Genomic DNA, 117,624 nt, shown 5'->3' on the forward strand with positions numbered 1-117,624 from the left:
ACGTCACTAGTGGAGTTCCCCAAGGCTCAGTACTTGGACCATTATTATTTATTATATACATAAACGACATAGATATCGGCATAGACAGCAACATAAGAGAAATCTACAGGAAGAGCTAAACAAATTTTTCGAATGGTCTGAAAAATGGCAGATGAAATTCAACGTGGACAAATGTTAAGTACTCAGTATAGGAGATGTAAACAGGGAAACCAGTTACCAGATGAACAACGATGCCATAGAAATCCGACTGCGAGAGAGATTTAGGAGTAATGATAAGCAGGAACCTTAAGCCAAGTAAACAATGTGTTTTTGCTAACAAGGCTAATAAAGTACTTGGGTTCATACAAAGGAGTGTTAGTTACAAGACTAGCGAGGTCATCCTAAAACTGTATCTTGCGCTTGTGAGACCACACCTGGATTACGCCGTTCAGTTCTCGTCACCGTATTTCAGAATGGATATAGAATCCTTGGAAAATTCAGGAGAATGACAAAACTAATCCCTGGCATTAGGAACAGTATAGAGACAGGTTAAAGCATCTTAATTTGCACTCCTCGAGGCGTAGAGCGAGGAGCGACCTGATAGAGGTGTATAAGTGGAAGGCAGGGCTAAACAAAGGGACATTACAAAGGTACTCAAACTATCCAACCAGGAGCGAACTCGTAACAATGGTTTTAAATTAGACAAATTTAGATTTAGGAGCAAAATAGGTAAACACTGGTTTGGTAACAGAGTAGTGGATGAGAGGAACAAGTTACCAAATATCATCATTAACTGGAACACGCTGAATAGCTTCAAACATAGGTTGGATGCTTATATGAGCAATAGGGGTTGGGTGTAAATGGGACTGCCCAGTATGGGTCAATAGGCCCGCTGCAGTTTCCTCCATTCTTATGTTCTTATGTTCTTATATTACGGACAAAAATTAATTCCAAAAAATTACAGATGCCAAAAAGCTAAATTATCTCATTGTGTGAGTTAACAGTTAACAAGACGCTAAAAAATACAGAATTGAAAGAGCAAAATTTTTGTATATTGTATAATTAAATTTAACAGCTAACACGACTCTCATAAAATAATAATAATAAAAATAATAGTAATTTGTAACGTCAAAGCTAAGTCAGTCGACCAATCCACTGTGAGATTAGGCAGAGAATTAGCCAATCATCACAGCCTCTGAAATGATTTAGGCAGGGGTTCCAATCACGCCTCCTCCCTCCCTCCCCCTCCTCCCTCCTCCCGAGTCCACAAGAGAGAAAGACGAGGCTTCAGCAAATTTTCTCTTCGTTCAGTTATTTCTCCCAGTGTGGAGTTTATTTCCGACTATTTGCCTTCTGAGTTAATTTCCCCCGAGTGGTAATTCCCGATTTTTTCCCGAGTGTGAAGTTTATTCCCAAGTGTGAAGTTTATTCCCAACTAATGTCCTTCAGGTATGAGTTTTTTCCCCCGGTGTGGAGTTTTTTCCCTGTTTATTTTTGGTTGTTATTTACGGTTTCTTTAGGTTTATTTTTCCGAGGTTTTTCATAAATTTTATTATACAAGTTTATTTCTTATAATGTATTTCTCTGGGTCGATAGTTTTTTCCCTAAAGATCATAGTTTTTTCCCTGGGTTATTAGTTTATTCCTACGAGTTAAGATTAAATTCCTTCCTAGTATAAGCGGTTTTTTCCCCTGTGTTTATTCCCTCGAGGAGTTTTTGCCTTTGGCTTTATTTCCTAGAGTTTATTCCTCCGTCAGCTGTCTCAAGTGTAGGTTTCTTTCATCATTATTTTCCTTTGAACTTTTTATTTTTTCCTCTGGAGTGACACGCACATCTCTCATCCCTGACGGAGACTGAGATCTGTTGGGATGTGATGAAATATGATGAGATCTGTTGATATGTGACACTGAAATATGTTGAGATGTGAGGTTAGGTTCTGTTGAGATGTGAGGTCAGGTTCTGTTGAGATGTGAGGTTGGGTTCTGTTGAGATGTGAGGTTGGGTTCTGTTGAGATGTGATACTGAGATGTGCTGAAAAATATCAAGACAGACGTTTGGAAAAATTCTTGTGTCAGTGTTAGGGTAAATATTATTGACTCTCTCTCTCTCTCTCTCTCTCTCTCTCTCTCTCTCTCTCTCTCTCTCTCTCCCTCCCTGCCTCCCTCTCTCACCTTGGAGTGTGAGAGGTCAAGGGGTCATGACACCTTGATTAATGTCACACAGGTAGAGCTTGACACCCACACCACCTCCTCCTTGACCTACCACAACCACCACCACCACCTCCTCCTGACCACCACCACCACAACCACCACCACTACCACCATCACCCACCTTCCTTGACCTACCACAGCCACCACCACCACCACCACCACAACCACCATCACCATCTCCTCCTTGACCTACCACCACCACCACTACCACCAACCACCACCACAAGCACCACCTCCTCCTTCACCACAACCACCATCACCACCTCCTCCTTGACCTACCACCACCACCACCACAACCACCATCACCACCTCCTCCTTGACCTACCACCACCACCACAACCACCACCACTACCACCATCACCACCTCCTCCTTGACCTACCACCACCACCACCACAACCACCATCACCACCTCCTCCTTGACCTACCACCACCACCACTACCACCATAACCACCACCACAACCACCACCTCCTCCTTGACCTACCACAACCACCACCACAGCCACCATCACCACCTCCTCCTTGACCTACCACAGCCACCACCACCACCACCACCTCCTCCTTGACCTACCTGGCCTCCACTGCCACCACCACCACAACCACCACCACAACCACCACCATCACCACCTCCTCCTTGACCTACCACCACCACCACAACCACCACCACTCACCTACCATCACCACCTCCTCCTTGACCTACCACAACCACCACCATTACCACCATAACCACCACCACAACCACCACCTCCTCCTTGACCTACCACCACCACAACCACCATCACCACCTCCTCCTTGACCTACCACCACTACCACCATAACCACGTCATCTCCGACACTGTCCTCTCACTAATTGAGCTAATTATCCGTCAAAGGCTCCACCACTTTCCCCCGTCTCCCTTTAGTGACCTGACATCAATATGACACATGACCTCACATGACACAAATCGTACCTGGTCACCCGCTGTCCCCAAAAGGCACGAAGGCAGGAGGTGTCAGCCAATCATAACCACGCTCGTCTCTTTTCTGGCGAGCGTCTAACGAGCAAGAGCGTCATAACCCACAGTAGTAACGAGGGTTGTTATTGGTGGTTCTACCTGAGAGCCGCCCCACAGACTCAAGGATCCTCTCTCTCTCTCTCTCTCTCTCTCTCTCTCTCTCTCTCTCTCTCTCTCTCTCTCTCTCAATAAATTAATCAACAAATAATATAATCAACGAGTGATCCAACTGAAGAATGATTTAAACTGGTTATTGGTTATATATTAAAACAACAACACACAAATAACATTAAGAGGGAGTGAGTAAGTTGGTCCGGTGGCGTAGAGGAGCTTTGGTGGATTCATGGTTACCCCCAGATGACCTTGTGGGCTGGGTGAGGGTGTGGGTGGAGGTGTGGGTGTGGGTGGGGGTGTGGGTATGGGTGGGGGTGTGGGTGAGGGTATGGGTGGAGGTGTGGGTGAAGGTGAAGGTGTGGGTGTGGGTGAAGGTGAACTGCGGTATAGTTCTTCACGACAAGGGGCGTTAAACCTCACGTGAATAAATCTGCCATTTGTGTAGTTTCTCTCCAATTGAATTTTTATAATGAGAGTTTTTTATGTAATGTCCTACGTTATTTTGATTTTTTTTAGATAATAACATTTTTACAGTATTTTATTTTTGTTGACGTCTGATTGATTGTCTTGTACACCTTGATTGAAAGTTATTATTAGTTACAGTACATAAATTAAGGGAGGTATTTGTGTTCCTTTAATCTTTGTCTCAATATTTTTGGCTTAGGTTAGGTTAGGTTAGGTTAGGTTAGGTTAGGTTAGGTTAGGTTAGGTTAGGTTAGGTTAGGTTAGGTTAGGTTAGGTTAGGTTAGTGAAGCAGGTCATGGTATACTACTTCTCTCACGAACCCAGAGATTCAGACTCGTGAATCCGAATCATTTATGGACAGAATAATGCATCAGCGACTATTGCTTCGGGTTCACGAGTCTGAATTTCGGGGTTCGTGAAGCAGCAGAAGAGTCGACAGGATATTTGGTGGATACTGTATATTTTATCCTCACAATGATGATTTTTAAAGACTTAGAAACATTTTAACCTTTTAGCCTTCCTCTGACAACAACACCTCCCTCATTCCACATTCTAGAACGGAAAAATATTAATTACATAAAGAAATTGACCGAAAAAAAAAGTATATTTGTATCTGCACCAAAGAAAATATTGCTAGAAACTTGTCGAACACACACACACACACACACACACACACACACACACACACGAGGTTTGATCAGTGTTATTAATACCTGAGTAGACATGGCCCAGGTGGAGTAGACAGCGAGGTTCTGCATGTTTAACTCTCTCAAGGAACTCTGTAAACACAAACATCAAGGGACTTTGTAAACACCCGTGAAGTGAGCGCTTCCTCCCTCTGTCCGCCGGACAAGGAGAGGATCACTGATGCTTAACCGTGGAGAGGAAATTTTAGCTTCGATTCTCTCTCTCTTTCTCTCTTTCATCAATACAGGGCAAAGTGTAATTAACTTGAGAGTATTGAAGGTCTAAAGTATGTGTGTGTCTCAAGGTGTGCCCGCATATCTCCAATAGCAATATAACACACAGGGTTGTACTGTATGTGTGTTAATGAGTCTCTAGGTTGAGAGGATGTCATACTTGATCAGGATATTGTGAGTGTGGCGACGTAACCAGACGAGGGTAGTGCAGCACATTGTTAAGTAAGGTTATTGGGTTAGCTGCAGCCCCGTCCTCACTCACACCGCCAGCCATGCACCAACACCACTACAGCATCAAGCCAACACAAGCTCACCCAGGAGGCTACGAGACCTATGTCGCAACCAGTGTATGAAGCATCGATTGGCTCATAGTTCATGTGGGTGTTCAGTTGTTCACCGCTTGTTCCTTGTCGTTGCTGTTCTTTTATCAGACGACTCTGGATGTTACTGTATGTAAGCTCTATTATTTATGAGTATGTTCCATTTTTATCCTATTGGCTGCTGTGTTTTTGTTTATAAACCGTTGATTATTATTATTATTATTATTATTATTATTATCATTATTGTTCCTGTTGTTGTTGTTGTTATGCCCTCCTCACTGACTTCACGAGAGGAGGTTAGGTTAAGAGGAGGTATTCATTTACAATATATAGTGTAGAAACATATCAATATTTTTCTCTGCTAATGCTGTATATGTATGTCACTCACTCACTCACTCACTCACTGACGGAGGAGTATACATTTTAACCCCAGTGTAACTCTTATTTTCCACACACAATATATTTTTTTCCTTTTTTTTCCTCTGTCCCGCCTGAGGTTAACAACTGCACTAGACACGAGGAAGGTTGACACATTAATAGTGACATCAATATTCCAGTGAGACATTCTTTCCTCTCCTCCTCCACTCACTCCATAGGGGGGGCAGGAGGTGAGGGAAAAAATAGGTGGGATGAATGTCGTATGTGAGTATGTCAATGTCTTGTAGCCTCATACACACAGATATACACAGACACACACATATACACACTATCAGTTATCCTTCACACTTTTATACAGAATAAAATTACGATAGGTTAAGTTAGTGTTAAGTTAGTGTTAGGTTAGGTTAGGTTAGATTAGGTTAGTGTTAGGTTAGATTAGGTTAGATTAGCTTAGTGTTAGGTTAGGTTAGGTTAGATTAGCTTAGTGTTAGGTTAGATTAGGTTAGATGATAATCCCATGGCCAGACCTCAGAAGATACGCCACCTCCCTCTCCCCTCCTGTGAGTTTCTGTGTCTCAGGAAGTTGATCAGGTTGGTGGGTTGGTGGGTTGGATTTGGTGGCCGTCAACTACAAGGTTATTTACGGCCGTAGTCTTGTTATTTTGATGTTCTCTTCTTTTTGTTCTTGGTCTTTTTTGTTCTTTTGGACGGTCCACTCACAAATATCTTGTTCTTCTGTTTCAAGATCTATGTACGGTTCACACGTTACTTGTAAGCCACACAGACTGGCTGTTTCAAAATTCCTTTACTGGCAACTTGGCTGAGTCCATCCCTCCCCCCCCACCCACCCTACCTGCAGAAACACACAGACCAGGTAATTAATCAGTGGTCATCCAAGGTGTAAAATTAACGTTTACCCCTGAACACCTTAGCATAAATTAATAAATGCTAGAAATTATTTTATTTATGTTTTTAAGACCCATCCATGCACTTGTTTTAGTTACGAACATTACAGAATATCTCACTAGGTTTGGTCGGTTCGCTCAAGTCTGAATCTGTTTCGTTTCGCGGTTTCGGAGTTTTGAGAATGTCAACAGAGGCCTCCAAGAAGACCAGACACACAGTACTGTCTCTGTCTTGGCGCCGGTAAGAAGGTGCACTGAGATTGACGAGGTCTGCAAATTATCGTCAAGTGTTCGTTAGCGTAAAGTGTTTATAAGTGTTGTAAAGTGTTTGTTTATAAGTAAAGTTAAGTGTTTGTGTCATGAAGACTTGTAAGTGTCAGACAGTAATTGTGGGCGCCAGAAACATCTATACGTGTCATAAGAGTGGTATAAAGTGTTGTAAAGTGACATAAGGTGTTAGGGTGCCATAAAGTGTCACCCTTTATGGCATTCCAAAACTTATATGAGGTGCCATTAAGCCTAATAAGTGTCGTATAATGATGTAAGATGTGGGGCACAAAGAAAAAAGTGCTATGAAGTGTCAGAGGCGTGTCATGAAGTGTCCTAAAGTGTCATGAAGTGTCCAAAAGTGTCATGAAGTGTCCTAAAGTGTCACGAAGTGTCCTAAAGTGTCATGAAGTGTCCTAAAGTGTCATGAAGTGTCCTAAAGTGTCATGAAGTGTCCTAAAGTGTCATGAAGTGTCACGAAGTGTCCTAAAGTGTCATGAAGTGTCCAAAAGTTTCATGAAGTGTCCTAAAGTGTCATGAAGTGTCCTAAAGTGTCATGAAGTGTCCTAAAGTGTCATGAAGTGTCCAAAAGTTTCATGAAGTGTCCTAAAGTGTCATGAAGTGTCCTAAAAGTGTCAGTGTTCTAATGCACCATAACAAGCCATGTAGTTTCATAGTGTCATAAAGTCTCGAATAGTTGTAACATGTCCAAGCAACATACAATAGTGTCATGTGAAGTCTCTTAGTGTCGTAAAGAGCTGTGAAGTCTCTTAGTGTCGTAAAGAGCTGTGAAGTCTCTTAGTGTCGTAAAGAGCTGTGAAGTCTCTTAGTGTCGTAAAGAGCTGTGAAGTCTCTTAGTGTCGTAAAGAGCTGTGAAGTCTCTTAGTGTCGTAAAGAGCTGTGAAGTCTCTTAGTGTCGTAAAGAGCTGTGAAGTCTCTTAGTGTCGTAAAGAGCTGTGAAGTCTCTTAGTGTCGTAAAGAGCTGTGAAGTCTCTTAGTGTCGTAAAGAGCTGTGAAGTCTCTTAGTGTCGTAAAGAGCTGTGAAGTCTCTTAGTGTCGTAAAGAGCTGTTAAGTCTCTTAGTGTCGTAAAGAGCTGTTAAGTCTCTTAGTGTCGTAAAGTGTCTTGAACTATCACGAGGTGTAAAGTGTGTCATGGAGTACAGCAAGGTGTCATCAAATGCCATGCAGTGTCATAAAAGTGTCAAGACGGTACCAGGAGGTGACCCTGTATGGTGCCAGGGCTTCCGCGACCACCAGCACAAGGTAACTGTGCACAATAAACTAACCGCTTAATATCATTGGTTCTGCCTTAGTTGTTCCTGTAAGTGTGAATAATCATATAAGTGTGAGTGTGTGTGTGTGATAGACGGCAGGTCATCTCATCTGTATTTTTCTGTTCCCTTTCCAGGTAAGTGTGAGTTAAAACAGCTCTTCGAGGGACATTAACACACCATGTATCAGGTACGTCCAAGTTATCATATTCATTGATTGTCGTTTTGTTCATCAGCTAAGTCTGGAGTCCTTCGCTTTCCCTCTCCATCTTTGAGGACGTCTGTGTCCCTCCCTTATCGATGAGTCAACGTGATGCCCCCACTCGTTCATGCGGACATTGGGCCCCACTCTTAATCCATACACCGTCCTTGTAGTCGCCTGTAGTCTCGTCGCTGTCTATATGAAAGTCTCCCCCTCCCCTTCCCTCACGCCGTCTATGAGGGTATCAGAGTTCCCCCTACCCCCTTCCCATCAGAGCCTCACCTCTTCCCTGTACAGTGATCACACTCACCTGTTTTAGAGACAGCCGTATGTCTCCCGGAAAGTTCTTGTTATACTGAGATAAATGACCCTCACCATGCTGTCATGGTTTCATTATCCAGCTTTACAGGCCATTAGCTAATGTGCTTCGTGTTTTGGAGGCGTCATGTCCTCTCTATCAGCTGTTGAGTCGTCAAACAGGTCCCAGCCTCACCATTGGGATTAAAGCTTAGTAATAACGGGTCTCAATCACAGTAAGTACCAATACCAGTGGATTCCAATTTTAATCGGGTCCAACCGTAATGTTCAGGACCGTAATGCTTCAGAGGCAATTTGGATTAAGGTCTCTTTTAGGCAGAGCTCGTCATCAGAGACCAATGTTTTCGGTGAGTTGGGTCTGTCCTCCCGTGTTAGATGTGTGGGAGCGTCCTCACACCCATGCCTCAGGAGCGTCCTCACACCCATGCCTCAGGAGCGTCCTCACACCCATGCCTCAGGAGCGTCCTCACACCCATGCCTCAGGAGCGTCCTCACACCCATGCCTCAGGAGCGTCCTCACACCCATGCCTCAGGAGCGTCCTTACACTCATGCCTCAGGAGCGTCTTCACACCCCGGGAGCATTAGACTATCTCCTCGCGTTTCAAGAAAATCGAAGTATTTTTCGAAGCCACGTTCTCCTAAGCTTGCATCAAACACCAATTTTTCTAATTTTTATGAAGATAAAAAGTCATTCGTTTACTGTATAGGGAGCGCCGTTCCCTGTTGACCGGCGTTAAATTTCCATCTCAATAATCCTCTCGGACCGAAATTTTGGTAAATATAGCAATGATGCTGTCCGTCCGTCCGTCCACCCGTCTGTCCGTCCGTCCATCCGTCAGTTCGTCCGTGATAGATCACGTACCCACTCGGTAACTCGCCACAGACGTGATAGATTTATCTATGTATTAGCGTGAGAGCGTAGTTAATTATGACATGGACTTACTGGGCAGTACTGGACGTGTTGATAGTTCAGGTACTTCAGAGACCAAGCCAGTGTTTCAGATAATGAAGGTGGTCTTATTTTTTGCTTTTATTTTATTTATTTATTTATTTATTATTATTATTATTATTATTATTATTATTATTGTTATTATTATTATTATTATTATTATTATTATTATTATTATTATTATTATTATTATTATTTTGAGGGAACTATTGAAAACGACTTTTTTTTTTGGGTGGAGGGCAAACTATTTCTATATCAAGATTCTCACCTGGTTACCTGTTGTGTGGATGATAGATGTAGTTTTTCCTGTTTTTATTGAAAGGTTTATGACCTAACCTGACCTTTTCGTGTGTGTGTGTGTGTGTGTGTGTGTGTGTGTGTGTGTCACGGTTTGGATTTCTACTGGACGTTAATGAATCTAATGTTCAGGTAATTTAGGCTCACCAAGTGACTTCCAGGATAATGTTATGATAATGACTCTGGTGGTGATAAGTGTTTGTATCTGAGGTAATGACAACACAGTAATAAGTGAACAAAAACAGATACTAATGAAAGAACTTAATCCATGCTAAAGTGTTCTGGGGTAAGTGCTGACTTTACACCTTGGCTGACCACTGATTACTTACCTGGTCTTTGTGTTCCTGGAGGTGGGGTGAGGAAGGGGAAGTTGCTGCTGTGTGGCTTATACTGCAAGTGGCGTGAACTGTACCGAGCTGTGAAAGTTTTATATCATGGGTGTTATAGGCACATGTTATAGGTGAAAGTATTATATCATGGGTGTTATAGGCACATGTTATAGGTGAAAGTATTATATCATGGGTGTTATAGGCACATGTTATAGGTGAAAGTATTATATCATGGGTGTTATAGGCACATGTTATAGGTGAAAGTATTATATCATGGGTGTTATAGGCACATGTTATAGGTGAAAGTATTATATCATGGGTGTTATAGGCACATGTTATAGGTGAAAGTATTATATCATGGGTGTTATAGGCACATGTTATAGGTGAAAGTATTATATTATGGGTGTTATAGGCACATGTTATAGGTGAAAGTATTATATCATGGGTGTTATAGGCACATGTTATAGGTGAAAGTATTATATCATGGGTGTTATAGGCACATGTTATAGGTGAAAGTTTTATATCATGGGTGTTATAGGCACATGTTATAGGTGAAAGCTTGTACTCATGTCTGCGTCAGGTGAATCAAGAGGTTCTGGAGGTGCAATCAAGGTGTGTAATAAAGGGGGGGACATGGAGAGAAAGAGAGAGGGAGGATTAGGTAGAGAGAGAGATGTATTGACAGAGAGAGATAGAGATGGGTGGGAAGGAAGAGATAGAGAGTGAGGAGGAAGAGAGAGTAAGAGAGACATGTATTGATAGAGTTGCCAATGAAAACTTGAGATGGATTTTTGATAAACTCAGGGAGTCTATTGAGAGGAGACGATGCCGGAAATATTTCTTCTTGAGCGTAATGCAAGACTTGGGGAATTGAGAGAGTTGCTTGATGCTGGTAAGAGGACAGAATGTGTAGGTGTGTGTATCTGTGTGTGTATCTGTGTGTGTGTGTGTGTGTGTTGTGTAATGGGAGGAGAGAGACTGTGTAGGTGTTTGATGAAAGGTAAGAGAGAGAGTGTGTGAGTGGGTGTGTGCGTGGGTGTTCGAGGCGTGGTGAGTGTGTGGGTGTGTGTGTTTAGTGCGAGCAGTTAGGTAACACTATGGTCTGGTGATTCTCAAAGGGTAGTAACTGTAGGTCTCCCCCAACTGGTGTTAAAAGAATGTAGTATATAATTAAGGTACAGTCTCAGAGGTGAGGTCAGCCAGGTACCAGGGAAGGAGTCTGGTGAAGTAGGACCTCATCCCACCACTAACACTGTACAACATTACTGAGGCGACACCTTATCCAAACACGTTCACGTACCACCGGTTAGTGAACTAAAGTACTGAAGTTTGCTGAAGATTCTATACTATACTGTACTATACTATACTATACTATACTATACTATACTATACTATACTATACTATACTATACTATACTGTACTGTACTATACTGTACTATACTATACTGTACTATACTGTACTATACTATACTATCTAATGTAATATACTATAGGACTAGCCGTCTGTCTGTCTGTTTGTCTGTCTGTCTGTCTGTTCTGGGCAGCCGAAACGGCACAATCGTTTTTCATCAAACTTGGTGAAAAAATCGCAAAAAATTCGTAGAGTGGAACAAACCTGGTCCCATGTCGATGGTTTCTTTAGGAAGGCATTAATTAACAATTTTATTGACGATGGAAAACGATGCAAGTCTACGGACTTGGCGCACCCTAATTAACCATGCAAGTCTACGGACTTGGCGCACCCTAATTAACCATGCAAGTCTACGGACTTGGCGCACCCTCATTCGCTGTATGCTGTCAGCCGGACGGCGAACCTGGCACGAAGGGCCCACTGTCATACAATACAAAACAAAACAGTACAGTACAGTACAGTACAGTACAGTACAGTACAGTACAGTACAATACCATACAATACCATACAATACACAACGAACTATAAATATTTGTAAGAATAAAACATAATTATATAGACATGTACGACCCACAACTTGATAAGATATCCGTAAGACATTAGCTATTGGAAAGGTGATTAACTGTTTTGTTATTAATCCAGTGTGAAATGTATCGGTATTGGTGGTACAATCCTAATGGTCTCTAATCCTGTTGATTAGGTGAGGTTAATCTGGGTTTATTGAGATTAAAGATTAGGTGTGGGGTTTATTCTACCTGTGTTAGTCTCAGGTACGACCCTTATTGTAACAACCACGACCATGATTATAACAACCACTACCATGATTATAACAACCAGGACCATGATTATAACAACCACGACCATGATTATAACAACTACTACCATGATTATAACAACCACGACCATGATTATAACAACCAGGACCATGATTATAACAACCACTACCATGATTATAACAACCATGACCATGATTATAACAACCACGACCATGATTATAACAACCACGACCATGATTATAACAACCTCGGTAAACTGTACCACCGGACTCGCCACCGGGCACGAAGGTACCACGATCACTTGTACTATACTATACTGTACTGTACTGTACTGTACTGTACTGTACTATACTATACTATACTATACTATACTATACTGTACTGTACTGTACTGTACTGTACTGTACTGTATTATACTATACTGTACTGTACTGTGCTATACTATACTATACTATACTGTACTGTAATGTACTGTACTATACTGTACTGTACTGTACTGTACTGTACTATACTGTACTGTACTGTACTGTACTGTACTGTACTATACTATACTGTACTGTACTGTACTATACTGTACTGTACTATACTATACTATACTGCACTGCACTGTACTGTACTGTACTGTACTGTACTATACTATACTATACTGTACTGTGCTGTACTATACTGTACTGTACTGTACTGTACTGTACTATACTGCACTGTACTGTACTGTACTGTACTATACTATACTATACTATACTATACTATACTATACTGCACTGTACTGTACTGTACTGTACTGTACTATACTATACTATACTATACTGCACTGTACTGTACTGTACTGTACTATACTGTACTGTACTATACTGCACTGTACTGTACTGTACTGTACTGTACTATACTATACTAATATACTATACTATACTATACTATACTATACTGTTGTCAGGTGTTGAGTAAAGGATTCACTGGCTGAGTGGATACAGTGTTCGCCTGTTGTCCAGAGGGTCGCTGGCTCACTTCCGGACAGCCCCAGTCCACCCAGCTGTGAATGGGTACCTAATCTTACATTTGGGGAAGTGAAAGCATTTGAATGCAGCGCCGGCCACACCGCCTCCCTGTTTACCAGAGGCTTAGTATTCAGTGTGCTATATCCACGCTGCCCCTAATGGCCCGCCAGGCCTATGGAACACACTTTCACTTTTTTCAGGTGAACGTGTGTAGCTAAGGTAGAGTCTCAGGGGAGAGTGATGATATTTTAGGAAGTTATATTTGTGCTTTGGTTTAAGTCAATCAGGTGAGTTTTTACCTTACCAGTCACAGAGAATTACTTTAACTTACTGAGTCTTTGGGAACTTGAGGAGGGAGCTGACCGACCAAGTGTCCCCCCGAGTACAGCAGCAGCAGCACCAGCCTGAAGCTCCAGGATAAAAGCAGATCCTCTCTTGTTGATGCTGTCTTGAGTTTAGGGAAATGTTCTCTCTCTCTCTCTCTCTCTCTCTCTCTCTCTCTCTCTCTCTTGTCTATGTATTTCGTGTTTTATTCTTTGTCTTGTCTTTATTTCATGTTTACTTATTTTAATGTTTACTGATGTCTTTACTGATTCCATGTTTACTGTATAACTGAACTCACCCTGTGTGTGGGTTAGGTTGTGTAGTTTGTCTGATGATGATGATGGTGATGGTGATGATGGTGATGGTGATGATGGTGAAGATGATGGTGATGATGATGGTGATGATGGTGGTGATGGTGATGATGGTGATGATGGGGATGATGATGGTGATGATGATGATGATGGTGATGATGATGATGATGGTGATGATGATGGTGATGATGATGGTGATCATGATGATGGTGAGGGGAGAGGAGGAAAGAGAGTGAGTTGAAGGAGGCTACTCAGTCATGGTTAGGTTAGGTCAGGTTAGGTTAGGTTATTCTAAAGGTGACTCGAAATGGTTGCTTAATTTCAATGTAAACAGACTTGTGTGGTTCAAGGTGTAAACAGACTTGTGTGGTTCAAGGTGTAAACAGACTTGTGTGGTTCAAGGTGTAAACAGGTGTAAACAAACACCAAATTACCAAGGTCTCACTTTAATAAATTTTTTACATTAAAAATCACTCCACATCAACGTAGTGACTTGAGTTTCTTGCTTCACATATCTAGTATACATCGGGTGAGGGTTACCAGGTCATATTAGGTCACCAGGTCATATTAGGTCACCAGGTCATATTATGGCACCAGGTCATATTGTGGCACCAGGTCATATTAGGTTATCAGATCATATTAGGTTATCAGGTCATATTAGGTCACCAGGTCGTATCAGGTCACTAGTTCATATTATGGCACCAGGTCCCATATCATGTCAATCATTAATATCAGGGCAGATCAGGTCACCAGGTCAGATTAGATAGCTACAAGTTCAAGTCAATAGAAATTATCATCAGATTGTTTCAGGGCAACTTGGTCATTTCAGGTCATTAAGTCAATTCAGTGTAATATCAGGTCACTACAAATTTGAGTCAGGTAATCTGGGTCACCACAACCCTGGGTCACCACACGCCAGTCAGATTCACCAGGTCACATAAGCTCACAGCAAACTGGGGTAGTGAACATCAGGTCAGGTCAGGAGAGGTCAGGTCAGGTCTTACAAGTACTGTACATGATGGCGACACATAGCCTTAAAATTAATTAAACCAAAGGTCATCTTGTGGTTTAATGAGCTAAAAAATTAAAAAGGCAAAAAACTAAAATTCTTTGGTCTTGTGACGTCACGGAATACCTCGCACACATACTCTTAATATTCAGAAAAATAAATAAATTAGATGGAATCACCTGAAGATTAACCACCCCCGTTTATTCCACTTGATGCTTAAACCCCGTAACGAGATCTGGGCGATTAGGTTAGGTTTGGTTAGGTTAAGTTAGCGTTGGGTTAGGTTAGGTTAGGTTAGGTTAAGTTAGGTTAGGTTAGGTTAGGTTAGGTTAGGTTAGGTTAAGTTAGGTTAGGTTAGGTTAGGTTAGGTTAGGAGCCAAACACCTGCGGCCTATAGATGGGATCAGCAAACAACACCATTAACTACCTTGTTCCCATAAGCCAGAGTAGTTAGCTAAGCAACACAAAAGCGAGGTTGGAATAGTAATTACAGTAACACATAATGACCTTGTTTCTTTGTACTACACTGAGATAACACATTAAGCTTAGTGTTCAATATGTTATCATAGAACATATCCAAAGAACACATAACAGCTTCATCCCGTATATAACATGTTTACACGACGACACACTAAGCTTGTTCGAGTAGTCATTTAGTATAGTTAACAACGTTGTTCCGTAGGGTGGTAGTTAGCGAAGCAACGTGTAATGAGCTTGTTAAGTGTGATAGGTCAAGTTGTTGTGTGGGTAGTTAGCGGAAGGGTTAGTAAGCTAAGTCAACATATAATGGCCTTGTTACAGCTGCAGTTTCCTCGATCATACACCCTTTAGCTTACCTTAGCTTACCTTAGCTTACCTTACCTTAGCTTACTTAAAACAAATATCTCCATTACAAACAAACGTGAACACACACACACACACACACACACACACACACACACACACACACACACACACACACACACACACACACACACACACACACACACACACACACTACACACACACTCACGGTATAAAATTCAACTTTAAATCTTGTGAAGAAAACTTAAGTGAACTGGTGGGAATAAGAGTGGGAGGTGGGATGAGTGAACGGAGGAAAAAGCAAAGAGATGCTGGACCCTCTCCCTCCTCCCTCCCTCCCCTCCGCCCCTCCTTCCCCTTCTCCCCCCCCTCCTCTCCCTCCCTCCCTCTCCCTCATCCGAGTGATTAAATGAACAACGAAGAAAAAACGACAGGAAGTTGCGTCCTGACTCTCAAGCACGTGTGTGTCTGTGTGTGTGTGTGTGTGTGCGTGTCTGTGTCTGTGTCTGTGTGTGTGTGTGTGCGTGTTTTAATTTATTTTAACTTTCACCATTTTTCTTCTGACGAGTCTTCATTTACTTGTCATTTATTCAAGGCTAGAAAAATCTTCTTGTTTTACCCTTATATTTATGTATTTATTTGTTTTGCTTCACATAAACCAACATGATTCATCAGTAAGTCGTCTATACCTAAACCTAAACCTAACCTGTGATCTTAGTTCATTCCACCATTCAGAACTGAGTAAATGGTTAACAAAACTCGGGTAGTGTGTTGTATTAATAATCTTCCTAGGACAGTCTGTTCAGTAAATACAACTCGTGACATGTACTGTAATGCAGAATATATAATACAGAAATGTTTATTACAGTATAGTTTGTTTTGTATTCGTTCTATAAGATTTAAACTAACTTTTATAATGTTGTCTTTACATCGACACAGTCTCGCGGTGAGGAAGACATCAGTGAAAAGCACTGTGGCCTTCTCTCCTCCTGCTTCACGAACCCTGAGATTCCAACACACGAACCTGAAGCAGTAAACTGATGCATTATTCTGTCCATAAGTGATTCGGGTTTATGAGTTTGAATCTTTGGGTTCGTGAAGCAACAGAGGAGTGAGAAGAGTCGTATAATATGACCTGCCTCACTAACCTAACCTAACCCTGAAGCCTTCTCTCCCTGTCTGCTTTTTGTCTTCAACTCTAAGGTTCAAGATACCAAAAAGTATATATTATGATATAAAACATATATGTATATATATATAGAAGGCAAACACGTGAATTAAATGACAATGAGATGTGTAATGAGACATAAGAACATATGAGAATCTTGTGTACAACTATCATGCCCCTCAAAATATTGTTGGAACCAAATGACAAGATAATTAATTGAAGGGAAACATTTAGAAGCACATATTGTATATTATTAAATACTAACTCGCACTGGCTACAATGTGTCGCACTCTGGATATTTATATAACTCCAAAAATACCCAAAATAAGTCGTACAGTCACTCCAAAAAACTATCTGTACTTGGGGTGATCGATGAATTTCACAATGAGCACTGTGACTCCTGTTGTCTCGGTAGGGTTGTCAAAAACCTTCGTCCGTCGTGTCATATTTCTTCAACACAATTTTGGTAAGATAGTTTTTTGGAGTGACTGTACATGTTTCCAGTTTGTCATTAAGAGTCAAAAAAACCCAGGGACGACATTCTCAAGAGCCTTTACTGTAAACACCCCTCGTAAAGTAAGGCGTAATGATCCACTTAGCTGGTTGACTCACGCTAAAACACAAAAATATCATCCCAAATTAGCATTGAAATTTACACTTTGACTCTACTTTAGCGAGGTCGTTCACTTAGCACCAGATAAGCGAGAGAGATAAAAAAAAAAGAACCAATTTGGACGAGAAAATCCTGTGGTGGTGTTAAGTGAACGATCTAGTCAAAGGGCGTAAAGACTTGGTTTAATTCCTGTGCTATTTCCGGGTCTATTTGTGTCTTCTTTTTGTGTGTGTTATAGTGTAAGTCATCCAGGTAAGTGCATTCTTAGGTGTTCCTTTACGAGAAGTGGTTACCTTAAGGGCCCTAGTGACTGTGGACCCCTCACTAAAGTTCCTGACCGCCAGACCCAATACATGACACTAGCTGCTTCTACAGTACAACAAACCCTCTACTGCCGTCTACTGTAAACATCTATTTATACTAAATTATTATAAAGAACACAGATATGTATGGCCTATAGTACACGAAATGTATGTATGTATGAATGAATGTATATTTACCTTATCAGCCAATCAGGAACCCCGAGAGTCTTCCCGTGAGAACTACCCTTTGTCTAGACTCTAATAATCCGGCAGTCAAAAATCGAGGTTAGTTTACGATAGGTTAGATTAGGTTACGTTAGATCAGGGTTTGATTAGGTTTCGTTTAGATCAAGTTAGTCTAGTTTAGGTTTGTTTCAGGGTTAAGTTATACCTTGGAAATGAAACATCAAAATACAAAGTGGCAACTCAAGGCGCGTGATAAATGTAAACATACCTTCCCCGTGACGTCACCCGAGGGAAAAAAAAACACTCCCCCACACCCCCTCCCCTCCCCCCCACCAGGTACATGAGCTGGAATTATTTAAGTATATCTGTAATGTAAATATTCCACCACCCAGCTCGACTACAGTTAGGTTGAGTCAAGAAGAATTGTTTTATATCTTTTTACTTACACAGGTTCGGCTCGGGCTACACCTCTCACCTGTCGACTCTTTTTGACGCTAAATTAATTAAGAAAAATATTGAGAGTAAGTTAATTAATTAGTGTTTGGTTAAGATGATCTTTTTACCTGTGGGTCTTGTCAGCACAGGTGTGGTAAATCAGCTTATTACCTAATCTTTCTAAACAACAAATATAATTAATTTTTCTAAACATATACGAATTAAAATTAATCTACCTTTCTGGTTAAAAAAAAGGTCAAAGTAATTAAATAAAAATCTTCAATAGTGTTTAAAATATATATGAGAATTTTTCCTTATTATTATTATTATTATTATTATTATTATTATCTTGAGAATAAATAAACCTTGGCATAAAGAAAAGTGTGTCGGCCCGCAGTACACTAAACCCACCACACGTGCTAAACCAAACACACACACACACACACACACACACACACACACACACACACACACACACCCAAACAATCACTGTACAATTCTACAAACCACTATAGAACATTAATTACAGGTCAAATGTCTGTCAGAGTAACTAGCTATCAACCCACCTTCCTAACTAGCCTTAGTAGCCTACCTTCACACAATAACTACAGGTCTGGGTAAGTTAGGTTTAGTTAAGTTGGGTTAGGTTAGAGATAAGTTAAGTTATAGTTAAGTTATAGGAAAGTTAGGTTAGGTTAGGTTAGGTTAGGTTAGGTTAGGTTAATGCCCCTTTACGACGAATTAACAACATTGAAAGTTAAATTGCTGTGTTCGTAGTTAATGTGTGTGTGTGTGTGTGTGTGTGTGTGTGTGTGTGTGTGTGTGTGTGTGTGTGTGTGTGTGTGAGTGATTAAAGATGGAAGGATTTACCTAACTTGTTGACTTAAGCTAAAATACAAAAGTTATATCCAAAAATAACATTAATATTACACTTGGCCTCAATTTTAACCTCTTGAGTACTATAACTTAACCCCTTGAGTACGTTGACTTAACCTCATGAGTACAATGACTTAACTCCTTGAGCATACGATAACTTAACCCCTTGAGTATACAGTGAATTAATCCCTTGAGTACAATGATAATCCCTTGAGAGAAAGACTGTCATCGTACTCAGGGGGTTAAGTCATCGTATTCAGGAACTTGGGAAGAATAGTCATCAATATTCATCGTCTCGTTAAAATAAAGGCTTCTCAAAGGTTAGGAAGTTAAATTTTCTTCCTAACTGCAGATGTGAGAACGTATCTGTCTCACTTGAACCGACACACAATAGATTTCCCCTGGAGAAGAATTAGCAATAGTTTATTTGATTTAGTAAAGCAATGGTAAAATTATTGACTATAATGGCGTCAGAATTGCACCTAGTTTGTTATATTTGATGCTGTTATCTCTCATCAAGGCAGGAGTATGCTATAAGCGTTCGTGTCTCCTGAATGAAGACTTAATGCAGCTGACGGATATAGGGTAAAAAAAATATCTTCACGGGTGGTCGATGAATTTCTGAATGAACACTGCCACTCCCGTTGTCTCGGTAGGGTTGTTAAAATCCTTCGTCCGTTGTGTAATAATGTCTCACACCAAATTGTAAAGCCACTTTGTACACTGAGTTAATGTGGTTAAAGTGGGGGCGTATAAACCCTCAACGCTTCCTGGGTTTAAACCAGAGATGTTTTAATACCTCTTTAGTAAACAAAAATAATAATTCTGGCCTCGATTAAATGAACTTGAGTTGATGGAATTTTGTTCAGTTAATTATTATTTATTTATTTATTATTTATTTATATATTTACTTATTTTTGGAGGGGGGGGGAGGCTGGCTAGTGTTATACTGCACCTCTCCCGTCGACAAGAATGCGAAATTTGTGCTCGAGGTGAAAGTAGCGTAACCGACCAATTGGAAAGCAAACACCTCAATAACATTACCTTTCACGGTCTCACATCTACATACATTTACATAAAAAGTATCCCAGTAAGAGCCGTGTGTGTTCTAGGTAGACTGGAGGGAGGCAGGGAGAGGGAGGAAGGAAGGAAGGGAGAGAGAGAGAGGTGTTCGGTGTTCACGGCAGCCACAACACAACTCACTCGTGTGTAGTAAACGTAATGCGTGTGCCTGTATGGGAGCTAACCACGCCTGGCTCTGGGCCCTTTAACGTTCATAGGTTGAATTTTCCACCTAACTGGAGATTTAAGAACGCAGTTAACACGTTGGTTTAAGTAATACACGAATATTGCATTGAGATTTTACCTTAACTAGATTCGTCCACTTAACTCAGGTTAGTGGATAAAGTTAACGTCTGCAATCTATTCAGAGATTCTGTAGGAGTATCATAATAGTTTTGTGGTATTTTCGGGGTGTTATAATTTGTGTTATGAATTAAGTGAAGCATTTATTACATTCATATTTTTTTTCATTTATTGGGCACTCCCCCACATCCTTGTGTAAGGTGAAGCGCAGAAGCGTTTACAGCGTTCAACAGGGAAGCATGCTAAGTTCATGCTTGCCTTATGTCTCATGAGTTAAGGGCGTAGAAGCCTGAAGAGTCGAGGGCGTAGAAGCCTGAAGAGTCGAGGGCGTAGAAGCCTGAAGAGTCGAGGGCGTAGAAGCCCGAAGAGTCAATGGTTTATGTCTAAGCAAGTTATTGGAAGCTCCAACAACTTGTCCCTGAATACGAATTCGCAACTTCCGATTTACACCAGGTACCTACTGTGCTGCTAGGTGAACAGGGACCAAGGGAGGCTGGGAAGTGTGTCCGAACAACTTCCACCGGCCCGGGAATCGAACCCGTGACATGTTGCTTGCGAGGCAAGAGCGGTACCGCTCTACCACCAGCTCCCCAATTACATTCATATATCAATAAGAGGAGTTATGATCGCTTGACCTCTGGTGACGACGGACCTTGGATCGTGTAAGCATCGTACCTCAGACGGTGCAGGGAGAGAGGCTGGTGATGGCGGCAACACGGAGACCAACTTAAGACTTGTGTTTACCTTCACTTGCTGCGTCTTAAAAACTTCTTTTATTACTTAAACCGATACGCATCAGCAGTTTATCTTAGGATTCTTGACGCTGCGACGGCTAGATTATGTTTAAGTAAGGTGACGTGTTAAGTGTGTAAGTGCGTTATCAAACAAGTTGACCCCAGTGTTGTGTTTATATGTTAACTTTTGTTTATGTAACGTCAACCATAACGCACCGAATGGTTGAGTAGACTTAGACAATCGTTAAGAATGAACAGCCTGTTTACTCGTACTGTACAGTCTCTACCCACCAAACGTTTGTGTACATGAAAACAACCTCTACATCCCTACATAGAAAGTTTGTTTACATCGACTTCACCGTCACGTACACGATCTTAAAATAGTCAAATGTCGCTCACTGTGCGTCTGGGTACACCTTCAAGTGCTATCAAGTGAGGTATTTTATATAAGTTAGTCGCTGGGCAGTAATACCATCATTAATATATGTTTAAATGGTTGTCAGTCAATATGATAATTTGTGTGGTTTAAATTACTATAAATAAATGGTAAGACTGTGAGCTGGGGTGCGGTGACCAGCCGGTGTGAGGACAGAGCCAAGACTGTCTGGGTGACTCCGTTGATAACAGTACTGCCAGACGCCCTACATACTGGGGAATGTGGGAGGTGGGGGTGAGTTTATGTAAATGACTGAGTACTGTTGGTGGTTCGTTGTTCGGGCACTCTTAGTTCACCCAGCTGTAAATGGGTACCTAAGTTGTATCTCCGGTGAGTTTTGGTAACGGTAAATAAAGTCAGGTGAAGTTAACGTTAGATTAGAGTCATTTAAACTTCGACTCCCTTAGATTACCTCACAGTTAGATTAGGTTCGTATACAGTTAGAGAAGATCAGGTTAAGTTACGGTGGAGTTAGAGTAGGTAGATTAAGTTGGTATAGTTAAAATGGGTTAGGCTGAGTTAAGTTAGGATGGAGTTGGGTTAGATTAGGTTATGCTGGACACAGGTTAGTTTATGATGAACTTAGGTTAAATTAGGTTAGATTCTAAAGGTATAATTAAAGTGAGGTTTAGAAATTTGATTCAGTATAGGTTAGGTTAAGTAGGTTAAGTAAGGTTAAATCCACAGGTAAAATACGTAACGTCCATCACACATAACATTCACTACATATGATCAGTTTAACGATGCTGTCTACACAAACCTTCCCTACTGACGACTACAGGAAAACATGGAATTCTGTAATACATTATAATTTATTCATAAGATTAACATTTTTTACATTTTCTCCTTCACAGATTTGGTAAATTAACTTGTGTTGTTGTTTACGGTTAATTAACAACACTATGCAAACAAGTTAACTCTTTCAGTATGGGACGATAATTTTGTTCTTTTATTTGGCTAATGATAGATGCTTATATTCATCCCAGGTGGATTATATATAGATGAGTGTACAGGTAAGGTCTCTCGTTAATGTTCGTCAGCAAGGTGTGGGAGAGACAAAATATATATATAACTGCTTATAATTTATATATTTCAACATTACTTTTATGTTTTAGTCTGTGATGAGGTGTAAACTGACTGTCCAGGTGAGTGTTAGTCCGGAATCCTGAGAAAAAAAAACCTGTAAATGTTGTTGAGTGTGTCGCCCCCCGCCTCCTACCGAATATTTCTGTCACACTTTCATCCTGGTTTGTGGTTGTTATTGTTTAAGTGTTGTGGGGAAAGAGAAAAACCATATAACATTTCCTTTGTTGTATTAGCTTATAATTCAGAGTGGTGTGTGTGTGTGTGTGTGGTACTGACCCAGAACTGTTATTTGCGACTGTAACTTAACCTCTGGTAGTCTCACCTGCTCTAGTTTACATAGACAAATGGTAATCAATAAAGTTTAGCTCCACACCAAGGTAACATTGTCAGACATATGACGAGTAAATTGGCTGGTGTGAATTATGTTATTTTCTTTTCTTTGTTGTCTTTCATCCAATCATGTTGACGACTGGATTGATTGGTGCCTTTAAGGGAACAACGGCGTCTGATTATCTGATTGGCTAACTACTGTACTGAGTGGTGATTCAGGCAAAATTACACGGTGATTGTACACTACCCCGGCAAAATAACACGGTAACTGTATACTACCCCGGCAAAATAACACAGTGACTGCACACTATCCCGGCAAAACAACACGGTGACTGTAGACTAACCCCCGAAAAAATTAATAATATTCCTCTCTCGTGCGTCGCTGAGGTGTTAGGTAATCAACTCATGGTCATCTGTTCGCCAAGGTTACTTAATATTCCGCCGGGAGAGACGCCTGTTGTCTTTCTACCCACATACAGTCTATACATAAAACAATAGAGCATTAATCCCCCTCCCTGCCTCACCTACTTAACGCCAATCACCTTAATATCAACTTTTAAACCATCATTAACTAGTACCTGCTTTAATCACTCCCAAACCCTCAGATATAAACTTGAAAATTTCTATTGTCAGTTTATCACTACCTGGGTCACAGCCGCTGGGTCACTCGGTAAATATGTGTGTGTAGGTTAAACTGTATCTAGTGTAGGTGATAAGGGTGGGTTGTGTTATGGTGCTCGCTTGTATATGTGGTCTACCTGTCTACAAACCCTTAAATAAGCATTAATAGTTAAATCTTTAATCTAGGGTCATCACTCTTGAGGTCCCAGAGGGTTATAAGTGGTTTTGGTTCAGGAATCAAGAGGGTAAAGAGGATGATGGAGGTGACAGTTAGTTGTGAAGGAGTACTCAGGAGGATCCGCCGTTCAGGACTCGGCTTAAGGTGGTCCTCAAAAAGGCCGCTTTCAAGTTTTATGATACAACCTTTCTGATGACATTGTTTGTTTGTTTGTTTGGGTTGTCTGTGTTCCCTCCCTGTTTTGTTTTAACATTATAATTAGCTGATATCAACTAAGGTACTCGATCAAGACCGCGTAGTTACAGTGTTAACAGCTGATGCCGTATACAATTCATCCTGACGTGATGTATTTGCCAACACACACACACACAGGCTTGACACTATGCATATTAACAAAAGCATGTTCCCCAGTTGGTTAATTTGTAAACATTCTCTCAAGAACTGAATCTGTGATGACGTCTTTATTGTATCGAGTTGATGGTTCGTCTTTCTTGGTGAATTTAACTCATCCTTTGGTTTCGTCTGGGCAGTGGTGGCAAGAATGGTGGGAGTGATATTGATGATGGTGATAGTGGTAGTATGTGGAGGTAGTTTTTTGTAGTGCGTAGTGATGGTGGTAGTTTTAACGGAGGTGGTAGTAGTAGTAGTAGTAGTAGTAGTAGTAGTAGTGAGAAATATTAACAATGGGGTAGTTTTAATTGATGGTAGTAGTCGTGATAGTAATGTTGGTTGTCTTTGTGGGGGTGGTGGTAGTAGTAGTAGTAGTGGTTACGAGATTAAACCCAATCTAGTGAGTCAGTGTTTAAAGAACATCATTGGCCAAAGGAAGGCTATAGGTAGAAGGATAAAGCGTGGCGAAATTTACCTCCGGGATTATTATAAGATATTGGCGAGTAGGGTTAAGACCGAGATAAGGAAAGCCAAGAGGAATAATGAGGTAAGGATAGCAAGGGAGGCGAAGACAAACCCCAAAGGATTCTACCAAATGTATCAAACTAAAACACGAGAAAAAGATTGGACCAATACGGTCAGATACCGGCGAGCTCACTGATAACGACGGAGAAATGAGCAATAATTTGAATAAATATTTTTCAACAGTTTTCACCACCGAAAATTTAAACATGATACCCGAGGCACCGACTCTATTCAGAGATAGTGAAGAAAACAAATTAAGCGAGATAGTAGTGACTAGTAACGATGTTAGTAAGCAAATAGACAAACTAAAGCCTAATAAGTCACCTGGTCCCGATGAGATATTTGCCAGAGTATTAAAGGAATGTAAGGAAGAGCTAAGTATGCCCTTAGCAAAGTTGTTTAACATGTCCTTAAAAACAGGTGTAGTACCAGAATCCTGGAGGATAGCGAATGTAATACCGATTTTCAAGAAGGGGGATAGATCACTATCCTCTAACTACCGCCCAATCAGTCTAACATCAATAGTAGGCAAATTACTGGAAGCAATCATTTCAAACTCTATTCGAAATCACCTGGAGAAGCACCGATTGATCAATGATTCCCAGCATGGCTTCACAAGCGGGCGTTCTTGTCTAACTAATCTATTAACATTCTTTTCATCAGTTTTCGAATCGGTGGACGAGGGGCACAATTATGATGTGGTATATCTCGACTTTAGCAAAGTCTTCGACAGAGTCCCCCACGAAAGACTAATTAGAAAGGTAGAAGCACATGGCATCAAAGGTAATATCCTTAAATGGATTAGGGCGTGGTTACAGGACAGGAAACAGTGAGTGAGCATTAACGGCACTAAATCCCATTGGAGCAACGTCACTAGTGGAGTTCCCCAAGGCTCAGTACTTGGACCATTATATTTATTATATACATAAACGACATAGATATCGGCATAGACAGCAACATAAGTAAATTTGCTGATGACACTAAAATAGGACGTGTTATTAAATTTGACGAGGACTCGCCAAAACTACAGGAAGATCTAAACAAATTTTTCGAATGGTCTGAAAAATGGCAGATGAAATTCAACGTGGACAAATGTAAAGTACTCAGTATAGGAGATGTAAACAGGGAAACCAGATACCAGATGAACAACGATGCCATAGAGAAATCCGACTGCGAGAGAGATTTAGGAGTAATGATAAGTAGGAACCTTAAGCCAAGTAAACAATGTATTTTTGCTCGTAACAAGGCTAATAAAGTACTTGGGTTCATACAAAGGAGTGTTAGTTACAAGACTAGCGAGGTCATCCTAAAACTGTATCTTGCGCTTGTGAGACCACACCTGGATTACGCAGTTCAGTTCTGGTCACCGTATTACAGAATGGATATAGAATTCTTGGAAAGAATTTAGAGGAGAATGACAAGACTAATCCCGGGCATTAGGAACCTTGAGTATAGAGACATGTTGAAGCATCTTAATTTGCACTCCCTCGAGAGACGTAGAGTGAGGGGCGACCTGATAGAGGTGTATAAGTGGAAGTCAGGGCTAAACAAAGGGGACATTACAAAGGTACTCAAACTATCCAACCAGGAGCGAACTCGTAACACTAGTTTTAAATTAGACAAATTTAGATTTAGGCGCGAAATAGGTAAACACTGGTTTGGAAACAGAGTAGTGGATGAATGGAACAAGTTACCAAACATCATCATTAACTCGAATACGCTGGATAGCTTCAAACATAGGTTGGATGGATATATGAGCAATAGGGGTTGGGTGTAAACGGGACTGCCCAGTATGGGCCAATAGGCCCGCTGCAGTTTCCTCCATTCTTATGTTCTTATGTCCAAGTTAAACACGACACACGCCCCTGGTGATGAAGCAGCGGTCCCCTACTAAATGTAAATACAACCCTCACCCCCCACCCTCACCCCCCACCCTCCCACCCCCCCACCCTCACCCCCCCCCACCCTCACGCCCCCACCCTCACCCCCCACCCTCACCCTCACGTTCACCCCACCCTCACCCTCACCTCACCCTCACACTTCATCAGCAGCATGAAGTCTGTACATAACAAAATAGACTTGAGTGTTTCTCTTTGTCACTCTCTTTCTCCACCATATAAAATAAGTCTTTGCGGGAATGTTATTTTACGCGTTAGGTTCATCTTGTCGGTCCGCCATACAAACTGGTCCCTTGGTTCAGTAGCTGGTGCGTCGCTCCATCCCCTTGGCAGTATGGTAGACAAATAAACACTGTGCCTTACAGACTGTGCACCAGCGAGTCTCCCTCACCAGCCCTGGCGGCACCTTATCCTCATAATATATTACTAATAACTTAACACAAGAACTATGTTTACTAATAATATCAATACTAACTACTACTATTAATACTACTGTTATTATTATAAATAATATTAATATAAAAATAGTATAATATTGTTTTAAATTATTAAAAGTTAGTCAAATATTCATTCCGATTAGTTTTTTCTCGCTTGGCGGCCACCACACCACATCTCGACCACAAACACAATACCTACACTACACTCCCAATAAACACACCGATATATTCAATTTTAAAAAATCTATCATTATCATCAGTTAATGTTTTTGCAGTATGAGTCTACAATGAATAACATCAGTACAACATAACTCACAAAGAATATAACAGTGTAGTGAGCGCTACACACTGACCGCTGCGCCAGCACAGCGTGGGTGGTACACTTTTATTTAATGTGTCGACCCCCAACACCCGGAGCTTTGAGAAGGCCCCGAGCTTGTTGAATTGGACACAAAGTTTGAAGCTGTCTCGTGTTATATGCTTTTATATCTGTAGGTCACATCTAACTCTTACTGTTACATATTGTATCTCTCAACAGTCGGATCAATTAACTGTTCCCCAAAGTCCTCACAGTCTGAGTTAAAGGATTCTCAAAGGATCGTCTGTTGACTCTCCTGGTACTGTTCCTGCAGCTGAAATGGCGGCCAAATTACGCTGAGACTAGTACCTCCATGGACTCATTCTCATATCATAATACATGTGGACCCTGAGCTGGTAGGTGAGGTGTACTGGTAGGTGAGGTGTACTGGTAGGTGAGGTGTACTGGTAGGTGAGGTGTACTGGTAGGTGAGGTGTACTGGTAGGTGAGGTGTACTGGTAGATGAGGTGTACTGGTAGGTGAGGTGTACTGGTAGGTGAGGTGTACTGGTAGGTGAGGTGTACTGGTAGGTGAGGTGTACTGGTAGGTGAGGTGTACTGGTAGGTGAGGTGTACTGGTAGGTGAGGTGTACTAGTCTAGATGACGTTGGGTATTGTACTGAAACTGGAGTAAATAAACTGTACCTTTCATCTGTTTGGTGAGGGAGCATCAGTGTTATGTCCTTGAGAACCTGTAACTACTACTACCTGTATATAACGAGATTATAAGGTATATATATACAGGTAAATATATATATATATATATATATATATATATATATATATATATATATATATATATATATATATATATATATATATATATATATATATATATATATATATCATTGCCGTCCTTAAATTGTGTCAACTAATTCGAAGGTGATTAACTTCCGGGTGTTGAAATATGATATTGTTGAAGGTTAAGTGAGACCAACACACTGGTGGTAATTACTCTGGAATCTTGTGTTGTTTGTGTAGTAATAATAATAATAATAATAATAATTGAGTAACCACTGCCCCGCCCAGCCAACACTACCAGCCCCCATTTTATGTTTGCTTACATTCTTGGCGTGACGTCAACAAGACTCCGCGCTGGAAATTGGTTCCATATTATTAAATGCTCAGTCGCCTCCGTCACTATCATACGCGATTCCTCATTCCTCACTCACTGGCCAAACAGATTTATATGAGTCAGCGAGGTATACAAGGGTGTCATAATCACTGCTGTATGACCACTTGAAATAGTTATATGATTCACTGTGTTAAAGAGGTGACAGTCGTGGCTTGTGTGTATGTGTGTGGTTATGTAGTATCACCTATCATTATGTGTCATCTCTGGGGTGTCGTCAGAGTTAATATAGGGGTTGGTGAGGCAGCCTTCATATTATGGGTAATGATTAGTGTGTGGCCGACCTGCACTGAGAGAGCTGGTGTAGGAAGCCTGTACCGCCAGCCACCAAAACACACGCTTCACTCAATGACGGAAACAAAATTACATTCTACTGTTACTTGTTTGTACTGGCCCGTCAACATGTTTACCAGCTACCCTTTATGTTGACTTATATAAAAAGAACTTGGTAACTAACACCACGAAATTCTCTCTCTCTCTTTTATAAGAATTTTATTTTCTCACCGTTCATAGTCAGTGTTTTCAAGCCCGAGTGTTTAAGTGGACAGTTCACTGCTGGTGTTTGTGTCATTATATGTAAAAAAGAGATTTCTTAGGGTTTATAACCAAAATATTCAATAAGCTCAACGCACACCTCACGCGTCTGCCACCAGTGACTTAAGCACACGGAGTTTTCTTTGGTTTGTCTATGCACAAGAGGATGCCACCACGACACCGCTACCTTAACAACTCTTAGTCCCAGGTCCATTTCCTGAGCTACCAGTGGAAGTTATGGCCGACCATCTTGTAGAACTTAAAGTTGAAGGGCCTGTAGAAGTCCCTGAGGATGTTGTAGGTGGCCTGGGAGACGGGTGGATGGGAGCGGCCCTTGGAGGAGCCGAGGCAGTGAGGTCGACCCGCCTTCTCGCGCTTCACCAGGCACGGGAACCCTTTGGTGGCGTTGAAGAAGAAGTGTTTGTCGGTGATGACTCGCCTCAGCCCCAGGAACTCCTACACGACACAATAGTTGTTGTTAGTTGAGGCACAAGACGCTACACTGTTCTTATACACACACATGTCATAGTTATAACAACAATAATTATATTACTAATAATGTTTAACACATCACAGCCACGGTGGACGGCTTCCTGTGCCCTTACTACCATAGCCTCTATCATGCCCAAGTCCTGCTGGTACCTTTACTAAGTGTGTGTGTGTGTGTGTGTGTGTGTGTGTGTGTGTGTGTGTGTGTGACCGAGGTGTACTGTATATAATTGGAAATCAGGATTAAATAAAGGTGATAAAACCAATTATGATCAAACCAGGAGCAAACCCGTAACACTGGTTTTAAATGTAGTTTTAGATGGGATAGAGGTCAACATAGGTTCACCAGTTGGGTAGTGGATGAGTGGAACAAGTTACCAAACATCATCATTAACACGCTGGATAACTTCAAATATTGGCTGGATGGATATATGAGAGATAGGGGTTGGGTGTAAACAGGGATGGCTAGTATGGGTCAATAGGCTCACTGCAGTTTCCTTCAATGTTTTGTTCTTACCATAACTGGACGCCAGGCACCGGGACCACGCCAGCTACACCACAGGATTTCTACACACCACACCACAATATAAATCTTGGATCACGTGAACATTAACCCCCCCCTCAACCCACATCCAGCTTATGTCCCCTTAACATTAACCACCATAATCCTAACCTAACCTAACACTGAGGGTGAAGCAGCCAGCCTCGCCCGTTTACATAACGCTCGCCATGAATAATCCAGTAAAGTTGTTGTCAAGGCAGTTTTATATATTTCCTCTCCTATATTATAATTCCATATTGTATACCATTATATTGTGATTTATATTGTATAGTTAAATTCATATTGTACGGGTGTTTACAATGTGTTTTCTTAATTTGTTTCCAGATATATTTAGTTTTTTTTTAAATAAGGATGACCACCATTATCTAGGTACTGTATATTTTAACCAAAGAAATGTTGATGAAATGAAGTTGGCCGTCTTAGATGCATTTAATACTAAACTACAATGTGAAGTATAACAAATACACATGATTAATTATACACAAAAGTTATTTCATATTAAACAATAATTTATTTTACAAGTCGAACAATTTACAGCTGTGATCGCTTGTTCACCTTACGCACTGGTTTAATGCTCCTAACTTACAACTACGCCACAACGAACACAAATCTGGTAATATCCTCAGCCAAATGATACACCTCCCTCGGTACTGTGGAGTCGACAATAACGCCGTACACACCAAGCAATAACACCACATCCTCGTAATGACCTTAACTTGTGGATAACGATGAGTAATTACGCTTTAACGAGGTTTAAAGCCACCATGCCAGACTACACCACCCTGGAGGTTCATTCAGGGGACTACACCACCCTGGAGGTTCATTCAGGGGACTACACTACACCACCCTGGAGGTTCATTCAGGGGACTACACCACCCTAGAGGTTCATTCAGGGGACTACACCACCCTGGAGGTTCATTCAGGGGACTACACCACCCTGGAGGTTCATTCAGGGGACTACACCACCCTGGAGGTTCATTCAGGGGACTACACTGGAGGTTCATTCAGGGGACTACACCACCCTCAGACTACACCACCCTGGAGGTTCATTCAGGGGACTACACCACCCTGGAGGTTCATTCAGGGGACTACACCACCCATTCAGGGGAGGTTCATTCAGGGGACTACACCAGCCTTGAGGTTCATTCAGGGGACTACACTACACCACCCTGGAGGTTCATTCAGGGGACTACACCAGCCTGGAGGTTCATTCAGGGGACTACACTACACCACCCTGGACCGTCACCTGTATTTTTTCTCACTGTAGTATTACTTTAACACAACTGTAGAGTTTTGGGGAGGAGCAAGTCATTTACTCGTTTCTGATGTGTACTGTCTGACGTTCAAGATTCTTCGAACACTCCTGGAGACAGCTGGTAACTCAAGGCCGTTTGTTTACTATAGTACGGAGTATAATATAATACGAAACTACAAAGCCCAACCATTAATTAAGCAACGGGGACTAAGTAACCAATCACCGATAACCTTTTACATTCATTCATATATTTTACTACGTACTATAGTAAACAAACGGCCCTGAGTTGCCAGCTGTCTCCAGGAGTGTTCGAGGAATCTTGAACGAGACTGGACATCGAAAACATAAACCTATGAAGCACTTTAATGCGTGGCAGTAACGTGGGCCCAGGTGGTCCCTTCCCGCTGTGGACTTTTTTCGGTCCTTGAAGCTAAAACATAATTATACTGTTCTTGGTCCTGTCCCTAAAAGGTTCTGTTTCTTTGTTTCTTTGTTTTTTATAGTGTAAGACGTGCTTTTTTTTACCACTTCTTAGCTTATTAACCTTTCGGGCGATTGGTCTAGTACAGGAGGAGTGTGGGAAACGTGTCATGTTTGGTAGTGAGGGTCACACTGGCTAACACCTTACTCACGTGTGTCTGGGCAAAGCAGGACTCGAACCCTTGACATATTAGTGTGAGATCCTCGCGTTGCCACACACTTTACATTTAGTTTTGTTCACATCTGCCTGAGGAACATACTGCCAGTGGTACTTATTTCCTAACCTTAGTCTAGCGGTTACAACATCTTGTTATCTAGTGATCTTGTTACTTGCTTCACTTGATACATCTCGTCATGGTAAACAATGGATCGACTAGTGCCTGTTTGCACTTGTCTGCTTGCTTCAAATTCATCAACAACCTTTTCCTTGCCACCTACTTGTCTCTGAAGCCGAACACAAACATGTGTGTGTCTTGTTGACGTGTGGTGGAGGATGGGTGTGAGGGGGTGGTGGGTGTGAGGGTGTGGTGGATATGGTGGGTGTGATGGATATGGTGGGTGTGAGGGTGTGGTGGATGTGGTGGGTGTGAGGGTGTGGTGGGTGTGGGGGTGGTGGATATGGTGGGTGTGATGGATATGGTGGGTGGAGGGTGTGGTGGATGTGGTGGGTGTGGGGTGTGGTGGATATGGTGGGTGTGAGGTGTGGTGATATGGTGGGTGTGGGTGTGGTGGATATGGTGGGTGTGATGGATGTGGTGGGTGTGATGGTGTGAGGTGTGGTGGGTGTGGGGTGTGTGGGGATGTGAGGGGTGTGGTGGGTGTGATGGGCGTGGGGTGTGGTGGATATGGTGGGTGTGGTGGGTGTGGGGTGTGGTGGGTGTGAGGGTGTTCGTGGTAAAGTGTGGTGGGTGTGGTGGGTGTGGTGGATGTGGGGTGTGTGAGGGGTGTGGTGGTGTGGTGTGGTGGGTGTGGGGGCGTGGTGGATGGGTGGGTGTGGTGGGTGTGGGGGTGTGATGGGCGTGAGGGTGTGGTGGGTGTGAGGGTGTGGTGGGTGTGAGGGTGTGATGGGCATGAGGGTGTGAGGGTGTGAGGGTGTCGTGAGGTAAAGTGTGGTGGATGTGGTAAGCGTGAGAGAAGGGCGTCTTGATCTGGCCGTGAGCCAAGCTGGTTCCCTGGGAGGCGGTGTGTAGACTTGTGACCTACAGCTGACTTAACCCCTCTGGCATGACCTCTAGCGCGATGACCGCCCCGGGGGAGGTAACATGAGAACATAAGAATGGAGGAAACTGCAGCGGGCCTATTGACCCATACTGGACAGTCCCATTTATACCCAACCCCCATTGCTCATATATCCATCCAACCTATGTTTGAAGCTATCCAACGTATTCAAGTTAATGATGATGTTTGGTAACTTGTTCCACTCATCCACTACTCTGTTTCCAAACCATTGTATCTCTCGCCTTAATCTAAATTTGTCTAATTTAAAACCATTGTTGCGAGTTTGCTCCTGGTTGGATAGTTTGAGTACCTATGTTATATCACCTTTATTTAGCCCTGACTTCCATTTATACACCTCTATCATATCGCCCCTCACTCTGCGTCTCTCGAGAGAATGCAAATTAAGATTCTTTAACCTGTCTCTGTACTCAAGGTTCCTAATGCCCGGGATTAGTCTTGTCATTCTCCTCTGAATTCTTTCTTGGGATTCAAGATATATGTCGTTTTAGGATAACCTCGCTGGTCTTGTAACTAACACTCCTTTGTATGAACCCAAGTACTTTGTTAGCCTTGTTTCGAGCAAATTCACATTATTGACTTGGTTTAAGATTCCTACTTATCATTACTCCTAAATCTTTCTCACAGTCGGATTTCTCTATAACAACGTTGTTCATCTGATATCTGATTTCTCTGTTTACATCTCCTAGACTAAGTACTTTACATTTGTCCTTATTAAATTTTTTCACCTGCCATTTTTCAGACCATGCGATTTCTTTTTTTAGACCTTCCTGTAGTTTTGCGGAGTCCTCGTCAGATTTAATTACACGCCCTATTTTAGTGTCGTCAGCAAATTTACTTATGTTGCTGTCTCTGCCGATATCTATGTCGTTATGTATATAATAAATAATAATGGTCCAAGTACTGAGCCTTGTGGTACTCCACGAGTGACGTTACTCCTATCGGATTTAGTGCCGTTAATGCTTGCTGTTTCCTGTCCTGTAACCACGCCCTAATCCATTTTAGAATGTCTCCTCCAATTCCTTGAGTACAGAGACAGGTTAAAGCATCTTAATTTGCACTCCCCCGAGAGATGTAAAGTGAGGGGCGATATGATCGAGGTGTGTAAATGTAAGTCAGGTGTCATGGGTTACGTTAGGCTTACCCACGCAACCAACTCCAAAGTTTGTGTTGCTAGGGATAAGGCACCCGGCGAGGCATAACTGCTACACATATTTTCCATTAGTGGTATGTTAGCCAGTCTATAGGGGGAGGCCAGTGAGACAGTGTTGTACTGTTCATCGCCTCATGCCCCAAAAACCACATTTTGAGTAATATCCCCTAGGCCATGGGTTAGTTAAGACGTCTTTCCCACCCTCTCCCTCCTGAAGGGAACGGGACACCACACAGAGTCCTCCACCACCACCCCTTTCCTGTGGATCGTCAGTGACACGAGACTAAGTGTGCTAACCTAGGCTGTTATCCCCCTGGAAATATCACGTGTGGAAGCCTGGTTGCGGCAAAAGCAATCCAGGCTGGCCTACCGAACCTAAGTGGTTAATCAAGTCACGTTTATCAGTTCTCCTTGCCGCGACAACCGTCTACAGTGACTGTCAGTGACGCGAGACTATGTTATCGTAACCCAAGAGTACCTTTTTGTTGTTATTCCCCGTGAAAGAAGTGAAACCTGGTTGCAACAAGAGCAATCCAGGCTGGCAGTAAATGTATCACTTGAAGAATTAAGGCTCTGTTAAGTCATACCCATAGTAGAGTAATCACATGTGTTCCCAAGTTGAAAATTCCCTCTTATAGAAGATTAATTTTATTACAGCGTGAATGTGAGTGACTCATATACCCATGCAAATTGTAAATCATTGTATGGAAGCTTGACAAATAAATGTAAGTGCAATTATCTGCCCGTATCTGTGATCCTCTCTTATTATTACTAAAGGTAATGACTGATTGGTTATGACAAAATGTAACCAATAACTTAGATGGATGTTGGAAATTAATGAAACTCATTAAATCATCATTTATCAAGTATAAATCATGGAATGTCGAGTGGTGGAGTGAACTTCTACACCATAATCTCCTGTAAGTAACCAGTGTGAAGGTATCGAACTCTACGGTAAGAAATATAAGAAACACAATAATAATCTCTACATAACATCCACACCTAGACTTTACATAAAACCATGACATCATGGCTAAACAAAGGTGATATAACAAAGGTACTCAAACCATCCAACCAGGAGCGAACTCGTAACAATGGTTTTAAATTAGACAAATTTAGATTTAGGCGCGGAATAGGTAAACATTGGTTTGGAAATATAGTAGTGGACGAGTGGAACAAGTTACCAAACATCATCATTAACTGGAACACGCTGGATAGCTTCAAACATACAGTAGGTTGGATGGACAAATGAGCGATAGGGGTTGGGTGTAAACGGGGCTGTCCAGTATGGGCCAATAGTCCACCTGCAGTTTCCTCCATTCTTATGTTCTTATGTTCTTAACCACGCCCTAATCTCTTGCAAACACACACACACGCACATACACAGCTTCGCCAGTATGCTACACAGCTTTGCCGCAGGACCGTGTACTCATTTGTACTCTACACAGCTCAGCCGCAGGACCGTGTACTCACCTGTACTCTACACAGCTCAGCCGCAGGATCCCTGATGAGGTTCTCACCGCTGACGACGTGTATGCTGGAGCGAGGGAAGTGATCGAGCCAGCGGGAGAAGTGCTTGGCGTAGAGTCCCCCGCTGATGGGACCCCAGTCGGAGTTGACCAGCCCCGACGACGACCTCACGAACGCCAGCTCCTCGAAGGCACGACGAGACCTGTGTTTACTGCAGGAGGCACAGAAGAAGGGAGGGAGTGAAAGAGGAGTTAGCGAGATTTTGCCATGGCCCATCTAAGTAGAGATTTGCTTCGTCTAGATAAACACTTGGCAAGCACTGCAGGTCATTGAAGGCACGAGACCCCCCCCCCCCTGTTCACTGTAAGAGGCGCAGAAGAAGGAACAGGTGGAAACTAGCGGTCATCTCAGTGGCGGATCCTCAGACTCAGTTGATTAGTTTGCACCAGGACTTCACTAGAGCCCCAACCCGTGTCTGGAGGCGACGCTGAAAGAGGGGAGAGAGAAAGAGAGAGAGAGAGAGAGAGAGAGAGAGAGAGAGAGAGAGAGAGATTAATAAGATGTGAACAATTAAAGAGGTGCCAATATACCAATAACAATTTAAACGATCCGACGGGGACTCGACAAACACCAGCTTCCGGAAGGCGCGACACGACCTGTATTTACTGAAGAAGTCGCCGACGGAGAGAAAGAGAGGTATAGATAGACAAACACGAGGAAAATGTTGGATAAATCTCAGGTATTGATTCTGTCTATATTACAGGAGTAACTGGGAAGCAACTGAGACCATCACAAATATACCTGACCTTGACCCTATGACCTTGACCTTTGATGACCTTTCTTAAACATTGACTCACTTTGTCCTCACCCCACATCCTGAACAATGTGACCTCGACCTATTGGTGACCTTTCTCCAAGATTCAAGTCATTCTGTCATTAGCCAGTCTCCTCCTCACACCTCACCTATAACAATCTTTACACACAATAACTACCAAAATAACACACACACACACACACACACACACACACACACACACACACACCCTGACCAGCTCACTCACTCACTCACCTCCATGTCTTCTCTTAACTGGCTCCCTTAACTACTACACAATTATGGAGACTTTTAGGTTAGGTTAGGTTAGGTTAGTTAGGTTAACTTGATATAACACTTTAGTTGTCCATATGGTGGTTAAGTGTGTGTGTGTATTATATCAATCCTAATGGAAGGGAAGAACCAACACTTGATAGCAGCTTAAGAAAATAAAGAGAGTGAGAAAGTTAGAGAGAGAGAGAGAGGAAATAAGAAAGACAGATAAATATAAGCGAACAGAGACAGAGAATGAGACAGAGAGAGACTAACAGACAGACGGGGAATGTAAGACCAAGAGAAAGGAGAGAGAGAATTTAAGAGACTGAGAAAGAAATGATGTCAGATGAAGAATAAGAGAGAATGAGAGATAGGAACAGAGTGACTTAAAGAGAGATAGAGATAAAAAGAGACAAGGGAAGAGATACGGGAAGCTGCACTGAGAGATAACATGTGAAGTAAGGCGTTCAGGGGTCTCTCTCTCTCTCTCTCTCTCTCTCTCTCTCTCTCTCTCTCTTTCCCAGTGAAGTGTATTATGGAAACGTACATGCGGATTCGACCCTACACTGAACCGACCACTGGAGAGAGAGAGAGCGATACAACATCCTGCAATATAAGCTTCACCTTTGAATTTGTTTACAACCATGCACAAATATTAGTATTATCTGCTGTACACAAACATGCCCCTCCCCTCCTCTCCCCGGGGCTTACTGGTGTGGCGTCACAGCAGGAAAAAAAGGCAAAAGAAGAGCTGAGAAAACTCTGCCGCTTTAAGCGCTTCCTGAGAAAATAAAACTCCGCTTGGTGACATCATTTATCACACAGATATTAACTTACCCAGCAGTGCCTCTTCATACTATGAGCACCACTCAAATATTAAAATTACAGGTGGTCCAAAATGAAGCTCTAAGATTCGTCATAGGTGAAAGACACCCCTTCACCAGAACCACAGCCGAGATACATAGAGACCTGAGCCCATCAACCAGCAGCTGCACACCCTGGCCAGAAGAGTCTAGAACGATCAGAGCAAGAACTCCTTCAAAGACTCCCACCAGACAACGACAACAACCATACATGGTTCACAAATCTCAAAAGGTCCATTACCACCCCCGATCTACACGGCCAGGCAATAAACAACCTCCCTAGACCAGCATCCGCCAGTAGGGTCGGCGGAATATGAAATAAGGCCCTCAAAACACCCATATATGGGACAGGGTAGGATGTCTAGAGCCTGTACCGACAGCCAATAACTAACCCATGACACAACCCTAACACACCATTAGCTCAGTCAGCCCGCCCTCTCTTACCTCCTCCTAAATTTCTTCAATTTCCGAACTATAACTTCCTTCCCCCACCTCTAATCTTCTTTCACCTCCTTTATCTACACAAAAAAAACTGCTGATGACCCTCCCTCCTCCCTCCTTGTAGGTTACCTCAGCGAGCACACAGTGTTGTCTTAACGTATGATCGATGTTGTAAACGTTGTCGAGAGTTCAGCGTCTTATTAACGTTTAGATGACGTCGTGGTGGTGTGACTGTGACTGGCTGTGACTGAGGCTAACTGGAACGAATCGTGTGTTTCTTGCTAATACACAATGAATTTGGGAAGCTCGGTCGTGTCCTGTGTGCCTCTCTCTCTCTCTCTCTCTCTCCTTCACCCACCAACCGTCCACCTCCCCACACCCACACAGTCTTGGTACCCCCCTTCCCTTCCCTTCTCTCTCCTTCCCTCTCCTCACTCTACACCATCACCACCTACCCTCTACGCCCCCTCACCTTAGTCCCTGGGTGTAGTCGGAGAGCGCCCTGGTGACTGGGTCTCTCACCACCAGCAGGAGCTTAATGCCTGGCAAGTCGTCCCTCACCCTCGCGGGGACACCGGGCGTGGTGAAGTAGGCTGGCGTCTTCTCCACTGTCAGCTGTCCCTCCAGGCTCAAGGGCAGCTGGCTCCTGTAGAAGTGGGTGAGTGTGTGAGTGGGAGGAGGACTGTGTGAGTGAAGAAATATGTGAAGTTTTGTGAGAAGAGAGGAAGAGGAGAAGAAGAAAGAGGAGGAGGAGGAGGAGCTGAAAGAGGGGAGGAGGAGGACTAGCAGCAGCAGGAAGAGGAGAAGAAGAAAGAGGAGGAGGAGGAGGAGCAGAAAGAGGAGGAGGAGGAGGAGCAGAAAGAGGAGGAGGAGGAGGAGCAGAAAGAGAGAAAGTACTGATGATGGTGACAGTGTGTGTGTGTGTGTGTTGTTTCCCTACCTCCTTCCTTCCTTCCTTCCTTCCTTCCTTCCTTCCTTCCTTCCTTCCTTCCTTCCTTCCTTTTCAGCTGAGTCAGTTTCTCCTCCCTGAACCTTCCCCTCTCTCTCACCTGCACACCATGATGGCCCCAGCTGTAAAACTTAACAGAAGTGGTCCATCTCACTTCCTCCCCTCTCTCTCTCTCTCTCTCTCTCTCTCTCTCTCTCTCTCTCTCTCTCTCTCTCTCTCTCTCTCTCTCTCTCTCTCTCTCTCTCTCTCTCTCTCTCTCTCTCTCTCTCTCCTCCTCCCACTTTCTCCCTCCTCCTCCTCCTCCACCTCTCCCCTCTCCCCTTCACCACCCCTCCCCTCTCCACCGCCCACTCACCTGTACCACGAGAGGCCCCGAGTGTAGAACCTGTCGAAGTAATGTATCTCTGGCCCTGAAGCCTTGATGGAGGGGTGTACCCTGAGGAAGGCCAGCAGCGCCCTAGTCCCTGACTTCTTGGCCCCGATGATCAGCACGTGTGGCAGTCGACGCATAGCTGACCCGTTTGTACCTGTAGGGGACGGCGGAGGTTATGAGGTGGTACAGTACAGGTGTAGGTACAGGTGTAGGTACAGTACAGGTGTACGTACAGGTGTAGGTGTGGGTACAGTACAGGTGTGAGTACAGGTGTGGGTGCAAGGTACAGGTGTGGGTACAGGTACAGGTGTGGGGTGCAGGTGTGGGTACAGGACAGGTGTGGGTACAGTGCAGGTGTGGTGCAGTGCAGGTGTGGGTGCAGTGCAGGTGTGGGTGCAGTACCAGGTGTGAGCACAGGACAGGTGTGGGTATGGGTGTGGGTGGGACGGGTGTGGGTACAGTGCAGGTGTGGGCTGGGACAGGTGTGGGTACCTGTGAGTACAGGTGTAGGCACAGGACGATTAGCCAGGTGCAAGGTGTAAGGTTACAGTACAGAATGTAAGAGTACAGTACAGGTGTGGTACAGTACAGGTGTGTCAGGTACAGGACAGGTGGCCAAAATTGTTCAATACAGGTGTAGGCACAGGACAGGTGTGGGTACAGGTGTGAGTACAGTACAGGTGTAGGCACAGGACAGGTGTAGGTACAGGTGTAGGTACAGTACAGGTGTAGGTACAGGTGTAGGTACAGTACAGGTGATGGTACAGTACAGGTGTAGGCACAGGACAGGTGTAGGTACAGGTGTAGGTACAGTACAGGTGATGGTACAGTACAGGTGTAGGCACAGGACAGGTACAGGATGACACTTATAATTAACACCTGATGTTTTGTCACGTGTTATTAATATTTCTTCTATCATTAGTTATCGTGTCTGTCTGTCTGTCTGTCTGTCTGTCTGTCTGTCTGTCTGTCCCCAAAATAGTCGAGAACGGTTATGAAGAATTACACCCAACGCGGTAGGTTAGGTTAGGTTTCTTAAAAAATATTTATGGAAGTTATCGCTATTAGGCAGTTATCCCTATTTATTATTATTATTATTATTATTATTATTATTATTATTATTATTATTATTATTATTATTATAGTTACCGTCATCATCATCATCACATAATAACCTTAGCACGGGGGTTGGCTGATTAACTCACACTTATTCAGTACATCATATAGGAATGTAACTCCTTCCTTCCTCCTGGAGTTAAACTACCACAGAGTAACACACACACACACACACACACACACACACACACACACACACACACACACACACACACGCACACACACTTTTAGAAATTCACGTCTATTTCCCGGGTGGGTGAGGGACACGAAGGCCGGAGTCAACTTTCCACTGGAGGAGAGAGAGGAAGGTATCACGGTCATATTTCTTAACCCAAATTGGATCTGTGGACGGGGAAGAGTTCGCTATTTTATTCAGACATAGATGAAGAATATATTAAGAGGTCTGAGTGTGGCAAAATGGTTAGGTGTTGTTGTTGTTGTTATTGTTGTTTTTGTTGTTATTATTATTATTATTATTATTATTGTTATTATTATTATTTTTATTATTATTATTATTATTATTATTATTATTATTATTTCTATTATTATTATTATTTTTATTATTATTATTATTATTATTATTATTATTATTATTATTATTATTATTATTATTATTATTATTATTGCGTTTACACACCGTTCATTCCTACCACTAATCTCTTATCATATTCGAATAAGACGTCTAATTATAAGACAATTTTCATCTATTACATTACCGGCGGAAATGTATAATAACGGAGATAGCATATCCAATTTTTTCTCTATTTTCTTTCATTAATCTTCCGCCGTTATAGCCTGCCTCACCTCCAGCACTGCGTGTCTCCTTAATAAATCATCAAGCGCATGCGTTCCCGTTCACGTCACGCGGCCAATCAAAAGCGTTTTTTTTTTAAACCAATTAAAATGATTTGTGGTTTAATTCTCGATATTTTTTGCCCAATCAAAATCGATTTTTATTTTGGGTCTCTCATATTTCCAAATTCAAGTTCAGTTCCGACCATGAAAGTCTGTGATGGGTGTCACTTAAATTATATGGAGCTGATTACGAGTTTTGGGGGAAAAAACGAAGTAACTATAGCATTTGTCGGTCGCATGGTGTTCTTCCAACCTCAGTAAAGTGTACTAAGAGCAAGACGGAATGTAAATATCGCAAAGACCAACATATGTGGCGTTGTGTAAGAGTCTCAGCATCCAACGACGAACAAGAACCAGGTCAATAAGGTGAGAAATAGGTGATTCTATCATATGGTGAGTCAGTTAGGCTAGGGCAGGGTATTTTTTTTTGGGGGGGTGTATTTTTTATTCGCTTAGCCATTATTTATTTTCGGAAAACGTCCAACGAAAAAAATTCTATAAAAACACCGGCTAATTTCCGCTTAAATGCAGGTCATACTCGGTCTACACACACACAAATACACTAGAAAAATATATTTTTGACTTTCTAACAGTGTGGTGTGACAATGCAAATTAACCTTATTATTATTATTATTACTATTATTATTATCAGTATTATTATCATCTTCTTTATTATTGAACAAAAGAATATGAAGAAGAAGAAGACAAAACAAAAGATAATAACCGTAAAGACAACAGTGAGAGTTAAGGCCAGAGCGGGTAGTGGTGGAGGACAGGTAGGCCCTGACATTTGGGGGCTGACCACCTGGCTAAGAATATCTCACCTGGCTCTCTTAACACAGTTACTGGCTAATACATGTGTGTGTGTGTGTGTGTGTTTGTGCACGCGCGTGCACAGGGTGGTGTAATGCGTCTTGTGTGGCAGCATTATGTAAGTGTTAACGTGCAAGCACTGCTTACTTCCTCTCGCTTTCAGCTGACCCATATGGCGATGGACGAGTGGCGACGGGGACAGGCAGAGATGACTGCCGGGAGTCTAGTCACAACTCTGCACACGAACTGCATATATAAGATGGTCGTTTATGTACTGGATTCTAGGCAGCAGTGCAATCCAGTCCTGTTTGTGTGACTGAGCACTGGAGCAGCCCTTTTGAAAAGCCACTCTGCTCTCCCGACAAGAGGGAGGGGGCTAGAAAAGGTGCCCTAAACATAGCCTGCCTGAAAAACCAACCTGACTGGGCAACTGCACCCAGTAAGGTCATCCTTACTTATGGCGTGGCCCCCTCCGTTCATCCGATGGTAACTCCGTAATTAAAGATGAAGAAGGCATCCGTCAGCACTGGAAAGAGCACTACCATTCGCTGCTCACCAGAAACACCGATGTGGATGCCTTGACTACCCACCAGGTGCCTCAGTATCCAGAGCTGACCCACCTCAGCTATCCTCCATCCCTGGATGAGGCAGCTACTGCCATCAAACAGGTGAAAAATAACAAAGCCTCAGGACCTGATGGAATCCCAGCCGAGGTGTATAAAGCCGGAGGACCTCTGCTTACCAGCCGTCTCTACTCTTTCCTGGAGAATATATGGGAAAAGGAGGAAATCCCCCAAGCTCTTAAAGATGACTCGATCGTCAATATTTATAAGAAAAAGGGAGACCGGTCAGACTGTGGCAACTACTGCGGAATCTCACCCGAGTCCTCCTAAACAGACTTCTTCCTGAGGCGGAAAACTTCCTCCCAGAATCTCGATGTGGCTTTCGACTGTCACATGGCACCCTTGACATGATCTTTTCTGCCCGCTAGATACAGGAAAAGTGCAGAGAACAGCATCGTGACCTGTACATGACCTCCATTGACCTAACTAAGGCTTTCGACTCAGTCAACAGGGAAGCCCTCTGGCGAACCCTCAGTCATTTTGGCTGCCCACCTTAATTCATCGCCATTGTGAGGCAACTCCATGATGGCATGAACGGCAGTGTCCTGCACAATGGCACCCAGTCTGAATTCTTCCCCCTCCGAACGGGGATAAAACTAGAATGTGTACTGGCACCAACTCTCTTCTCCATTTTCTTGGCTGCCTTCCGTACCCGTGCCATTGCCAATTTACCCGGCAGGGTGGACATTCAGTATCGGATGAAGGGTCTTTACAAAATAAGACGACTCCAGGCAGTAACATAGGTGTCGGCCGCTTCCATTACTGAACTTCAGTATGCAGACGACCTCACCCTCGTCACCCGCTTTCGGTATCTCGGCTCCCACCGGTCCACCGCCGCGGACATCGACGGTGCCGGAAAGACGCTGCCGCCGCCCTTCCCGCACTAGATGTAGCCCTCCACACGTGCAACGTCTGTGGACGACCCTGCCGGTTCCATATCGGCATCTCGATTCACCTCAGAGCTCACGAACGAAGGTGACATCCCTAATAACTCATATCATTGTATCATAGCTGGATGATCGTCATCCTCGAATCCGAGTGATAGCAAAGTAGTAGTAGTAGTAGTAGTAGTAGTAGTAGTAGCAGTAGTAGTGTGTGTGTGTGTGTGTGTGTGTGTGTGAACTCGCTTCTAAACGTCTCATAATTCCTTTAATCTTTCGAATCTGAATTTCCATTTGACTTCTGAACACGGCAAGACGACTCAAGCAGCGGTCATGAGGAGGAAGGAAGGGGGAGGAGGAGGGAAGGGGGAGGAGGAAGGAAGGGGGAGTAGGAGGAGGAGAAGGAGGAAGAGGAGGATCAGAGAAGAAGGTAAAAGGGGAGAGAAAAAGAGAAAATAACGGAGAGAAGGAGAGGGGAAGGGTGAGGGGGGAAAGAGGAACAGGAGAAGGAACAGGCAAGAAGCGATACAGACCATGGCGGTAAAAATGCTCTGAGATGGTTCATATGAAGACTCGACGATGCCCCAATATTGAAAGCCAAGATCAATATAACGAGAGGAGAGAGAGAGAGTGATAACAGCAGCCCTGGTGAATGGTGCAGAAACTTACGCCGATAACACCACACGAGATATACTCCCGAGGTGTTAACGCCATGGTGAGAATCCCTTAAGACGGTGAGAAACCCTTAAGACGGTGAGAATCCTTTAAAACGGTGAGAATCCCTTAAGAAGATGAGAATCCTTAAAAACGGTGAGAATCCTTTAAGATGAAGAAGAGAATAGAGGGAAAAATACCGATAAATTGAATGAAGAAAAGGGAGAAAGGTACAGAAAGAAGGAGAGAGGAAGATAGAGAGACAGATAGACAGAGGTGAATGACAGACAGACAGACAGAGGGAGAGGGGGAGGGAAGGGAGGAGGAGAGGGATTGTGAGAGGGGAAGAGATGGGGGAGGGAAGGAGGGTGTTCAAGGGGGAGAATAACATGAGGGTGTGTGTGTGTGTGTGTGTGTGTGTGTGTGTGTGTGTGTGTGTGTGTGTGTGTGTGTGTGTGTGTCCTCTAATGGGCGTGGTCAAGTCACACACACACACACACACACACACACACACACACACACACACACACACACACACACACACACACACACACCACTTGACTATATACATCAGGTAAAATGGCTTAAGTACCAAGTTTATATTTTGTCTTTATTTAATTCGGGAAAAAAATGTTCTCAGTATCATTGTATTTCTTCCCTTAGTTATTAAAACAATTGTTCATTTTTCCTCTACAACAGAAATTTACTCAGTTTTAAGGGTTCCTAGTTTTAAGGGGTCCCAGTTTTAAGGGGTCCCAGTTTTAAGGGGTCCTAGTTTTAAGGGTTTCAGTTTTAAGACTGGGTGTCATGTCAGTGGGTGGCAGGGACTGGGTGGCATGTCAGTGGGTGGCAGGGACTGGGTGGCATGTCAGTGGGGGACAGCGAATGGGTGGCGTGATAGTGGGTGGCAGGGGCTGGGTGGTGTATCAGTGGGGGACAACCCGAATGGGTGGCATGATAGTGTGTGTCATGGGCTGGGTGACGTCTCAGTGTGTGACATGGGCTGGGTGGCATGTCAGTGGGGGACAGCGAATGGGTGGCATGATAGTGTGTGACATGGGCTGGGTGGTGTATCAGTGGGTGGCAGTGTCTAGGTATTCATCATGTCAATCTGTCTCCTTTAATACAACGTTATAATTTTAGTAAAGGTTCCACTTCCTGATCCTCTCCTCTACTGATCCTCTCCTCTACTGATCCTCTCCTCTACTGATCCTCTCCTCTACTGATCCTCTCCTCTACTGATCCTCTCCTCTACTGATCCTCTCCTCTACTGATCCTCTCCTCTACTGATCCTCTCCTCTACTGATCCTCTCCTCTACTGATCCTCTCTCTACTGATCCTCTCCTCTACTGATCCTCTCCTCTACTGATCCTCTCCTCTACTGATCCTCTCCTCTACTGATCCTCTCCTCTACTGATCCTCTCCTCTACTGATCCTCTCCTCTACTGATCCTCTCCTCTACTGATCCTCTCCTCTACTGATCCTCTCCTCTACTGATCCTCACTGGTACTGCTGTCTTGTGTGTAGCTCTGCCTCAGGGGAACGAGAGCATCGGCCCCAAAGCCTACAACAGTTGCAGATATTGACTATGAGGCAACAGTCACTGAATGCCGCATAGATCTGCGGCTCAACTAACTCAACACAGATAGGATAGCTACTTATGTATTAGGATATTTAATATTTAGGTAATAAAATGGTGGCGAAGGTGTGGCTATTGGGGGAGGTTGGAGGCTACGTTAAAAAAAAAGTAGTAGTAGTAGAAGTAAAAGTAATAGTAGTAGTAGAAGTAAAAGTAGTAATAGTAGTAGTAGTAGAAATAGATAAAGGACAGTGTAGTATTACTAATATTCACAATAAGAAGAGTCTTTTACCTATAATTTATAGTTAAGAAAATCACTAGAGTGACGACACTGTAATTTAGTTCACCTGAAACTTAATTTCAGGTAGGTGAGAGAATACCTGGGTAATAATAATAATAATAATAATAATAATAATAATAATAATAATAATAATAACAATAATAACAATAGCAATAATATCCCTCGTATAAAAATATGTTAATTTGCATCTCAATATATGAAAATGAATATTGAATCTCAAAGCGTGACCGAACTCTCAGAGGCGGGGAGGGGTGGTAGAGAGGACGATACTAAAGTTATTCAAATTATCTCTCTCTCTCTCTCTCTCTCGCCAACCATTCATCCCTATTTACATTCATCTCTCTCTCTCTTTCTCTCTCGTTCTTCAGGGGAGGAGCCATTTGTTAGGTGTTTAACCCATAATAACATAAGAGGCTATGACTGAACGCCTCCTCCGCCTCCTCCTCCTTATTGGACACTAAGCACACTGAATTTACACATTTTTACGGACATTTTACACACTTTTACACATTTATACGGACATTTTACACACTTTTACACATCCTTAATATTTTTTTCCTTATATTTACACACTTACACACTTTTTTTTACAATTACTTTTCACTCACCGCTTTAAGTAAATTTACGTTGGACAAACTTTTATACTTGTAATTACTTTTAGCAGCTTTTACAACTTAAACTATTTTCTTTAATTGTTTCACACTACACACACACACACACACACACACACACACACACACACACACACACACACACCAGCTGAATACCAACAACCATGTCACCATCAGCCATACCAAGACCATGATTTATGCACATCAACCTCTCCTCGACATTGTCCCCACCTCCTTCCGTACTCTAGGTCCCATTTGCACTCCAGGTTGTAGATTCCACAACAGCTCCTCGTGACGTCTGCATAGACAACAAACTAAATTGGAAACCACACGTCAGTGAAGTTGTCCGTCTCCTCCAGTTTCCGTCTCCACCTCCTCCGCCGACTCAAGTCCTCAGGAGTTTCACTGCACCACGAGCTCCTCGGTGTTTACACAACATTCATACTTCCCAAAGCTCACCTATGCCTCCCCACCTGGTCTTCCTCCCTAAATGCCACACAACGTAAACACCTAGAAAAAGTGCAAAAGAGAGCATGCAAGATTATTCTCTCCCCTTCCTACTCCACATATCAAGAAGCGCTCAACACACTGACCCTTTCGACTCTCACTGACCATCACCACGACCTCATCTGCAAATTTGGTAAGAAGCTTCTACACCATCCCCGACACCGGCTCCTACTACCACCTGAGATCCCTTGTCCGAGAATTGCTGTTCGACACCACAACCACATCCAGCCCATACGTGCACGAACTGATCGCTATAAGAACAGCCCAGTCCCAACCATTGTAAAAATTATCAATAACTTGTAATAAATCAGTGTATTCACTCCCAGTAAACACTGCTCCTTACACTGTCACTATGTTGAAATAAAGTGTAGTTTGAGCTTTTCCACATCTAGTTATTATATGTCTTATTTGTGTCACTTATGTTACTTGTATATTATTTGTAATTCGTAACCCATTCCCCAAATATGTAACTGTATATTTTCAGCCTTCTGGCTGCCAAGCTCTTTCAATAAACCGTTAATTATTATTATTATTATTTACACACACACACACATACACATACAGTCCATTATAGATTTCACGACCTTCTCCTCCCCTCCATCACGTCTACCCTCCTTCTCCCCTCCATCACGTCTACCCCCTCTCCTCCCTCTCCATCACGTCTACCCCCTTCTCCCCTCTCCATCACGTCTACCTCCTTCTCCCCCTCTCCATCACGTCTACCCCCTTCTCCTCCTCTCCATCACGTCTACCCCCCTTCTCTCCCTCTCCATCACGTCTACCCCTTCTCCCCCTCCATCACGTCTACCCTCCTTTCTCCATCACGTCTACCCCTTTCTCCTCCCTCCTTTCTTTCTCCTCCTCTCCTCTATCTACCCATCTCTTTCTCTCCCTTTCTCCTCTTTATCTTCTCTTCTTCTTCCTCCTTCTCTCCCAAATCCCAATCCTTCAGTCCTACTGCCGTAAAATTCAACCAATCACATCATAAGACTGCGTGGTTTTTAGCCAATCATGAACGACGCCTTAGGAACCTCGCATATAAGCTTGGGGAGTATTAATCACAGCCTATCATATCCTTCGATGACTATTAGACTGATTATCATTGGCTGGAAATAGATGTACTGGAGTTCAAACACGAAAGTTCTCAGCCAATGATTATATCTCTGGAAGTAATCGAGGAGGATTGGCTGAGGTTATTCCTGGCTTACCTTTGAGGAGTACCAGGTGATTGAGTCAGCATCAGGCTGTAAGACGTATAGGCCCCAGTCCTAATAGGCCTAGTCCTAGACAGGCCCTTGCTAGCCCCAGTCCTAATAGCCCCTAGTCCATTAAGAATACGACCCATTATGACTACAAAATGTACCAAATTACACTTTATTTCGTGTTCTTGTATGTTAATTAATCGACACACCTGATATACTTACGTTACCTGTAGGGTTAGGTTAGGTTAGGTTAGGTTAGGTTAGGTTTGGTTAGGTTAGGTCAGGTTAGGTTAGGTTGATTAATCTTGAATTAAATTAAACTGAGCAGCGAATCTTCATGTGCTTCCAATTACCTTATACCGAATTACCTTATACCTAATTACCTTGTACCGAATTATCTCATATAAGGGTTGAGAGAGTTTTCCCCTTCACTATTCACTGTTTATTTATGGTTCAAGTTTGGTGGTAGTTATGAGCCGTCAATCACCACTGACTTTATCTCTCGTTCAGCGCATAATTAACCCGGTCAGTAATCAGGACAATGGGGTAGTTCTGTTGACCACAACCACGTCCAGAGAATGTGGCGTGAAATGAATAACCTAACCTAACCCAGTACCAGGTAATGAATGAGAGATATTTAAGTCAATTATATCCAGGTGTGACCCCATAATACCTGGCTGCTTTACACGATACGGCTCACTCATCTTGGTTCAGATCTTACAAACTCTTCTTGGGGATTTTTCGTCTTTCTTACAGGCAATATGTTAGGTCAATGGTCATTCCCACATCGACCAACGCTTTGAGAGAGTCAGTGTGGGCCCGGACAATGTACCTCAGATGCAAGGGACGAAAAAACAAGGTTGATTTAGGTGGAGTCGTTTCATGGCTTCAGAAAGAGGTCGTTTCATGGCTTCAGAATTTAAAGAGGGTCCGTTTCATGGCTTCAGAGTTTAAAGAGGGTCTGTTTCATGGCTTCAGAGTTTAAAGAGGAGTCGTTTCATGGCTTCAGAGTTTAAAGGGGGTCTGTTTCATGGCTTCAGAGTTTAAAGGGTTCGTTTGGCTTCAGAGTTTAAAGAGGGTCTGTTTCATGGCTTCAGAGTTTAAAGAGGCTGTTCATGGCTTCAGAGCTTTAAGGGTCTGTTTCATGGCTTCAGAGTTTAAAGAGGGTCTGTTTCATGGCTTCAGAGTTTAAAGAGGGTTCGTTTCATGTTTCAGAGTTTAAAGAGGGTTCGTTTCAAGGCCTTAGAGTTAAAGAGGGTCTGCCTATGCTCTAAGCCAGAGGTTCTATCACGGCTTCAGAGTTTAAAGAGGGTTCGTTTCATGGCTTCAGAGTTTAAAGAGGTCTGTTCATGGCTTCAGAGTTTAAAGAGGGTTCGTTTCCATGGCTTCAGAGTTTAAAGAGGGTTCGTTTTATGGCTTCAGAGTTTAAAGAGGGTCTGTTTCATGGCTTCAGAGCTTAAAGAGGGTCTGTTCAAGGCTCAAGGTTTAAAGGGGTCTGCTCTCAGGCTCAGAGCTTAAAGAGGGTTCTGCTTGGCTGCTTCAGAGCTTAAAGGGGGTCTGTTTCAAGGCTTCAGAGTTTAAAGAGGGTCTGTTTCAAGGCTCAGAGTTTAAAGAGGGTTCTGTTTCATGGCTTCAGAGTTTAAAGAGGGTCTGTTTCATGGCTTCAGAGTTTAAAGGGGGTCTGTTTCATGGCTTCAGAGTTTAAAGAGGGTCTGTTTCATGGCTTCAGAGTTTAAAGAGGGTCTGCTCTCATGGCTTCAGAGTTTAAAGGGGGTCTGTTTCAAGGCTTCAGAGTTTAAAGGGGGTTCGTTTCCAAGGCTTCCAGAGTTTAAAGGTGGAGTCGTTTCAAGGCTCAGAGTTTAAAGGGGTCGTTTCATGGCTTCAGAGTTTAAAGAGGGTCTGTTTAAGGCTTCAGAGTTTAAAGAGGGTTCGTTTCATGGCTTCAAAGTTTAAAGAGGGTTCGTTTCAAGGGCTCAGGGTTTAAAGGGGTTCTGCTCATGGCTTCAGAGTTAAAGAGGGTCTGTTTCTATGGCTCAGAGTTTAAAGAGGGTTCTGTTTCCATGGCTTCAGAGTTTAAAGAGGTCTGTTTCATGGCTTCAGAGTTTAAAGGGGTCTGCTCTGCTGCTCAGAGTTTAAAGAGGTCTTCGTTTCATGGCTTCAGAGTTTAAAGAGGGTTCGTTTCATGGCTTCAGAGTTTAAAGGTTCGTTTCATGGCTTCAGAGTTTAAAGGTGGAGCTGTTTCATGGCTTCAGAGTTTAAAGGGCGTTCGTTTCAGCTTCAGAGTTTAAAGAGGGTCTGTTTCAAGGCTTCGAGTTTAAGAGGGTTCGTTTCATGGCTTCAGATTTTAAAGAGGGTCTGTTTCATGGCTTCAGAGTTTAAAGAGGGTCTGTTTCATGGCTCTGTATTTTAAAGGGGTCTGTTTCATGGCTTTGAGTTGGGCACACTGTTTTTAGGTGTTTGTTGTGTGTGTGTGTGTGTGTGTGTGTGTGTGTGAAAAGACCTTTTATGGAATGTATGGTGGTGTAAAAAGTCAGTGTCAGGTTACCTTGGATTCCACGAATTTAACATGTGCAAATAAATAGAAGTACTGTAATATACAGTATATCAAGCACACGAATCCTAACCACACACACACTCTATTGGCCTTCTCCACACACACACACACACACACACACACACACACACACACACACCCACACACCCCAGATGGCAGCCACCACACACTCCACACACCCCTAGATGGCAGCCACCTCACACACCCACACACCCCAGATGGCAGCCACCCTCACACACCCCACACACCCCAGATGGCAGCCACCCCTCACACACTCCACACACCCCAGATGGCAGCCACCCTCACACACACACACACACACCCCAGATGGCAGCCACCCCTCACACACTCCACCACCCCAGATGGCAGCCACCCCACACACTCCACACACCCCAGATGGCAGCCACCCCACACACTCCACACACCCCAGATGGCAGCCACCCCCCACACACTCCACACACCCCAGATGGCAGCCACCCTCACACACTCCACACACCCCAGATGGCAGCCACCCCACACACTCCACACACCCAGATGGCAGCCACCCCCACACACCCACACACCCAGATGGCAGCCACCCCCACACCCACAACCCAGACAGCCACACACCCACACACCCCAGATGGCAGCCACCCCCACACACTCCACACCCCAGATGGCAGCCACCCCCACACACCACACACCCCAGATGGCAGCCACCCCACACACTCCACACACCCCAGATGGCAGCCACCCCCACACACCCACACACCAGATGGCAGCCACCCCACACACACACACCCCAGATGGCAGCCACCCCACACACTCCACACACCCCAGATGGCAGCCACCCCCACACACTCCACACACCCAGATGGCAGCCACCCCACACACTCCACACACCCCAGATGGCAGCCACCCCACACACCCACACACCCCAGATGGCAGCCACCCCACACACTCCACACACCCCAGATGGCAGCCACCCTCACACACCCACACACCCCAGATGAGCCACCTCACACACCCACACAACCTGATGCAGCCACCACACACCCACACACCCCAGATGGCAGCCACCCCCACACACCCACACACCCCCAGATGGCCACCCCCACACACACACACACCCCAGATGGCAGCCACCACACACTCCACACACCCCAGATGGCAGCCACCCCACACCCACACACCCCAGATGGCAGCCACCCCACACACCCACACACCCCAGATGGCAGCCACCACACACCCACACACCAGATGCAGCCACCACACACACCCACACACCCCAGATGGCAGCCACCCCCACACACCCACACCCCAGATGGCAGCCACCCCCACACACCCACACACCCCAGATGGAGCCACCCCACACACCCACACACCCCAGATGGCAGCCACCCCCACACACCCACACACCCCAGATGGCAGCCACCACACCCACACACCCAGATGGCAGCCACCCCACACACTCCACACACCCCAGATGGCAGCCACCCTCACACACTCCACAACCCCAGATGGCAGCCACCCCACACACCCCACACACCCCAGATGGCAGCCACCCCCACACACTCCACACACCCCAGATGGCAGCCACCCTCACACACTCCACACACCCCAGATGGCAGCCACCCCCACACACTCCACACCCCAGATGGCAGCCACCCCACACACCCACACACCCCAGATGCAGCCACCCCACACACTCCACACACCCCAGACACCCCACACACTCCCACACACCCCAGATGGCAGCCACCCTCACACACCCACACACCCCAGATGGCAGCCACCCTCACACACCCACACACCCCAGATGGCAGCCACCCCACACACTCCACACACCCCAGATGGCAGCCACCCCCACACACCCACACACCCAGATGGCAGCCACCACACACCCACACCCCCAGATGGCAGCCACCCCCTCACACACTCCACACACCCCAGATGGCAGCCACCCCACACACTCCACACACCCCAGATGCAGCCACCCCACACACTCCACACACCCCAGACAGCCACCACACACTCCACACACCCCAGATGGCACACCCCACACACTCCACACACCCCAGATGGCAGCCACCCCACACACCCACACACCCCAGATGGCGCCACCCTCACACACCCACACACCCCAGATGGCAGCCACCCCCACACCCCACACACACCCCAGATGGCAGCCACCCCCACACACACCCACACACCTAGATGGCTCTTGAATTTCCTGACCGGCCATAACCTGCCCACCTTGGAGATGGATGGTGAGGTTCAGGTGACTGTGAGTGAGTGAGTGAACAAGCACCACACATCACCACAAACGGCACACACACACACACACACACACGCACACGCGCGGGTGAGGTGCAACAGAAAATGAAAAAGTGTATATTAAGATGTTCCTCCTATGTTGTGAATAGAGAAGGTTAGGTTACGTTACGTTAGGTTTGGTTAGGTTAGTCAGGTCACGTTAGGTTAGGTTAGGTTAGGTCAGGTTACGTAGGGTTAGGTTGTAGCCACTGAACATCAAAACTGTGTCAAGCTCACGGCAGCGCTCACCGGTATAAGTATCTGAAAATGCTAAGTTGTAGAGTCCAAGGAACTATGTTAAACTCGACGTTCCATTACAATAGAATGGCAGGTCACCACAAAGCACTATACCGATAAGAACAAGGACCTTAATAAACTAGAATTCACAGACGCCGTCATTTGAGGTACTGTTGTCCAGTGGGAGGCACAGCGGTACAATTAGTGTGGAACATCCTATGACATCAACCGTGCCATGGTGTGCAAGAAGAGAGGTGTCGTTTGCATGAGCCACGACGAAATAAATGACCTCACAGCAAATATGTTGAAGGAGATATGCTGCGATGTCACTGTGGAACCGACCATCCTGCCACTGCCTGAGAACTTTTCCTTCACAAGACTACCAACAAAAAACCAAAGGCAGTGTGGTCGTCAGAGTTCGTGGATTCTGGACGAGGGACAGCAAGCATTCTTTGATATCAAAATATTTAACCCCATGGCCACATATCACTATAACCTGACTCTTGAGGTTGCAGCAACAGGAGAACAGAGAGTGAAAAGAACAAAGAACAGAGCGTAAACAGGAGGAAATTCACGAAGATTCTGCAGCGGGTAATCCATCGGGTAAACTCTCAGTAGTGGAATGCATCGCCATTTTCTTCCACGACCGAATTCCATCTTACTGTGGATGTCGAAACCTTGAGAACCAATGTCGACAGCTTGAAACCAGTGCTGACATCATAGAATTCAATGCCGACAGCTTAGAACCCAATACCGACATCTTAGAACCCAACTGACAGCTTAGAACCAGTGCCGACACCTTAGAATCAACGCCGACAGCTTAGAACCCATTACCACAGCTTAGAACCAGTGCCAACAAGCTAGAAGCAGTGCTGATAGCTTAAAACCAGTGCCGACAGTTTAGAACCAATACCGACAGCATAGAACCAGTGTCGACAGCTTAACCCAATACCGACAGGTTAGAACCCATTACCGACAGCTTAGGAACCAGTGCCAACAGCTTAGAACAGTGCTGATAGTTTAAAACCAGTGCCGACAGCTTAGAAGCAGTGCTGATAGTTTAAAACCAGTGCCGACAGCTTAGAACCAATACCGACAGCTTAGAACCAGTACCGACAAGGTAGAAACCATTTTGTCATTGCTCACGATTTTTCCTCTGTGGGTCGATAGAGGAGGTGAGTGGCTGTCTGTCTGCCTTGTCCCGGCGTTAAGAAAACATAAAGTTGCATTTAACTTCTCGTAAATGTTTCGTCTATTGTCTGACTAAAGTAAGTTTGTTCATTGTTTTATTTCCGGTTTGTTTGGGTGTTTGTAATTAAGGGAAACATATAGGTACAGGTAGGTACAGACACAAGTACAGGTACAGTTACAGAGTGATAACGGTACACAACGCAATTTACGATCAATGTATACCATTATGTACGCAACCCCCCACACCCCCCCACCTCCTACCCGTATATCAAGAAGAGCTCAACACACTGACCTCTCACTAACCATCACCACGACTCATCTGCAAATTTGTGAACCTTCTGCACCATCCTCAACACCGGCTCCTGCTTCCACCTGAGATCCTCGTCTGAGAATTGCTGTTCGACACCACAACCGCATCCAGCCCATACGAGCACGAACTGATCACTATAAGAACAGCCCAGTCCCAACCATTGTAAAATTATCAATAACCTGTAATCAACCAGTGTATTCAATTCCCAGTCAATCTTACCTTTGCACATCACTATGTTGAAATGCCCTGTAGTATGACCTTCTCCCATCTAGTTATTATAGATCATATTTGTATCACTTATGTTTGTATATAAATCAAGAGACCCATTCACCAATTATGTAACTGCATATTTTCAGCGTTCCGCCTGCCATACCTTTAAAATAAACCGATAATTATTATTATTATAATTATTATGATCATAATTAAGATCAATTATTATTATTATTATTATTACATATTATATTATTATTATTATTAGTATTATTAGTATTATTAGTATTATTATTATTATTATTATTATTATTACTATTATTATTATTATTATTACACACACAGTAAAGGTATGTATTCATTTTAGTTACATCAAAACTGTATAGCATGCCACTTATCCTCTCTCCCTTGTCCTCTGAAGTATAATATCAGTCACAGTGGTGTAGGCCATTTTTTCATATTGTCCTTGCGTTCAGCCCAGCCCAGTATCCAGTTCAGTCCAGCAGGCCTCGTTCAGTCCAGTCCTCCGTCCAGCTTTAGTAGTCTTCCGTTCAGTCCGTAGGCCTCGTTCAGTCCAGTAGTCCTCCGTTCAGTCCAGTAGTCCTTCGTTCAGTCCAGTAGTCCTCGTTCAAGTTTAGTAGTCTTCCGTTCAGTCCAGTAGTCTTCCGTTCATCCAGTAGTCCTTCTGTTCAGTCCAGTAGTCCTCTCAGTTCAGTTTAGTAGTCTTCCGTTCAGTCCAGTAGTCTTCCGTTCAGTCCAGCAGTCTCCGTTCAGTCCAGTAGTCTTCTGTTCAGTCCAGTAGTCCTCGTTCACCAGCAGGCCTTCGTTCAGTCCAGTAGTCCTCCGTTCAGTTTAGTAGTCTTCCGTTCAGTCCAGTAGGCCTTCGTCTCTGTCCAGTAGTCTCCTCGTTCAGTCCAGTAGTCCTCCTGTTCAGTCCACAGTAGTCCTCGTTCAGTTTAGTCTTCCGTTCAGTCCAGTAGTCTTCCGTTCAGTCCAGTAGTCCTTCGTTCAGTCCAGTAGTCTTCTGTTCAGTCCAGTCCTCCGTTCAGTTTAGTAGTCTTCCGTTCAGTTCCAGTAGTCTTCCGTTCAGTCCAGTAGTCCTCCGTTCAGTCCAGTAGTCTTCTGTTCAGTCCAGTAGTCCTCCGTTCAGTCCAGCAGCAGGCCTTCCGTCAGTCCATAGTCCTCCGTTCAGTTTAGTAGTCTTCTGTTCAGTCCAGTAGTCCTCTCGTTCAGTCCAGTAGTCCTCGTCTGCTTAGTAGTCTTCTGTTCAGTCCAGTAGTCTCCGTTCAGTCCAGTAGTCCTCCGTTCAGTTTAGTAGTCCTCCGTCTGGTTTAGTAGTCTCTGTTCAGTTTAGTAGTCTTGGTTCAGTCCAGTAGTCCTCCGTTCAGTTTCAGCAGTCTGTTCAGTCAGTAGTCTCCGTTCAGTCCAGTAGTCCTCCTCCGTTCAGTTTAGTAGTCCTCCGTTCAGTCTAGTCTTGTTCAGTCCAGTAGTCCTCCGTTCAGTCCAGTAGTCCTTCGTTCAGTCCAGTAGTCCTCCGTTCAGTCCAGTAGTCTTCGTTTCAGTCCAGTGTCCTCCGTTCAGTTTAGTAGTCTTCTGTTCAGTCCAGTAGTCTTCCGTTCAGTTCAGTAGTCTTCCGTCCAGTCCAGTAGCCCTGCCCAGTCCAGCAGTCCTCCGTTGGCTTAAGGTCTTCCGTTCAGTCCAGTAGTCTTCTGTTCAGTCCAGTAGTCTTCTGTTCAGTCCAGTAGTCCTCCGTTCAGCTAGTAGTCTTCTGTTCAGTCCAGTAGTCTCCGTCAGTCCAGCAGTCCTCCGTTCAGTCCAGTAGTCTCTCCGTTCAGTCCCAGTAGTCCTCCGTTCAGTTTAGTAGTCTCCGTTCAGTCCAGTAGTCCTCCGTTCAGTCCAGCAGTCTCGTTCAGTCTAGTAGTCTTCCTCGTTCAGTCCAGTAGTCCTCCGTTCAGTTCAGTAGTCTCTGTTCAGTCCAGTAGTCCTCCAGTCCCAGTAGTCCTCCGTTCAGTCCAGTAGTCTCCGTTCAGTCCAGCAGTCCTCCGTCTGTAGTCCAGCAGTCCTCCGTTCAGTCCAGTAGTCTTCCGTTCAGTCCAAGAGTCTTCCGTTCAGTCCAGTAGTCTTCCGTTCAGTCCAGTAGTCTCCGTTCAGTCCAGTAGCCTCCGTTCAGTCCAGTAGCCTCCGTTCAGTCAGTAGTCTTCCGTTCAGTCCAGTAGTCCTCCGTTCAGTCCAGTAGCCTCGTTCAGTCCAGTAGTCCTCCGTTCAGTTTAGTAGTCTCCGTTCAGTCCAGCAGTCCTCGTTCAGTCCAGTAGTCTCCGTTCAGTTCAGTAGTCTCCGTTCAGTCCAGTAGTCTTCCGTTCAGTCCAGTAGTCCCCGTTCAGTCCAGCAGTCTCTGTTCAGTCCAGCAGTCTCCCGTCTGAGTCCAGTAGGCCCTCTCTGTTCAGTCCAGTAGTCTTCTGTTCAGTCCAGTAGTCCTCCGTTCAGTCCAGTAGTCCTCCGTTCAGTCCAGTAGTCTTCTGTCTCAGTCCAGTAGTCCTCCGTTCAGTCCAGTAGTCTTCGTTCAGTCCAGCAGTCCCGTTCAGTCCAGTAGTCTTCGTTCAGTCTAGTCTTCTGTTCAGTCCAGTAGTCCCTCCGTTCAGTCCAGCAGTCTTCGTTCAGTCCAGTAGTCTTCTGTTCAGTCCAGTAGTCCTCCGTTCAGTCCAGTAGTCCTCCGTTCAGTCCAGTAGTCTTCTGTTCAGTCCAGTAGTCCTCCGTTCAGTCCAGTGCCTCCGTTCAGTCCAGTAGTCTTCCGTTCAGTCCAGTAGTCTTCGTTCAGTCCAGTAGTCTTCTGTTCAGTCCAGTAGTCCTCCGTTCAGTCCAGTAGTCCTCCGTTCAGTCCAGTAGTCTTCTGTTCAGTCCAGTAGTCCTCCGTTCAGTCCAGTAGTCCTCCGTTCAGTCCAGTAGTCTTCAGTCCAGTAGTCCTCCGTTCAGTCCAGTAGAGTCTTCTGTTCAGTCCAGTAGCCTCCGTTCAGTCCAGTAGTCTCTGTTCAGTCCAGTAGTCTTCTGTTCAGTCCAGTAGTCCTCCGTTCAGTCCAGTAGTCTTTCTTTCCAGTAGTTCTTGTTCAGTCCAGTAGTCCTCCGTTCAGTCCAGTAGTCTTGTTCAGTCCAGTAGTCCTCCGTTCAGTCCAGTAGTCTTCTGTTCAGTCCAGTAGTCCTCCGTTCAGTCCAGTAGTCTTCGTTCAGTCCAGTAGTCTTCCGTTCAGTCCAGTAGTCCTCCGTACAGTCCAGTAGTCCTCCGTTCAGTTCCAGTAAGAACTACCGTACAGTAGTTAGCTTCTTTAATTAACAGGTAAATATCCCTTCAAGAGTGGGTTTGTTGACTCCTATCAACCATGTCCTTCTTGTCAGCCATTATATCAGTCAGTGTCAGCCATACATCAGTCAAAGTCAGCCATAATCGTCAGTGTCAGTCATACATCAGTCAGTTCAGCCATATTCAGTCAGTGTCAGCCATATATCAGTCAGAGTCAGCTATATATCAGTCAGTGTCAGCTATATATCAGTCAGTGTCAGTCTATACATCAGTCAGTGTCAGCCATATATCAGTCAGTGTCAGCCATATATCAGCCAGTGTCAGCCATACATCAGTCGTGTCAGCCATATCAGTCAGTAGTCATACATCAGTCAGTGTCAGCCATATATCAGCTCAAGTCAGCCATATATCAGTCAGTGTCAGCCATATCGCAGTGTGTAGCCATATATCAGTTGGTCAGCCATATATCAGTAAGTACCATATATCAGTCAGTGTCAGCCATATATCAGTCAGTGTCAGCCATACATCAGTCAGTGTCAGTCATACATCAGTCAGTGTCAGCCATATATCAGTCAGTGTCAGCCATATATCAGTCAGTGTCAGCCATTATATCAGTCAGTGAAACAACCAGAGATCAAAATGTTTTCAGTGTCTGGGTCAACCGGTCAACCTACTGTACTGTTACCGGGAGATTTATGTCAAGAACAAGTACAATACCGGTCACAGGTCACTAACACTCACACAAGGTCACTAACACTCACACAAGGTCACTAACACTCACACAAGGTCACTAACACTCACACAAGGTCACTAACACTCACACAAGGTCACTAACACTCACACAAGGTCACTAACACTCACACAAGGTCACTTACGCTCACATAAGGTCACTAACACTCACACAAAGGAACTTAGACAAACACTATTAAAATTTGAACCACATTTCATCAAAAATTACAGAGAATATTTAGTCTGGAATCACATATGACTCTCAGTAAGTCTTGTGTCAGATATGGAAGTCAGTTATATAAAGGTTTCACTATATGGTAACTGTTCTTGTTAACTGCTCTGTCTGTCTATCTGTCTGTCTGTCTATTTACAATACATTCCTTTCCTCACCATTTAGCATAAACTGGGGTGGGTCAGTGGGTAGTGGGTGAACAGTAACTTGTGGTGGGTTACGATAGGTTTAGGTAGTGGACGATGAGGTGTTATGCCTTGAGTGGGTTGGTGAGGCAAGGAATGTGTCTTCGTATCTCAGGTAAATAAACTTACAGCTTATTTATATCTATAATAAACCTTCACAGACACACCACACCTCTCTATCTGTGTGTGTGTGTGTGTGTGTGTGTGTGTGTGTGTGTGTGTGTACCTCACCATCAAGTCGTCCACTCACTCTGTTCCTCCTCCAGCCTTGTCTGTTTGTGTATCACTCGGGGGTAAACACTGGACAGGAAGGCTAGTCTGGTTCTAAAGCTGACATTATGCACATTATACCCGCCACTGATCGCGTGATAATGAACAGTGATCGGTGTATGATGAATACCGTGTGTTAACTTAAGGTACATCAATGTGGGGGATATTTTCAGTCACTTGCGTTGGGGGAGAGATGAGTGTAACAGGCACAGTCCCCTTCACTAGTACGTTTACAGGGGCTCGTCAGGTTTCGTGCAGTATGGCAGCGCTGTGTTTGTTTACATTCGAGAGAAGGAAACTCCCAATAGTAAACATACTATGACATCAATATATAACAATATTAAAACAAATTTCAATGTAATGATCTGTGGGAATGTTTACATGACGAGCCCCTGTAAACCCACTGGTATTCATACAACTCTCAACTTTACCTCCTCACTCTCCACCTCGCCATCATAATATACATGGACCAATCTACCCACAAGCGGTATACACTTGCCTATAAGAGTATTGCACAAGGGAGACGGTCAACTTACCCACGAAGGTATAACCACGGTCGGTAAACTGACTCCACAGTGGCGCCTCCATCGACTCACTCTCCAGGGTCAAGTTATATCCTGCTTCTCCCAGCTCCTCGAACATCTCAAGTGGCGGCTCCGGATCCGTGGGCAGCTTGTTGCACTTCCAGTATTTCTTTTTGCACTGTCTTCTCTTCTTCTCTTTGGGGAATCTTCTCTCGTTTTCCCCATGGACGGCGGCGCCCCAGTTAGGAGAGTTGGCGGTGTCATTGAGCAGGACGTTTGTGAGGGAGGGAACCCGGCGTGAGGTATCATCCAGCAAATGCGGTGTCTGGTACTCCTGGCTGATGATGGCAGTGCGGGGGTAGTAGTGGTAGCCGTAGTAGTCGGCCACGCAGAAGAAGCAGAAGAAGAGCACAAAGACGCCCCCCAGAAGGCTACAGAGGCGGCGTGGCAGGTGCATGCCGCCGCCCCCCCAACAGCAGCAGCGTGATAGCCTTCCCCTGTAGGCTTCTGCAGCTCCTTTGGTCACCACCACCACCATGCACAACACTCACCTCTCACCATAACTCTCCCATGCCTCTCTTTCCTCTCTCGTCCTCCTCACATCTCCCTCTTCTTCTCCTTCCCCTACAGCTGCATGAGGCCTTAATCTCGCAAGCAACAATCTGGAAAAGTAAAATGATCACGAGTTATAAATCACGACACAAAAAAGTTGGATATAAACATTTCTCATTTCAGTTATTTTTAGTGTTGGCGGCGGCGGAGGACCCAGGCTGCGCGCCATCCCCGGGCCGCGCGCCTTCCCTGGGCCGAGCGCCACCCCAGGGCCGCGCGCCTTCCCTGGGCCGCGCGCCTTCCCTGGGCCGCGCGCCACCCATGGGCCGCGCGCCACCCCTGGGCCGCGTGCCACCCCTGGGCCGCGCGCCACCCCTGGGCCGCGCGCCACCCCTGGGCCGCGTGCCACCCCTGGGCCGCGCGCCACCCCTGGGCCGCGTGCCACCCCTGGGCCGCGTGCCACCCCTGGGCCGCGTGCCACCCCTGGGCCGCGCGCCACCCCTGGGCCGCGTGCCACCCCTGGGCCGCGCGCCACCCCTGGGCCGCGCGCCACCCCTGGGCCGCGTGCCACCCCTGGGCCGCGCGCCACCCCTGGGCCGCGTGCCACCCCTGGGCCGCGTGCCACCCCTGGACCGCGTGCCACCCCTGGGCCGCGCGCCACCCCTGGGCCGCGTGCCACCCCTGGGCCGCGCGCCACCCCTAACATTACGGAGCCTTATTAGTAATAGTGTGTCACGGTAATGCCTAAATTTTATATAAGTATTATACACGTAAATACTTAACTTACACATAAGTACAGTTAAGTACAGGAGGTCTTGGGGACAAGTTTTACAATACTCGTACACACACACACACACACGGGCGTCCGCCACACACGTGCGGTATTTAACAATTAACTGAGTTTAAAAATAGCAAATTGTTTTATATCAACATAGAAAAGTTTCAACAAGTGAAAATATAAACTATGATTTAGGGAAACATTAGAGGAGGCCCACCCCACCTCACCCCACCCCACCCCACCCCACCCCACCCCACCCCACCCCACCCCAAAGAAGCAGGAACAGATGTTATCACGAGAGGAAGAGGAGGCAAGGGGTGAGGGACGCTCTGCCCCCCCCCATACACTGTCACCCCCCTACACATTGCTTACACGGAGAATGTCTCTGTTAAAATAATAATAATACTAATAATAATAATTTCTAAAACCGTCTAAAAAAAATAAAAATAATAAAATAAATAATGCAAAAAACGCTATCCACTCCAAAGAAAAATCCAATACTATCCACACGGGGTAATCTATCAACCATCCTTATCCACATAAAAAAATCCACAATATAGTTATCCATTCTGAGGAAAACCTAAAAAAAAAAAAATATCTCAACAAACTAACGTAACCATCCTATCCACATCATGAAGGACTTGACGCTGCAACTATCCACACATTATCCACAAAACATTATCACTGTATTATCCATCAAAAGATTCCACCCTAAGCATCCTCCCCAAAAAAACACCCTGCCCACTAAGTCACCAGCCAATCAAATCGCCCGAAATCAAGACAGCTCGTCCCACTACGCCAACCAGTGTTAAGTGATTGGCACAGACAGACAGACAGACTCCAGCTGAAACAGTAATGTATTCAGCACTGCCGCCTCCACACTCTCTCTCTCTCTCTCTCTCTCTCTCTCTCTCTCTCAGTACATCTCTATACCTCATCATCATTCATCTTTTCATCCATTTCTTATTCATCCATTTCTTGTCCATCCATTCAGTCATCACTCATCTATCAGGTGGTGTGCCAGTCAGTGGTGTGGTGTCAGACAGGGTGGCTGTGCTGGCTGGCCTGGCTGGCTGTCAGTCTGGCTGTCATCCAACCATCTCGTCAGTGGTACAGCGTGATTCATAAGTCCGGAATGGCAGGAATATTAATTTGGTAATTATATTATATAAACTACGAGCCACACACACACACACGCACACACCCACCCACCCACACACACACACACACACACACACACACACACACACACACACATGATAACATAAGTTTAACACCACATTGTTGAGGGTCCGCAGAATGCAATCACGAACCAATGTGTCTAGATCGATGTGTGTGTGTGTGTGTGTGTGTGTGTGTGTGTGTGTGTGTGTGTGTGTGTGTGTGTGTGTGTGTGTGTGTGTGTGTGTGTGTGTGTGTCTGTCTGTCTGTCTCTGTGTGTCTGTATGTCTGTAAGTCAATATCTGTCTGTCTGAGTATGTGTCCGTTTGGTACCAATACCACTAGCGTCTCCTGGTATCCCTTTGAACTTTTCCGATAAAGTGATTTGCCCGGAGCCAACACAGGGCTAGTTTATTGTGTGCTGTTACTTACCTGTGCCAGCCTAATTAGTGGGTCACGTGTGTACGTCAAGTGTTAATAGCGTGTTTACATGTGTACACCTCCCCACACACATACTCCTTCCCTCCCACACACCCCCTCCCACTCCCCTCCCACACACTCCTCTACCCCACACACTCCTCCCCTCCCACACACTCCTCCCCTCCCACACACTCACCCCTCCCACACACTCCTCCCCTACCACACTTTATACCTTCCCTGTAATCAGTGGAGTTCTGTCTTCCCGTATCACCTGGTTTAGACCCCTCGTAATGATAGCCATATGTCTGAGTGATGTCTGAGAGTTTGTCTGATGTCTGAACGTACATTATCTGAACATATATCATAGTTATGTCTGTTTGTATGTTTTTGGGACGTCTTAACGTGTGGTATAGTTAATACCGAAAGTATGTCTGAATGTATGTCTGAGTGTTGTGAGTGTGTCTTGATGACGGCCACGTGTCTGAGTGAACGTTGAACATGTCTTAGTCATTCTCTAAATATACAGTATGTCTTTGTCATGTGACTTAATGTATGTACAGTGTCTAGTAATGTCTAAATGTATACTCTACATATGTGTGAATGTTTATCGCTGACGTCTGAACTTATGTCTGAGTGATGTCTGCTTCACAATAACTATTTCCAGTTCCGGAATAATCAGAGATACAACTTAAGGCACCCAGAGCTACTAAGACCACCCCCCCCATGCGCTCATCTCAGTCCCAGACCTCCATAAAATATCACTGTGTGAAGGTGTGGAACAACTTACCCCCACCCATCCCAGCAAAGACTACGCTCCCTTCCTTTAAATCATCTCTTAAAAAATATCTATTGTCTAAGTATTAATATTTCTTGTAACACCTACTATATTTACAGTACCTGCTTTTATTGTACCATCAAAACCGTTTTATCGGAAATTTTACTCATCTTTTTCAATTCCACTGTAATTTATGTATATATAAATAAATAAAAAATTAACAAAATAATAATAATAATAATAAATAAATAAAACTAATAAATATCGAAATGATAACATTATGAGATGTTCTTATTACCACCATGCTATTGTACTATTCCAGATGATACTAAATGTTACATAATACTTCCTTGAGATAAATGTATAGTATATATCAGGTGCAGCTCAGGTCCTCAACTGGCTCACCCATGTTAATATTGTTATTATTATCCACTCTGTATCTGTGTTTTTCTGGTTAAATAAACTGTTTCAATTCAATTCAATGTTTAAACGTATGTCTAGGCAAGTAAGTGTCTAGTGAGGAGATCGGCCACACCACTTGACTCATCTCAAATATTATTGATAAATTCTGGTAAGTGTGCTCGAGTAACCTCCTGCAGTGTAAAGGCTAGACTAGGCACTGCTGCCTGTATACCTATCCGAACCTACCTAAACCTAACCAAACCTAACCTAACCTCAACGAACGTAACCTAATTTAAGTTGAACCTAACTAAAAATAACGTAATGTAACTCAGATTAACAAAATTAGTCTGGTAACTGCCGCTAAGTTCAGGAATCTTGTGGATTTAGTGTGAATGTAATCCTTGGTGGTGTAGGTTAAGAGAAGCATCCCCCGGCATGACCTTCTGAGCATCTTAACCCAGCTGGACTGATAGAAGATGGCGTAGGGGATTAAGAGAGATTTTTATACCCTGATTTGTGAGTAGATTATTATTAACCAAATGTCTTGTGAGGTTACCTGCAAGATATCCTGACTGTAGGGTGTGTGTCCTGGGTCCCATCTAAGACGACCCACCCAGGACGACCCATCTAAGACGACCCACCCAAGACGACCCACCCAAGACGACCCACCCAAGACGACCCACCCAAGACGACCCACCCAAGACAACCCCCTCAAGACGACCCACCCAAGACAACTTATCACGACTTTCGACGACCCCCCCCAGGAAGCTCACTGACCTTTTACTGGCGTCGGTCACTGGTATGGATCGATCCAGAGGGCGTCTTGACTACCCTGTGAATTGTTGATCTGCTTACAAAGATCAATACTGAGCTGCTGAACCCACGCCTGATGACCCATCCACCCACCCACGCCTGTAACCCACCCACCCACCCTCGCCTGATGAACCTAAGGCGAGTGACCTATTGAACACAACCACGCCCTCTACAGACACCCACGCCCTCTACACACACCCACGCCCTCTACACTCACCCACGCCCTCTACACACACACCCCACGCCCTCTACACACCCACGCCCTCTACACACACACCCCGTTCTCTACACACACCCACGTTCTCTACACACACACACACACACACACACACGCGCCCTCTACACACACCCACGCCCTCTACACACACACCCACGTTCTCTACACACAGACACACACCCACGCCATCTATACACCCACGCCATCTACACTCACCCACGCCCTCTACACTCTCATTGTTAATAATAATTTTACATTATACTATTTTAGTGTCATTATTATTATTATTATTATTATTATTTTTTATTATTATTATTATTATTATTATTATTATTATTATTACTATTATTATTATTATTATTATTATTATTATTATTATTATTATACAAATAGCAAGTTATTTCGCCATACCTCACATTCTAGGAAATATATATATATCTCTCTCTCTCTCTCTCTCTCTCTCTCTCTCTCTCTCTCTCTCTCTCTCTCTCTCTCTCTCTCTCTCTCTCTCTCTCTCTCTCTCTCTCTCTCTCTCCACAACATAGTACAGTAGTTATTAAAATAATTATACACTCATTGTCATAACTATATTAAAACAGATGTGAAAAATGTACACGTGAATAACACAACTCACACAGCTATAAATAAGCAGACAAATACGCGGACTCTTAACACAGAAACAGTAACAACTGCAACAAAAGCTTATGTAAGAATTTAGTGTACTGTTTTGAGTGTTCCTTTGATTATAATCTCTGGTGGTATAGACGAATACATACATACATACATACATACATATATACATACATACATACATACATACATACATACATACATACATACATACATACATACATAAATCCATACATACATACATACATACATACATATATACATACATACATACATACATACATACATACATACATACATACATACATACATACATAAATCCATACATACATACATACTTTTATCGCTTCACTAGGCATCGCAATTTGTCCCTGAGCCGAGACACTTGACTGTTTAGCTATATGACACCATAGAGGGCAGCACAGTTAGGACCTTCCCCGGCATGTTAGGATTCAATACTGGATGATGATTGGAAGTACACCACGTCCTGCCAGGTATTAACTGTGTGGGAACTAACTCTCTCCATAGCCTTCACTCAATAGTTGACGTGTTTACTTCCTCCGTATATTTGTGATGAAGATTTCGGTCCCACATTAGTCCCCGTTTTGGTCCAGTTAGGCGCCGCTCCACCAGGGTTTTGTTGTTGGGAAAATTTGGGTGATGATTGAGGAAAGGTGTGGGGAGCTGATACTGCCTCCTTGAGACTAGCGTACGTCTTGCCGGTTGCCCTGTTCTTGCATCTTTCCAGTAAGCCTTGCAGCTACAGCAATGGTGCATTGATGCGTGTCTATCTCGAGCATCATTTCTAAAGCTTATTAGTTGAATATGCAGGTCCATATCTCCTCTACTAATTTCTGTAGAGCCCTCCCACCATTTGCTTTCACAATTGGACCATTCATCAGTCGCACACAACGAGTAATTGGGCCCTAACTATGGGCCTCGTAGACACAACAGATATTAGGCCCATATATACAACTGCATCACAGTTGGCTTATGGTATGGTTTCATACCCGCGGATGGTGGACAAGTCTGGAAACATCCACTGCACGTTTGTGTATGGAAGAGCAAGACTGACACCCCTGAAACAGCAGACCATCCCTCGGCTGGAACTCTGTGCAGCCGTATTAGCCGCAAATGCCGACAAATTAATAAGAAAAGAGCTGAGCAGTGTGCTTGTCCTACAATATATTTCCAATACCCATCGGCGCTTCCATACATTCGTTGCAAATAGAATCGCTGCCATACACGAGTTGTCGAATGCATATCAGTGGCGCCATTCGGGCACAGATTTAAACCCAGCTGATGATGCAACCTGAGGACTATCAGCTGAAGAAATGCACGAGAAGAGGAGGTGGATACAGGGACCTGGATTCCTTTGGCAGTCTGAAGAATATTGGCCAGTAAGACCAAAGCTGGCGCAGGAACTGGTATCATCCGGAGGTAAAACAGAGCGTGACCACAATGATCACAAACATCGACAAAAAAGAGAAGTCCATGCAAAGGCTTTGGTCTAGATATTCATCATGGCATTGGTTGCAAAGGGGGGTAGACTGCTTCAGACCCTTCCTCGTTAAACAGGCGTGGAAGCACCATAAGCACCACCTGCTTGACCACACATGCCATACACCTCGAAATGTTGACCTCGCTGATACCGACGTCTTCCTAAATGCAGTGACACGGTTCTCAGCTCGCAGGGGAATTCCTGGACGCATTCGCTCTGACAATAGAACCAACATGGTCAATGCTGACAAGGAGCTCCGAGCAGCAGAACGGAGCTGGGAGAATAGTAAATACGTTAAAAACACACACAGATCAATACACGCAATATACGTAATGGAAGTATTAAACCAAGACTATCCATTAATAACAGTCGTTGGCTTTGTTACCCTTTACTAAACACCTCCTCCCTCCCTCCCTCCCCCCAAAAAATCATCCCTCACGCACGAGAAGAAAACAACACCCATCTCTCAAATCAGAATATAAATGAACTCAGTAACGAAAATAAACGTCAGATTATTACCTCGCCGTTATAACATCAATTAAAGATAAGTTACGGGAGATAATAAAGTTTAATTTATCTGTTTGTTAAAGTTTGAATCATATCTTGTGAGTTAGGTTGAAGCTGGCTTGAGGTATCAGTCGGAGTCTCTTGTTATCGTGGGGAGGTAGAGGTGTGTGTCGGGGGGTCAACCAGAGAAGGATTGGATTCTCTTGAGGAAAGAATGTGAATCATTATGGAAAGGCTACAGATAAAGGATTGGAAGTCATTAAAGAGACTGACAAGCAGGTGATTGGACTTATACAAATAGAAGATTGGGAACTTGAAAACAAAATAATGGAATATAAAAAAAGATTCGAATCCAGTGAGAAAGGATTCAAATCCACTGAAAAAAGATTCGAACCCTTTGATTAAGGATTCGAACTGCGAAAAGATTCAGATCCAGCAAGTAAAGATTCGAATCCAGTTGGAAAATATTCGAATCCTCTAACAAAAGATTCGAATCCCCGGACAAAAATTCGAGCCCTGTAAGTAAAGATTCGAACCCTGTGTGAAAAGATTCGAATCCAGTGACACAAGATTCGAATCCGATTTGAAAAGATTCGAACCCAATGACAAAAGATTCGAACCTTGTGAGTAAAGATTCGAATCCAATGACAAAAGATTCGAACCAGAGAAGCAGGTCCGGCCAGAGGAACTACTTGGGCCAACTTGTACAAACACTGGTCGGGAAGTTATCAGTGAGACACCTGCTGACGAGCACACGAGGACAGGTGGGAGAGAACGAGGACAGGAAGAGGAGAGAAAGGGGAATAGATTACGATAGTTAGATACAGACGAAAAAAGAAATATAATGAGAAACCGTTAAAGAGAGAGATAATGAGAAAGTCAGAAAATGAGAAAAAAAAGAGAACGAGATTAGAGAAAAAGAACGAACGATTAAGGTTCTCTCTAATTAATTGAGATCTCTGAGCAATCCATTCCTCTCTCTCCTCTCTCTCTCTCTACGACACGCCCCCCAGATCAACACAATATGTTTCCTTATACTGTTCCTGGGTCCCACCCCTCCCCTGCCAGACCTCCCCTCCCCTCCCCTCCCCTGCCAGACACTCCCCTCCCCCCCTCCCTCCCCTGCCAGACCTCCCCCACTTCCCCTCCCTCCCCTCCCCTCCCCTCACCTCTCTTTGCCTCATCTCCCCCTCCCCTCCTCGCCCTGTACACCTCAAACATTCACACCTGGGACTTGTAGTGGTCAACCCGGCCCAGCGGACATAAAGGTACCTGCTATGAATATTCCCGTTCAATTAACCTAACCTAACCAAGCCCTAACCTAACTTTTACCTGTAGGTGTTTAATCATAAGCTAAGAGGAAGGACTAATCTTCAGGTGTCCTAAATTCCTCGTGAGTGAAGCTGTAAAAGCATTAAAAAAAATCACATCAAAATACCTGAGAGAATCTTAGCTAAATACGGTCACTTAAATGGTTTCTTTTTCTTTTGCTTCCTACGGTGAGCCGACGTAAGGACCTCTTAATCCGCTAACCAGTCCAATCTTGAGCTCATTCCCGAAGTCGTTCCAGTTGTTCTTGGTGTCCCTCCCCAGGTGCCTACCCCCAGGTGTGTGTCCCCGTGGTGTCTCCCCAGGTGTGCCCAGGTCTCCCCAGGTGTGTCCCCGAGTGTCTCCCCAGGTGTGTCCCCCGAGGTGTCTCCCCAGGTGTGTCCCCCAGGTGTCTCCCCAGGTGTGTCCCCAGGTGTCTTCCCCAGGTGTCCCCAGGTGTCTCCCCAGCGTGTCCCCCTCACAGGTTGAACACAAAGAACGTATCCCAAACATCTCCGCCAGTCCCTCATCAGCGTATGGTAGGTGCTTCCACAATAGCCCACACGATCTTACCTCTAACATGACCCTGCTGTGTTTGAGTGTCTCAGACTGTCTGCACACAGTTTCGTTATGGTGTCGTGGTTCTCTTCCTTAAACCACAACAGACCTCATCAGTGACAGGTACAATTCAGTGACCCATCGTTCATAATAACGGTGGCCAGGTGTTTAAAGACAGAAACTTCGTCCCTCTACCATTAGATGTTCAGTTCTCATAACCTCAGTCGTACGTACATTTGTTGTCAGACCACTCCTCCTCCTCCTCCAGCCAGCTCACCGTCGCCTCTGTGCTGTGTACAACTACTCCTACACATCGTCTGCGTCGTCCAGACTTGTGAGGTGTTGTGTTGTGTTCTACCCGTACAGTTCCTTCCTTCTCTTTTATCACCAATCGTCTTCTTCATAACAAAATCATAAGCGCAGCAAACAACATTAATATTATACTTTTTCGATATTTGATAACTATTAATTGTTCACTCAGTTCTTGTTATGTTCTCTGAGGAGGTGTATCAGCCTAGTGAACACAACACTCCCTAGTTGGAGTCACCCTGGCGACCACTGAGTGGGGTGTTGTGAGCTGACCCAGCTGCAGACAGGGACACTTACCAGTGGTAGTTTAAAGTGGGTCTCATTACTATGACTGCCCGTTAGGGACAGTGTGGAACCCACACTGTTCCTGTGGATGCAGCACACTGTATACTAAGTCTTCGGTACACAAGGAGGCAGCATGACCGGTACTGCACTCGACCGCCTTCACTTCACAACTTGTAAAATAAAGTACCCATTACAGCTGGGTAAACTGGGAGTGATCCGGAATCGAACCAGTGACCCTTAGGACAAGGAGGCAAAACTTGCATCCACTCAGTCACTGCACTCACTTAACGTTAAAGGTGGCAGAGAGCAGTACCAGCCATACTGTGTACCGAAGGCTTAGTGTACAGTGTGCTGTATCCACACTACACCTAACTGACCGTCACGCCTATGATCACGAACGCTGTATATTTAAATTGAAAAGGAACTTATTTTGTGAACTTGTGACAGGATCCCGTATAACTACTGATGACTTTGTTGGTGTCATACTTACAAGACAATATAGTAAAGTGTTACAGCTAGTGACCCTCCCCTCCTCAGAGCAGGATTACAGCAGGTCACACTCCTACCTGCTCCACCTGCTAGTGAACGCTGTCCTCTTTCCACTAACTCTACTCTGTGTTTGCTTTCAGTTTTACCATTCCACTCAGCCACCCACTGGTATATAAACTGTTTCTAGGTTAGGTTAGGTTAGGTTAGGTTAGGTTCTCTTCTTCAACATGATAATGTGTAATAGTTATCCGGACTAGTGATAGTAGATGTTTTAAAGCACTGTGACTGGTATAATACAAGATCTGTCCCGTCTTTAACGCCTCAACATACGGTCGTCTCAACAGAGTGCCTTGGGAAAACACAGCCCATTTCCACACTTGTTAAGGATGAGAAAAGTAGATTCCTTTGAGGTGAGTTAAGGATCTACCTCCCTCTGACTCTTCCTGGATACTGGCTGACACGACATCCTTCCTACCTGAGTATTGTACTATTTAAACAAAACAACTAAATTAAATCTTAACAATTCTTACCTGATTTATATCTTGTGATGGTTTGAAAATTTATAATATTTCTACATTATTTTTTGGGGGAGTTTTAGTTCAAGTTAACCCGTTCTATAAACTCTTTTACATAACCCCGGCAATATTGTTTTTAATCTAGACTCTGGACACCTTTTCCCACTGATGTGTATAGGTCAAGGGCCAAAGGTGGAGGTCACGAGGTCATGAGGTCACAGGGGAGAGGGTAGTGGTTAAATGTCATTCGGTCAGTTTTCATTTATTTACTCGTGATTTTCAGATTAGAGTTTAACCTCTCTCTCTCTCTCTCTCTCTCTCTCTCTCTCCTCTCTCTCTCTCTCTCTCTCTCTCTCTCTCTCTCTCTCTTCTCGCCTTTGTCGTATTTGCTTTAACTCTTCCTCCTTTCGTCTCTCTTACCGAACCTCAACTTTGTACCATAATCAATGTACCTGTCAGCACCTGGGCATTACTGTACCTTGACTGTAACTACCTGGTACCTGCCGTCTCCTGTCAGCAAATGGGCATTACTGTACCTGGCCTGTAACTTACCCTGGTACCTGTCAGCACCTGGGCATTGCTGTACCTTGACTGTAACTTACTGTACCTTGTCCTGGGGGTATACCGGTACATAGTGACCTGATCTCCCCACTACCACAACCTACCATTATCACACCTACCACCATTACCGCAACTACCACCATTACCACAACTACCACCATTACGCTACCACCATTACCACACACCATTACCAGCAACTACCACCATTACCGCAACTACCTTACCCAACTACCACCATTACCACCATACCATTACCACATACCACCATTACCACAACTACCACCATTACCGCAACCACCACCATTACCAACTACCACCATTACCGCAACTACCACCATTATCACACACCACCACCTTACCCACAACTACCACCATTACGCAACTACCACCATTACCGCAACTACCACCATTATCACACACAACTACCACCATTACCCACCACTACTACCTACCACAACTACCACCATTACCCACAACTACCACCATTACCGCACCACCACCATTACCCATACCACCATTACACCACAACTACCACCATTACTACCAATCACTAGCCTTACCACCACTATTACCCCAAACTACCACAATCCTGTTACCGCCACCCACACCCACACCACACACACCACCACACCACACACCACCCACACCACCACCACACCACCACACCACCACACCACACCACCACACACACACACCACACCACCACACCACCACCCACCACACCACCACACCACCACACCACACACCACACCACCCACCACACCACACCACACCACCACACACACCACCACACACCACCACCCACCACACCACCACCACACCCACACCACCACCACACCCCACCCACACCACACACCACACACCACACACACACCACACCACCACACCCCACCACACCACCACACCACACCACACCACACCACACACCACACCACACACCACACCCACACCACACCACCACACCCACCACACCACACCACACCACACCACACACACCACACACACACACACACCACACACCACCACCACCACACACACCACACCCACCACCACCCACACCCACACCACCACACACACACACACACCACCACACCCACACACCCACACACACACACACCACACCACCACACCCACCACCACACCACACCACCACCCACACCACCACCCACCACACCACCACACCACACCACCACCCACACCACCACCACACACACCACCACCACACCACCACCACACCACCCACCACACCACCCACACCACCACCCACCACCCACACCCACACCACCACACCACCACCACACCACACCACACCACACCCACACCACACCACCCACCACACACACCACACCACACCACACCACACCACCACACACACACACACACCACCACACCACACCACACACCACCACACCACCACACAAGGGGTCACTAGAGATAATAATGTTGTCTCATCGCTTTCTAATAAGGCATAGACAACGTTGAGCACCCCACGCCTGTCGGAGGACACGGGAAGAGGAGGAAGGGGAAGAGGCAGAGACGGGAAGAGGAGGAAGGAGGAAGAGGCAGGACGGAGGAGGAGGAAGAGACAGGGATGGGAAGAGGAGGAAGGAGGAAGAGACAGGGACGGAAGAGGAGGAAGGAGGAAGAGACAGGGACGGAGGAGGGAGAAGGGGGAAGAGGCAGGAATGGAGAGGGAGGAAGAGACAGACACGAAGAGGAGGAAGGGGAAGAGGCAGGTAAGGGAAGAGAGGAAGGAGGAAGAGACAGGGACGGAAGAGGAGGAAGGAGGAAGAGACAGGGACGGGAAGAGGGAGGAAGAGACAGACACGGGAAGAGGAGGAAGGGGGAAGAGGCAGAGACGGAAGAGGAGGAAGGAGGAAGAGACAGGGATGGGAGGAGGGAGGAAGAGACAGACACGGGAAGAGGAGGAAGGGAAGAGGCAGAGACGGAAGAGAGAAGGAGGAAGAGACAGGGATGGGGAGGAGGAAGAGACAGACACGGGAAGAGGAGGAAGGAGGAAGAGGCAGAGACGGGAAGAGGAGGAAGGAGGAAGAGGGTGAAAAGGAGGCAGACTAGAAGGAGAGGTAGAGACGGGAAGAGGGTGAGTTTGAGACGGAGGAAGAGACCAAGACGGGAGGAGGAGGAGGAAGAGACAGACACGGTTGGTAGTCATCGTTTGATCTTTATTAACTGTTGTTCAGAAGAAAGAGAGAGGAGAGAGAGAGAGAGAGAGAGAGAGAGAGAGGATAAATTCAGGTCGTGTTTCTTGTTACGACCGGCGGTCCTTTTTCCTTCCTTACTGGACCACTGACCACCCTGACCACTGGATCACCCTGGACCACTGGACCACCTGCCACCCTAGACCATTGGACCACCCGCCACCCTGGACCACTGGATCACCCTGGACCACTGGACCACTGGATCACCCTGGACCACTGGACCACTGCCACCCTAGACCATTGGACCACCTGCCACCCTGGGCCACACCACCTGCCAGCCTGACCACCTGCCAGCCTGGACCACTGGACCACCTCCACCCCTGACCACCCGCCACCCTGACCACCCGCCAGCCTGGACCACTGGACCACCTGCCACCCTGGACTGAACTACCTGCCAGCCTGGACCACTGACCACCCGCCAACCTGGACCACTGACCACCTGCCAACCTGCACCACTGAACCACCTGCCACCCTGGACCACTGAACCACCTGCCACCCTGATCACTGACCACCTGCCAGCCTGGACCACTGGACCACCTGCCACCCTGGGCCACTGGACCACCTGCCACCCTGGACCACTGGACCACCTGCCAGCCTGGACCATTACCAGCCCCTCACCTGGGCCCCATATACAACCGCCCTCATTACAGAGACCATTTATCTAACCCCTACACGTCTCTCTCTCTCTCTCTCTCTCCCTCGGCCATATCATTTCCCATTCTCTCTCCTCCTCATTTTCCCATCTTAATACCCACCCCTCTTCTTCCTCCTCTCCCTTCATCATCTCCTCCTCCTCCTCTTTCTCTCCCCATTAATCTTCCTATCTACCTCTCCTTTGCTTCCTTCCTTCCCTCCTTCCTTCCTTCCTCTGCTCCTTCCTTCCTCCTTCAGTGACCGGGACCCACGTATCGACCACGACACAAAGAAGTCGCCAACCTGTCGCCTCTAAACCATATTTGTTGGTCGTTAGTGGCTCGAGGGGAACGATTGACTCTGGGGGATGACCTGAGGTAACGAGCGGTGACCTGTAGTAGTAGTAGTAGTAGTAGTAGTAGTAGTAGTAGTAGTAGTAGTAGTAGTAGTAGTAGTAGTATCGTCATCATCATAACACCCTCGCCCGGGGCTACAACACATGGAAGGTGAAAAAAATAACAAAACCTAACCTAACCTAACCAAACCAAACCAAACCTAACCAAACCTAACCTAACCTAACCTAACCTAACCTAACCTAACCCCCTGTATACCTGCCCGGAGCTCTCAGACAGTGTATTTCAGTATGTCAGAGTTATGATGATGCCAATACTGAGAGCAGCTATAACATCACCCGACAACTTTAACCTGTTAATAAATCAACAAGTGGGACATATATTACACACGGGGGTGGGGGGTGAGGAGGGGGGTGTGGGGGATGAGGAGGGGGGCAAGGAAAACAGAGGTAGATGGTGTTGGGAACTTGCCTATGTCTTTAGTTATCATTGATATAACTCTCTCCCCTCCCATAACCTTAAGTAACACGCAACCTTAATCTCGTGTTATATCTCGCCATTACATCATAAATATAAATTACTTTTTTTTCTTCATTGGGTAAAATATATTCTACCGGGATTTATTTCACTATGATAATGTCTGATGGGATGATTGTATTCACTACACGACAGTAAACTTCTTAGTAATATATTATAATATTTAATAATACTTCATAACATAAAAATTCAGTAGTTTTGGCAATCGAGCATCACCTGTTGACATCACGAGCCTCTACTGGGAACGTCCTGGTGACTTCATGAGCCACTACTGGGAACATGTCCTGGTGACTTCATGAGCCACTACTGGGAACATGTCCCGGTTACTCATGATCCACTACTGGGAACATGTCCTGGTGACTTCATGAGCCACTACTGAACATGACCTGGTTATCTCATGAGCTACTACTGGGAACATGTCCTGGTGACTTCATGAGCCACCACTGGGAACATGTCTACTTCATGAGCCACTACTGGGAACATGACCTGGTTACTTCATGAGCCACTACTGGGAACATGATCCTGGTTACTTCATGAGCCACTACTGGCCTGAATGAGCCACTGGAACATGTCCTGGTGACTTCAAGGAGCCACTACTGGGAACATGTCCTGGTTACTTCATGAGCCACTACTGGGAACATGACCTACATTTCATGAGCCACTACTGGGAACATGACCTGGTTACTTCATGAGCCACTACTGAGAACATGTCCTGGTGACTTCATGAGCCACTACTGGGAACATGTCCTGTTATCCATGAGCCACTACTGAACATGACCTGGTGACTTCATGAGCCACTACTGAACATGTCCCAGACTCTCATGAGCACTACTGGAACATGACCTGGTTACCATGAGCCACTACTGGGAACATGACCTGGTTACAACTTCATGAGCCACTACTGGGAACATGACCTGGTGACTTCATGAGCCACTCCTGGGAACATGTCCTGGTGACTTCATGAGCCACTACTGGGAACATGTCCTACTTCATGAGCCACTACTGGGAACATGACCACTTCAAGCCACTCTGGAACATGTCCTGGACTTCATGAGCCACTACTGGGAACATGTCTCTGGTGACTTCATGAGCCACTACTGGGAACATGTCCTGGTGACTTCATGAGCCACTACTGGGAACATGTCCTGGTGACTTCATGAGCCACTACTGGGAACATGTCCTGGTGACTTCATGAGCCACTACTGGGAACATGACCTGGTGACTTCATGAGCCACTCACATAGTATACACGACCGCTACACTACATCCTGCACATGAATAATACACACTTGACAGCTGTATGTATGCATAATGTACTTCACCTTCATACATATACAGGTGTATTTAGCCCTCCTGGAAGGTGTATAAATCATACTGCGTAGATCTCTGGATATTGATAATGCATCCCCAGGTGTGTGTGTGTGTGTGTGTGTGTGTGTGTGTGTGTGTGTGTGTGTGTGTGTGTGTGTGTGTGTGTGTCTGTGTGTGTGTGTGTAGGCTACTGGGGTTCCGACAGGGTGGTGTGATGTGTCAAGTGTAGTGGTCATATGTTAGTGTTAAGGCACCGGGTCTGCCTTACCTCTCGCTCTAAGCTACTGCCCCTGGCTTGCCCTCGTGGTGAGCGGACGGAGCAGCCTTCCCTGCCAGTACATAGCCTTTCCATCATCAAGATTCCAGCTGTGTCTCCTCATGGTAGCTGGGTGCCTCGCGACCCAAGGCTGAGGCCAGTAGGGGATCCCAGAGGTACGGCGTACAGGCCCATCGACGTGTGGACACCCCTTGGCGCCTATCAACCCCTGCCCCCCACTTCCTTGTGGGTTAGTCCGGGAGGACAAGGCTACAGGAGTTCACCCTAACCAAAGCCGTGGTGAGGATCCGCGTCAGGCAGCCCCCTATAGTCTTGTCCTTATGGTCGTCTGGAGGCTCCTCCTACTGTAACCTGAAGGATATTGCTATGTGTGTGCTTAGGTAGGAACTGTGCACTCCTTCCCTCACTAAATCCTTTCACAGTACAGACTTTTGTTCCTCTCATTCCCATGTAGTCATCCTAGTCACTTGTTAAACTAGTCATCAAGTCCTGCGGCGACGAGGTAAAGTGAAGGAGACAGGTCTTGAATGAGACTGGCAGCTGCTAGTTTGAGCCCTGCACGAAGGTGTGATGGTCGTTACAGATATGGGAACAGGAACAGCACCTTGACCGGGAGGGGTCGAGAAAAGGTGGCCTAAGGATTGCCTGTTTCGTTCAGCAAGGGCGGGCCACCGCTGCCGCCAAGGCATCCATCATCCTTCAAGCTGTCGAAACACAAACTGTAAACCATCAAGAATATTGACACCTGCAACCTGGAATGTCTTCACTCTCTTAGACGTGCCCAGTGAAACAGAACGGCCACGTAGGCGAACTGCACTTGATGCACACGATAGGTTTTATGGCGAAGACTCACAAACTGAAATCGAATAAAGGTATATGCCCTTCTGCAGAGGTTTACCTGAGGACGAACTTCACCTGCACAGTGCGGACCTCGCTGTGAAGAACAAGCTGCTGTGAAATATCCCTGAGTCTCTGACCAGTGTCAGCAAGCGACTCATGACCTGGTGAACACTTACGAAAACCCATTGTGTCACCTTATAAGCGCCTCAACTGCCCTGGAGGCTGATGACAACACCCGCAGGAGGTATTTATGAGTCCCTCGATAATGTTCCATTGGGCACAAACAACGAGCTTTGGAATGGAGTTATTGGCCAACACTGTGTTGGCAAGGTGAATAAAAATGGCTTAAGACTCTCACTCTCTGCTCAGAACACTGGCACCTGCTGGACTACCACCAGCAGGACCAACACGAGGTGCACCACGCACAAGCCATGCGTGGTGCGTAGTACAGGACAGACCACCGTCTGATGAGGATGATGCTGCACCCGAGATTACGACAGCAACATTCAAGACAAGCAGCTAGGAAGCGCCTCAATTGAAGAGCTCCTCAGGTTCCAAGACGTTGTCAACAACTTACATCTCAAACTTGCCGAGAACTTTGCAACTTTAGACAGTGATGCCGACAACAGCTTTAGCAATATGGACTCTGAGTACACAAGGCTAAGCTCTGCAATACATCAAGCAGCCATCGAGACAATCTGTTTCTCACAATGACAACACCAAGACTGTTTTGACGACAGTTCCCAAGACATCATGCAACTCTTGGGAGGTAAACGCAGGGCCCACGACACCTACCTGGCTTTCTCCTCACCACATATAACACCAAATTATCGAGCGCTGGCCACAGCACTTTAAGACTCTTCCAAACCAAAGAAATCCTACAGATCTCACCATTTAGGATGTACTCCTTGACCTCCCTCCTGTCGGATCGCTCGACGGGTCGCCACACTTAGCCGAGGTCCTCTGCAGTAAAAAGCCGCAAGAACAACAGACTGAATCCCAACTGAGGTTCACAAAATTGGAGGCCATCTTCTAACAACAATTTAATAGTTGCTTTAGGAAACTTGAGCCTCACAGTGTATCCTTCAAGACTGGAAAACTTCTAATGTCGTCACAATCTGTAAGGAAAACAAGATAAATCAACCTACGGGAACCATGGCTGTATTTCACTCCTCTCAGTGCCCAGGAAAATCCTTGCCTGGATCGTGTTCTCCCGATTTACCCAACACATCACTGAAAACGCCCCTGTAAAATGCATCAACAGTTCAGCATCTCGACAGCGACGTCCAGGCTCAAATTAACTTTTTTCTGCTGCTATCGGTAGACTGGGCTCCCGGATCTTTGAAAATAAAGACCTAAAACTACCCACCAAAGTAGCAGTTTATCAAGTTGTTTGTGTGTCGACCTTCTCCGCGGCTGGGAGATATGGACACCCTTCCCGTAACACATCAAGAGCCTGGAAGTACATCAAAGGCGTCTTCCACGAATCCTGGGCGTCACGGGGAACCCTTGAGCACACTCAAGCCATCAGCGTCTAGACAACACAAGCTGTGAGAATATTTTGTGTTGTACTCTTATGCTTATATTGTATTGCATTGTGTAATTACATTCTGAAATGTGAGATATGTTTATTTTTATGTTATTTGTTTCCGTTAGTTGCTGGACTACCGCCTGGGTTGTTCGGACACTGTCAGCCGAGTTAGGGGTGGTACCAGTTGCCGGCCACGCAGGACAGTTATAAGCTGACCGGCACCGAGAGAGGATCACATGTAATCCTTGACAATAAAGCCAACTAAAACTCCCCGTTTGCTTGACCATGACTGAACAAAACAACAGCTACGATGGGTACAACACATCAGGCTGCCACAACACCGCCTACTGTAACAAGTCCTTTACAGGCAGCTACAAGATACCTCCAAAAGGCTAGGTTATCCTTGCAAGGAGATTTAAGGACCAAATTAAAGGGAACCAGGTAACTCCAGGCAACAGCTGCACTCAACCTGTGTGGCAGATGTACTACACCTCGTGACTGAGCGCACCACCAGGCGGCATAAGCCCAGCCACTCCCACCTGACGGAGTTGTGCCTCAAGTGTGGGACTAGACAACCACCATCAGTGTTACATTCATCAACAGCGGCAACTCATCCTCGTCTACACTCGTAACACACTACACCAACCACGACCCTTGTAACGAGAGAACACCATAAGCAAGTAAGTGTGTGTGTGTCGCGGGGTGTATGTGTGTAGGCGTTTGGGTGTGTGATTCATTACAATCGGGCATCAAAGGTCACCGCCCACAACAGGCTGTGGGCAGTAGGCTGTCTGATGCTGCTGTATTGCTGTAACTCCCTCTACTGTTGCTGTAACTCCCTCTACTGTTGCTGTAACTCCCTCTACTGTTGCTGTAACTCACTCTACTGCTGCTGTAACTCCCTCTACTGTTGCTGTAACTCCCTCTACTGTTGCTGTAACTCTCTACTGTTGCTGTAACTCCCTCTACTGTTGCTGTAACTCCCTCTACTGCTGCTGTAACTCCCTCTACTGTTGCTGTAACTCCCTCTACTGTTGCTGTAACTCTCTACTGTTGCTGTAACTCCCTCTACTGTTGCTGTAACTCCCTCTACTGTTGCTGTAACTCACTCTACTGTTGCTGCAATAACTACTTCCATTGCTTGTGTTCTCACTGTTGACTGTTACTACTGCAGCTGCATCCGCTGTTCTTGTGGTGCAGCTGGCCAGTCCACCAGTCTCAGGAAGGTTTTAACTACCCCAATCAAGCTACTTACTGTCGAGTTCGCTGTACGTTTCTTAACCCTACCATGAGTCCACAAGCCCTTGCAGAGTACCAGTAATCATCGTATTCATGGCTAGAGTTAATGTTTTGTTTTTTTTCGTTAATCATTGTATTCATGGTTCATTGTACTCATGGGTAATGTTATTGTACTCTTGGTTATAGATATCGTATGTATTGTTCATTATACAGTGTAGTATTTCATGGTGTGAAGATATGGTACTCATTGTTCATCTTACTTTCTATATAAAGTTATTGTACTCATGGGTAAAAGTTTTTCGTACTCATGAGTAAAGTTAAGATACTTATGGGTTTTGGTATTAATGGGTAAAGCCAGTGTATTCATGGGTAAAGTTATCATACTTATGGGTTATCGTAATTATGGGGTAAGTTATCATATTTGTGGTTTATGATAGAGAGGTTATCGTAGTTTAGTTTAACAAATTTATTGACAAAGCTTGGAGTACAGTTTGCCTATTGTGAGTAATTCAGTCAGGTCTTCAAAAACACAATCCCTGGTTACTGCACAAAAGAGAGTTGTACAGACAATGACCTACTTGAAAAAACATATCACATAAACGAAAAATTTGCTAAATTGAAAATGTTAAAATTCGAGGATATTAACACCTACTGCTGTGCCCTCTTTGTTTATAAATCTGTCAATCACTTGCTTGATAATAATTATTTCCAGCTCCGGAATAATCAGAGATACAACTTAAGGCACCCAGAGCTACTAAGACCACCCCCCATGTGCTCAGTCCCAGACCTCCATAAAATATCACGGTGTGAAGGTGTGGAACAACTTACCCCCACCCATCCCAGCAAAGACTACGCTCCCTTCCTTTAAATCATCTCTTAAGAAATATCTATTGTCTAAGTATTAATATTTATTGTAACACCTACTATATTTACAGTACCTGCTTTTATTGTACCATCAAAACCGTTTTATCATGTAAATAGATAAGAAATTACCATTGCAATAAACATAATTGCCAACTAGACATAATCCTGACAGCTCTGTCCTCTTGTTCAACCTTATTACTGTACAACCCATGTTGTACTGCTCCCCCATTATACTTATGTTTTTAAATTCCACTGTAATTTATGTATATACTTATAATATAATTAAAAAAAATAAACTAAAAAAATAATAATAATGAATAAATAAAATTAATAAATATTGAAGTAATAATCGTGGTAACATTATGAGATGTTCTTATTACCACCATGCTATTGTACTATTCCAGATGTTACATAATACTTCCTTGAGATAAATGTATAGTATATATCAGGCACCTAAAAGAGAGCTCAGGTTCTCAACTGGCTCAGCCATGTTAATATTGTTATTATTATCCACTCTGTGTTTTTTCTGGCTAAATAAACTGTTTCAATTCAATTCAAACTTCTCACTGCCACACAGGACAGAGGTTCATACACAAAGAAATACATAACATTCATTAACAGTATATATATAGGTCAGAGTCATGTGGGTGATGTCACTGTTCGCTGCCACACAGGACAGTGGTTCATATACATTGGACATCATATTCTATTTGAGGACTAATCAGTGTGGGCTAGCAGCAAATTTGGGATAAACAGCAAGAATGTCCTCAAGCACCCCTGATTCAATGTAGTAATTACAAAGTTCATTATACAATAAGCCAGGTGGCCTGAAGTCTTTGACAGTGTCACATTCAATAATATAGTGTTCAAGTGTATGCTTTAAAGGTTTATCACAAAGTTTACATGCTGAGTGTTCCGGTATGGGTACGGCGTCACTAACTTGCCAGATGTGTCTGTATCCTAGCCTAATTCTGGCCACGACTACATCACATTGTCTGGTTCTGTCCTTATGCTGGCCATACCGGTACCTCTCGTCACAAGAGTGTTGTCATATTTACTAATGCTACAACTGTCAGGTCTCTCTGCATTTCTCACTTCTTCTAGATCAGAGTTCATGATTCTGACTTGAATGTTTTTAATTTCAGCATTGGACAGACCAAGGTCACGGTCAACATTTTCTTTCTTACATGCCTCATTGGCCAGTCTATCAGCACGGTCATGATACCTGATTCCAACATGGGACGGAATCCACACAAATTCGATACGACAGTTGTTCTCATTGGCAGTTATCACATTTCTTTTAATGTCACTTTAGACATAGAACCAGACGGGCTGTTATTGATTTCAAAGCATTATCGTACGCGTGGAATAAGTTATCGTAATCACTCAGGTTATCGTACACGTGGAATAAGTTAACGTAATCACACAGGTTATCGTACGCGTTAACGTATTCACAGGAGTTATCATTCTATTGGGTTATCTTACTCATGAGATTAGTTATCATAACCTCAAGTAATATATCCTTCTCATTGCCAGCCCATGAGAGACCTGAAATCGTAGAAGACTTATAGAACTTAAAACTCGTCGTAAAGTGAATAGATTTATCTCACTCAAGTGGAGTTCTGTTACACAATGAACAGTGTTGCCAAGGAGAGCGTCACCCTTCAACGTCCTGGTGCCACATGTAGTTATTTTCCCCGTGTAAGTTCCGAGGTGACAGGTGTTGGTACTGATGCAATAACAGGTACACCGATTTAAGATACAAGTACAGGTAACCAGATTTTAGAGACAAGTACAGGTACACAGATTTCAAGGACAAGTACAGGTATACAGATTTCAAGGACAAGTACAGGTACACAAATATTTATAACAATATACTGGCATCACATAAGCCCCAAGCTATAATGGGTACCAAACAAGCCTTAATAGGACTCAATGGGCCCATTCCACGTGGTGAACCCTATAAGAACGATGGTTTAACCCTTTAAAAACTATTATTTAACCCTTTAAAAACTACGATTTAACCCTTTATGGACCATGATTTAAACACGTTACAGGATATAGTTTAGCCCAGGAGTTACTGACCTGTTGCTCGCGTGCACCATGGAGTTCCTCTCATGGTCTGGCAAGGCTCTTCTACAATGCTTTAAGTATCGTTCCCTCGGCACCACCTCACGCTATAGAGCATTACAATTCCTCCTGTCAGTCATCGAGCAGATCTTGGTGCATGTCAGGTTAATAAGGTTATAACCGCTGGTAGTTTAACCCTTTGATGATAGTTTAACCCTTTGGTAATGGTTTAACCCTTTGGTAATGGTTCAACCCTTTGGTAATGGTTTAACTCTTTGATGATAGTTTAACCCTTTGATAATAGTTTAACCCTTTGATGATGATAGTTTAACCCTTTGATGATAGTTTAACCCTTTGATGAAAATAGTTTAACCCTTTAATTGAGAGAGTTTATCCCTTTGATGGAAATAGGACAGGATGTGTTGGTGCTGACCTTTGACCTTTCCAGACGACCTCTGACTTTGACCTTCCCTGATAACCAGTAACCTTGACCTTCCCTGATGACCTCTGATCTTCACTTTTCCAGATGACCTCTGACCTAAACCTTTATCCGATGTTAACCGTTATCGAAGACCCACACACGCTCAAAACATCCACCTCCTCCACTAACTTGTACATCAACACTTGGGGATACTCGACACTTCCCCTCCTCCCCATTGAGTCATCTAACACACCCTCGCTGCCGTGGTCGAGTGTCACTGTAGATCTCTTCGCTATATAATCAACCAGAGAGACGATACAGCAGCGGCCCTTCCTCAACCATCTCTATTATCAGATTCATTAAAGTGAGAAAGGTGGGAGAGCGGTCATCAACCCACAGAACCTAAAGACTTCAGGGGAGCCGAACATTGCACCATTACCTTCGTAGTTGATGGTGATGTGAGGCGCCATTACAAAGAATATCTGTCCCTGATTTTTCCGCACTACAGAACATTACACACACACACAAGTAAACAATGTGTATTTACTCGAAACAAGGCTAATAAAGTACTTGGGTTCATATAAAGGAGTGTTAGTTACAAGACTAGCGAGGTCATCCTAAAACTATATCTTGCTCTTGTGAGACCTCACTAGGATTACACAGTTCAATTCTGGTCACCGTGCTACAGAATGGATATAGAATCCTCGGAAAGAATTCAGAGGAGAATGACAAGACTAATCCCGGGCATTAAGAACCTTGAACACAGAGACAGGTTAAAGCATCTTAATTTGCACTCCCTCGAGAGACGTAGAGTGAGGGGCGATATGATAGTGGTGTATAAATGGAAGTCAGGGCTAAACAAAGGGGACATTACAAAGGTACTTAAATTATCCAACCAGGAGCGAACTCGTAACAATGGTTTTAAATTAGACAAATATAGATTTAGGCGCGAAATAGGTGAACACTGGTTTGGAAATAGAGTAGTGGATGAGTGGAACAAGTTACCAAACATCGTCATTAACTCGAGTAGGCTGGATAGCTTCAAACACAGGTTGGATGGATATATGAGCGATAGGGGTTGGGTGTAAACGGGGCTGTCCAGTATGGGTCAATAGTTCCCCTACACGTTCCTCCATTCTTATGTTCTTCTGTTGTTATGTTGTTATGTTGTTATGTTGTTATGTTCTTATACATGTAAACGTTATGGATGACCTGATTCTCCGTTCCTCATCACATCCCACCATGTCCTGAGACCTCCTCCTACAGGTCCCCAGCAGTCATCATCACCCCGTCCAGGTCATTCCCCCTACAGACAGGCCTGGGGACACGTGACAGTATAGGGGACCTTCCACTCACTGACGTAACAGATGAACGTGGACAGTGTAACCTCAGGCACACTCGCCCACTCACTCGATGATAACAAGTCTGATTTGCTTGTGTTTCCTTCCCGCCAGGCGTCTGTCATACCCTACACCTCATCCTGCGTATAACACACCCGAAATTTAACAATTATTTGTATTATTTGTAACATTTTCCTCAAGTGTGAAAAGATCAGTGTAAAGGAATGGTTAAATCGCGAGACCAAATAAGCAATTGATGTTATACCTGCAGCCGTGTTATAAGTATTAAAATCAAAAGAAAAATACTCTAATTTTTATTTTGCTCAAACCACTGGATGTAAAACTACGAGCAGTGACAGACAGACAGACAGACAGACAGACAGATGGTACAAAACTCTGAGGAAAACGCCTTGGAAACTCTTTAAATCTTTCCGTTGCAACATTATTTTTTTTCCTGGGCATCTTCAGTTTAGCGAACATAAGGTGGGGAAGGTTAGTGAAACAATGTTGTGACGGTGAAACTCTGGGAGAAGTAGTTAAGATAGGCAGGTAGGTACAGGTGAGGTAACTTTTGAATCTAGTGAAAAAGTTTGATGTTAGGTAATGCAAAACACGACTGACTCAACACGCGAGGGGTCACTGTATTCTGCCATGATAAACAATGGTACTGTAGATATTACTCTTCCTCCTCCGCTGCTTCTTCTTCTTCCCCCTCCTCCTTCTCTTCCTCTTCCTCCTCCTCTTCCTTGTCATACGCATTATTCTCCCCACATAATTATTGAAGCATAAAACGGAGAGAGAGAGATAGACAGATGAATTGATAAACAGAGACAGATAAACGGAGGACATATGACACAGGACCCTCGTGGAAGAAAGGGGGTGAGATTATAGTGAAAGTTTTGCAAGTAATAAGCTGTTGTCGAGTAAATGTTGTGAATAAAATGTAAAAGAATGTACAGAGTAGCTGATGAATGTGGACTATATTGTGTAAATAGTGAATGACAAGGCGGAGGGAGTGACGGGTAGAGGAGGAGTGAATGAAGTGTTGGAGGAGGTGCCACGAAAGAGGGAGTGACTATATCCCATTAGGTCTGTCAGTGCTTAAAGACTCGCTGACAGCCATCAACCAAGGCTTTCAGTTCCTACACCCAACCTCCTGAAGTCAACTCTGTTATTACGATATGCAAAACCCTCTCAACTTGGCCTCTTAAATATTCGCCCCAAGGACAAACAAAAAACTCGGGTGATATCTGGATAAAAAAGGGAAAACTATTATGAAATGTTAAGTGTATTATTATTATCATTAATATCATCATCATTATTATCATCGTCATTATCATCATCATTATTATCATCGTCATTATCATCACTATTATTATCATCGTCATTATCATCTTCATTATCATTATCATCATTATTATCATCATCATTATTATCATCATCGCCATCATCATCATCATCATCATCGTCATCATCATCATCATCATCATTGATATTGAAACAGTTTATTTAGCCAGAAAAACACAGATACAGAGTGGATAATAATAACAATATTAACATGGGTGAGCCAGTTGAGAACCTGAGCTGCACCTGATATATACTATACATTTATCTCAAGGAAGTATTATGTAACATTTAGTATCATCTGGAATAGTACAATAGCATGGTGGTAATAAGAACATCTCATAATGTTACCATTTCGATATTTATTTAGTTTTATTTATTTATTATTATTATTATTATTTTGTTTATTTTTTATTTATTTATATATACATAAATTATAGTGGAATTGAAAAACATGAGTAAAATTTCCGATAAAACGGTTTTGATGGTGCAATAAAAGCAGGTACTGTAAATATAGTAGGAGTTACAAGAAATATTAATACTTAGACAATAGATATTTTTTAAGAGATGATTTAAAGGAAGGGAGCGTAGTCTTTGCTGGGATGGGTGGGGGTAAGTTGTTCCACACCTTCACACAGTGATATTTTATGGAGGTCTGGGACTGAGAGGAGCGCATGGGGGGTGGTCTTAGTAGCTCTGGGTGCCTTAAGTTGTATCTCTGATTATTCCGGAACTAGAAATAATTATTGTCAAGCAAGTGATTGATAGATTTGTAAACAAAGAGGGCACAGCAGTAGGTGTTAATATCCTCGAATTTTAAAACTTTCAACCTAGCAAATTGTTCGTTAGTGTGATCAGTTTTTCATGTAGGTCATGGTCCGCACAACTCTCTTCTGTACAGTAATCAGGGGTTGTGTTTTGGAAGAGCCAGAGCCCCCCCCCCCCACCCCATAGTGTGTGACAGTGTATCAGGTGTTGGTAAACAAGATCATGATAGATTTCTTTCATTGCTGTGAGAGTGATTGACTGTCGAGTGTGATGCATGATACTGCACTGTTTATTAACTTAATTGTGAATAGCTTGTATGTGGTTACTCCAGCTAAGTTTCTCAACAACAATAACTCCGAGGAATTTAGTATTTTGTTCACGTTTGAGGACTGTATCACCATTACCATCATCATCATCATCTGGTGAAGTGGTGTTTGTGACTCGCAATGGAGATCTGCACTGACCTAACCTAACCTAACCTAACCTAACCTTATCTTTTATTATCATCACTGTTATTTTCTTTCTTTCTTTAGGGTTACTTTACACATCTAGATATATAGATAGATAGATAGACATTCCGTAAATCATAATACACATTTACAATATCAGTACAGTAAGTATATAGACGATGCAGGTATACAGCCCAGTGCATTTACCTAGACAGTGTTGGTATACAAACAATGGTAAACAGTGAGGGAGTTAGACCGCCACGAATGAATAAATAACACACACACACACACACACACTCACACTCACACACACACACACACTCACACACACATTCAGAGTACTTGAAGAACGATAAGTACATGGTGTAAAATACGGAGCAAAAAAATAAGCAGAACGTCTATAAAAAAACAAAATCCAAACGTCTATAAAAAAACAGAACGTTATGAATTATAGTATAAACAACGAAACGCCCCAAGTATTCTTAACTACACCTGGGAAAAAAATATATAAACAGCCCACGTACTCAAGGGTTATAACTCACCCACAACTGTTATAGTACTCAGGGGTTATAACTCACCCACAACTGTTATAGTACTCAAGGGTTATAACTCACCCACAACTGTTATAGTACTCAAGGGTTATAACTCACAACTGTTATAGTACTCAGGGGTTATAACTCACAACTGTTATAGTACTCAAGGGTTATAACTCACAACTGTTATAGTACTCAAGGGTTATAACTCACAACTGTTATAGTACTCAAGGGTTATAACTCACAACTGTTAGAGTACTCAAGGGTTATAACCTTCATTCACAAAATTCTCGTAATCAAGAAAGAGAATTAAATTAAGGAGGAATTAAGAGGGTGTGGTTAAGACGAAGAAGGGAAGAGGAGAAGAGGAGAAGAAGACGGAGGAGATGGAGGAGAAGAAGAAGAAGGTGGAGGAGAAGAAGAAGAACGTGGAGGAGGAGAAGAAGAACGTGGAGGAGGAGAAGAAGAACGTGTTTAGTATCTGGTCCACACACTAATCAGGTTCTTGTGTATGTGTGTCCAAGAAGAAGAAGAATGAGATAAAGAGGGAAGAGAAAGATAAGAGGAGAGGTATGTGGGGCGTCTCGTACACACACACACACACACACAGTGATCAAACCCTTGTGTGGGACTTGAACAATGTGTCACGATAATGGCCATCACTTCATCATTATCGACTAACTTTGCCCACTTTACACCCACTGATATGCCTCCCACACTTCTTGTTCTCAGCAGTAGCCTCCTTATATCACTGTGCTGCCGTGGGTGAGGTGTTTTGGGAAGGGATTTTTCCGACTGTCCACAAGATGGTGACTGACTGTTAACTGTGTTGGTCTGTGATTATAGTATACAAACCAGACTGTAATTTATATATGGGTGTATATTCTATTGGTATCTATTAATCTATTATCTAGTTTTTTCTTCTTATTCTTTAATACGCAATGCTGAGTTATCTACAGTCCCGCCCCCTCTAACTAATGAACTAATCACGTGCACGGATTCTGTTTACCCACCAGGCAATCTTACAACTGATTCGAATATTCATGAAATTATATGGTAATAAATTCACCGATTAGGCAGCAATGACCCTTCCGGCAACCAATCAGGGAGTCAGAGATCTAAAGAGAAGACGGTAATTTGTGGAGCTTAATCATAATGAGGAAAGACTTTAAAGAAAACGATAACAGGTGAAGGGAAGACTAAAGAAAACGGCAACAGATGAAGGAAAGACTAAAGAAAACGATAACAGGTGAAGGGAAGACTAAAGAAAACGGCAACAGATGAAGGGAAGACTAAAGAAAACGATAACAGATGAAGGGAAGACTAAAGAAAACGGCAACAGATGAAGGGAAGACTAAAGAAAACGGCAACAGATGAAGGGAAGACTAAAGAAAACGGCAACAGATGAAGGGAAGACTAAAGAAAACGGCAACAGATGTGAAAAACACTTTCTGCAGTTTTTTTTATTCTAGTAATGGTGTTTGCATCCCCTAACACCACTATCCATCCTCTCACACCACTATCCATCCTCTCACACCGCTATCCATCCTCTCACACCACTATCCATCCTCTCACACCACTATCCATCCTCTCACACCACTATCCATCCTCTCACACCACTATCCATCCCCTAACACCACTATCCATCCCCTAACAACACTCTGATCCATCCCCCAACACTATCCATCCCCCATCCCCTAACACCACTATCCATCCTCTGACACCACTATCCATCCCCCAACACCCCTATCCATCCCCTATCCCTCCCCACACCACCATCCATCCCTGCCACACCACTCATCATCCCCTCACCACCATCCACACCCACCATCCATCCTCTCACACCACTCCACACCTATCCATCCCTCTCACCATCCACTACACTCCCCTCCATCCATCCCCCAACACCCTCACCCATCCAACAACACCATCCATCCCCCAACACCACCATCCATCCCCCAACAACACCTTATTACATCCCCTATCATCCCCCAACACCACCATCCTCCTCACACACTATCCATCCCCCAACACCACCATCCATCCCCAACAACACTATCATCCCCTAACACCACCATCCATCCTCTCACACCACTATCCATCCTCTGACACCATCATCCATCCCCCAACACCACCATCCATCCCCAACAACACTATCCATCCCCCAACACCACTATCCATCCTCTGACACCACTATCCATCCCCTAACACCACTATCCATCCCCCAACACCACCATCCATCCTCCACACCACCATCCCCCCACACCACTCATCCATCCCTGACACCACCATCCATCCTCTCACACCACCATCCATCTCCATCCCTCTAACACCACTATCCATCCCAACACCACCATCCATCCCCTAACAACACCATCCATCCCCCAACACCACTATCCATCCTCTCACCACCATCCTCTGACACCACTATCCATCCCCAACACCACATCCATCCCCTCACACCATCCATCCCCCACATCCATCCATCCCCCACCACCATCCATCCCCAACAACACTATCCATCCCCAACAACACTATCCATCCCCAACACCACCATCCATCCCCCAACACCACCATCCATCCTCCTCACACCACCATCCATCCTCTCACACCACCATCCACCTCTCCTCCCACACCACTATCCATCCCCTAACACCACCATCCATCCATCCTCTCACACCACCCATCCACACCACTATCCATCCTCACCACATCCACCCTCTCTACACCACTATCCATCCCCCAACACTCATCCATCCCCAACATCCATCCATCACACCACTATCCATCCTCTCACACCACATCCATCCCCCTACACCCCACCATCCATCCTCTGACACCACTATCCATCCCCAACACCACTATCCATCCATCCCCACCACATCCATCCCCCAACACCACTCATCCATCCCTCCAACACCATCCCATCTCATTGATCCATCCCCACACCACTATCCATCCTCTCACACCACTAACCATCCATCCTCCACACACTATCCATCCCCTATCCCACTATCCATCCCTAACACACCATCCATCCCCCAAACCACTATCCATCCCCTGACACCACTATCCATCCCCCCACCACCATCATCCCCTAACACCACTATCCTCCACACCACTATCCATCCTCTCACACCACTATCCATCCTCTCACACCACTATCCATCCTCCACCACTCATCCATCCCCCCACACCACCATCCCACACCACTATCCATCCCCTAACAACACTATCCATCCTCTCACACCACTATCCATCCTCTCACACCACTATCCATCCCCTGACACCACTATCCATCCCCTGACACCACTATCCAGCCCCTGACACCACTATCCATCCCCTGACACCACAATCTATTCTCTGACACCACCAACCCTCCATTAACACCAACCATCCCTCCATTGACACCACCAACCCTCCATTGACACCACCAACCTTCCATTAACACCAACCATCCATTAACACCCACCATCCATTAACACCAATTCCCCATCCATTAACACCTACCATCCATTAACACCACCAACCATCCATTAACACCCAACCATCCATTAACACCACCAACCTTCCATTAACACCAACCATACATTGACACCACCAACCTTCCATTGATACTCCACTCAACCTTCCATTAACACCACCAACCATCCATCATTGACACCAATTAACCCTCCATTAATACCCACTAACCTTCCATTAACACCACCAACCTTCCACATTAACACCAACCATACATTGACACCAATTAACCTTCCATTGACACCACCAGCTAACCTTCCATTAACACCACCAACCTTCCATTAACACCCACCATCCATTAACGCCACCAACCATCCATTGACACCTCACCAACCATCCATTGACACCACCACCAACCATCCATTAACACCCACCATCCATTAACGCCACCAACCTTCCATTAACACCACCAACCATCCATTAACACCCACCATCCATTAACACCACCAACCATCCACATTAACACTCCAATTCTCCATCCATTAACACTTCCATCCATTGACACCACCAACCCTCCATTACTCACACCAACCTTCCATTAACACCACCAACTCCTTCCATTAACACCAACCATACATTGACACCACCAATTAACCTTCCATTGATACCACCAACTTCCATTAACACCACCAACCTTCCATTAGCCCACCTGCACCATCCATTAACGCCACCAACCATCCATTGACACCACCAACCATCCATTGACACCAATTCTCCATCCATTAACACCAACCATCCATTAACACCCACCAACCTTCCATTAACACCAACCATCCATTAACACTCACCAACCTTCCATTAACACCACCAACCTTCCATTAACACCACCAACCTTCCATTAACACCAACCATCCATTAACACCACCAACCTTCCATTAACACCAACCATCCCTGACACCACCATCCCTGACACCACCATCCCTGACACCACCATCCCTGACACCACCATCCCTGACACCACCATCCCTAACACCACCATCCCTGACACCACCATGCCGTCGTTAATAATTGGCTTACTTTTCATCATGTAACATTACCACCCTCGGGTCTTGTACTGTTGAAGGTAACTGAGAGGGGCAGAGGCGGGGGAACATAATGTGTGTTAGTATGAGGTAGGCGTGGTGGTGGCCCTTACCTCCTGGCCTGACACCGGCGCCCCCCGCACGTGTATACCTGGTTCTTTATTCACACACTCACCTGTGTGTGTGAAATATGACACTCACCTGTGTGTGTGTTGCGGCTGGTTCGTCACCGCTGATGAATGTTCCGTTATCCCGACTTGTTGCAGGTAGTGGTAAAAGTTGTTGAGAATGGTGCTGCTCTTCTTCTTATTGTTAAAAGTTAGATCGTACGAGTCTTAGTAATGAGAGAGGCTATCAGGATGGTTCTTCATTGTACATGTTATTAGAGCGTATGATTATTACTCCTAGAGCATGATGCGAGATACTATCTGTTATAACACTTCACTTTTTAGTCTGTCTTTATTTCCCGAGTTTTCTGTGTCGAGGAGGATGTTGGAGGCAGGAGACGGGGTATCAACTTGTTGAAACAGTGAGCGTGTTGGCTGGCCCCGATAACCTCCAGCAACAGGCAATGGGCCAGTCAGATCAATGCCTCAGCCTGTGATAACTTGCCCTAATACGACCTCCACGCTTCATATAACCTCCTCCTCGCCTCACTTTACACTTGTACACACACCACAGTTCCCTGACACACGGTACACTGGGTACACCCCACAACAGAGGTGTGTAGGGGGCGCGAGGGTAGGGTGGAGGGGAGTAGTGGCTACAGAGAGGTAGAGAGCTAGTGGAGTCCCGGCGCAGAGCTAACCTGAGTAGTGGTCACCAGCAGAGGGTCCGGGTCACTGTGTTAGCCCGCTCCCCACCCTGTGTTTACATGGTGTGCCAGCTCTGGTAACGCTGCCTCACGCAACACCACTCACTCCGCGCAGGCGCCCTCCTCGCATACCACCCTCCTTCCCTCATATCCCTTCCCGCCTACTATATCCCCCTCCCCCGAACTATCCCCCCTACTCTCTCTCCGCCTACAACCCCAGCCTGCCTGCCTGCCTGCCTTGCAACACTCACGCTCCCCTAAGCCCGACTCATTAGAGATTAAAGAGAAGTTGTAGTTGCAATCGTGGGAGAGCCGTGAGGGAAGCGATAAAATCCGCTTACCCGCAACAGTGATGGAGTGCCGCCATGAACCAGCCCACCCCCACACCCTGCCCTGATATAACCAGTTTATTACATGCTTGATTAACCCCGGCACAATATTCCGGTCAGACGCCGCCAACAGGGTGCGAGTCCCCCCCCCCACCCACCTCTAGATACCCAAGGTGGAAATATGGGTCGTCGGGAGCCCCCAGCAGCGACCACCTGCGGCAGTTATCGACGGGAAAAAGACGCGGTAGAGCAGCGTACGGGGGGTAGTGTAGCCGTCTGCACGCCTCTTGTATTGATTGTAGCGTGACTCCCTGTTGCCTCCCCGATTGACTGTTCCACCCCCGCTGTTCACTCTCATGCACTCCCCTGTTCTCCCATACATTCGTCCACTCAGCCATATGATCCCAGACCCATTCATACACCCTGCACTGTCACGTCCCCCCACACACTCCCCTTCACTCCCATCTTCTCCCACAATCTCCCCTACCCTCCCATACTCACCCCGAACTCCCACCTTTGCTTCACGTGTACGGGAACCAGTTTATTGGGAGGTTCTCAACCCTCCCACACACTCCTCTACCCTCCCACTCACTCGGTGTTAGGGCACTGTGGGCTGGGTGTAGGCAGGTGTTAGGGCACTGTAGGCTGGGTGTAGGCAGGTGTTAGGGCACTGTAGGCTGGGTGTAGGCAGGTGTTGGGGCACTGGGTGTAGGTATACTTCACCATTTCCTGTACTCAATACAATAAGGATATATTTCAGCCGGTGTTGTGACGACCCCAACATACATACATACATACATACATACATACATACATACATACATACATACATACATACACACAAACATATACATACATATATACATACATACATACATACATACATACATACACATACATACATACACATACACACAAACATATACATACATACATACATACATACATACATACATACATACACACATAAGAGAGGCTAGAGACATCACCGTCCAGCAAACAAGGACTCCTGACTGTATGAAGGACTTGACTCCTGTCCTGTTGTGAGGAAGGAGGGAGGTGGTGTGGGGAAGGACAGGAGGGTGAGGAGAGAGATGGAAGGAGAGAGGAGAGGGGTAACAGGGAACTGAGGATAAGAGGGGAGGGGGTGGAGGACAAGAAGGAAGGAGAGGTGATGATGAGGAGGAGGAGGAGGAAGAGGAAGGAGGAATGTTCAAGTGGAGAGAGAGAGAGAGAGAGAGAGAGAGAGAGAGAGAGAGAGAGAGAGAGAGAGAGAGAGAGAGAGACGCCACACGCATAAAGTCGTCTCACTACACATTTATCACAACACACCGTCACAGAGAAGCGTCACACACACACACACACACACACACACACACACACACACACACACACACACACAATTGAGGAACACAGTACAAGAAAACACAAACAAACACAAGAACAAAGACATAATTGAGAAACAAGAGAGAATAACAAACAAAATGGGTAAAGCAACAAGTTGAATCACCTGAAGATTAACCTGGCCAGCTTATTAACCTGGCCAGCTTATTAACCTGGCCAGCTTATTTACCTGGATGATTATACACCCTAATGCTATCTCTGGTGGGGTTAGATTAGGTTAGGTAAGGTTAAGTGAGGTTAGCACTAGCAGGATTAAATCTGAAGGTAATTAATATCCATAAACCACAACACACACGGGATAACACCTCTACACCACAACACACACGGGATAACAACACCACAACACACACGGAACAACACCACTACACCACAACACACACGGGATAACACCTCTACACCACAACACACACGGGATAACACCACAACACACACGGAACAACACTACACGGGATAACACCACAACACACACGGAACAACACCTCTACACCACAACACACACGGGATAACACCTCTACACCACAACACACACGGGATAACAACACCACAACACACACGGAACAACACCACTACACCACAACACACACGGGGTAACACCACAACACACACGGGATAACAACACCACAACACACACGGAACAACACCACTACACCACAACACACACGGGGTAACACCACAACACACACGGGATAACAACACCACAACACACAAGGAAGAACCTACTGTTAGCCCGTAGATAGCTGACCCGTGGTGTGACTTACACTATCCAACACCAATAATAATGAATCACCCGGCACATTCCTTTGTGGTCTTGTGATAGAGTAGGTGACGCCGTCCTCACCAGGGGCTAAGAAAGCCTCGAGCTCCCACTCAGTATATGGAGCATCACACTCATCCAGCTTTTTGCCTTAGTTGGTAATATTTTAGAACTATAGACGTGAGCGGACTTTATTTTCAGCTCACCCAAAGACGTGTGTTAGGTGCTTTGTTATACCGATTGTTAGAACATCATTATATGCATCCAATTGTGATATAAAGTCTTCTTCCATTAGTGTTGGTGGTCAGGTCTCTTAGTTTCTTGTGTCGAGTGTTCAGGTGTGGTGTGACCTGAAGGACCATGTGTGTTTAGTGCAGGGGTTACCTGTATAGCGGCCCTCTGGTGTTGGAAGTTGGTGACGGTCTTTTCGTATAGCTGTCACAAGTCAGTACATGTGGTTACGAATTTTTAATATACATCATACTTCTGCTGGTATTACTGGGGTCTTTTGTTTGGTATTATCACAGGACATCTTTCTGTACACCGCAGTTCAGCTGACGACTCTTCTATTATATAACTTCCTTCTGGGCTGACTGTTGGTCCGCCATTCAGGAGTTGTTGTAGTATTTTAAAGACATTTCTGTAGACTGATGCAGCAGATATCTTATGATTCTTCAACATATTGTGTCGTCATCTGTAGCATCACCATCTTCTGTGTGTAGTGTAGTTTGTGTAGGAGCACCACACCGTCACGGTAGGAGTGTGGCGGGCCGCCCACACACAGCTTACTACATTCATGAAATAGTTTCACACCGCTCAATGGCCAGCTCAGTGCGTGATACCTGACACGAACCTCTTTTGTTCCTGCTGCCTTGACACCTGTGGCTCACACAGCACCACCTGTGGCTCACACACTACCTGTGGCTCACACACTACCTGTGGCTCACACAACCACACACCGATCCCCCTGTGGCCACACCACCAGATCACACAGCACCACCTGTGGCTCACACACACCACCTGTGGCTCACACACCACCTGTGGCTCACACACTACCTGTGGCTCACACAGCACCACCTGTGGCTCACACAGCACCACCTGTGGCTCACACACTACCTGTGACTCACATAGCACCACCTGTGGCTCACACACCACCTGTGGCTCACACACTACCTGTGGCTCACACACTACCTGTGGCTCACACACCACCTGTGGCTCACAAAGCACTACCTGTGGCTCACACACTACCTGTGCCCACACGACCTGTGGCTCACACACTACCTGTGGCTCACACACTACCCAGGCTCACCACTACCTGTGGCTCACACACCACCTGTGCTCACACACTACCTGTGTACACACACTACCTGTGTGTCACACACAGGAGCAGCTCAGGGATAGGTATTATGAACTATCTAGGAATGTTAAGAAAAATGTAAGGAAGGTAAAGAGGAACTACGAAATCAGGATAGCAAGAAAATCCAAGGCGAATCCCAAGGGATTTTTCCAGGTATATAGGACAAATGTCAAGGACAAAGTGGGGCCTTTAAAGTCAGAGAGGGGAAGTGATCGAGGATAGTGTGAAGATAAGCAAACCATTAAACAGCTACTCCTTATCAGTTTTCACAGAAGAAATTCACGAGGACATGCCAGAGGTGGAACTGACATTTAGGGGAAATGAAGAAGAGAAATTAAAGAATATCACTATCAGAAAAGAGGATGTTCTTAAGAAGATAAAAAAATTAAAGAAGACAAAATCCCCAGGGCCGGATGAAATTTTCCCTCGAGTTTTGAAAGAGTGTAAGGAACAGTTTAGCTGACTCCTCGTAAATATATTTACAAAATCATTAGACACGGAAGTTGTGCCAGACTTGTGGAAACAGGCAAATGTAGAACCCATATTAAAAAAGGGAGACAGATCATCAGCGTCAAATTACCGGCCGATTATTTTGACGTCAGTAGTGGGGAAATTTCTTGAATCAATTATAGCAAATAGCATCCGATCGCATTTAGAGAAAGTTAAATTAATCTATGACTCTCAACATGGGTTTACAAAGGGAAAATCTTGTCTAACAATTCTGCTGACGTTTTTTAGGAAAGTCTTTGAGGTTGTAGATAATGACGAAATTTACGATGCTATTTACTTACACTTTAGCAAAGCGTTTGACAGAGTACCGCATCAGAGGCTTCTGAGAAAAGTTATGGCTCATGGTATCGAGGGGAAAGTTTTAAATTGGATAAAATCATGGCTTACGGATAGAACACAGAGGGTCAGCGTAGATGATATTAAATCTGTGTGGGGCAGTGTAACCAGTGGGGTTCCCCAGGGGTCAGTACGGGGCCCACTCTTGTTCATAATCTACATAAACGATCTAGATACTGGGATCAGCAGTGACATAAGCAAGTTTGCGGATGACACCAAAATAGGGCGGCAGATTAATTCAGGGCAGGACGCAAATCCACTACAGGAGGATTTAAATAAACTGCAGGAGTAGTCAGATTGGCAAATGAAATTCAACACCAGCTAGTGCAGCGTACTTAATATTGGAAGAAAAAATACTGTCGTTCTATACAGCCTTAACAACATAAACCTAGAGAAGTCGACTTGTGAAAGAGAACTTAGGGGGTACTTGTAAGCCCGGACATACGGCCTAGGTAACAGTACACTAATGTTCAAAATAAGGCAAACAGAGTATTAGGTTTTATATCTACAAGTGTAAGTAATAAGAGAGCGGAGGTCGTATTTCAACTATATCTTCCGCTTCTCAGGCCGCACCTCTATTATGCTGCTCAGTTCTGGTGCCCTTATTATAGAATGGATATCAATTCACTGGAGTCGGTGCAGCGAAGAATGACGAAAATGATTCCGGGACTTAGAAACCTTCTATATCAAGATATATTAAAAAACTAAACTTGCATTCCCTAGAAAGACGAAGAGTGCGGGGAGATATGATAGAAGTATTTAAATAAGTGAAATGAATCAATAAAGGAGATATAGATGAAGTTCTTATATTATCCAAGAAGGATAGGACTCGTAGCAACGTATTTAAGTTGGATAAGTTTAGGTTTAGGAGGGAGATAGGAAGGAACTGGTTCACAAATATGGTGGTAGACGAGTGGAACAAGCTTAGCAACTTTGTAGTAAGTGCTAGAAGCTGGAAAATTTAAAAGGAGGCTAGATAGATTCATGGATGATATAGAGAGTGGTAGTAACTCTCTGACTGGAGCTGCCATGCACAGGCCAACCGGCCCATTGCAGACTCCTTATGTTCTTATGTTCACTACCTGATGTCACATAGCACTACTCAGACTCACAGCACCACCTGTGTCTCACACACCACCTTGAGTCACACAACACCACTGTGACTCACACAACACCACCTGTGACTCCACACAGCACCACCTGTGTCTCACACACCACCAGGTCACACACACTACCCAGACTCACACAACACCACTAGACTCCACACAAACCACCCAGACTCACACAACACCACCTGTGACTCACACACCACCTTTGAGTCACACAACACACACCAGACTCACACAGCACCACCTGTGTCTCACACACCACCTTGAGTCACACACCACTCAGACTCACACAACACCACTCCAGACTCACACAACACCACCTGTGCCTCACACACCACCTGTGACTCACACAACACCACCTAGACTCACACAACACCACCTAGACTCACACAACACCACCCAGACTCACACAACACCACCTGTGACTCATAAACACAGCCTGTAATAATATTAATAACACCTCCACCACCTCAGTGTTTACGTCGTCAGTATTGTATTCACGTGTAATGTAAATCAACCTTGTATACAATGGCCCATTTTTTAAACATGCGGTGCAGTAAATCCGAAGAGGAATCCTGAACATTGAGTTACTTTTAAGTAACCCGACAGATGAATTTGTCAAACTCAAATAGCAGCTTTGATGAATCCAATTCTCGGGTCACTACCCTAGTTAGATAATATAGGGTCTAAAAAATCCACGCCGAAAATATAATATGAACATAAGTCTAAAATGGTAAAAAAAAAAATTTCAATATATTTTCAGTCAGATGCCAAGCTAAGACCTTTAAATGTTTGTATAGGTCTTTAAACTTCATTAAATGTAACTTGCTGACTTGGGGTGTTTGTTTGTTTATTTTTCTCAGCTGGTAGGACCCCCATTACCTTAGGTGTAGACGCATTTATACCATTACCTGATGTTCGGGATTCCTGTACGAACTTATGCCCCAGATGTTAAAAAAATGGACGACTACATGTGTGTGTGTGTGTGTGTGTGTGTGTGTGTGTGTGTGTGTGTGTGTGTGGTCTGGCTGTGTGTGTGTGTGTGTGTGGGGGCCTGTGTGTGTGTGTGTGGGGTCTGGCTGTGTGTGTGTGTGTGGTCTGGCTGTGTGTGTGTGGGGGTCTGGCTGTGTGTGTGTGTGTGGTCTGGCTGTGTGTGTGTGTGGGTCTGGCTGTGTGTGTGTGTGGGGGTCTGGCTGTGTGTGTGTGTGTGGGGGTCTGCTGTGTGGAATCCAAATTCAAGATCCTGCCTGACACGGACCGCTGCTGCCAAAAATATGAAGTTCACATGGGGCGTATGAGGGGTAGTTGGGGGTGTATGAGGGGTAGTTAGGGTGTATGAGGGGTAGTTGTGTGTATGAGGGGTAGTTGGGTGTATGAGGGGGTTGTGGGTGTATGAGGGTAGTTGTGGGTAAGGAGGGGTAGTTAGGGTGTATGAGGGGTAGTTGTGGGTGTATGAGGGTAGTAGGGGTGTATGAGGGTTGTGGGTGTATGAGGGGTAGTTGTGGGTGTATGAGGGTAGTTGTGGGAAAGAGGGGTAGTTGGGGCGTATGAGGGGTAGTTGTGGGTGTATGAGGGGTAGTTGGGGTAAGGAGGGGTAGTTGTGGGGTGTATGAGGGTAGTTGTGGGTGTAGGAGGGGTAGCTGGGGGTGTATGAGGGGTGGTTGTGGGTATGAGGGTAGTTGTGGGTGTATGAGGGGTAGTTGTGGGTGTATGAGGGGTAGTTGTGTGTGTATGAGGGGAAGGGTGTATGAGGGTGAAGTTGGGGTGTATGAGGGGTAGTTGTGGGTGTATGAGGGTACAGGGTGTAGTGAGGGTAGTTGTGGGGTGTAAGAGGGCAGTTGTGGGTGTATGAGGGGTAGTTGTGGGTATGAGGGGTAGTTGGGGTATGAGGGGTAGTTGTGGGTGTATGAGGTAGTTGTGTGTGTATGAGGGGTAGTTGTGGGTGTATGAGGGTAGTTGTGGGTGTGTGAGGGGTAGTTGTGGGTGTGCTGAGGAGTAGGTGTATGAGGGGTAGTGTGGGTGTATGAGGGGTAGGGGTGCATGAGGGGTTGGGTGTAGAGGGGTAGTTGGGGTGATGAGGGGTAGTTGTGGGTGTATGAGGGAGTTGTGTGGGTGTATGAGGGTGAGTTGGGGTGTATGAGGGGTAGTTGTGGGTGTATGAGGGGTAGTTGTGGGTGTATGAGGGGTGAAGGGTGTATGAGGGTAGTTGTGGGTATGAGGGTGGAGTTGTGGGTGTATGGAGGGGTAGTTGTGGGGTGTATGAGGGGTAGTTGTGGGTGTATGAGGGATGTGTGATGAGGGGTAGTTGTGATGCATGAGGGTAGTTGTGGGTGTATGAGGGGTAGGTTGTGGGTGTGTGAGGGTAAAGGGTGTATGAGGGGTAGTTGTGGGTGTATGAGGGGTAGTTGTAATGAGGGGTAGTTGTGGGTGTATGAGGGTAGTTGTGGGTGTATGGAGGGGTAGTTGTGTATGAGGGTGAGTTGTGGGTGTATGAGGGGTAGTTGTGGTGTATGAGGGTAGTTGTGGGTGCAAGGAGGGGTAGTTGTGGGTGTAGGAGGTAGTTGTGGGTGTATGAGGGGTAGTTGTGGGGTGTATGAGGGTAGTTGTGGGTGTATGAGGGGTGAAGGGGTGTATGAGGGGTAGTTGGGGTGTATGAGGGGTAGTTGTGGGGTGTATGAGGGGTAGTTGTGGGTGTATGAGGGTAGTTGTGGGTGTATGAGGGGTAGTTGTGGGTGGTGGAGGGAGGGGTGTGTGAGGGGTAGTTGTGGGGTGTATGAGGGGTAGTTGTGTGTATGAGGGGTGGTTGTGGGTGTATGAGGGGTAGTTGGGGTGTATGAGGGGTAGTTGTGGGGTGTATGAGGGGTAGTTGTGGGTGTATGGAGGGGTAGTTGTGGGTGTATGAGGGGTAGTTGGGGGTGTATGAGGGGTAGTTGTGTGGGGTATGAGGGGGAAGGGTGTATGAGGGGTAGTTGTGGGTGTATGAGGTGTTGTGGGTGTATGAGGGGTAGTTGTGTATGGAGGGTGGTTGTGGGTGTATGAGGGGTAGTTAGGTATGAGGGTAGTTGTGTGGGTGTATGAGGGGTAGTTGTGGGTGTATGAGGGTAGTTGTGGGTGTATGAGGGGTAGTTGTGGGTGTATGAAGGGGTATGGGGGTAGTTGTGGGTGTATGAGGGGTGGTAGGGGGTGTATGAGGGTAGTTGTAAAGGTATGAGGTAGTTGTGGGGTATGAGGGGTGTTGTGGGTGTATGAGGGTAGTTGTGGGTGTATGAGGGGTAGTTGTGGGTGTATGGAGGGTAGTTGTGGGTGTATGAGGGGTAGTTGTGGGTGTATGAGGGGTAGTTGTGGGTGTGTGAGGGTAGTTGGGGTGTATGAGGGGTAGTTGTGGGTGTATGAGGGGTAGTTGTGGGTGTATGAGGTGTAGTTGTGGGTGTATGAGGGTAGTTGTGGGTGTATGAGGGTATGTTGTGGGTGTAAGGAGGGGTAGTTGTGGGGTGTATGAGGGTAGTTGGGGTGTATGAGGGGTAGTTGTGGGTGTGTGAGGGGTAGTTGTGGGTGTATGAGGGGTAGTTGTGTGAGGGTAGTTGTGGGAAGGAGGGTAGTCTGGGTGTATGAGGGTAGTTGTGGGTGTATGAGGGGAGTTGTGGGTGTATGAGGGGTAGTTGTGGGTGTATGAGGGTAGTTGTGGGGTGTGAGGGGTAGTGGGGTGAGGAGGGGTGGAGTTGTGTATGAGGGGTAGTTGTGGGTGTATGAGGGGTAGTTGTGGGTGTATGAGGGTAGTTGGGGTGTATGAGGGTAGTTGTGGGTGTATGGAGGGGTAGTTGTGGTGTATGAGGGTAGTTGTGGGTGTATGAGGGTAGTTGTGGGTGCAAGGGAGGGAGTTGTGGGGTGTATGAGGGGTGGTTGTGGGTGTATGAGGGTAGTTGTGGGTGTATGAGGGTGTGTGTGGGTGTATGAGGGTAGTTGTGGGGTGCATGAGGGTAGTTGTGGGTGCATGAGGGGTAGTTGTGGGGTGTATGAGGGAAGGGTGTATGAGGGGTAGTTGTGGTGTGAGGGGTAGTTGGGAGAGGGGAGGGTGTATGAGGGGTAGTTGTGTGTAGGAGGGGTAGTTGTGGGTGTATGAGGGGTAGTTGTGGGTGTATGAGGGGTAGTTGTGGGCGTGATGAGGGGTAGTTGTGGGTGTATGAGGGTAGTTGTGGGGTGTATGAGGGGTAGTTGTGGGTGTATGAGGGGTAGTTGTGGGTGTATGAGGGGTAGTTGTGGGTGTATGAGGGGTAGTTAGGTGTATGAGGGGTGGTTGTGGGTGTATGAGGAGGGTGTATGAGGGTAGTTGTGGGTGTATGAGGGGTAGTTGTGGGTGTGATGAGGGGTAGTTGTGGGGTATGAGGGGTAGTTGTGGGGGTGTGTGAGGGGTAGTTGGGGTGTATGAGGGGTAGTTGTGGGGTGTATGAGAGGGGTAGTTGTGGGTGTATGAGGGTAGTTGTGTGTATGAGGGTAGTTGTGGGTGTATGAGGGGTAGTTGTGGGGTATGAGGGTAGTTGTGGGTGTATGAGGGGTAGTTGGGGTGCATGAGGGGTAGTTGTGGGTGCATGAGGGGGGTTGTGGGTGTGTGAGGGGTAGTTGTGGGTGCATGAGGGTAGTTGTGGGTATGAGGGGTAGTTGTGGGTGTATGAGGGGTAGTTGTGGGGTATGAGGGTAGTTGTGGGTGATGAGGAGTTGGGGGTATGAGGGGTAGTTGTGGGTGTAAGGAGGGGTAGTTGTGGGTGTATGAGGGGTAGTTGTGGGTGTATGAGGGGTAGTTGTGGGTGTATGAGGGTGGTTGTGGGTGTATGAGGGGTAGTTGGGGTGTATGAGGGGTAGTTGTGGTGTATGAGGGGTAGTTGGGGTGTATGAGGGAGGTTGTGGGTATGAGGGGTAGTTGTGGGTGTATGAGGGGAAGTTGTGGGTGTATGAGGGTAGTTGTGGGTGTATGAGGGGTAGTTGTGGGGGTGATGAGGGTAGTTGGGGTGTAGGAGGGTAGTTGTGGGTGTGTGAGGGGTAGTTGGGGTGTATGAGGGGAGTTGTGGGGTGTATGAGGGGTAGTTGGGGTGTATGAGGGTGGTGGGGTGTGTGAGGGGTAGTTGGGTGTATGAGGGTGGTGTGGGTGTATGAGGGTAGTTGTGGGTGTATGAGGGGTAGTGTGGGGTGTGTGAGGGGTAGTTGTGGGGTGTATGAGGGGTAGTTGTGGGGTGTGTGTGAGGGGTAGTTGTGGGTGTATGAGGGGTAGTTGTGGGTGTATGAGGGGTAGTTAGGGTGTATGAGGGTAGTTGTGTGCATGAGGGGTAGTTGTGGGGTGTATGAGGGGTAGTTGTGGGTGTATGAGGGTAGTTAGGGTGTAAGAGGGTAGTTGTGGGTGTATGAGGGTAGTTGTGGTGTATGAGGGGTAGTTGTGGGTGTATGAGGGGTAGTTGTGGGGTGTATGAGGGGTAGTTGTGGGTGTAGAGGGTAGTTGTGGGTGTATGAGGGTAGTTGGGGTGTATGAGGGGTAGTTGTGGTGTATGAGGGTAGTTGTGGGTGCATGAGGGGTAGTTGGGGTGTATGAGGGTAGTTGTGGGTGTATGAGGGTAGTTGTGGGTGTATGAGGGGTAGTTGTGGGTGTATGAGGGGTAGTTGTGGGTGTATGAGGGGTAGTTTTGGGTGTGTGAGGGGTAGTTGTGGTGTATGAGGGGTAGTTGTGGTGTGAAGGAGGGGTAGTTGTGGGTGTATGAGGGTAGTTGGGAAAGGAGGGTGTTGGGTGTATGAGGGGTAGTTGTGGGTATGAGGGGTGAGTTGTGGGGTGTATGAGGGGTGAAGCTAGGGGTGTGAGGGGTAGTTGTGGGGTGTATGAGGGGTGTTGTGGGGTGTATGAGGGTAGTTGTGGGTGTATGAGGGGTAGTTGTGGGTGTAAGGAGGGGTGGTTGTGGGTGTTGAGGGGTAAAGGGGTGTGAGGGGTAGTTGTGGGTGCATGAGGGGTAGTTGTGGGGTGTATGAGGGGTGTTGGGGTGAAGGAGGGGTAGTTGTGGGGTGTATGAGGGTAGTTGTGGGTGCATGAGGGGTAGTCAGGGTGTATGAGGGGTAGTTGTGGGTAAAGGAGGGTAGTTGTGGGTGTATGAGGGTAGTTGTGGTGTATGAGGGTAGTGTGGGTGTATGAGGGTAGTTGTGGTGTATGAGGGTAGTTGTGGGTGTGTGAGGGGTAGTTGTGGGGTGTATGAGGGGTAGTTGTGGGTGTATGAGGTAGTTGTGGGTGTATGAGGGGTAGTTGTGGGTGTGAGGGGTAGTTGTGGGAAAAGGAGGGGTAGTTGTGGGTATGAGGGGTAGTTGTGGGTGTATGAGGGTAGTTGTGGGTGTGTGAGGGGTAGAGGGGTGTATGAGGGGTAGTTGTGGGTGTATGAGGGGTAGTTGGGTGTATGAGGGGTAGTTGTGGGTGTATGAGGGTTGTGGGTGTATGAGGGGTAGTTGTGGGTGTATGAGGGTAGTTGGGTGTATGAGGGTAGTTGGGGTGTATGAGGGTAGTTAGTGTATGAGGGGAGTTGGGTGTATGAGGGGTAGTTGTGGGAGGAGGGGTAGTTGTGGGTATGAGGGTAGGTTGTGGTGTGTGAGGGGTAGTTGTGGGTGTGTGAGGGGTAGTGTGGGTGTATGAGTGGTCGGTGAGTGTGAGGTGTCAGCTGAGTGAGTGTCCGGTAAGTGAGCGAGGGTCTTGCAAGTGACACCCGGGAATAACAGCAGTGTTGTCCCTCTCACGGGGATAACCAACCCAACCTAATCAACTCCACCTCCTCCTCCCCCCCCCCCCCCCCTCTACCTTTGAATATTAAACAGTATTATATATATACGTAACTTAAGCAGCTATCAGTAAAAGGGTTCGTGCCGATTGTTTATCATAACCAGGAACTAACCACATCCCGTTTACGTATTAACACACAATATAGATTTAAAAACCATTTGATGTTAAAATTATGATTAAAAATTTATTTCCATCGTGGTAATTTATTCTTAGTGCCGCCACAGACCAGACCTTATTGATAAAACTGAATATATTTGTATTTACAACGTAATAAAAAAAAACACGGAGCATTATATGTATTAGTTCAACACCAGTCAGTCAGATTTATTGCATGAGAATTCTTCCAAGTTAATATTATGTAACAATATCATATTTGAATTGACAAAAAAAAGTGAATACAAAGCGTGGATCAGGTCGGCCGAATATATCTAATGTGAAGAATAAATTTATAGTCAAAGGAGGAATCCATCTTAGAGTTTGAGTGAGTGAGGCTGCCAGTTTCCTGCCCTCACACACTATTGTAACCTGCCACTCACCTTACCATACTCTCGTTAAATAAAAACAAAATTGACCTATAACGAGCACTACCCTGATGAAGTAATATTTAATAATAATAAAAACAAAAATAAATTCCATCCATCAGACCACAACACACCTCCCTCACACCACAACACACCTCCCTCACACCACAACACACCTCCCTCACACCACAACACACCTCCCTCACACCACAACACACCTTCCTTCCTCACACCACAACACACCTTCCTCACACCACAACACACCTCACACCACAACACACCTCCCTCACACCACAACACACCTCCCTCACACCACAACACACCTCCCTCACACCACAACACACCTCACACCACAACACACCTTCCTCACACCACAACACACCTTCCTCACACCACAACACACAACACAACACACCACAACACACCTCCCTCACACCACAACACACCTCCCTCACACCACAACACACCTCCCTCACACCACAACACACCTTCCTCACACCACAACACACCTCCCTCACACCACAACACACCTCCCTCACACCACAACACACCCCTCACACCACAACACACACCTTCCTCACACCACACAAACAACATCTCCTCACACCACAACACACCTCCCTCACACACACCCACATCACAACACACCTCCTCACACCACAACACACCCCTCACACCACAACACACCTCACATCACAACACACCTCCTCACACCACAACACACCTCCTCACACCAACACACCTACCTCACACCACAACACACCTCCTCACACCACAACACACCCAGTAGTAGAGTGGATAATGGAAAACTCGCAAATGGTGACACTGTGATATCTTCTGGAAACAGACGGGCCCGGCTCTGAGGCTTGTAAACCGTCGTGTTGGCTTACTCAAACTGCGCCATGTAGTGATGCAATCCCAGACAAGGTTCTGAACTCCAGGGCACGAGCAGTAGATATATCAACAAGGGTACAAGACTTGGCGTGATAGCCAACTGGCACAGGAACAGAGCCAGCACAGGAACTCCTGGTCGAGGGGCACGGGTGACCTGAGGAAGTAGCTAGCTAGGCAGGGAGCTGACATTACTAGGACAATAAATGAGGTCTTCTAATTACTGACTACGCTGTACAGACATAGTACATCGGACATGTAAATGGACATAGCATTAGACATAAAGACAGACACATGCTATAATAATATGTAGTAATACAGACATGTGAATATGGTACAATGAATGGTAACAGAGTCTTGTATGTTCATATATTCAGTATATATATACACCAAATCCACAATAATAAACCCACCAAGTAAAATATTAATCACCAAAAGGTAAGAAAAAAAATTAACTATTAATCTCATCACCAGCCAAACACATCAGCTTGTTTGTCGTGGCAAACAGAAACACACAACATAATCCAAATAGGCATCACTGCATGGTTTTTATTTTAATGTGTGTGTGTGTGTGTGTGTGTGTGTGTGTGTGTGTGTGTGTGTGTGTCTGTGTGTGTGTGTCTTCCAGCAACTCACCCACCACCACCACCGCCTGGTAGCTACCATCAATTTCACCTTTAGTAATTTAGTTCCCAGGTGAGACCACAGGACATGCCTACACCTGGGACCTGCAGATCTCTAGGAAGTGCCACAATGGTCCCACCTGTTACAGCCCCCATTACAATTCCCATAAAACACATCATTGGTATCCCCTCACCCTCCCCACTCTCCCCACCCTCCCCCACCTCCCCAACCTCCTCACTCCCTCACCCTCCCCACCTCACCCTCCCCACCTCCCCTCACCCCCACTCCTCACACCCTCCCCACCTCCTCCTCACCCTCCCCACCTCCCCACCTCACCTCCCCACACTCCTCACCCTCCTCACCTCCCCCCACCCTCCCTACCTCCTCCACCTCCCCACCTCCCACCTCCCCACCTCCTCACACTCACCTCCTCACCTCCCCACCTCCTCACCCTCCTCCCCCTCACCCTCCCCCACCTCCCCACCTCCCCACCTCCCACCTCCCTCACCTCCCCACCTCCCTCACCTCCCTCACCCTCCCACCTCCCCCCACCCTCCCACCTCCCCACTCCCCCACCTCCCCACTCCCCACCTCCCACCTCCCCACTCTCCCCCACCTCCCACCTCCCCCACCTCCCTCACCTCCCCTCACCCTCCTCACCTCCCACTCTCCTCCACCCTCCCCACTCTCCCCTCCTCCTCACTCCCTCCCTCACCTCCTCACCTCCCTCACCTCCTCACCTCCCTCACCTCCCCCCTCCCACCTCCCTCCTCACCTCCTCACTCCCCACTCCTCACCCTCACTCCTCCCACCTCCCTCACCCCTCACCACACCTCCCACACCTCCCCACCCTCCTCCCCACCCTCCCCACCTCCCCACCTCCCCACTCCCCCACACCCTCCCCTCCACACCTCCCCCTCACCTCCCCACCTCCCCTCACCCTCCCCTCACCCCACCCACTCCCTCCCCCACTCTCCCCCACCTCCTCACCTCACTCCCCCTCACTCCCCACCCTCCACCTCCTCACCTCCTCACCCTCCTCACCTCACTCCACCTCCCTCACCCCTCACTCTCACACCTCCTCACTCTCACCTCTCCCCTCACCTCCCACCAACTCCCTCCCTCCCCACCTTCCCCACCCCCACCCCCACCTCCCACCTCCCCCACCCCCCCACCTCCCCACCTCCCCCACTCCCTCCCCACTCTCCCCACCCTCCCCACCCTCCCCACCTCCCCCACCTCCTCACCCCACCTCCCCACCTCCCTCACCTCCCCACCTCCCCCACTCCCTCCCCCACTCCCCACCTCCCCACTCCTCCCTCACCTCCCTCACCCCTCACACTCTCCCTCACCTCCCCACCCTCCCCACCTCCCCTCACCTCCCCTCACCTCCCTCACCTCCCTCACCTCCCCACCTCCTCACCTCCCTCACCCCCACTCCTCCCTCCCCCCACCTCCTCCCCACCTCCCACTCTCCCCACACCCTCCCCACCTCCCCACCTCCCCCTCACCTCCCCACCTCCCCACCCTCCCCACACCCCACCTCCCCACCTCCCTCACCTCCTCACCTCCCTCACCCCTCCCCTCACCTCCCTCACCTCCCCACTCTCCCCCACTCCTCCTCTCACCTCCTCACCCTCCCCTCACCTCCCCCACCTCCCTCACCCTCCTCACTCCCCACCTCCTCACCTCCCTCCCCACCTCCCTCACCTCACCTCCCTCACCTCCCTCACCTCCTCCCTCCCTCACCTCCCTCCTCCCTCACCTCCCTCAACCTCCCTCACTCCTCCTCACTCTCCCACCCCCACCCTCACCTCCCCCACCCCCTCCCACCTCCCCACCTCCCCACCCTCCCCACCTCCTCACCCCCCCCCCACCTCACCTCCCCACCCTCACCTCACCTCACTCCTCCCTCCCCACCTCCCCACCTCCCCACTCTCCCTCACCCTCCCTCACTCCCCACCTCTCACCTCTCCTCACCTCCTCACCTCCCTTCCCTCCACCTCCCTCACCCTCCTCACTCTCCTCACCTCCTCACCTCCTCACCTCCCTCACTCCTCACCTCCCTCACTCTTCCCACTCTCTGCCGAGTTTGATTCACACATGACACTGAATTAATTTAAGATCACTGAACACCCCTGAGGTGTGTGTGTGTGTGTGTTAATAATAATAATAATAATTGTTTATTGAAGAGCCATGTTTCAGAAGGCTGAAATATACAGTACATATTTGGGGAATGTTGAATTACAAATAATATACAAGTAAATAAGTATACAATAAGACATATAATAAACTTAGATGGGAAAAGCTTCAAACTACAATTCTTCAACATAGTACAGGTATGAGCAGTGCTTATCAGAGGAATTGATTTATCAAGAATAATTTTATAATGTTGAGACCTGTTCTTATAAAGACCAGTTCTGCACATGTGTGTGTGTGTGTGTGTGTGTGTGTGTGTGTGTGTGTGTGTGTGTGTGTATGTGTGTGTGTGTCACATGTTTTAATACAAACCTGCCTGGAGTCCATAAACATAAAACTATATTCTACAACTTTTTTCCCTCTTTCTCTCTCTCTTTCCTTATTAATTATCTCCATCTAATTATATGTCTCAGAGTTTATTTAATATTTATTAATCATCCCACCACACACGCAACGCACACACACACACACACACACACACACACACACACACACACACACATACTATCACTGACCACCACCTCAATCACACACAACACTTGCTAACAACCAAAGATTGATAAACATCCTTGTCTCACCACACCAAACACACACACACACACACACACACCCACTCACACACACACACACACACACACACACACACACACACAAACACACACACAACACTATAACAGGTATTTTTTTTTCTTTTTTGCATTTTGCTTGTTTCCATCAGCGCTGTCCATTACATTATGCCCTGTTTCTACAGCAGGCACACACGCTTAAAGCACACATGTAGTAAAGAAAGCACATAGTAAACCCAAACTCTAATCCAACAAAAATAACCAACCCCAAACCCCAACCCCAAACCCAACAAAACCCACCACCAAAAACCACCAACCCAAATAACTCAATAACCCCTAAATAAATAACATAACCTAACCCAACCTAACCTCAAATAACTCTGACCTAACCTCAAAACCTGACTTAACTCTCAATAACCTGACTTAACTCAAATAATATACAACCCTCACAACATAACTAACCTAATCCCATCCTCAAATAACCTGACCTAATCCCTCAGCAACCTGACCCAAACCCCAAACACACCCTAACCTAATCCTAAACAACTCGACCATTCTCTCAAACACGACACCTAACCCATTCCACTACAACCAAAAAACTGAAGTCACAATAGATGAATGATGAAGGAAGGATGGGGAAGGAAGGAGGGGAAGGAAGGAGGCGAAGGAGGAGGAAGGAAGAAGGAAGGAAGAGGGGTCAAAGGGAAGGCTAGGGTGAAGGAAGGAAGGAGGGGATGGAGGGGAGGAAGGAAGGAGGGGAAGGAGGAAGGAGGAAAGGAACGAGGGAAGGCAAGGGGAAGGAGGAATAACAGGAAGAAGGAGGAAGGAGGGAAGGAAGAAGGGAAGGAGGAGGGCGAAGGAGGAAGAGGGAAGGAAGGAGGGGAACAGTGGGGCGTATATTTTAGTTACTAACTCTGTGACGATCCAACTCTGTTCTTGCTAACTCTCGGCCTGTCTTGTCTTTGCAGAATGGTGTCTTTCCTCCAAACACTTCATGTCTGACCATCTTTTTCACCACCATTTCTGAGAGCACCACACACTAATATCATTACTCTCAACTACCAACCAATTGCTGTTAGTCTGCTCTATCTAGCAAACCCTTTTAATTTTATTCTGTTTTATTTTTTCATCTTATTTTTCTGTTTTCTCTTTTATTACTTCAGTTTTTTTTGTTCTTAGGAGCATTAATTTTCTTGTGTTCTCTTTTATTGCAGCTACTGTACCTTTTGTACTATGAACTCATTTACCTCACCTGCAACTCATTACTAGGAACTCAAACACAAGCACGTCACCTGCAATTTATATAGACACTTGTGAACCATAACACAAGCACCTCACCTGCACCTATGTCTACCAGAACCAGAGCAATTGCCTCACCTCACTCTCTCAGCCAAAAAAAGAAAAACCAAAAAAAAAAAACTTTCAGATGTCTCAAATGCAACTAGACACAATGAGAAATGTTTCCCACGCTTCTCCTCACGCTTTTCCTTCCTCCCTCATTTCCTCCCCACGCTTCTTCCCCACGCTTCCCCACCCCACGCTTCCTCCTCCACGCTTCCTCCCACGCTTCCTCCCCACACAACCTTCACAAAGTCCATGGACTTAGCGCACCCTCATCTCAACTACAACACTTCTTCTCACGATTCTCCTCACGCTTCCTCCCCACTTCCTCCCCACGCTTCTTCCTTCCACGCCTCCCACGCTTCCTCCCTCACGCTTCTTCCCCACGCCTTCCCCACGCTTCCCCACTGGCCTCCCCACCCTTCCACGCTTCCTCCCCACCCCCACGCCTTCCCCACCTCCCCCCACGCCCTCCCCACGTTCCTTCCCCACTTCCTTCCACGCTTCCTCCCACACCTCCCCCACACCCCCACACTTCCTCCCCACACCTCCCCACGATCTCTTCCCCACGCCTCCTCCCCACGCCCTTCCACGCCTCCCCACGCCTCCTCTCCCCACGCTTCTTCCCCACGCTCTCCCCACGCTTCCTCCCCCCACGCTCCTCCCCACGCTTCCTCCCACACCCTCACAGCCTCCCACCCACGCCTCCTCCCCACGCCTCCCCACGCTTCCTCCCCCCACGCCCTCCCCCACACTCTTCCCCACGCCTTCCACGCTCCTCTCCCACACCTCCCCACGCCCCCCACGCTCTTCCCCACTCTCCCACACTGCCCTCCCTCACACCTACCCACCAGCACCTCCCACGGTTCTCCCTGCACCCCTCACTCACCACCCTTCACTTCTTCCCTCACGATTCCTTCCCACGCCTCCCTCCCTCACGCCTCCCTCACGCTTCCTTCACGCTTCCTCCCCCACGCCTCCCCACGCTTCTCCCCCCACGCTTCCTCTCCCCACGCTTCCTCCCCCACACTCTTCCCCACGCTTCCTCCCCCACGCTTCCTCTCACGCTTCCTCCCCACACTGACCCATCACGCCCACACCTGCGCACCCCCATCCACCACTCACTACTCTTCCCCACGATTCCCTCCCCACACTTTCCCTCCCCACGCCTTCCTCCCCCACGCCTCCTCCACGCTTCTCTCCCCACGCTTCCTCCTTCACACCCCCTTCCCCACGCTTCCCTCCCTCATCAGCCTCCCTCCCCTCACGCCCCTCCCCCACGCTTCCTCCCTCACGCTTCCTCCCCACGCTTCTCCTCATCAGCCTCCCTCACACTTCCTCCCTCACGCCTCCTCCCCACTTCCCCACCTCCCCACGCTCTCCCTCCGGCCCCACGCTTCTCCCCACTTCCTCCCCACTGCCTCTTCCTCCCACAGCCTCTCCCTCACGCTCTCCTCCCCACGCCTCCCCACGCTCTTCCTTCACGCCCCTCCCCCCACGCCCTTCCCTTCCACGCTTCCTCCACACGCCCTCCCCTACATTCTTCCCCTGCACTCTCCCCACCCATCACCAAGTCTACTGACTTCACCTCACAATCCACGATTCCTCCCTCACGCTTCCTTCCTTGCGCTTCCTTCATTTTCCCCACGCTTTCTCCCCACTCCCCTCCCCACGCCCCCACAGCTTCTTCCCCACACCTCCCCCACGCCCCCCACGCTTCCTCCCCACGCCTCCTCCCCACTTCCCCCCCACGCCTCCCTCCCCACGCTTCCTCCCCCCAGCCTCCCTCCCCACTCCCCACGCCTCCCCACACGCTTCCCTCCCCACGCTTCCCCCCTCACGCTTCTTCCCACACCTCCTCACGCCTCCCCACACTTCTACCTCACTCAGCTCCACGTCATTCACTACACTACTTCTTCCCCACGCTTCCCTCACACTCTTTCCCCACGCCTCCACCTCCCCACATGCCCAGTTCCCGCACCCTCATCTCCACTACTTCTTCCCCACGCTTCCACGCTTCCCTCCCCACGCGCTTCCTCCCTCACGCTTCTTCCCTCACGCTTCCCTCCCTCACGCTTCCCCTCACGCTTCCTCCCTCACACTATCTATCACTAGCAAGTCTACGGACTTGCGCACCCTCATCTAACCACACTTCTTCCCCTCACGATTCCTCCTCACGCTTCCTCCCTCACGCTTCTTCCTTCACGCTTTTCTCTCACGCTTCTTCCTTCACACCCTTCCCTCACGCTTCCCTCCCCACGCTTCCTCCCCTCACGCTTCCTCCCTCACGCTTCTTCCCTCACGCTTCCTCCCTCACGCTTCTTTCCTCACGCTTCCTCCCTCACAGTCCCTCCCCTCACGTCCTCCCCACGCCCTCACGCTTCCTCCCCACGCTTCCCCCTCCCCACGCTTCCCCCCCCACGCTCTCCCCACCTTCCTCCTCACGTTTCTTCCCCACGCTCTCCCCCACGCTTCTTCTCACGCTTCCTCCCCTCACACTTCCTCCCCACGCTTCCTCCCTCACGCTTCTTCCCTCACGCTTCCTCCCTCACGCTTCTTCCTTCACGCTTCCCTCCATCACGCCTCCCCACGCTTCTTCCTCACTTTCTCCTCACACTAATCCATCACCACAAGCTCACTGACTTGCGCACTCTCAAGTACTTTTCCGTCACGATTCTCCCCACGCCCCTTCCAGGCTTCCTCCCTTCACGCTTCCCCCCTCACGCTTTCTCTCCCCACGCTCTCCCTCACGCTTCTTCCCCACGCTTCTTCCCCTCACGCTTCCTCCCCCCTCACGCTTCTTCCCTCACGCTCTCCCTCACGCTTCCTCCCCCACGCTTCCCCCCCACGCTTCCTCTCCCTCACGCTTCTTCCCCTCACGCTTCCTCCCCACGCTCCACCCTCACGCTTCCTCCCCACGCTTCTCCCTCACGCTCCCCTCACACTTCTTCCTCACGCTTCCTCTCACGCTTCCTCCCTCACACTAACCTATCAGTAGCAAGTCTACGGACTTGCGCACCGTCATTCAACTACTACTACTTCTTCCCTCACGCTTCTTCCCTCACACTTCTTCCCTCACGCTTCCTCTCTCACGCTCCTCCCTCACACTAATCTATCACTAACAAGTCTACGACTCTAGTGCACCCTCATTCAACTACTACTACTTCTTCCCCACGCTCTCACACTTTCCTCACGCCCCCTCACGCTTCCCCCTCACGCTTCCCCCTCACGCTTCCTCCTTCACGCTTCCTCCTCACGCCTCCCACACTAATCTATCACTAGAGTCTACGGACTTGGCTCACCCCTCATTCGACTACTACTACTTCTTCCCTACGATTCTCCCCACGCTTCCTCCCTCACACTTCTCCTCTCACATCTCCTCCCTAGTCTCTCTTTATATCTCTCTCTCCCTTGTGTCTCTCTCCCTACCCCTCTCCTCTCCTTCTCTCTCTCCTACACCAATCTTTTTATAACACTGTTTTCGTTGCGTCTTAAGCTGTTGTTGTTGTTGTTGTTGTTTTTGTTTTCCATACTCCGGCCAAAAACAGTAAATAAACAAATAAATATCGAGATCCGTGTTGTTCTTATTCCAATTTTTCCCAACAACATTTATGACGATTGTTTGTTGTAAATATTATCATCATCTTAGAAAAATAAACATGGAGCTCATTTGACTCTCATGGTTACTTCACCTGATGCTTTAAACACTAGCAGCTCATTTGACTCTCATGGCTACTTCACCTGTTGATTAAACACTAAGCAGCTCATTTGACTCTCATGGTTACTTCACCTGATGCTTTAAACACTAAGCAGCTCATTTGACTCTCAAGGTTACTTCACCTGTTGATTTAAACACTGCAGCTCATTTGACTCTCATGGTTACTTCACCTGATGTTTAAACACTAAGCAGCTCATTTGACTCATGGTTACTTCACCTGTTGATTTAAACACTACAGCTCATTTGACTCTCATGGTTACTTCACCTGATGCTTTAAACACTAAGCAGCTCATTTGACTCTCAAGATTACTTCACCTGTTGATTTAAACACTACAGCTCATTTGATTCTCATGGTTACTTCACCTGTTGATTTAAACACTAAGCAGCTCATTTGACTCTCATGGTTACTTCACCTGATGGTTTAAACACTTAGCAGCTCATGACAGCTAACTTCCCCCATCCCCCCTATCTATCACATTTAAAACATACAACACACTCAAGTCACACTTAATAGACACTTAACTTTACGAACACCTACACTTAACTATCATGGCCTCTCTCAAACCTGCACATACTATATTATATACTTAACACTTATAAACACACTTAATAT

The 117,624-nt window shown here is 45.9% G+C and overlaps 2 protein-coding genes across 3 annotated transcripts; one reads left to right on the top strand and one right to left on the bottom strand.

Annotated features, from left to right (window-relative positions):
- Positions 1 to 27,992: 27,992 nt before the first annotated feature.
- LOC121855827 (heparan sulfate glucosamine 3-O-sulfotransferase 6-like) lies at positions 27,993 to 94,627 on the bottom strand. Of its 2 annotated transcripts, XM_042350974.1 has the most exons (6): positions 93,941 to 94,627; positions 60,699 to 61,348; positions 39,498 to 39,669; positions 38,666 to 38,839; positions 35,806 to 36,013; positions 27,993 to 29,613 (listed from the first exon to the last, which is right to left on the bottom strand). In XM_042350974.1, the coding sequence occupies exons 2-6, from the start codon at positions 61,222 to 61,224 to the stop codon at positions 29,380 to 29,382; spliced, it is 1,314 nt and encodes a 437-aa protein (XP_042206908.1). In that variant the 5' UTR covers positions 61,225 to 61,348; positions 93,941 to 94,627; the 3' UTR covers positions 27,993 to 29,379. The 2 variants fall into 2 exon arrangements, with proteins under 2 accessions (XP_042206908.1, XP_042206909.1); XM_042350975.1 differs by lacking the exon at positions 38,666 to 38,839.
- On the top strand, positions 67,367 to 67,750 carry LOC121855834. Its single transcript, XM_042350985.1, has one exon. The coding sequence runs from the start codon at positions 67,367 to 67,369 to the stop codon at positions 67,748 to 67,750; it is 384 nt and encodes a 127-aa protein (XP_042206919.1).
- Positions 94,628 to 117,624: the final 22,997 nt, after the last annotated feature.

This window comes from Homarus americanus, unplaced genomic scaffold (assembly GCF_018991925.1).
Source record: "Homarus americanus isolate GMGI-L3 unplaced genomic scaffold, GMGI_Hamer_2.0 scaffold14072, whole genome shotgun sequence".
Classification (NCBI taxonomy): domain Eukaryota; kingdom Metazoa; phylum Arthropoda; class Malacostraca; order Decapoda; family Nephropidae; genus Homarus; species Homarus americanus.

Excerpts from the sequence above, each read along its gene's own strand:
- LOC121855827 (XM_042350974.1), bottom strand. The coding sequence starts at position 61,224 with ATGGTGGTGGTGGTGACCAAAGGAGCTGCAGAAGCCTACAGGGGAAGG. Across the intron at positions 39,670-60,698 it reads CCGTGGTTATACCTTCGTGG|GTACAAACGGGTCAGCTATG; the intron begins GTAAGTTGACCG and ends CGTCCCCTACAG. Across the intron at positions 38,840-39,497 it reads CGGGGCCTCTCGTGGTACAG|GAGCCAGCTGCCCTTGAGCC; the intron begins GTGAGTGGGCGG and ends CCACTTCTACAG.
- LOC121855834 (XM_042350985.1), top strand. The coding sequence starts at position 67,367 with ATGGGCCTCGTAGACACAACAGATATTAGGCCCATATATACAACTGCA.